Source organism: Neolamprologus brichardi, chromosome 3 (assembly GCF_056152115.1).
Source record: "Neolamprologus brichardi isolate AB-2024 chromosome 3, ASM5615211v1, whole genome shotgun sequence".
Lineage (NCBI taxonomy): Eukaryota > Metazoa > Chordata > Actinopteri > Cichliformes > Cichlidae > Neolamprologus > Neolamprologus brichardi.
This window is the reverse complement of record NC_142106.1, coordinates 40,748,014-40,892,192: the sequence shown is the minus strand read 5'-3', so window position 1 is coordinate 40,892,192 and position 144,179 is coordinate 40,748,014. Positions and strand designations below refer to the sequence as shown.

Genomic DNA, 144,179 nt, shown 5'->3' with positions numbered 1-144,179 from the left:
AAATCATGACCACGAATTCTGACAAAATAATCAGGATTACCATAAGACCCATGATAATCCTTATTTAAACTCCACTTAATTAACCGAGCATTAAAAAAAAATGGTCATCCAGTGATGATCCACCAAGCATTATATACAATATTAAAAAAAACAGCTACAAACACAGTCAAGTCTGTTGAAATATATACTGGAAATTGCTCACGTGTTTATTCCTGCAAGTGATGAAAGCACAAGAAAAATTAAGCAACTTCTCTCGCCTTAGCTGATTAAACTCAATTACTATGCAGCGCTGGCTTTCAGGAGCATTATGATAATGCATTTTGAAAACAGGTGGATGCAAAGCACTTATGATAAGTTGGACTGACACCTTGTAGCACGGCAAGCTAGGCAGCTGAAAACAAATTACTTCACACCTATAGCCTGCAGTTATTTTGGAGAGGTGCTTTGTACACAGCTAGCGCCTGTGTTGTCATAATACTGATGCATTACCAAAACACTGAGTCCTCGAAACTAGATGAATGAAAAATGAGCAAAATTACTTTGTTGAGCTTGACACAAGGTTTAAAAGTGAGCCACAGAAACCGGCCTCCGAGATTAACTGACAGGGCCCTCTAACGTCTAATCAATACATTTCAACCCGATTAATATCCACAGAGCCGAGCATGAAGATCTGGCATCTCCTCTGCATGACAGAGGAAGATGTAGCTTCAGATCCATGCAACAAGACCGGTCACCCAGTGATATTGTTGTCTCTTTAAAACTTATGCTTGTCACATATATTTTTCATTAGCCTTCAAGTTGGTGGAGACTGTAGGGGTATGATCTCTTGAAATATTCATTACAAAAAGCACCCAAGACATGCAGTGACTCTTAACACTCAACCCCTTATTTTTTTGGAGCAAAATGTAGCTGCAAAAAAATGGCTGCAGATATCTTTGTGAAACGTTTTCTTCTGTTTCAAGTGTCAAGTCCTAAGTCCGAGATAGCAACACGGGAGAGCTGTATTCCTTACTGAGTTGAGCAACCAGGTGCACAACCTCGTCTTTTAACACAGAGTCAACAATCCCAGACTGACTCATTCCAACTTTCTTGCATAAATCTTGACGTTTAATGCTCAGAGATGATCCAATCATTTCAATCGACTGAACTCAACCAGCTAAACTTGAATAAAAATCACTCAACAGTCCCCTTGTGTGTGTGTACACTGTGATCCCTGCACATCCCTGTTGGGCTGGAGCTGCAGAGGATTTTGGGGGGTTGTAACTAGTGCCAGCAAGCAGGAGTAAACACATTCTGTCATCTCACTTGTGTGGAAAAGCTTTTGTCTTCCAACAAGAGAAAGGAGGAGGGGGGTATTTTTCACTTTGAAGTGCCCACATGCGAACACAGAAATAGGCTTGAATGCTGCAACTTAAGTACACATGAGACGTCAAGTGACACGAAACTGGGCAGGCTGCATTGCTCCTATTTCGAGGGAAGGCTGCCTCGATTATGATCTTTATTGCATTCTTATGGTAGACTGCAAAGGTGGAATGTCAGACGTGTAAACACAGAGTGCAGGAAGAACCACCGTGTGTGACACGAACAAAGCACACGATGAACACCCCCAAATGTGAGATTACAAAATAGACGACATCAAGCAGTATTATGCAATGGAGAGAGGGGGAGAGAGAGAGAAGAGGAGCCTTGGTATAACTGTTTGACGATGCATGCAAAATGAGGGAAAATCGCCCTTGGGGTTGAATGCAACGGTTGTGCAACATCTGCATGCATACTGTAAACCTGTGCACTGTATATGAATCGAAACGCTCATGCATCTGTCACACCGCTGGTAGTGTGCTATTCACTAATAATAGGGGGGAAAAAACAGCAAAAAAACCGAGTATTTACAGACGAGCGGCTGTACCACGTCTAACGCCTCGCGCACAGACAGTGACACATTTCATGCTAAATTCTTGCTCTGGTCTACAAACTGGAGTTACCCTCACTTCCTAGTTTACTGCTGCTGTCATAGCTCGGCTAACACCCTTCTTCCTCCCTAGCCAGCAAACAATTTTTTTTCGACTACATTTGCCGCCCGCTGTTGCTGCGACCGTGAATTCTTCAAGTCTGCTTGTGCTGGTCAGACCCAGAGCTGTGGTAGCGTCTCGTTTCAATATGACACGAAAAGCAACACTTACATTTCACCACCCTGTCCGTCGTAGATAACTTCGGTTCATCATTCGGCTTGTTTTCGGACATTTCCAGTGTGATATAAAATTAAGATAGGGCAGAAATGAGACTTAAAACGGTCCCTGCGTTGCTCTTGCCGAACAACTCTTGAGTCTATCCGAGGAAAGAGACCGCAGTGATCTCACTCGGTCCTATCAGCGGCCAAATATACTTGCAACAGGGTTACAATTTCACTGCTGGTGCTGTAGGAGCAGCTCTGTCTGATTTACTGTTACTCTGTATCAAGTTGTCTCAACGCAGTGTGCACTCAAACGTGCTGACTCGAAAGACCCGCCTCCTGGTGACAGCGGCTTCGCCCATTGGTCGAGATTGACAGTTTGCCTATGCCCGTACATCCACTTTCATCAAAGGGCTGTTTCTGTGTCAGTCTGGTATTAATAACTGGTATGGATAAATATGAATGTATGCACTGGTTAAAGTGCACAAATAAACAGTCCCTAACGATTTAAATTTTAAAAAAGATAAAAACTGAAACATTGATTGGTGAAACAGCTGGAAATTAGCTCTCAAAAGATTTACACCTGTTTAGCTAGCTTTAAAAATATATTATCAAGTCATTTACACACAAAACAAAACAAAGCAGATTTGAATAAAAGTTTAAAAAAAAAAGTCTCATTGCATATTGTGATGTAAGTAAAAATTCAGAAGTAAAATCTTATGAGATTATAGCAAAATATTCTCACAGTAACTGAGAAGTAAAGGATTCCTTACATCAGATTCTCCATGTGCATCCTCTTGCAGCAACCCTGGGACAATAAATCAATATTTGCAAAGATAGCATGTGACAAAGTGAAGAAAAAGAATTCACCTTTGACCCTTAAAGTGAAAGGTTCTCATGACTTTGTTATGCTCCAGGGTAATGTGGTTGCCAGGTTTGGGTATACATGTTCCCCAGAGGGAACGATCAAAGGAAATCAATATAAAACTGCTCCTATTGATCACTTTAATGTCAGTAACCCCTCATCTACAGATTATGAGGGGCAGTCTTCACAGCGACTGGATCTCAGCCCAGCTGAACACATACGGGAAAGACCTTTTTATACTGATTTTTCTTTATATTTTTCACCTGTCTGTACCGTGCCCTATCTAACAGACACATTTTCTGAAAATAAAGAAATTAATTAATTAAAAGAAAATGATAGGAACATTCATTGTTCCATGAAGGTAAACCTTTTTTTTTTATTTCAACTACTCTATGTCTTTCCCACTGGCACCACCCTCAGGACAGGATCTGCAGCTTCATGTGTTTGTACACAGTGAGTCATTGAACTGAGGTCAAGTTTAAGGCCATTTTTATTTGACTGCATGATTTTGGGTACTTGTCACTTCATTGTCTACTATGTTCAGCTGGGCTTCCTCCAAATGCAGAATAGTTCATACAGAATACAATAGTTTTCTGTTTTAGTGGTTTCATCAGCGTTGTTTTTTCAACAAAAAAATAACAATAATAAAAACAAATGAATAAATCTGAGTGAACCAGTCTGGATCTGCGTGTACAGGAACAGGAAGATCTGTGGCCGGTGAGTCACCAGATAGACGTTGCCAGTGATTTGCATGAAGGAGACCTCAACTTTCACCTGCTCATTTTCTCGACTTGTACGTTTCAGTTGCCCCTTTAACACTCAAAGGGCATAAACGGCTGCAAACTGCTATTAATGAGACACCTGTGTGGTATGAGTCAGTTGTTTGGCAGGTGGAGGCAGTTAATGAAGCCCTAACTTTTACATTTCTCTCAATGAGAAGCTTTGCGCGTGGTAGGTCAGACAATCCTTTTCTTTTTTTTTAACTTCTGGCTGTACGGGAGGCATTCACATCAGATCATTAATTTTAACACGCCTCGGGTTTTAACACTTTGTTTTGTACCCAGGCTTAATTAAACTCCGGTCAAGTCTGTGACTCAAGCTCTGCTTGACGATGACCTTTTGTTGGTTTCTGTTTTCCTCTTTTGCTTACCTGAATGCCTACTTTGTCTTTATAAGGGATACCATAAAATCTAAGCATGGCTTTTATGTGACTTTTTTCGTTATTTTGGCGTATTTGGCACGTCTACGATATAACGTGATAAGGTGATACTCAAAAACGCTCCACACAAATTAGATTTTTCAGCATGAAAGATGTAATCAAACACTGACATCAATCTTTTTCATCTTAATGTGCCGCCCTCTTTAGATAATGTTTACTCCATTACCTCAGCATCATGTTTTATTTATTATTTTATGACTATAGATTTATAACTCCCTTTTACGCACAACACGCCAGCTTTTATGGTGTCAGCATCACTTTAAGAGCAAAACTAAACCTCTGATGTCCTTATCCCTTATGGTCTGTTGGGAAATTTCAAATCACGTTAAAGGACAAAAAGTAAAAAGTTGTGTAACTTCTCAATTGGACTAACTTCATAGCGTATATCAAGCAACTATTTATATTTTAAGCAAAACATCAAAGCCTAACTTTTTCCTGGTCATCATAGCTGAGTCTTTGTCTGCTTTGGCACGGAAACAGCCTCTTATCTGCACGCCTCCTGACAATAGCCATCCAGTTACTGTGAAGTCAGCCTTGCACACAAGCAGCACCACAGACATGAGCCACACAGGTAGGCTACTTTTTCATAGTATTTATTAATTAGCCCATTATTGCATCTATTTTATCTTGGATAGTGAAAAATGATTGTGTAGTATGTGGTTTTTGTAGTTAATGCTTTTTGATTGATTTTGTTGTCATCACCAGATCAATAATTTCTGTATTTCACTTGTTTTTATATATTTAAATAAAGAGAAGCTCCAGAAAAGTCTAGATAATTTTGCTATGTTGTTTCATAAAATACTGAAACCATAAAGTTTTTTCTTCATATAGCTGGGGATTTGCTGATCGTCTACGACACTGAGGCAAAGCAATGGGCTACCTACCTACAATCAGTTTTCACTGGTCCCATCTCAGAGGCTGGGATCTGCTGCTATGACATTGCTGCAGCGACCAGTCTGAAGGGTGATTTCCTGAGGCTCGTCCAGTATACCTGCAAGCTCCTAATCCTTTCCAAGGGCTTGCTGGAGGGTCTTTGCCCGACGAAACGCTTCTTCCTGGGGCGCGTGTTGAGTCCTGCGGCTCATGTGGTGGTTCTGCTATGTGGGGTGGAGAGCCTGAACCCCCTGCTAGAGCTGGTGCCTCTGAACCGTGATGAGTGCACGCAGATCTCTAGTGAACAAGACGCCTCTGAGTACCTGTCCACTGTGATGGACACTGTGAGAAAAGGTATGGAATCTTTTTAAAATCACTGACCATATATTGTGTTAGTACCATTGACTTTAGCCTGGTAGAAGATTATAGGACTTTAGGAATGCTAATATTGGCTAAAGTGCAAAAGAATGGGTAAAAATAAATCAACCACCTCCTGCAGAGTGGATAATGAGTAAAACTGAACTATTGGTATCTTTTATCATTGCCCCCCCCCACCCCCACCCCCACCCCATGCTGTCTCTGATTTTATTTCATGAACCAGTCAGGTGTGAAATACTACCTGAGTTCAACTCTGTCACATCTCATATTTTGAGCTCAACATCATTCCAACTGTTATTCCAGTCCTAACGCTACCTAGCTAGGTAGCGTTGTTGTGTTTCTCTAAAAAATTATGTTTGAATTTTGAGGTTTGAATTTGAATTCAAATAGCATGCAAAATATCTCAATGCATGACGGTTAAAAACAGACAGTTAAAAACATGTTTTTTGGCTCAGTGCTGATCTCAGCCTTGAAAACCCGGAACAGCTTTTTCAACCTGCCCTTCCTTTAGGACAAATGTCCTTGCTGTTCCCTCGTAATAAATGCGAGGAGAGACGAGCGCTCGTTATTTGCTAGAATGCCTGAGCAGCAGCTTGGAAACCTGTTTACTCAGTTTTTTTTTCATGAGAATTGTGCATTTTGAAGATCCAATATTTGTTAGGAGCAGCTGCAGAGACATCTTTGGCGAAACTGCGTGTATCACTACCATGTCCTCATCTGCCCTGCCAATTATCCTCTGCCTCCTTTCCCATTTTTTTCCCTAATTACACTATTTGTATAAAACCATAAAGTGGAGGAGCGGGCTCCTGTTTAAACAGGTGTGGGAGCAGGAGGAACATTTGATGCAAATTCAGACACAACTGATTACTCATTGTGAGCCATGCAAATTCAATAGCACTTACAGCATTGCTTCATTGCAGCGGTACAGAGAAGTGGTTCAGAGCGGGAGCCTATAAACAGTTACACTTTAACCCAGAAGCACCTTCACTATTAATGCAGGATGAAGCTGTTTGTTTGTTGACACATGCAACAGACATGTGGGTGTTTGATGACATTAAGTGCGTACCCCACGTAAAGTAAGTGTACTTCTTTACTGGTTTCTGTACCTACATGCATCAGCGTCAGGCTGTTTCCAATAAAAAAGAAGTTTTTATTTAATTTTCTATTTCAAACACATGTGAAATCATCAAATTAAAAACTCTATTTACCATATTAGGTTAGGTAAGTAAACGACAAGAGAACATCATGTAACCATGGCAGCAGGTCTATCAAAAGGCTAGCATTAGCATGCTAACATGCTCATACAGTATTTTTATCCCAGTGTTATACCTGAAAAAGTATACATGCAGCTGACCTGATAATTGAAGAACAGTCAACTTCTTTGCCATGAGAAAACCTTTGCAGCATGCCTTAGGTCATAAGCCATTCGGCTGAATCTGAGCAGAGAGCATAACCCTGTACACTTCACAAATCCTGCTACTTTTGTCAGCAGTCACATCATCAGTAAACATTATTGCCTTCATTCCCCTGGCAGCCATACAGCCAATGTACAGCCTCTGCCAGTTTTTCCAGGTTTTACATGTTAGGACATGACAGCAAATCAACATCAAGTTCTCACCAGGTCTTAAAATTACACCCCACGATTCAACAGCTTTTAGCACCACCTTTAGCAGCTATATTAACTGTTTGCTGTATGTATTTTTCAGTCTCTCACGTCATTATAGAGGAATTTTGGCGCCCTCTTCTTTATAACGTTGCTTCAATTCATTGTGGTTTGTGGGCATTTGTTATGCACTTCTCTCTTAAGGACTCAATTTCAATCAGGTTGAAGTCTGAAGTGTGACTTGGCCCAGCAGATAGATCCTTTTCTTTATCAACTATTCTGCTGCTCTGCTGGGGATCATTATCCTGTTGTATAGCTCAGTTTCAGCTAGTTTAGCTGCATGACAGCCTCATATTTAAGTAATATTTTGGTATACAGAGGAGTTCATGGTCAACTCAATGACTTCATGTTGCCCAGATCCCATGGCTACAAAATAAGCCCAAACCATTACCCCTCCACTACTGTGCTTGACAGTTAGCATGAGGTGTTGGTACACTTGGTTTTCTCCAAACATGACGCATTACATGCACATTATGACCAAACACCTCCACGTCAGTCTCATCTGTTCAAAGGACCTTATTCAAGAAATCTTTTGTTTTTTTCAGATGCAACTTTATAAACCTAAGCATTGCTGCCATGTTCCTTTAGAGACACGAGCCTTTCTCCTAACCACCCCACCAAACAAATCACACTCATTCAGATTTTTTTTTTATAATTGCACCTTTAACATTTAGCATGCTAACCGAGGCACATAGAATTTGAAATATAGCTCTTGGGTTTATTTACAGTTTCTCTCAGCATTCTCAGCAATTTGCCGCGATGTCCACTAGTCCTCTAGGAAGACTAGAAACTGCCTAAGATGTTTACTGACAAGGAATGAATTGTGAAAAATGACTGGGTTGGACATGGGGAGGTTCTGCTGCACAGCAGTGTCACACATTGGGGGCTCTGCCAGAGAGGAGATTGTCAGAATGAAGTTACAAAGATGGTCTGTGGGAAGCTGGTGGCAAACCCAATGTTAGCGAGAGCAATAGGCAGATTGTGGGTTGGCTGATGAGCAGGTTAGTTAGTGGGTTTGTGAGAACCGATGAGTAGGCAAGCTTGGCAGGAGGTTTCTAAAGGCAGCAGATGAGTGTGTTTCCAAGGTGGCAAGGTTTTTAAGAGTCGGGAGCATAATGGTGACAATGTGAACAGCTGCAACCTTCTGCCTTGCTGTCTCCAGCACCTGATTATCAAATGTGAAGCAGATGTAGGAACGATGGTTGAAGAAACAAAGAAACAAAGAAAAACAGTATGACCAGCAGACCTCATATTGAGAGTTCACATATTGAGAGATCCACTGTGGTGCTGTACAGAGTCAGTATAGGTACGTGCTTAGACATTTCCACAAAATCGACTGCGAGAAACTTATCCTGATGCTACAGGAACTCATTCTCTGCTGACCACCAGTGGATCTATAACGCTGTCGACAACCTTGACAATGTCTTTGACTGTCAGGCAAGCTATTACAGCTCGGGCCAAAGTGGCAGAACAACCATCTGGGATCTTCCAGTAACTAAACCACATGTTTCAGATAGCTACTGCTATTTGAAAAATGTGTTTTGTAGAAATTCTCAGTGCATAGTTCAGCATGTTATTGAGTGTCTATCTTTTTCAGCCTCAGCAGCAAATATGAACCCCATGACACACAAACCATCAGCATCAGAGCTGAAGGGGGTGCAGATGCAGTTGTCTGGAGCTGACAGCGCCAGATCCAGCATTATGGTGGTTCCTTCCAGAGTTCCCTGTGGGGTGAGAAACTTATCTAGTCATTAGTAAGCTTTTTTCTTTCTCACAAAGCACATGTAACATGTGTACTGTCTGTTTGGTAGAGCTCTATGGAAGTGTTCATTCTCCTGAAAAATGAGGTGGCTGGCTCTGACACTGAAGTTGAGTTTATGGGTAAGAGTCGGACGCTAAGAGTGAAGCCTCTCTGCTGGAATGAACGGATCCTATGTGTCAGCGCCCCAGGTGAACAAAACAATAAAATACTGTGATGACTGTATGATTAATGAAGCTTTATTCTGTCTTGTGTGAAGTCCTACGAAGCGATCTTCTTTGAATGAGTCATTTATCTTTGTATACAAGAGACTAAATAGTTGAACCAAGATAATAGGCTGTTTGCTAATGTAACTTCTTGGCACGCGATAACAACTTGGTCACACACAAAAAAATCTCAGTATCTTCTCTGACCATGCCTGTGTGTTATCTGTGTGTTTTTACCGAAGATTTTCCAGCAGGAAATGTAGGAGTGACTGTCTACAGCGGTGGAGTGCCGCTGAATGATGCACAGCTGCAGTACTACAACAACATCGAAGAAATTGCGTGTCTGCTATCGAGGGTAACAGACCCTGTAGATTTCATGTGTCAGGTAAAGCCATAAATGATATGTGGGTAAAGAATAAATGCCTTATCTGAGTTTTAAAATGGGAAATTCCACTACTTCCCCCAGAAAGGATCAGTGCTGAACTGGGAAACTTTCCTCATTATACATACATCAATGATCTCTGATGTTTCTATTTCCGCATCCTTTCTTTAGAGTCTGTTTCCAACTATTTTTACAGAGGTGGACAATTAAATTGAGGAGCCATTATAACAAGAAAACATTTGGTTTTTGTACTAAATAATTGTACTAAAGACTGGCTCTTAGCTCACAGTATATGTGTGCACAGAAACAGCAGTGGGACTTCAAACATATAACACTTGCAAATATATTTAAATACCTGCAGTCAATCATTAACTTACTCATGTTTAGAGCACCTTTAACTGCTGTTCCAGACTCCCCCTTAACAATAGAAGTAACTCTTCTGAGGTACTGCGCAATGCTACTTAGTGACTCACGATTATGCAACTCACTCATCAAAAATTAGTCAATCACTACCTCAGAACACAGCCTAAAAGCACAAAGATGCGGGCAAAAATCCATTAGATTGAATCAGCATATTTCTTCTGGTGTTTTATGAACAACCATTCACCATCTCCTTTCTGAAATTAAAGGACAGCAGGTTTCAGCTGTCTTGGAGCCATGAACACTTGATTTGATTAGATCCCTTTTTGCTGAAGAGGCACACTCGAGGCATGCCAGCAGAAGAATTTGCCAAGACAATCTCAAACTAAAGGCCCGGACACGCCTCTGATGTGTGTGTGGTTAAAAATCAACCTGGCGTTTTTATGGTCTCCCTACTGTAAATTCAGTATAACATCAGCAACAGTTCCATTGTACTTTTTTTTAATCTATATGTTTAATTTGTTCATCAAATAAAAACAAAAAAGGCCTCCAGCCTGGCCATTAAGAGAAAAGGCTGCAAGCTTTTCTTTACAGCCATTACTCACTAGACTGTGTTTGCATTTCAGGCTTTTCAGGTGTCCTCTGTGAACACGCTGGATCAGAAACTGGCCTCCATGCTGTTGGAGAACATGCCCACGGGAGGCTTTCAAGGACTGCAGTGTGAAAACGCACCTGAAAGAGGTACAGCTCTCCATGGTGGATTGCTTAGTCTGAACTTTACATTAAAAAGCATCTGCTGAGTAATCACAATGACAGAAAAACCCAACCTGGTATATAAAATATATAAAAACAAAACTCTTCTTTGATTGTCAGAAGATCCACAGTCCAAACCACAGTAGTTACACGATCCCTAATTGTGTGGAAAACATTTTCCCTTCAGACAGAAGCTACAAATCAACACGTCTAACGTGTAACTGATACAAGCTGCGGCAGGTTAAGACAACAGAAAGTGTCAGATCGCGCCATTTATATTAGGTGCCGCATTGCTGCACTATAATGCGTGCCTAATTCTCTCTTTCCTGACCAGGTCTTGAAGCAATGACGTGAATTCAACATAATGCACACAGCTGAAATAGGTCCCACTTGCATCGAGCGCAGTATCCACTTTGAAAGGGGGAAAAAAAGCCTTCCATTATTACTTGGCTCATTATGTGGCAGATTGATGGCTTCATCAGCCACTGAGATTGATTCTTAACTCTGTTGAAAAGGGCACAGGGAAATGTTGCCATGACAAACAGGTCAATAAGTACCTCCAAGCTGTCTTTCTTTGACGCTCCTGGATGTGTTAGATTACCCACATTGCACTAGATCGCCATCAAGTTATCACAAGGCAGAGGTATCTGCTGCTATTACGTGATACAGCAACTCATTTTTAATTTCAGCCTTAATGTAATGGATGGAAATTACTTTCCAAGACCTAAACTCTCAAACATCCCCCGCAGAGCTCCACCGTGCAGAGGTGCCCTCGCTCCTCCACTTTGCCGCTCGGTACGGCTTCAGAAATGTCACCAGCCTCCTCCTGCAGTGTCCAGGTGCTGTGAGAACACTCCGCACGGCCAATCGTCACGGACAGACTCCCGTTCAGATTGCCGTGAGTCACGGCCACACAGAGGTTCACGTCATACTGAAAGAGATGCTGGTAACTACGTCCTTATAAGACTTCTTTCACTCTCGCTGTGTGTGTTTCATCTTCTGGGCTCATATTGACTCTTATTCCATGTGGAATTGATCCTTGCAACAAGTTAGATCATGTTTCTGGCTTATTAAACTTCCATAGATGCATTCATAAGACATTATTAGAAAAATCACAATATCTGATTGCAGCTTTCCGGCTCAGTGATTTCTAAGTTTAATAAAAAGCTGTGAATCCATTAATCATTGTTACAGAGCTGCTTGGATGTCATTTTAGGTAAGCTGAATTCCAGTTACTTGCTGACAGTTGAGGAAAATAGCAAGATAGACGTTTGTTCTTGAGATCTAAAAGCCGGGGTAAGCAGTGCAGCACTTAGGAATGCTCTTACTGAAATGAGTACGGCAGCAGGACAATAAGTGACTGGTCCCTTATCAATAATGAAAGGAATGGAGAGAATAGGAAGGATTTAAAGTGAGGAGGGGCGAGCACACTCCCTCCTAACTTGCGTCTTTATATCCAGATCATGACTCAGTTAGCACATGGATGGTGGGCTCCCTCCTCCCATCTTCAATATATCTTGCCTGTGAGGTTCCTAATGGAACACCCCCACAGAGATTAGAAAGACGGTGTTTGTTCGTGCGTGCACAATGGCTCCAAGCACAGGTCGTCTGTATACATTCAGACAATTAATGCGGCCGCTGATGTTAAAAATGTCCTTGCGTAACAGCTGCCATTTTGTCATGTTAATGCGGAGATCATCTTCCCGCTCAACCTTCCACTTCGCCGTGCAGACGCACTCGCGCCTGAGCCGCAGGTTAGCCGCTCACGCGCTAATTAGAGGTAATCCAGATTTAATAGATTCCTTGCGTGCGCCTACCTCACTTTATTTGATAAACCTGTAGGATCACAATGTTCTTTCCGATACTAATTTCATTAGGCCGTGAGGACATTATTTATATATATATTTAAAAACAAAACAAGACCAAAAAACAAAGCAAAAACACACATCACGCACCCAGTGTTACAGAAAGGTCAGCGGGTCCTTTTTTTCCAGTGTGTAATGCAAATATTACACAACATTGCACATCTGCTGTCAGGTTTGATTGCTCATCATACCCACAAGCTTCTTAAGTGAGGTTACCAAATCTTCCTACCTAAAGCTCTAAAGCTGAAAGATTAACATTTGGCTTTTTTCATCTTTTTTTCCCCCACAAAATATGAAATGAAAAACCCGCACATGTTCACTCTAGCTAGCTGTTAACCTCACTGAAGAAAAGCAAATAATCACAACAAAAGGTTTTGCTACAATGCAAACAAAAGTTATCATACATAAAAGTGTTATTTTGTATCAGTAAGGATAAGTATGTTTTCCACAAATGTCCACAGACTCATTCTTATGTAAACAAATAGTGTTTCAGAGAGAGACGCCTCAAAACCTGAATAGAAACATCCACATTTATGGATATATAGCGCCAAATCACAACAAGCCCTTTGTATAGTAAAGGTAAAGACCCCACAATAATACAGAGAAAATCCCAGCAATCAAAAAACAACAACCTTTGACAACTTGGTAACAGCGGAAAGGAAAAACTCAATTTTAACAGGAAGTTGAACAGAACCAGGATTAGTTAAGGGCAGCACTGCGGGTGAGGGGAAGGAGACAGGACGTTCAACAGCATGTATTTTATCCTGTCTTCCTTCTCTCATCCCAAGCGGTCACAGCAGATGGCCCCGCCCCTCCCTGAGCCTGGCTCTGCCGGAGGTTTCTTCCTGTTAAAAGGGAGTTTTTCCTTTCTGCTGTCGCCAAAGTGCTTGCTCATGGGGGGTCATATGATTGTTGGGTTTTTCTCCATATGTATTATTATATATAGGTCTACCTTACAATATAAAGTGCCTTGAGCAGTGTTGGGGAGTAACGGAATACATGTACCGCCGTTACGTATTTAAAATACAAAATATGAGTGAATAAATGGATTACACGGCGGTACTTCCCTGTTTCATATTGTCGCGGGTCAGGCCTGTTTGGGTTTTGTTTGACAGCTACGTTCTGTGGTTCCAGGTGGCAGCGTTACGGTAGCCATGGTTACAGGGTGCCGCTCTCTCTCTGCGTGTTTCCTGGGTGAGAGAGCGCCTGTTGTTGTTGTTGTGCTAAGCTAATAGGCAGAATGCTATAAGTATAGCTCTAAAGAATGTAGCATCATAGGCAGTGTAGTCCGTGCTGCAGGGAGAATGGACTGCCATACCCGTTATGTGTCTGTGGGCGAGGGAGGGAGAAAAAGGAAAAGTACGAGCTGTCATCGAGCAAAAACAGGAGCTGGAAGCATGTAAATATAATAATAACCACTGCAGCCAAGAAGAGTGCCTGACGAGCCCAGCTGTAAGTAAGCTATTAAGACTCGACTGTACACCGTGTTCTTGTTTTCCTCCAAAAACAATAAGTTCTTTTGGAGCAGCCTTTCAACGCCTCTCTCTGTCTCTCCCTGGCAAAGTTGACCCAGACAACAAAGTAAAGCTAGTTTTCGGCTACGAGCCCGACACGAACCCGACGTATTAGCCCTTTACTACGGTTCGGAGTCGCGGACCTTCAGTAACAGTAATAAATCACAGCAATAGTTCATTCATGTAGTTGTAAACAGCATGATAATATATTAAGTAATCTAAAGTATTCAGAATACGTTACTCTCATTGAGTAACGTAATGGAATACGTTACAGAATACATTTTGGGGCATGTATTCTGTATTCTGTAATGGAATACATTTTAAAAGTAACCTTCCCAACACTGGCCTTGAGGCAACTGTTGTTGTGACTTGGCGCTGTATAAATAAAACTGAATTGAAAAACACAAAAATCCCCACAAAAGGAATAAAAATAAAATCAGCTTAAGAGAAGATGATGAGCAGAGGTTTGGGCTTATTCAGGTAGCTTCAGGGCTAATGAATAAGCCCAAAGGTGATGTCTGCAATCTCTTAAGAGATTGCAGACATCACCTGCTCCACAACAGGTTATGTTCCAGAGATCCTTATCCGTTTATGACTGGTCAGATGTCAACCCCTTTTTATGTGAACACACTCATAGCTAGATCGATAAATTCTGGGTTAGATTATCAAGCAGATAACCAGCTTCATGTGACAGCACAAACTAAATACACTCTGTGGGGAAGAGGAATGAAGCACAGATGTACCAAACAAAAGAACAACAACATGGAAAATATACTTCAAAATAAAAGAGGAGGCAAGAGACACAGACAGGGAGGCACAGAAGACAAAGAAAATAAGAAACAGAGGAAAAAATAAAAGCTACGGCAGCCAATCAGACAAATTACAATCAGGTTGTTTCAGACATACTGCAACTTAATGCTCAGTCAGAAAATGTCAATTTCCCCTCATCTTTCCTTATGATGCCGAAAACATTTTTGCTTTATTAATGCCTCGGGCTAACCTATAGAAAGCCCTGGCACTCCAACAGTTGTTGCAAATGTATTTATCCCCCTGGCAACGCTGCTAATTGAGAGTGAGTGCAGAGTGAGCGAGGTTCGATCAGAGCGGTCTAGCGGGTGCTCGCTGTGAGCGTACAATAAGTCGTTGGAGCGGAACTGACAGAGGAGCGGTCGAGTCATACGGAGGTCTATCAAAAAGCTAACAGACATCAGATACAGCACACAGACGAAAGTGTTATTTCTTGGCAGTTTTTATTGGAGGGTATTCATCTCGACAGCTAAAAACAACACATACTGTGCTTGCATGTGGCCTGGAGGAGAAATTATGAGAGCCATGATTGTGTTGTGGGTTTTGTTCCTTTTTTTTTTTGTCCTCGGTTCATTAAATCATCTGCAGCATTTCCCCCCACCACCTCCAATTAATCAACCCATGATGCATCAGTGATTTGGGCGTCAGCGTAGCAGCACACTGTCAATAAATCCTAGATGGATTGGCCCCCTGCTTCATAGACGGGCCGAATCACTCACAGGGCCTGCGTCAGATCCACTAGTCTGCCCCGGCACCACACTTCTTTGTTAATTAGCTGTGAACTGCTCCAGAGGGGGAAGCTGAATTATTCAGGGAGAGCATAACTAGAATACAAATATAGAAAATGCTCCGCTGGTATCAACAATGTTTATGTCCACAGACTGCAATGTGCTCACTCAATTACTTACACAAGCCAGCATATTCCTTATTTAATATTTCAGAACTGGGTCACAAATCTGGCTGAGTGTCACTTGGCATTTCGATGGACTCTGTGCTCATGCTGCAAGATTTCACTGTGTGCGCTTTGAGTGCAGAGCACAACTCGATAAATACAAATCAGCTAGCAACTTCCCCACCCGAAGGCTACAAAAAACGTTTTATGTGTTGTTCGTGTATCCACCTATTCAAATTCACAAAATCCAAATTAGGTGACGTCCTAGACTCTGGTCGTGAGATTTGTTATATCAACTGACCATATTTTGCATAAGGTGTTTGGTTTATTAGTAACTGCACAGTAACATGCGTCAGCTCCAGAGATTTGCTTAACATTTGTATATTCCTCAAGTAAAACGCTGTTTTAGGACTCATTACCAGACTATATGTTGCATATCCATTGCATTTCACCAAGCACTTATTGATCCAGACTAGCATAGCTGGTTTAGAAACACTTGAAATATATCCGCTACTGGATGGAGCTACATCAAAAGCTTTTGCAGATATTAACAGGTTGAAGAAGCTAGCCTGAATTTAGCAATCCCCTGAATTCGTACATCGTTCAATAGTGAAATAGATTAGGTTGTTGTTGTTTTATCTCACAGTCCTACATGATGAATCTCTCGACTTTGTTTCTAATTAGCAAATGTTGGCATGACGATGCTATTCAGCATAGTATGGTAAATATTAATAGAGACATATATGTGAAGATGTGGCAGTGGCTATCCATTGAAGCACCTCTACACTAATGCACACAGGAAACACTGTGAAATCACAACTAAATTCAAACTTACTCAAACTGTATTTACGATATGGAGTATATTTGGTTAAAGTAATGTGGTTTGGTGGTTATCACTCTTGCCTCACAGCAAGAACGCCCTGAGTTTGAATCCACCATGTGGCCTAGGTCTTTCTGTGTGGAGTTTGCACGTTCTCCGTGGGTTCTCTCCGGGTACTCTGGCTTCCTCCCGCAAAAACATGAAGTTAGTGGGGTTAGGTTAATTGGGCTTCCACCTGTTGCCTTCATAGCTGTGAATGTGAGCTTGAATCACCACAACCCTGAATTGGGTAAGTGGAAGAAAATAGATGAATGGATGGGTTTTTGTACAATAATGCTTATGTTACAGTCAACTTATGTTGATAGTAACATAAAAGTTCTAAAGTGTTAATGTTGTATAATGTTTTCAGTGAATATTACAACTCTAGTCAAGCTTTTACTTTGCATAGTCTCTTCTTCTCACTGCTCCTTAGTCCACATGTCTTCTAACTAACAGAAAACAAGTTCATCTGAACACCCACGTGCAGCTTTACATTTTTTTAGCGGCGTACTGAGATGCTAACTGTATGCCGTGCGAGTGCCATGGAAATCAATGAACAAATAATTAATAGTCTCATTTAGGACAAAGTAGCACATACGATGAGCCATTAGAAAATGTCACTATCAGTATCTGTCTGATATACACTTTCGTTAACATAAGCTAGTGCTAGCTTAAGTTAGTTTTGGGGCAGTCACTTAGCATCAAGTCACCTTTAAAGAAGGATAAATTATTGATATATCAAAGTAGGCATTTTCTTTACAGTAAAATGCTGGTTTAAAACATTATTCCCAGTTGTTTGTTATTTAATATAAGAATAGGTCAACTATGGTAAACGTGTAACCGACATCTTAGCATTGCCACTGACAGCAGATTGATGTAAGCACAACTGATTTATGCTTGCTGTGTTAGCCTTCAATAATACATGGTTGGCTTTGTGTGAAAAGAAAAGTGCGAAGGTAACACATTCCTGAGCAAAATTAGCTTTACAGAAGTGTGAAGTATTTATTCGCCAGCTCAACTAGCTGTTCTAGGCCAAAAAAAACAACAAGTTGGACAGATTTTTAACTGCACAGCACTTGTGTGATGTTCAGTTTTACACTTTGCAATCTGCCACACATCAAACACTCCCATGCTGACACCAGTATGCAAAAAGATAGCGAGCACGCTAAAGCCGAGAGCCGAGCGAAGAGCAAGCTTGTGAATTGGCCATTTCAGCCGTTAAAGGCAGATTTACGGCCCTTATCCCATGTTAGATGTATACTGTCTGGACTGCGGCGGTTGAATTTGTCTGGAATGAGTGGGGCTTCTGCAGTTTCAAGCGTCTTTAAAATGATTTAGCATTTGTGGTTAGTAAACAAATACCCCTCCTCGGTCCAGAACTACCCCTGAAAATACCACACTGTGCTTCGGCACAGCATCTGACTATTAAAATTCAATGATCGAGTGGTGGTAATTAACCCGTCCCTTCCACCTGTTGGGCTTGTTATGAACCTCTACTGTTAAGTAATGCATTCATGGCAGCCAATGTGTAATTTGCAGTACTCGGAACAGTGCAATATTCTAATTGAGTCATGATTTGCTGTGTTGCTTGGGAACGGCACACGCAGCAGGGCGGGTTATATGGTGGATGTTTTGATCCAAATGAGCTGTATCTCATGCATTCTGCAGATTTACATTGCTGCATTCAAAATGTACCCTCGTAAAGCGGCAGCGGGGTCAGCTGTAATCAATAGATATTCACTCTTTCGATGCAAAAGCTACAATACAGTAAAAGCTTTTTTTTATTTAAAAATGTAGTGGTACTGTCTGTTTTTTTTTCTGTTAGTCATATCAGAATGTGCATCTCTATCAGAAGTTGAAATGTGGCAGCAAATCATTATCTGTTTCTCATCCTAATTATAGATTCGGTCTGATACGGAGCAAAGGGGTCTTGAATTGCTCACTAAATGATATGTTTAGACTGAAAAGGGAAGATAGTCTGATTTCATAATTACCCTGATCATACCCCTGTCTGTCCCTCAGCGTGCTATTAGCGAAGAGGCCTAGTCTGCTGCAGCTTTTGTTGTCAGAGAGAAAACGGATTTCTGTTAGCCAGCAGGCGGGGTAACAAGCACACCTCTGTAATTCACATTATAGCCCCCTGAAATTGCTTTTCCACAAGTCCTAACGGATGCGGTGAGAAAGCTCGATTAATAATCTGGACATTTGTCACAGCTGACATGAAATGCTGAATATCAAATCAGTGCACGGAAGACGATATCAGCCTGTGGTGGTGTGTGGAGAGTCATCTGTGCTCTTAGCTTTCAATTTCTAAGCCTAAGAGCGCAGGTGAGAAAAAGAGCCGACGGGCAAAGTAGGGAGAGCGAGCTAAGGAGTAATCCACATTTTGCTGCACTGTATCACAATGCAAGGCAAATATCCTTTAAAGTGGCCTCCTGGACGAGCGCAAGAAATGCATTTTGGTGTTCTGTTGTTGTTGCAGAATATGTCTGGCTCAGGCGGGGACAATGACGATACCAGCGTGTACGAAATGATGTGCAGTGCAGGTGAGTGAGCAACTGATGGGAAGTGGAGGGAGGGCAGAAGGAAAGCCAGTAATGGAATTGTTTTATGCCCCCCGGCATATGATTACGCTGTGTTTCCTTTCATTTCGTTTCCCCTCAATGATGGGGACATCGTGTAGCATTGCTTCTGATCAGCTGTGAAATGACAAGTGGCCAAAAAAACAAAACAAAAAACAAAAAAACGGCATGTGCAGCATCCATTATGATTCTGAGGCTTTAGTGCAGTAAACACTCTGTGTGTCAGGGAATCTTTCCATCACAGACACACAGAAACCGCAACAGGTGGAGGAAAAAGAGGGGGTGGATGAAGATCTCTACGCACCGCTGGGGGTGAATGGTGAATACGACACCATCCTGAATTCAGCTAAAGCAAAAGCAGTGGCCATTGCCAACCGCCCACCAGCACCCACGCCCCGGCCTGAAGGCACCCAGTTGATGGACAGCAAAACTCCTTACATCACTCAAGGTAACTTGAGACTCTTTTCTTGCATCACTCATTCAGACAGCCACAATAGTGATGATTCTGGTTCTGAGTTATGCAGGATGGGGGGAGGAAGGGCCTGGAATGTGCATCGCCACCATCAGCAGAGCGCTGCAGAGAGAAAAGAGGGCTTGCTTTGTGATGCACATTGTTTTGATTTCAGAAACCGCAAGAACATAGTCGCTCCCCGTCACAAAACAAACACGAGCGAGTCTGGAGAAAGACCCATTTGCCTGCGTTGAGAGCCCGCAGTCCCTAACTGTTCAATTACAGCTGTGTGAATATTTCATGAAGATGAAACATCCAAAAGTGACTGGTATTATCAAGGCTTATAAATCATTAAAACAGCTGTGGCTTCTCTTTTTTCCGTCTCGCAAATGCAAAAATGAACACGCGGGGCCGCAATTAATTATTACCGCAGACAATATTACGCCCGCCTCTCGCATTCACGTGCATTCAAATGGACGAAACTAATTAGAGCGGCTCAGTAAATAGGCCCCCTTTTTTTCTTTAGTGAGCTTGCTTGTATCTACTGAGCCGACCCCGTTCCCGGTGGGATTTACGAAGCAAAACAAGGAATTGAGTGCACCACTGAGTTCTCTGCACCCCAACCATCCTCTCAGTAATAGAGAGGGAACTACCGGGCTGCCATCTGCAACCAATCTTGGCCAGATCAAGGCCAAGTCAGCCAGAATAAGTCATTACACATGTTTTCCATCGTCCTTGTCCCCAGAGCGCACAAGAGAAAGGAGAGGGATTTTGAGGTTTCCATCTATTGAGACAGAGGAGCTTCAAACCACACAAGGATCACATTTTGCCCCTAACTCCCACCACCGCAGTCAAAGATGTGAGGGCAGAGATGAGGCTCGGTGGAGGATTAGGCGACGAGCCAGTTATTGGAGAACACGGCACAAGTGGAAACACTGAGGAGTCTTCTTTTTGTTAGCAGCGACGTCTCGGGCTCAGTGAGACTGAAAACGTGAATGAAATTCAATCCCACGGGCAGGCAGTTCTGCACATGCAACATACATGGACACGCCGAGGCCGAATGAAGCCACAAAGCCGGGCTTGTATTATGAGCGAGGCAGGAAAGAGAGGTCGTGTTTGAGCGTGAAGTGGAAAAGAGGAGATGCTGTCACAGAGGACGGAGTCAGAGGCTGGGATTATCTTCCAGGGTGTGGATGCTGAATTTGAAATCCAGCGTCGGTCACACGGCCGCAGCTCCCCCGCCTCTGACAGCTAAAACAGTGTAGTCTTTCATTCAGAGCGCTGACAGGAAACCAAAAGCATCATTCAGAGTGTCTAACCCAATTCAGAGCTCAACTGCGTCTCTTTGCAAAGAGCCAAGATCCTGCATTTTTTACTTTGAGATTTTTAAACATATATTCAGATGTCACTACGTTTGTCATTTCTGAAACAGTGCTGGGTGGGTTTATTTTAACTAAGCTACGAACAAGCCACAAGCAGGGTGCTTTGAAATAAGATCATGGCTCCATCGTGTGGCAGGACAGTTAAAATGCAGGCACAAATTAGAAAAAATTTAAGATTCAGATCTGGTTTTCATCATTCTAGTAGTATTATCTAATAAGATAATTAGTGGAAAATTACAGAGACATTTACCACATTATTAGCACAATGTTACATAAAACTGTTGTGCATCAACAGTGTTCCAGAGGAAGAAAACACCAGGCGATGGAGATCTGTACTCACTTCCCTCTAAACAAGGTAGGTGTTGAGTAATATATAGTAATAAGAGCAATAAGTAACATGTGATCAATGTGTACAACAGTCATTTAGTACAATATTTAAGGTACGTGGACTTTACTTGAATATTTGTAACTTATGTAACATCACTAGGAAACCAGTGCTAACCTGTCGTATGTGATCATTTACAAAAAGCAGCGCTAATCCTGTTTCATCATATACAATTTGCCCTTCAGTTGGTATCATTTAAATGCATACGCACTTTATTAGGTATGCCCTGTCAGTACTGGGCTGGACTCTTAAATTGGTTGCACTAATGAACAGTTGAACAAGCAGACCAACAAAGTGGCTTCTGGGATATGTGTGTATAAACTGGACCAGAGGTCGGCAACCTTCAACATCAAAAGAGCCACTTTAGCCGCTACACAGCCAGGTGGATAACAGATGTAATCTTTTTTCCTATTGTTTTGTATAGTTTGAAATATTTTTTTGTTCAAAGCTCACACGAGCCACAGCTGAAGGGCGCGCGAGCCAGGTTGCGGACCCCTGAACTAGAGCTAGAACTCCATGAACTTCTGCTGCATGAAGACATTCTTCCGATAGCGTTCCCTTATTTCTGCCTGTGTGCTGCTTTAAATCCAAGCTATCCAAACATCTGCATCTTTCCAACTTCATGCCCTCAGTGATGCAGACTTTCTGTTAAAAATCTGCAGTCTCCAGACCCATGCTGAGATAATCCTGAACATATATCAGGGTTTTATTCTCAGGCTTGACTAAGCAGTCGCCTGCATACTAATGCAAGTAGCTTTGATATGTTTTTCCGCTTTACTCTTTGCTTTGTTTGGGACAGACAGTCGCAGTTCATTAACTTTGAAACAAACAAGCCCTGCAGCTAGAATAAGCAGTTAATGCTTTTTTTCATGCTTGCGATGTCTTTAAACTGTTGCTTGTATTTCCCTCTTTGGCTACGACTGGTATCGTCACTTCAGATTAGACTGTGCCAATCATTTTTTTAATAAATACTTTCCTCTAATTTCTTGTTGTCTATTAAAATTACCTGCTGGATGATATAAGTTAATGGAGACGCTATGAAATAATTTGTAGTGTTCTGTTAAGCTGATTAATATTCCAGTAATCAGCACGGGGAAGGCAGTAATTAAAGCAGCAGTGTAATGGGTACACACGCAGTAAAAAAGGCAATAAAATGATTTAAGCAAAGCCACATGCCAAGAAGTTTAAAAAAAAGGATGAACTGTAATGGTGAGCACCTACAGAGAGATGAAGCCATTTGTCTGCCTCGCTGTTCCATTAGTGACACTGAATGACACGTCCACAGATCATCACACTCGCCACGAAAATTACTTACAATCTCGGTGACTCACAGACATCACAGATGTGCTGAGCGAACTCACATTACCCGACTATGGATACCAGCTGCTTTGGTATTACACTCGGGCTTTTCTTCCTTCTATCTTCTCCCAACTAGAAATCAGCTATTTAATTTATGGGTGGATATTTTAGGATTACATTATGATTATTTTATAATCTACAGCAGTAAACATGTTGAAACTTTCCTGCTTATTGTTTTTATGGGTTTGTCGTTTACAGCAGCACGCGGGCGAGAAGGCAGCGTCTCTACCACCTACGACACCTTTGTGCCGAACCAGATAGACGGGCTTCAGCAGCTCATTGAGTTCCAGCAGCAGGTGAAGGCAGGCTCGCTTACTGTGGACGAGGCTCTCGAGCTCTTCAGCGACTGGCAGCACGTTCAGAAAGACTTGGATGCCAAGCAGCAGGTAGGATCGCTGCACGCTCTGACCGAACTCTCATGAAGGGATCTGAATGAAGCAAGCAGGTCCACACACAATACAATACAAATACTGAATAATCAGGCAAGTGTGGTATGCATCTGGGGAACTATGTGACGTAATAAAGAAAACAGTCCCTCGGGTTTTAAAGATCTCTGTAGGCCAGAAAAAAGAAAGAAGTGATGAATCGCTGATTAAAAATAGGGTTTCTGTTATGAATTGTACAGGAAGCCAGAGGGGCCAAAAATATGACAAACTCACATTTGAAGGGAAGGATTTCTTATTTTCAGCAGCATGTACATTTTGACATGGTACTGTTTTCTAGTATTGTTACGCACCACAAAGTAGCAGAAATGATGTTTACAATATCTGGCTGTCGTTTTTTTCCTGTAGCTACTCTATTTTGTCAACACCTGCAACTCGAGGAGCCTCTACGCACACATTCTTCAAACACCAAACTGCACATATCACATGACCTGGGTGGTTTTAGCTGTTGTGCCTTAAAAAATAAGTCTGTCAAATCTAGAGCTTTCGGCAAGCTACCCTGCATTGGCGCCTTATGTTGTTAAACAAGAAGGCAGCGGTAGAGAGAGGGAGAGCAGTTTTTTTTTTCTTCCCCTCTTTATTTATAAAGTTTTGCACATGTAATTTGACATATCAGGCCCAATACAGCAAGTACCAACCGATATAAAGACATATATCAAAACAGATTAGGCCATTAAAATTTGGATGATAACAATAAAACAGAAAAAAAAGGAAAAAAGGAAGAAAAACAAAAAACAACAACCCACGCACGGAAAACAACAACAAAAAAACAAACAAACAAAAAAATAATTAAAAAATCAACTCCCTCCCAAAACCATAACAAAAGGGAACCCCGTGGTACAAAAGTTTAGTCTGTTGTGTTTTCAATGAGTTAAAGTAAATGATAAAAGGCTGCCACATCTGTGAGAACTTATTAACATTTCCTCTCAGTCTAAATTTTATTTTCTCCATTTTTAAAAAGCACATAACATCTTCCAGCCAACGTGATCGGGCTGGAGGGTGAGGAGCTTTCCAACACTGCAAAATTCGACGCCGTGCCAGCAGTGAAGTGAAAGCGATAATATCCAGTTGCTTACGACTAAGGTTCAGGGTGGCGTCCTAAGAAACACCAAAAATGGCAGCTAGTGGACATGGTTTGAGAGTAACGCTCAAAACATGAGAGAGCACTTCAGAGTAAAAAGTCCAGTATAATTGAAGTGACGGGCAGGCAAAAAACATGAGTTAAATCACAGGGGGAGGTGTTGCATCTGCACAGGTCAGGTATGCTGGGGTATATTTTAGACAGTCTAGATCTTGAGAAGTGTAATCTGTATACCGACTTAAACTGAATAAGGGAGAGTCTTGCACATGAGGCTGAAGAATGAATTCTGTCAATTACTTTGTCCCAGTAACCTTCAACAAACTGAAGACCCAGTTCCTGTTCCCAACTCGAGGCAATTTTCTTGGTTGAGTAATTATGCCATAATTAAAGTATATATTTGTGATATTAGAGCCTTACTGTGAGGCTTCAACTGGAATAAGTCTTCCCACCAAGGCTTGAGAGGCTGACTTGGAAACTCTGGCAAGATAGAAGATGCACAGTGTCTTGAAAGTAGCGGAACAAATGATACGAGGGCAAATCATACAAAGAACAAAGGTCACTAAAGCTGAGAAAAATGTTATCTTTGAAGAAGTCATAAAAACATTTGATATCTTTTCTTGCCCATATACAGAAGGAGGAGTCCACCAGGGACGGGGGGAAAAGGTGGTTGTTGCAGATTGGGGTCAGAGCAGAAGCAGAGACTGAATTGAAGTGATGCCCAATTTGATACCATATTTTTAGAGAGCCAATTAGAACAGGGTTGTCTGTGAATCGTAACTGGGAAACAGGAAGGGGTGAAAATAATAGTGCTGGGAGTGAACAAATTGAGAGAAACATGATTGGATCAGCCTGAGGATCAGTCAGCCAATAGGTATACTTCTGAATGTTGGCTGCCCAATAATAGGAGAGCAGTTTTTAATAGTTCCACAGTCCATTTTTGAGGGGTATTTTTACCTCGAATTTTTTGGCATTCTTTATAAATTCATAAATAATAATGGGAAATTTGTGCACTCAAAATACTGTAACGGCTGTAGTGAAGGATTTGAAGCACAACACAAGTTACTTGCTGTTAAGTTCCAGATAGGGGAATGATGGGACGGTGTACCCATTCATTATCAGGTAACTGTGCAACACTAGGACACCAGGGTAGGAAAGGAATGTAGTTTTCCACCACCAAGGTGTTTCCCAAAGAGGTATTAGCCATAAACTTGGCATGCCTTGGCTTGATGTGCCATCCGTCCATAAAAAACTTCAAAAAACTGGAGAAGTGGGGGAAAAAGAAGAAGTGACAGGCCTACAAAAAAAAGAAAGTGAGCAGTACAGAAAGTTAAGTCCTTAAGAAATAGAAAAAAATAATCCACCAAAGACCTAACACAGGACATAAGATGCATCTGGACCATCCATCTAATGGTTTCAGTAGAAGGGTAGCTGTCAAGAAGTTTTATTTAAGGAAGGGAAACAGGAAGAGACGGTATGCCAATTTGGACTTAAAATCAGTGGCAAGACGTCTTATAGAGTAACGAATCCAAACTGTGAGAGTCTACAGCCATCTGTAAAACAGGGTGGAGGCTCTGTCATGGCTTTGGTCTGCATTTCAGCCAGTGGTGTTGTAGATCTTGTCAAAATTGGTGGAATTATGAACAAAGAAAAGTACCATCAGATTTTGATCCACCATACAATTCAACCTGAAAAGTGTCTGATAGAAAAGGGCTTAATTTGTTTTTAGCATGACAGTGATCCCAAACGCCCTGATAATAAAGTAAAAGCATAACTGGATAAAGGAAAACACAAATAATGGAACATAATCAGTCATGTATTGGCCTCCCCAGAATCCAGACCTCAACATCACTGAAGCAGTGTGGGATCATCTTGACAGAGAACAGAACAAAAGGCAGAAAACATCCAAAGAAGAGCTTTGAATGTCCTTCAAGAAACCTGGAGAACTATTCCTGATGACTACTTAACCCTTATATGTTCCTTAAAGAAATTACAAGTGTTTGCGTTTTGACTTTTTGCTGCCATGATGCCAGGTCTCTCTTGGAAATTAGATTTGAATCTCAATGAGATTTTTACCTGGATAAATAAAGGATTATTGGCAAGACAGCTTGCCTCAGAGAGTTGTGTGTGTGTAGGAAAATAAAGGTGGTCTTGCCAAATACTCACTTTCGAGCTCGTTAGAACTGCACAAACTCCTTATACACTTTCCAGTTCTGTTCTCAGATTTTTGAATAAATTGCTGCAAAATATAAAGACATGAAGGGTGGTTTGAGACTTTCGCACAGTACTGTAAATTTCATCAGGCTGCAGTTAATATAAATGTTAATTTACAATGAAGCGCTCGGGCTCCATCTGCCTTAACAAACCTTCTTCGCCTAATACTTTCTGGCACGTCAGAGTAGGAAATAATAAAACAGATGATGCACTAATTCCACGTACCTGCTTTTATTTCAGGGTCCTGGTTTTGTTGGCTCACCGTCTCATTTTTGAGACACATTTTTAATGTTATTAGTAACACCTGTGCTTTTCCTGTTGAGGCAAGTTATAAGGTCTGGTCTACGGTGCGCTGCTGTGCGTTACACAGACAGGTTATGAGGTTGTAAAACAGCGGTAGACGCCTTTGTAGAAGCTAAAGGAATTTGTTTCTCGCCTAACACTGAAGTCAAGTCACAATACTTGCAAAAATGTAAGACTCGGGGAGAATAATCAGTGCAGCAACAGGATTCATACTGTATCAAAGTCCGACTAAAGAGTCACCAGTTCTGCTACACAAATTTGAATATGAGGAGCTTTCATCTGGGAATTTCAGATCTAACTCTTACTAGTTTTCACACAATGATCAAGGTAGCACCTTAACATCAACATCATCAACAGTTAAAAGTATATTGCTCTCTGAAATGCAGCGCAGTACAGAGAGCAGATTTATTGGTCTCCGGACTAATATCGTCAGTAAAACTACCTCCACCCTTTTGTTCTGCTCTGTTGTTGCATACTTGGACTATATTTGCAGTATGTTTTCCACTGGACCTCCACGAAAGCACCGAAAGATTTATGATGAGTCTGCGAAACGCGCTCTTTTCTTTGTCTTAGCCAGTGTAAACATAACACGGATCCATCATGGAAATCTCAGAATGTATAAAGACCTGGATGCCTTCTGTACAGTCAGTCTAATACTGAAGCACTGATCTTTGTCTCTGCAGCAGAAGCTGAGCCATCTGAGAGCCACTATCATAAACAACAGAGAAGTAGATGACAGCGTCTATGGTAAATATTCTCCTATGTGGGCTAAACTGTGCTGTCATCGGAGAGACTTTTTGGTTTTCTTTAAAATATTAAGTATATGGAATAAATAACCCCGGTACAAATGAGTGCATTAAACTGTATACTGTAAATGGCTTAAAAAGTCTTCTCTCCCTACAGATAAAATCAACATCGTTCATCACACGGCAAGTAAGTCTTTAAAAACTTATCTCGGCACGCACAGAGGAAACCAGTGTTTGCATGCCTTTGTAGTTTCTCGAGCTCCAGTCGCAGTGCTGGGGAATTAATCCTCCGGGAAGTGTTATTTAATCAAATCCCCAGTGCCTTGTGTTTTGATCTAGTGAGTTTCACCAGCGCTAAATGAGAGTCCTTTATTTTCTTTTACCGAATGATTCTCTGTTCAGCAGTGCATATTGGATAATTTCTCCCCCAGGTGTTGCAGTGAATGGAAGTCAAAGAGGAAACCAACCAGCAGAGTCTGATTTTTACAGCAAGCCGCTTAAAGCACAGCAGGTACGTTTACCTCACTTGCAGTAGGACAGTTTGGCTCAGCTGCATTAATATATCATTAATATATATCTTGATATTAATATATCCTGTACACTGACGTCCCAGTGAGCAAATATAATAATGCAGCAATTCACCTAATTCTTTTGCAGACGGCTTTTTTCCGAAAATCCGAAAAACGGTGAATATCCTATATCGATTGTGAGTATGAAATCCACTTCTTTGATTATTTAAGCCAGACTCATATTTTCTGTTTGGCTCCAAAGACACTATTAATATTCTGTTCAATTATGACTTATAGCTGCTGTGATCTGTTGTAATACATAAACACCTTTGTTTCTTTGTTTTCTCTTTCAGAGAAATAAGAAGTGAAAAGGATGTTACACAGTCCACATCCAGCTTAACCCTCCTCTTATAGGATAACTTGTATCAGTGCATTAGTTTGAATAATTAAATGTAATATACAATACAATGACAGATTTTCAGCATCATATAGTTTTGCTTTGTGAAAACTTAGATGTTAGTATTCCTGTAATTTTGTAGATTAAAAAGCTTCTAACAGTTTTTTGTTACTGAATTTGCAGCAATTCGCTCACAATTGTAAATGTTTAAACTCAACCACAATTTTAATAATTAGTGAGCATATTGTGTGTTTCTCATTTTTATGAGCTTCTTCTCTAGAGAAAGGCAACGCTCACGCCAGCAAGTCTCGGCCTGTAAAACCTCCAAATGTTTCCCTCTAGAGGGCGTCATATATCTAGATATGGCCATCGCACCCACAGTCTGAAGACATCTGTAAGTACAGATGCACCTGTGACCTCCTATTGACTGGGTGGCAAGCTTTGGAAAAATGTATCCATACATGTTGATGTATGTAATCAGAAGATGAGCACATCAATTAATTACGTCTTGCTGTGGCTGCAAACACGAAGCATGTGTTCGATCTTCGCGTCAGCCAAGAAATGTCAATATGAATCTGAAGGAAAGAACATGAAAGCTGTAAGCCGGCTTACTGCGAAGAGCAGAAATATTAGGCATGTTAGGGTAAAAGAAGGCTTGATGTTGCCGGGAAAATCATTTTGTTTAGCTGCCACAATGCAGCCATCTCTGTGTTTTACAAATTTAATAAATACCCTCTTAGAACGGCGCTTTTAAATCACATCAATCACGTTTGTGAACAGCAAATATTTACGGTACGTACTTGTCAAAAATCTAAATTTGCTGTGATTTACACACCCATTCAGGAACTGGCACATATGAGCACACTCTTTCTCACACTCACAGACACCAGTTTGTTGGTATAGTCCTGCCTGTGCTTGAATGAATGAATAAGAGCTGCATGGGGAATTCAGTGAATGCATGGCTAAATCCAAGCTCAGTCTTGAAACCCAGGCAGAGGCTGAGCTGTGTGCCAACAAAGCAGCTGGGTACACGCCGGGCACATTTTTCTGTTCAATCATGCTCTTTGTGAATAATATGTATTAATGCCGTCTCTACTTAGACCTGCCAGTTAGCCTTTGGAGATGATCCGGCTTCGGGACCCCATGGCATTCGAGGCATATGTTTGCCTGTCACCTGCTGCGTTTATTTCAGTCCGTGCATCGGGCACGGCCACCGAGATAGGCCTCAAATCATTGTGTATGCAAATTTCTGAGCGCCACCACATGGAATAATTCCCTAGTCAGAGAGACAAGGAGATAGGGAACTTCAGTGTCATGCGTTGCCCACACAAAGCATGCTTCTATATGTGGGCAGCGATACATCAAACACACAATCAAAGACTGACAAACCCTGTACTCTACATCCACTTTGAAAAAATAAATTCTTGTGATGTTTCTGAAACATAAATCTACACACACACTTCCTACATTGATCGTATATGTTATTTAACTGACCAAAACGACACTTTCTGTATTTCTCTATTCTGTAACTTTGTTTCTTTTTGGTCACAAAAAGTGGTCACACTTCATACAATTGTGAGTTGTAGTTTTTTTGTTTTTGTTTTTTTACCAAATGTGTATTTTACTATAAACATTTGAAATCTCTAAAACATTTAATTGCATAAATGTATATGTATGAACATGACTTCCAAAGAGCTATACTACTGTGCTGTGCAAATGTTAGTAAAAGTATAGACATTTAAACAATAAATCCACAAAACATGTAAAAAGACCTCCAAATTTTTTGCTAGTACTTTGTCTACTTTTTGCAGAAGTTTATGGGAATTTCCATAAATGGTAAAATTCAATGCATTGTTAAAAAAAAAATCCATAAATATGCAATAGAAAACTAATTACATTTCAAATAGTACTAAATGGTAATGCACTTTATTTTGTTTTTTGTTTTTTTTAGGATATATTTTCAACCACTCTATGTATAAATCTAGGCTAATCTAGGCTAATCTAGGCTAAATAAAAGATACTATAGCATCTCACATTGCTTTGTAAAGTCTGATTTAAAAACTCAAATTTAACATAATGGCAAACTTGCCAGAAGTTACCATGTTTAGAAAAGATGGTGTAAAGTTTTCCGCTAATGCTAGCAAGTTTGGCTAGCAAGGCTAAGTAGCTCAGTAATATACTAGAGCTTCACTTACCAAAAATAGAGTATGGACTTTTTGAATGGGCTGTGCCACATGGCAAACCATACTATTTGTTAGCTAACTCTATTAAAAATGGTCCAGAAGGCACCAGCACCACAAAAACTGTAAAGAGGTCCAGTTCAGTAACTAGCAGAGTAATTAGCAAACAGTTAGCAGCTTCCACTTGCTATATAATGCCTAACAGTAAGCCTAAATTTAATTATTAACTATAAAAAGAAATCACCTAGCTGTCATTAAGAGGAAAATTAAAAACAGAGATTAAAACTCTTTTTTTCACCTGTGAATATCTTTACTGCCGTAAACTCAGGAGGCTATGGGTGAGAGGAACATTTTGGCTCGTTCTAAGGAAAATATCCCGCTTTGTAGTTGTTCCATGCTCCATGACTGAGTTGCTAATTGTCTGCCTCGCAGTTGCTGCTGGGCCTTTTGCATATCTGAGCGTTGTTTCAAAAGAGCTAAAACAGTAAACTGAGCACAACACCACAGAGTTTAGTGACATTCAAATGCCCCATGCAAATTGTCTGCTCAAATAGGTGGGCAGGAAGTTGTAGAACCTGGTTCTTCCGGACGTTTCTTCATGTTGAAAGGAAATTTTTCTTTCCCAATGTCACCACATGCCTGCTCAGAGGGGGTTGTCTGTGTTTTCTCTGTATTACCGTAGGATCTTTACCTTACAATATAAAGTGTCTTGAGGTGACTGTTGTTGTGACTCAGTGCTAAGTCAAACTGAATTTAATTTAATATGAAACTTTGTAGACAGAATACCGTTTTATGGATTCACTATTATGCAACATGAACTTTAATTAGATTTCCTCTCTATCCTTATTCCAGGACTAGACTTGGTTAGATAGTGGAGAGACAGGATTATACAGTCAATGCATCAATAATATTATTATGACATATCTTTTTACTGGCCTTTACCAACTGAAACAGAAAAAGCCAAGCTGTCGCCACAGTCATCTACTGAATCCTGCATCCCTGTAGCACCACCGATTTTGGAACAACACTGGGATAACTTATCAGGGATAACTAGCCTTCTGAAGGATCATGCATAAACACAACCATTCAGAACCTTTCCAACATTGGCATGCACGCAACACTCTCTCTCTCACACACACACACACATGCAGGGAGACAAAAACACACACAAACACCTCCCCTCCTTGCCCAGTCCCCTCTCCAGCCCCGAGATTAGGGCAGAGGATTGTGCACAGCTGCTCACCAACATCCCCGATAAAAATCAGGCAATTTCACAGTCAGTGGCATTCTTTCATCCCCTAATCCACAAACCGCATATAGTTATAGATGCAGTCTCACTGTGATGAGAACAAGCTGCTCAGAGCTGACCTCAACAGTAAATGTGGACAGCATTGATTATAAAGAAAAAGCTGAGCAGCTAGAGTGTATGGCACAGGAGAAAACAAAAACAAAGCGTCCAATCCAGGAGTTCATGCTGACTTTCTTTTTTTAGCTTCCAGTTAGATGAGTTTGTGTCGCGGACCAGCTGCCATCACTCTTGTGAGCACGTGTTACTGCTAATAAAGAAGAACATTAATAATAAAACAATGTTTTTAAAGCGTAAAAGGTTTCTGAGCTCCTTCTTCTTCATAGGTTGGATTGGTTGAACTTTGGATATTCATCACCATTACTTCTTTCAACTGAATTCCCATTAACGCTTATATAAACAGCCCACTTCCACTAATCGCATTAACAGAGGAAGCCATCACTTGCAGACCTTATTTAATCTTATTCATTGTCAATGCATGCCACCATTCCTCATATTTTTCCCTTTCCGACGCTCCTTAAGTCATTCAGTTCGCCCATTTTGTCTGACCTCCAACCTCCACTTGCAGATGAATTCTTCACCCAAGTTCAAACAGGGGACAAAAAGGTACTTCACAGGGGGAAAGGAGGAGGAAAAAAGAAGTATGAATCAAAAGGCACGGAAATGGAATTCACTGTACAAACGTCGGGGGAATTTCAATGTCCGCCGAGGCACAGTAGAGCTCTGTTCAGTCCTCGCAGGCTGTGGGGGGAAAAGAGCAGCAGCCACAGCAGGGTACATCTATTCTGACAAGTCCTTACAAACGCTGAAAAGCCTGAGCAAGGTCTGTTTGTTTAAGAGGCATTAGGCCCAGCTGAAGGATAGTGAAGCATTAAGGCAATAACAGGATAATTTTAGGGTTTCGCTTTTCGTAGATTTACTTAACAGAAATCAAATTAAATGTTTCCTCTTTATTGTTTGTGCATTTAGAGCTCAGGAAACTTGATTACAGACTGTTTATTTAAGGAAAAATCATCATTTGGTTTCTACCTCAGCCCCTCCACAAATATGCTGAATTCAAAACTACACCTCTACGGATCAAACAGTCAAACAGACAGCAGGAAATAATCTGAATTTATTAGTTTTATCTTACTGATTATGAATCTCTGCGCTCTAAAATGTGATGAAAGTTACATTTTTATCATTTAAATGTACCAGAATAAATCACTGGACTGTAATAAAATGATGATTTGGAGGTAGATTCTGCGTGAATTGTGTCCACGGTAGACAGAGTTGCTGTGCAGAGAAATGGTGTTTTGTTTGCTTTTTTTCCTCCATGATGCCATCTGTGCCGATTCCACATGTATAATTATTTTAAAAGAATGCAGATGCTGGAAAAGTGAAGCCTAAAGAGGAGAGCCTTGAACCTGCATTCTTTCTGATCGCCAACCGGTGGCAAAAAGAAGTCGCTTTTGTCTAGGCCATAAAAAAACAGCCCTTGTTTCCCTTGATCTTTGACCTCAGTAAATTCCTCATAAATTTATGCAGTAAAATATCAGTTCCAAGTTTCATTTAATCCAACTAGATGCTTATTTTGCAAATTACAGTCTTCAACAGCTCCTCGGTCAGACGTGCCTCTGGCTTGACGACGGCGATAGTGAAAACAGTTCGAGGCTTCACAACTAACCTTATTTAATGGCTTTGGATTTATTTTTGGTCTCATTCATTTATGTTGTATATTGAGATGAGCAATATTAATTTATGGTTTTGCATAATTGAGTTTATTGAGTAATGAATTAATTTTTAATTACAGCACTTTATATTTGTATGTTTCCCTTATAAAAGATTATTTCAGTGCCTAACTTAACGTTTGTGACAGACTGTTACACCCTCTGAGTAACACTGGTTTTGGTGCACGCTGTTGACAATACACACACACTTAAATGCATGTATGTATATTTAAGACATGACAGTGAATGACTAGAAGCTCTACTTTTTTTTAACACCGGGTGTGCCTGTAAAGGATTTACAGGAAGTAACTGAAGGTTGCTGGCACTGGGTTATTTAGGGCTTACCTTAAGTCAGGTTAGCTTAAGTAGATTTCTCAGCACCAGCAGCCGGCCTAAATAGTACTTAATACAGAGATTCTTGTTAAGATTTGCTGCTTGCGGCCAGTCCCAAAAAGGTAAACTAAGCTAAAGGCAGGTGTTGGCTCAGTTAAAGTAAAAAAAAGGGGAAAAAGATCCCCTCCCTTCATGCCTTCTTGCACCTGGGCCTCTGATTTAATTTAAAAGCCCCACCCACTAGAAGCCAGCAAATTTTACAACCTTTCTTCTTTCCTTTCACATCTTTCCGAAGGAATATATCATCCATTGCAACAGTATGTGTAATGTGTTTCAGCAGATGTTTGTAGGCAACTACTAAAAAGATTTAACGATCATTTCTTGCTATTTTTACATGCCGCAAAAGGCTCAAAATACGAAACAGGCCTATTTTGCTTCAATATTTACTCAGAGTGCAGGCAAATAATTACTCACACTCACAATCTGCATGTTGTACTGTCAGCTGTTATCGCTTCATGTATCAGAAGATTAAACTCCTAATATAATATTTCTCTCCGTAATGCAGTGGCGGCATCACAGGTGTCACTCGCTCTCTTCAGTCGCACTCCGGGCCCTTAAATATCAGACGGAGAAGCTGCAGCGCTTTCAGATGACCCTCTTTCTATCTCCTCTTTAATGATGGAGGAAGAACAGCTACATCCTGATTGATGTTTGTGAAGGCCAGCAGCACCAGGAATGATCCTTTCCCCTCTCCCCGGAGCCGGCCTCAGCCTGGCATCTGCTAAAGGGCACAGGTACACCATCCTGTGCCCTTGTCCCACCCCCACCTATTTGATCCAGGGCCAAGACTGACCCCACAGAGCCTGCCAAGGACCCCTGTTCTGCGGGCCCCGGGCACCAGACTTAGGGGCCCACACTGACTCTTTTGCTTTTTTGAGGCTTTGGGAAGATTAATAGGCCTCCTCCATAGAGCGCCTTTGTGAGGCAGCGCCCAGGCGTGTTCAAGCTGTTGGGTTTGCAGGAGACGAAAAGAGCAGCGGCTAATTCCTCTGCAGGTCAGTTTGTCTGTAGCTACTCTGCATTTTCAATGACTCGGAAAGGTCACTTCCACACCGGCTAAGCTGGCGCGGGAGTCTCATAAACAACCCCAACTTGAGAAGTATAGAAAACGCTGCTGAGGATTTCTGTGCAGAGAAAACGGCAGAGTTTTTTTTTTTGTTGATCTGTTTCTATCTGTGCTGTGATCTTGACCCAAAGCCCCATTTTGCATGTATCACTGGATGATCCTGGAGCCACAGCTGAACAACCAAACACCTCCCCCCGCAACGCTGTTTACCGCCAGTTTAGTTTGGATTATGGATTAATGGTGAAATGAATGACAACAAACATGCAAATGTACATATCATATTTGCACAGCCGTTTTCAGACGGGGGGTGCCAATCATAAACAAATACGTGGGTCACCGCTGAGTGTTGCGGGCAGCGCTGCAGCTTTGTCTTTATAATACAAACTCGAACGCAGACAGTTTTAGTCAGGAAGGTTTTTCTCCTCACGTATTCCCTCACACCTGCTGCAAATACCAAAAGCTAAGCCAAGAATTTCCTTGAAAGCACTTTGAACTTTGAATTTAAAACCAAGAGAAAATGTTTTTTTCTCCTCTCCCAAACTAAAAGTTTTCGGATTTTATGCAAAGGCTTTTGGCCTGAAACCATTTTAATGATTTTTCTTCTCACTCGGTTGCAGGTGACGGCCTTTGATTCTCGTCATGTCACGCCTCCAATAGTGCAGCCACCAATGACAGCCTCTTTCACCCTCTCCCTCTCCCACTCACACATACAGACACACACATACATATACTTCAGGCTTGCTCCAGGTGCCAGAGTGTGAAGGGATCAGCCAATCCCAGGACTCGTCTGAAGCTGGATGGTGGCCATCGTGTTATTAAAAGCTACGGGTGAGCTTTGCTGCTCGGCTTTCCTCTGCACTCCAAACAAATTTATAAAAAAATTAAATACTTTTTTTTAAAAAAAAGCTAACTTATGAAACAAAACAGTGCTGGTAGTGGGAGAGCATTCCACAGGGGGAGGGAGAAAAAATTGAGTTTTCTATTTAATAAACCAAAGCACTGAATCCCTCTTTCCATCCATTTACACGAGCTGATAAGGAATCAATTTATGGGTCATCATTGCATGATTGATGTCTCCATCTCGCTGCTCTTTGTGTCCAGTGATAACTTTCAGTCATATTATTTCCATAAACATCATTATCACATAGAGCCGTACTATCTGCTCACTCAGGACTACTGGGAAAGCTGAAGTGCCTTTGATGAGATGAGATCACATTTTAGAGGGAGCTGTCTTCTCTTTGCCTGTAGCCAAAAGCAGCCTAATTGTGTTTTGTCCCATATGTGAATTATTATTAACGCCGATTCATTTACTACACTTCCTTTGCCAATTTCCTAAATTAAAAAAATACCATGTTGAGATTTACAGCACACCCCCCCTATTTTCAGCACCGGCTTCCAGCATCACCATGGCAACTTCCAATCAGCGAGGATGGTGGAGCCTGCCGGCCGTGTGTTTGGCGCGAGGCTCTGAGAGGCGCAGGTGGAGCACATATGGAACAATGGCCTAGCTAAAAAAAAAAAAGAAAGAAACACCCTGCCCGCCTGTATGTGCCAGCAGTGCCCATTTTAATCCCACCGTTACCTTCTAGTGCTCTCTGATGGAGACGTTCGGCTGCAATCACAGCCTCAGACTGCTGCTGGGCCCATGCCAGACTTCACTTGACAAAGCCAGACCTGGTGTGCTTTTGTAAAACAATGTCTCCAAAAGTCGTGAATTCAACATCTCTCCATCATTTCCTGTCCTCGCTGTTATTTACTGGAACATCAGTGACCTTGGCTGATCTTCAAGCCAAAATTTCCCATCCATTTGCTGCATTTTTATTAGCTTACCTCCACCTGAAAGCAGGTTTTACTGTATGTTGTATACATTGACGGCCATATTGAGCATTAATGACTTTTGTGCCTCATATGGCTTGTAATGTTATGGAAATCACTAGCATGTGCAGTAAATAAATCAATCATCCAAGGGGCCTTATCTATCATTGCACATTTAAGCAGTCAGCTCCTATGTAGGTTAATTAAAGCACAATGGCCGAGGAGAGGACCTGGCACCCGTCCTGCTTATGTTTAAGCCTTCTCTAGGCCCGCTGGGCTGGAGCTTTCTACAGCCAGATGAAATTTGCCCATTTTATCCTCCCCCATCCCCAGCTGAATACATAAATCATCTGTAAGGGCCTCAGCTTCGACCCTAAATTCCATGAACAATGGTGTTTGTCCGCAAATACCACATATAATTGCTGGATACTCTTCAAAGCAGAAATCTTGGTTTTTTTTGCACTTATCTGAGGGCATATAGTGCAGATTTTTGTGAGTCACTTCATCTGGTTTTGGAACAAATCAATTAAGATGTTGTGCTACATCCAGCAAGGATATTGGGTGAAGGGTTCTACTACTGATTCGCTTTTATGTTTGGTCTGAGCACTGAGATAAGAATGAGTGGCATCTGTGATTAGAGCGAGGCTGGGTGAGTAAAACATATGTCAAAGTTCAAACTAAGGTATATTTTAGATCAAAACGTCTTAATTCTAAATCAGACCTCTGTCAGCCGAATAGTATGCCAGTTTACAAAGTAATGCTTGAATACTTTCCATTATATTAATATGCACAGGCCTACTCAGTGGGAAGCATTAGTTTAGCCCAGGGCTCTAGTATTTATTGTGCCTATATAAAAAAGTCCCTGTGAAATCATTTAGCAGACAGCTAGTAGTTAACACTGCATGTGCCGAAAACCTACCTGCCAGCTGCCATGCTCCTAATATGCATAACTTAAAGTCTTAATTCAGTTTAAAGGAGTCTTTCAACATTTTTGTCCTTGCACCATGTAAAACAGTCAGGCAATGCTTTCCCAGAGATGAGCATTTTATTTAGAGTGTTCTTCACGATGTGCAAAAGTCAAACCAAAAACTCCCCAAATCTATGGTGGCCCTGAAGGGTCAAAAGCACCACTGCTTAAGGAAATACCCAGAAAAAGAAAAACACAAAACACAACAGAAGTTGAATAAAACACAACAGAGATAGAAAATAACAAAATGTCATAAAACACAAAAGTAGAAAAAGATGCAGGTAATATGTGATTTAATCTCATGAGTCATATGATTTTATATATACATGTTAGCCAGTAGCCGTTAGCTGTTAGCTTGTCACTGTTAGCTTGTCACAGCTGTTTCATTGTGTTAATGTCTCCACAAAAATACTTCTGTGTAGGGTTTTTTTTTGTGTGTTTCTTCTGTTTCTTATGTGTTTTACTGAACTTCAATTGTAACTCAATAACTTGCTAATTTACACAGCTAAATAGCTCCCAATAAGACAAATACTCTTGACAAGTGATTCCGTGATCCAGACAAGAAAAAACTCACGCAAAAGAAAACATTCCTACTGAAAGAAAAACCCTCGTCTTGATGTAGCCCAGTCATATTGACCATGAAATCACCAGCACTATAAAAGTCAGGAGATGCAGAGGAGCCTCCTTCCCAAACATTTTACCTCCACTACGGCTCAGAACAAAGAAACAATAGTAAAGTATGAACAAAGGAATAAATGACAGGAAACATCTACAACACAATAAAAGATAGACTGTATTTGCCTTCATCTGTGCAATTGCTTTGATGTTAACTGCAACATAATGCTAACACAAATAAACCCAGAATAGTAAGTGAAGCAGTGTTACCTTGGCAATGGCAAAACATAGCAAATAAGCACATGTAGAAAATAATATACTGTGGTGTATAAAATTCATATTTATGAGACAAGATGTGAGGATGAAAGTGTTCCACTGCTCATTCACTTTGTCACATACCACAATACCCCTTTTTACACCAGGCTTTCATACCATTTTTTCTTTTTCTGCTGCTAAGTTGGGAAATTTAACATTAGTCACTAAGATGAGAGGGATTTCAATGCAGACTTCCACAGAGGTTATATGTTGACCAACAGAACTACACCTCTAAGCAACTTTTTACTAGCCTTGTGTATCTTTAGCTAAATTTAGACTTAGCAAAAGTTATTCAAGAGTCTAACACTAGCTGTGGTCAATTAAAATGCAAATTATGCAACTTACTAATGAGCAAAATAGTGCAAAAATGACCAGTCGGACCAGCTTATTAACTATATGGTAAATTTCATGTCACATCTCTCCAGTTAAAGATGTGCAGTTCCCATTAAGAAGTAATTAGAAAGGCTTTCAAGTGAACATTAGCATCATTCCAATCTTGCCTCCCACTCTGGGAGGATCAGAGTCGAGGCACCGGGCCGATACAACTCCTCGTGGCCCTCGGCTGTCACTGATAACAACTGTATCTCATTATCCTCCTTGCGGGGGCCATGGAGGTAGTGGCGACCGTAAACACCATATCCACCCACAATAGACCGTTCACCGACAAAAGGCACTCTCGGAGCCTTGAAACCAAGCCAAAAGCTCTATTCATGTTGCCATGTACAGCAGATGTCTCAGTGAGCCTATGGAAGGTTACAGATCTGTTTCTCATGCAGACAACAGCAACACAACTTAGCGTCATAAAGAGAAAGTTTGCTAACCATTTGGGATTACCGGGATTTCCAAACTGGCTCTTTACAACCAAACTGAAGACAAACACAATCTGACTTGGGTATTAACACACGAGCAGATATAGGGTCATTGTCTTGTTGCATCACCAACCCTCTCCATTTATATTCTCACCTAAAATTTCCCGAATATAATTTTGATTCCCTTAGCAGCAAAGCCTCCAGCCCCAGAAGCCATCCGCCAATCGCCACAGGTTTGATGATGTTGTGTAGTTTGTTTGTTTTTTAGCTACATGTAGTGTTCAGCATTTTGTCTCTCATTTGTTCCAGATGTGTTGTGGAAAATCTGTTTAGTCTTTAAAAACTTCAATTCTTTTATTTTGAAGTTGGTTTGGAGATCACACCAAGAATCATGTCAAGATTTCCCCTGCTTGTAAACAAAGTGTCCGAATGTGGATCGGTGAACACTCGCGTCCTCTTGAATTGTTTTCCAGCTTCCACTCTTGTGATCAGGACACAAACTGAATCACTTTTATGAAGTCCAGACTTTTGTGTCAGTAAGAAGACTTTTAATGCATTTATTTATAGGAATAACACGAGAACAACCCCCACTTCTAGTCTCTTCTCTTTAATTGGACCACCTGACTCCCTGTATTTTTAGAGACGTCGTTAGCGCAGAGGTCGAGGTTCGGTTGAATTTTCCAGCCTGTACTGTGAAAGATTACTGACTGTGTTCAATAAAAGTGAGTCCGATTGTGTTAGTTGAATTGTACTTGTGAATTAGACCATACTTTAATCACTGCAACTTGAAGAGTATAATTTATTTGTTTTGCTCTTCAGTAAAAAAAATAAAGTGCTGTATGTTTAACACATTATTAAATATACTATTGTTTAGCATCCCATTGATTTCTTTTGGTAAATCAAAGACAAATAAATGTTGATGTTTGAGCTCAGCTTAAGATTCTCTTCAGCTTTTCTGTGTTTAATGCTGTTTTTAATTTAACCAAAGAGGTTATTCAGACAGATACCGCTTTGGGATCCGGGAAATTTCCATGTGTAGCTTTAGTTTGTTGTAGATGGTAAAACTGAAGTTAAGCAGTCTCCCAGGGGATTATGATAATGCAGTTCTGGTTTTCTGCGGTGTAATCTTACTGCAGTTCTTTTCCTCGCTGCTCTGCACATATGGCACCTATAGTATATGCAGCCTGTTCTTTTTTCCTCTACCTGTTTTGTTCCCTGTTCTCCTGTTACAGTTGTTCTTTCTGTGAGTTTCGAATACAGATTGCAAAACAGATCAAATGTGACTTTGACCTCATACTTGCTTTGTTTCTTTATTATGTGACCGACTCATCTTGATTACTTACTAAAACCTAGTCGTTTTTATTCTGCACTTGTACGACCTGCAGAGAAATACTAGACAGACTCTCCAAATCTGTTTTAATATCGATCAAACACACAGTGTGTGTGAACTTTCGGTTCACTGAAAACCTTAAGCCTTTTGATGGCCCTCGGAAAATTGACATGTCACAAGCTGAACTACAAAAAAACACAAAACAGCACTTCATGCATGAGTGACAGCGTTTTCATTCCCCCTGCGACGTGCACAATGACGACTTCAGAAAAAACACAATAAGGAAATTCAGATTAAGAAGCAGCACTTTATGAAATTAAGAAAACAATGGCACCATAATCAGCACACAGTGAAACATCTTCTCCAACAACTCGAGCCATTATTAAAAAAGCGAAACAAATCAATCATTACCGAGTGCGGTACCCCTGCTTTCATTAGAAAATCATATAGATTAAATGTTAATCATAGCTAACTCTATACCAGTGGGCTTCTGCCAAGATGACAGATGGACCATTAATGAGAATAATGAGGGGATCTTAGTCTATACACAGATATGGAGATGCGACAACAAGCATAACACCACACTTGGCTTCCAAAAAACTGTTATTTCGACAGAAATAGAGGCAGATAATCAGTATGCACATACAGGGCTGCTTCTTTCCCAAAGTCAAAGAGTATGTGTCGAAAAATGTGAGATCACTGCAACGTGAATGCAGACATGTTTTAAGATGTTTGCGTAGTGGTGGCTGCCACGAGAGACTGAGGGAAATCGGTGGTAACACCTGTCACACACATTCAGCATCAGATATTAGCATCCGTCTCTTTTACTGGTCTGCGAACGATGAATAATTACTCGTTTAAAAATCTGCCTATTAGCGCTAACCAGGTTATATTGGACATCTGTCTCCGAAAGCTGACTGATATATAATTGGCCGCCATCATATTGTGCTTCAGTCTACGGCGAAGCACGCTGACACGACAGGCACCGCGAAGCGCCGCCGCCCCTCGCTCCGGCCTTGTGACGTAGCTCCCACATGTCGGCTCCGCCAGCGAGTCGAATGGAATTGTATGAGATGAAAGTTGCAGCTGAAACAGAACACATATGTCCATACGTGGCGCTCGGTGGCACATTATTGGCACGGTGTTTTCATCGAGTCTGATAACATATGTTTCGAACTCGGGAGGTTTTGGGCAGGAGGGAATAGCGCTGCGTTTGAAGTCAACTGCCGCATTAAGCAGAGAAGCGGCACAGTTGTGTGGAGATGCTCTCTTGTTCAAAGGGATGGAAGGAACCGCTCCGGGGAGCGTCCAACATCAAGAGCTGACCCCGGCACTGTTTCCCGCTACCTTCTGCCATGCATCCCGCCGCCGTATGCTGTGATTCCCAAAGACCGGCAGGCCTGTGCCATCTGGCCTCACTTCGGATTCCCTGGACACATATTGGGAATCCAAACTATGCCACCTCCCCGTCTCTCCCTTCCCTCTGTGCTCTTTCCCTCTGGGTTGCCTCTACGCCTCCACTTCATCCCTGCTTGAGTGTTGGCTCAAGTGGAAGGGGTCTGCTCTCCAAGTGATCCCAGTTGCCCTTTTCCTTTTTAATCCCCTTGTGATGGGATCCAGTAGGAGCCCTTTAAATTCAGAGGGAAACCGTCAATAGTTTTTAAGATGAAGCAAAATCCCCTGAGGGTTATCCACCTAGTTTACTCCGTCTCTGTTATAGGAGGTTTGTTTCATTACGTGACCTTCAGAGGACGTGCTGCTCTTCAAACTGAGTGACTTCCTCTCCACCTATGTGAAAAGTGAAGAGCCCTAGATCATGCCTGACAATGAATTGCTGCTGCAAATCTTTACATTTTGGAGCAGTGGCTGTGGTGCAAATGTGTTTACAGACTAACACAAAGAGAGAAGAGGCTCCAGGAAGAGAGCAGTGGTGGGCTGTGCAGCATGTTCTGTAGCACTGCCACAGATTTCACACTCCTTTTGTGTGTCTCTTTCTCTTCCTCTCCTCTGGGCGTCGCCTCAGTGGGGAATTCAATTCCCTAATAACTGGGGAATCAAAGTTGGACAGCACCACTGCTGAGAATCATAAAGGAAGCAGTGGAGTGGCTGGCCATTCATTCATCCAGGCCCATTACATCGTATACCAGATGGACACTGCACGTCACCGGGTGACATCTCAAGACAGCCGCGGCCGCCTGCCTGCCCGGCATGGAAAAGATGAAAGTTACGAGGGAGACGGGAGGCAGGTTGTGTCAAACAGAGACAGATCTGATCAACAACTGCACAGAGATGAAATCAAAGTGGCTGAAGCATGTGGCGTGAGGCATCTGGTATTCTAGAAAACAGAAGCTAGCGTAGCTGCCAATGCTTTCAGGGGAGAGAAGCCTCCCCCCGCTCAGCGGCCTCAAGCCAGTGGAAGTGCTGCTGGCGAAGGCTGTGTTTTAAATCCACAAGAGGTGTGTTTGTTGGCCGCGTCGTCCAAAGGCTGCTTTGAGGGGAGTGGGCATGGTAGTTTTTGCAGGTGGAACAGACACAACACAGACAAGTGACAAAGGTCCTGGCCTGGATTCAGACCAGGAAGTCATGTTTACAAGGCACACACTTTATACTGCAGAGCTGCCAGGACACCCCTGTGCAATGTTCTTAACACAACAAGTATAAACACTAGCTTATTTACTCCGCGTAAATCAATAGGTAAGGTGACGGCAGGAATTTGCGTCTATTGGAAACGTGCCAGAATATTTTCCCAAATGTCTTATCTGCAGGACGAGCCAAGATCGGATAGCAGATTTCTGAAATGCTCATTTTCGGATTTACATCACCAGATAATAAATTTCTCTTTCCAAAAAGCTAATTACAGTGTACAGCAAGCTAAAACATGCGGGTTCATGCGCTGTGTAACAACATTATGTATGGCGTATCTGTGTACATCTGCACATCAAGTGTAAAGGACCTGTCAAGCCCTCCTGGCATTGATTTTTACATTTCATCCTACTTCCTGCATAGAGCGCTGTGAGCATCTGATCCCCTAATCTCAGAATGCCAGCTTTCACTCAATGTCATCTGCCAATGAGCTGCAACCAGGCGCCCATCCTGCCTCTGGCACCAGAACTGCACCCATCCAGCCTGTGTGCGTTAATACCCACCGTTGCTAGGCTACAACGAGAGGAATCAAATTTAGGTGGCTTCCACAGCTGCGTTGTACTGTTGTGCACCGAGGGATATACATGGCAGCGTTCCCAGTATGCACCTGGATGGAATGAAACAGGAAGAACTGGAGAAGTCTAATCTACTAGGCACAGTGGCTGTCTGCCCCGAGTTTGCCCCGAAACAAGAAGTATGTCCGGAAACAAGAAATCACATTTCACATTATGGATTTTCAGCTTTCCTTTAAGGAGCCTCGCACTGTTGACGAGGTAAATGTGTATTCTTCTGACAGGAGGAAGGTCAGCAGGGGAACTGCAAGTGCTGAGAAAAGTGGAATCTTATCTGGAAACTGTTAGCTTCTGGCCTTTTTTTCCAAACCCCTTTTAAAATAGTTCCATGAGGCGTTTAACACTGGCATGTAATAAAAATATGTGTTTCGGCAAAACTTCTCAGAATAACACAAATCTAAAACACTCGGGGTTTCTCTATAAAGTCCTAATATTCTTATTTTCACTTCACAAATGCACATTCAAGTGCTGTGATGTCCTCTTTTAATCAGTTTGCTGTATCACTGCATGCTCTTTTGCTCAGATCTGTAAAACAACAGAGACTCGAACAATTGGCTGCAAATAGTGGCTCCAACATGCCAAAAACCATAGAGGGCTTCTCCACAGCTGGCTTCCTGCATCTTAGTTTCAATGTAATCAGTGAGCCGCGCTGCTCAGATATTGTTAATTTCGCAGCATTTGCACATCTGTAACAACATCTTAACAATCAGTTTCAAAAGAGCTGTGAGCCAAAGGCTGAATTATTAGATCTTGGAAAACATGTTGGCAACATAACACTTGTCAGGCAGTCATTAAAAAGAGAGAAGTTTTAAATCTCTTTACAGATGAGTTTTGGGGCTACATTACAGTGATGGCCATGTCGTGTACCATAAAAACATTTCTACAGATTTTTGCATTTGGCAAAGGGTTTGGGTGGGTGGAGGGTGGGGGCTGTTGATGGATCACCAAGGGGGGAAAAAGTAGTTATTGAAGCTAAGTTAAATGAATATTATTGATTATATATAATGATGTTAATTTCAATTAAATTCCACCTTAATAGTTGAGAAAAGATTTGAGAACCAAAAACATGTGAAATAAGTTTATTAGTCTTAAGAAGCCAAGATAGCTTTTTTAGACTAAGCTAAGCCTGTCAGGATTTTAATGTTTAAGCTTCTTTAATGGACCCACGTGTAGGATGTGAAGGAAGGCTGGCAATCAGGAACTAGAATAAGTGTCTTTACATTATGAAGAAATAAGACAAAAGTTGCTGCAAGAGGAAAAGAAGCAGGTTAGGTGGGAGCTGCAATGATCCAACAAAAACTGAGAAAAGACTAAATTTGCAGCAGGGAGACGAGTAAAGAGGCAAAGTTAAGGCCAAGTCTATAGTGACTTGGTGGATAAATAATCTACAGGCAGACCAATCCTGTGTGAGTTGATCAAGCCCATCCAAAGTTACTTCCTGTCATTGTCAAAATGTTGTCCAGCCAACCCGTTGCTGGTCTTCCTCTGCGCCCTGTTGCTTCTGTTCTTCCAATCATGACGTCCCTTTGTAATTTTGTTTTTTAATGATGTGTCTAAAATTCAGCAGGTTGTAGTTACCTTATTTGTCCTTCCAGTGACATTATTGGCTTGATTTCTTCCACAGCTGAATGGCTGTCCCGCTGGTTGTCCACAGTGCTAATAAAACCTGTCTCCAACACCGCATTTCAAAAGCACTGACTTCTCATTGAGTCCTGGTTTCTTATTGTCCAACTGTCACAACTATTTATAACCACGAAAAAATCTGACCGATTTCCAACGTAGACGTGGCCTCATTATTAAAGATCTTGAATATTTCTATTTTCTTGTTGTCTGTGTTGAAGGTGAAGTTTTTAGCTGCTAGGATTTGGGGGTTTAGACATATTGAGCAGCGGTCCCCAACCCCCGGGCCAGAGTCATTTGGTGCCAGGCCCTGAGAGTTGAGAATCGGGTGTGAAATTTATGGTTTTTGGGGTTTTTATCATTAACTCGCTTTCCCTAGGTCTTTTTCTGTGTTGTAGTTGCATGTCTTACTTTGAAAGAAATATTTACACGTGACCATAGCGACCAGAGAGCATTTAGGGGCAGAGAGGAGGATGTTACTCTCAATGTTGTTGGCGCATTTCAGGAGGACGCTGCTAATAGAGTTACACAATTACACAATGAATTTGCGTTTATTGCTATATTTAGAAAATACCACAGTTTGTGTCTTGGTCGTATCATTTTATTTTGTTGTATTTATCCGTGACACCTTAAAGGCCGGTCCGTGGGGGGAAAATGGTTGGAGACCACTGATATTGAGTAGTAGTGCCATGTTATAGCTTTCTCAGTAGGTTATTCATGCATTGGGTGTTGGTTGCTATTAAAAGGGTGTCATCTGCATATCTGAGGTTGTTCGTATTTTGGCCCCCGACAACACAAAATCCTTATTCACAATCAGCAAGCCCAGCATTCCAAAAGATCTCTTTGGCATATAGGTTGAACAAGAGCAGGGATAGGATGCTGACTCCATACTCAGTCCCAGCTCCATTGTGTTCATTCAGAGGCACAGGCGACCTCAGTGGGACACTAATGAGGATGGAACGAGAACAAAGGCAAGATGGGAAAAATTCTTCAAAATTAAATCGGAAGCAAGAGAAAGTAACAGAAACAGGCAAACACAAGGGTGAAGCCAGTATAACCTTTGACAACACAAGAAAAATCCAAATAGCTGCTGAGTTTGTCTGAATTTAGCTCGATGTCCCAACTCTGTGTTTCAATCCTAAAGCTCATTTTCATCGACTGTGCTGTCAAAGCCAACATAACTCAAGTCACTCCTTTGACTCTGAGAAATAATTAAAAAGAATCCAGAGTATATTCCTTTTTTTTTTAAAACCCCTGCCTTGGCATGCATAGATTGGTAATCCTTCCACATGTGACTTCAAAGCTGGACTTAACCAGTGGGTGGAGAGAAGTCTTTTAACACAGGATGTCAGCGCTGACTGATAAATGCACAAATACACTTTGATTTGAAAAAGAGCCAAGTTTCTGGACTTTGGGATCCACCCCCTCTTGGATAGATTTAAGCACCCTCAGCTTCATTCAGCACATCTGCACACTTCTCTTACTAAGCAACAAACCTCCACTGCAGCACCAAACAAAGGAACACTTTGCCGTCATCCCCGCGAGACATGAAGAGCCATTAGACACTTCATATTTGACCAGGATTTTTTAAGTTTTCTCCCAAAAGTAAAAAATAAATCCATTCCCTACTCCAGCTTCTCAATGCCACTGTGAGTCAGAAACAGATGCTGGTACCACTATGCTGCCAAGATGACAGGAGCTGCCAAATTCAGTCTCCTTCACCAGCGGAGGCTCAAGTGATGTTCAAGTGTGCACTCTAAAGGAAACTGTGTTTGTCTCATATGTTAAATGACTTCAGTATCAATGTGGACGTGATGCATATGAAATAATACTTAAACATTTTTTGAAGTCAAATGAAGTCCTTGATATGAAAAGAAAGCACAGATGTGATTCATTTCCTGCTCTGTGTTTCTTCCATCCTCACCTCCCTCCTTTCCTTGCAGCTCCGTTCCAACTCACTTCCAGGTAGAAGATGAGTGCTGTGACCAAGAGGAAGAAAGTAGGAGATTATTTCAGACCTATGTGTGACCTTGCACTCATCAGTGGGAGTGGGTTCTCTCTTTTTTTTTTTGAGTGTTTTTGATATGATGGGTGAAAAGGGCAAAGAAGAAGGTGAAGAAGAGCTGGCAGATGGAAGCAGTGGGATGGTGTTTGTTGTAGTGAAATGTGGCAAAAATGGGATAGGCCTTAGGTACTGTAGGTGTAATAGATAACAGATAGCATGGTTGAAATTACGCACATTATTTAAATACCAATAAGTATGGAAAACAATCACGTGTACACTATATTTTATAAAAGATTAAAATATTCTATTATTTTTCCATCAGTTTTTGTTTTATTTATGGTCATTTTCTTAAATGGTGAATCACAATATGCATTGAAAAACATCCATGGAAAATTCATACGGAAAATTCCTTTCCTTTATGATTCCCCAATTGAAACAGCAATTGTACTGTATATTTACATAATATATTTCAGTGACAATCAGACAAAAAAAAAAAGAATATTTAATGAAATTGTAGTTTTGTGTAACTTCATGAATACTACTTTACACTTTTATTTAACTACAAAAATAAAAAAAATTCCTACAAATACTCCACAGCAGCTTTCTCGGACATAAATTTTTATACACAAGACAGTAGATAAAAATATATAACATTTTGACTGTTTTTAATGCAGCATTTCTGCATATGTGATAACTGTTTTTCCTGCACTTTATTAAAGTCTGACTTGTTCTAAATTCACGGGGATCACACACGGGACGAGGAGACTTAAAAGACATCAAGAAAACAGGTGACATTCTTCAACCTACTTTAAAAATGTACTATTGGGGTTTTAAATGAAGTTAAAATAAGATTTGTACACGTGTCTTTTGTTTCTGAATGAAGATTGTCTGAACATCAAATTTAACTCCAGTGAGAACAGTCTGACATCAGAGCTTGTTCCCTGTTAGTCAATCAATATTCGCTCAAATGCTAGAAAGAATGAAAATACAACATGGCAACAATTCAGCTTCTATTTAAGCGTCTCTAAATTTAACATATAGTATAATTGTATCTGCTTTTTATAACTTTAAAAAGGCTCTCATATTGGCATTTTATAAATGTGACAAATAGTTTCTAAAATATAGTATATTCTAGAAAAAACATTTAAAACTGATAAGTGCCAGATGGTGCTGGAGTACATACTTAAATATATATAATTATTATATATAATTATATGACAAAGAGAGGGAGATTAATGTAGGCTCAATATGATTGTTATAGGCTGGAGGAGTCTTTAACACTAAAGACACTAATGGCCTATCAAAAGCCACATATTGCCTGTGGGAACTGGCATATCCTTGGACCTACAAGCGTCACTTTCTCCCTCAGTCACACATACCCGCTCTGTCTCACGCCCCGTGTGAACACTCATCTTTAACGAGGGGAGAGCTGAAACCGTGCGTGATTGTTTTAGAGAGGCTGCCCTAAAGGCACGATATCGCTCAGTGTGGGACTGCTTCTCCAGTCATACGTCCTCTCTTGTTGATTGTGCGCTGCAGATCAGCGGCAACAAAGGCGTCATTAGTGGGGCTTTAGTCTCCACCAGGCCCGGGCTAATTATGAATGGGGGGCCCGGTAATAATTCAAGGGCCCATCGGTGCAGCTTGAAACTGAAGAGAGAACTTCACAGATTCAGTGGTGGCGTGCTCGGCCCATCTGCCTCCGTTTCCCAGCCACCTGCCTGAAGATCTGACCCACGTCAGCCACAAGATTGGAGCACCGTTACACACAAGAGCGAGGCAGAGGAAACATATGGGATTTATACCTCGCTGTAATGAATGATTTGCAGTGGTCATTAAAAGCTTTGGACAGTTACCTGGTTGGAGCCCGATGGCCTGCCCTCCAAAGTCTTATGTGAATTGTAAAAACGATCTCTGTGTAATCAGATAAAACTATGGAGAAACAACACTAACAGTTACATTTCACTATCAGTGAGTACTACAAATGCTCAAATAAGTAGTTTAACATCCCCATTTTTGCGCTGGTGATTCGTTCTGCGCTGCACTGATCATTGCTGTAATTATAAGATGCAACTTTAATGCCAGCTTACACTGATATTCAATAAAATTACTGTTCTCTCTAGAAGTGATCACTGCTGCTGCCAGAAGAGGGCAGTATCCATTTTCCTAATCACATCTCAAGTGATTTCCCCCTTGGCCAGTGCAAGCACAAACATTGCTCTAATTCCAAACCCACAAAAGAGGGAATTTAAAAGTAAACAAATGAGCCCGATGGGATGATCAGCATTCTCAGATTCGCAGCATAAACTCTTTTCCCATGGAGCTGGCTCATAATTTAAGCACAGGACTTGGATTTATCTCAGCTCTCGTCTCGTTTGGTGACGAAGCTCTGATTTATAACAGCTCTCAACTCTGACGTCTTTTTTTAGAGGTTTCAAAGAGGGGATGAGTTTAAAATGCAATTTATGGAGTGGCTGCAGGGCTCAAGTACCATTATCGAGTCCATACTGTTTTGTTTCGCTGTCAGGCGACTTAAAATACGGCCTTAAAGTTTTGATGAAAACGGCTCTAATGCCAGTCAAGGATCTCCTTCACAGTCTCGAGCACGCTCATGTGAGAGAAGGTGAAAGTTAAAATATTAGCTCTAAGAACATCCTTGAGTCGATTCCCAGGATGTTTGGCGATTGTGAGTGTTATCTCTAATCTCCAAATGAAAAGTGAATATGTTAAGCATTACCAGTCTTTCCAGGTCAGTCATTAATATGTGAGTTCTAATTTGGGCCTCCACGTATAAGTCCTTTCTGAATGGAGGAGCTAATTTGAAAATAATCTAAAGTGGCACACAGCTTTTTGTCGGCAATGACATCATCCCGTCGATTATTCACGCCGCTTCCAAAGACGGTTTCCCAGTGATGGCTTTGCTACCAGTTATAAGTGCCGCCTCGGGGCAACAAGCTCTTTCTCTTTGGTTTTCTCTGTGTCCTTTCCCCGTCCAAAATACTTACATCGAACCGCAGGGTGCAGAATTCCCCCTCGCTTTCCCACCGTGTCTGAAATTTACTGCCAAAAACAACATATTTAGAAAAACTTTTTACAATTACATGTTTTGCATGACAAGTCGACCCAAGAGAGGTGGTCATATTTGTGGCCTTGCAATACCGAGCCGGGGAAGTAGCAGCGAAGAAGTGATAGAAAAGAAAAGAGGAGCTGAAAACAGAGTCCCCCCCCCCACCCCCAAAAAAAGAAAAATTCAGGGCTGGTTTTGATCTGGATTCAATGGCCTGGAATAACTGGCCCCTGAAGAGCTCTTGTATCAAATGGTATCTGTGACAGGGAACAGGGAAGGGGGATAAACATGCTGCATTTAACATGTGGACATAACACCTCCCCCTAACACCATCTGGGAAGGAAAACAATCTCATCCGCAGCTACCAAAGAAAGATCCTGTTTTTGGTTGCATTTCATCAACCTCAATTTGCTTTTAATTCTGAAGCAACAACTCAACTGGCGCTCGAGTTGTGTCTGAATAAATCGATTTTGTGAAGGGGGAAAAAAAACAGCAACAGTGTGAGAGTCAAAATGTTTTATTTTAACAAAAGACGGGCTAGCGTGATAGCAGGGAAGGCGCATCGACAAGTTGGCTGACTCCTCTCTCCCTTTGAATCGTCCTCTGCTTTGTAATGTGAGGGTGTTTGGAGGCAGGTCAAAAGGCCCTTTCAACCCAAGGCCTCACCTACTTCCTAATGAATTCCCAGGGTCCATCAACCTGCAGGCGCTCCCATACAAGCTAACCAATGATTACACCTAGAGGGGGAGAGGGGGCGGGTGGAAGACGAGTGGAGGCTGGTGAGATAGAGCATCCCCAGTATACACACACACACTCATACAAAACCTCACACTCAACCACCACCACTACCATCGCCCCCCAGATTGGAGGCAGGTGCAGCAGCAAATCAAGCCTCATTAGCTGCACCTTCTGCTAGCGTATACCGTGGACAGATGGAAGCTCGCCCTCACATGTTACCTCACATCAGATGGCAGTTGGAGGAGGGTGGCTAGGGGGTAACGGGGAGGAACACTCGCCCCCTTCTGCCGACACTACTCCTTCCGAGCTACAAGACGCCCCTAAGCGGAGATCTAGCACCAGAATGCTCCTTAACCTTAATCCTGCTGGCAACAGCTAGTTTCCAGAGAATATCTAACATCACATCAGCTGTAACTTTTTCTCTCCCCCCTCCCACCTCCTGTTAGGCCTGGTTAGAGAAGTACATTCCTGACCTAAGGAAGAGTCGAGGACCTGCAGAGGCCTCCCCCACCACCCACCGCCTCACCCGCCGTGGTCACATTTCTGCCGGATCCATGTAAAAAGAGATGAGAGCATGTATGTGTTAGCATGTTGCGGGCACACGATATGTTAAGGCACACTATAAAGCAACCAGGTAAGTGACAGAGCTTCAGCTGCAGGGTATCACATCACCGCTCTTGTCCTCATGGCTCTGACACAAGATCCTGAGCGGCTAATTGAGGCAGCAGCGCAATTCACTGGTGCTGGGCCCAGTGTCAACACCTTCAAGGTAACAGCAGATTTATGCCCATCCCTCTCAGGACGTAGGCAAAAAGGGTCAAGGGGGGGTGAGGGTGAGGGGGCATGTGCAAACCGACACCGTCTATGGGAGAAAAAAATTGTGCCTTTCTGCGCAGAAAATGCTGTCATAACCGAATGAGTTTAGGAAACTGGAATTTCCTGTCGGGCCTCTGAAGCTGTTATAGGTCTAAGTGAGTGAAACATCTGTGAATAAAGATGCCCACATGATGACGGCAGCAAGCAACCCACCTAATTTCCTCAAATGTCAAGTGAGAGCTTCTGCTTTCCAACAAAAAGGGCCCAAAATTAAAAGTTTACAGCAGCTTCAGCAACTGAAAGTCAAAATAGAAAAACTCAGAGGACAAAATGCAATAACAGCACAAGTAACTTTTAAGTGCTTTGTGCAGATAATAAGGTCAAATGCAATTTTACGACTTAGATAAGTGGTGTTTGGCAGGTAAAATAAATCCATATATACGCTGATTTTCAGTTACGGCTGGATGTGACTAATTTAACATTTAGGTTAGAAGGGGTTGGGATAGGAAAATCCTTATGAGGGTGTTGGTTTTGCAGGGAGAATGAGGGCATTGGTACAATGGGTACTTTGTTTCAGGCTAACAGAGGGAGGGGTCACTGCGGTGGGAATAGAGCTGTGGGATTAATGGATTGAACCTAAGTAGCTGAATCCTAAAGTTTTGGGGGCTTCCACCTTATAAACCACAGCAGGAAATGTATTCCTCAAAATCTTCGGAAGAATTGTACTTTAAAAAGCTACAAGTATTAACATGTAATGTCTCTGAAAGCTGCTTAGTTTCATATTCTTAGGTAAACAATGGCTCAAATGACATTGAGCCATTGTGTAATGTGTAACGTAAAAACATGTAACGGGGGTGAAGAAGAGAAGATCATCCCTAAGGTATACCTAGCATTTTTTTCATTTTTCCCTCTTTCTGCTTATTGTTTTGGTTTTAAAAGATGCCGCCGCAGATGTCATCAATTAGCTTGGTAAAATAGAGCTCGACGGTGAAGTTCGGGTTGTAAAATTCCTCTCATAAAAAGTTGTAACCATCCAAGGCAGACTTGCTTCGAGCTATAGCATTTTATTTATTTTATTTGTGGAGTTGTAGAAAATAATTACTCTATCTTACTGTCCTGAGTTGAAACAGCGATTTCTCTGATTGGTGGAGGTCATAAATGTTTAAACTTGCAAATGTCAGGTTTGCTCAAAACTTCAGAAACCACCTAAGTGGCGATTTCAGTCAGCAACAAAACATCCAACCATAACAACAACTAGGCTGTAGTTAACAATACACACACAGCACAAACTACAAAATATATTCATAAATATATATAAATATATATTTAAAAATATATATGTACACATTCTTTTCTCGTTTTCTTTTCTTCTTGTTATTTGACCGAAATGACCGAAAATGAGTGACTGAGCCCATAAGCTAGAAAACTGTTCACAGAGGTCAAGATAAAAAGCTGCATTTACACCAAACTTCAATAGGACCTAAAGTCTTTTTGTAACCCTTGCTATCACCACCCTATTTTAGCTAGGCATGACTATATGAAGAGGTAAGAGTTGCCTGGGGAACTGTCATCTAACACTAGCGATAGCTAGCTAGTTAGCTGCTAATTAGCGGAATGCTAATTTTGGCTAACACGAAAGATGCTTGCTACAAAAACTGAACAGCAGACTCATTTAGAGTGTCTTTAAGTGCAGCTGAGCGATTAACATGACAAAATATTGTCTACCTGTCACTCAAAGCTCCCTCATCCTTAATAAAATATATCTTTGTAATACATATTAGAGTATAAAATTACCTCTCCTTACAGAGTGTAGGGGGGAATATTAGCATCCCCAGAAGCAGCTGCTTGGTTTAGACTTAGCATTTTCTTGCCATTATCGAGCTACAGCAGGAAGCTGTTTCCACTGAGATAAAACAACCATACACTGTACCTGCTTCAAATAAGAGATACTCAAATAATACAGTGAAGCCTGTAGTTGTCGAGGAGCGAAAAATGTCCCCCAGGTGTCGATGTACCAGAAATTATTCTTACTGCTTTTACTGTGTGAAATTCACTTGAAGCAGGTTTAAGGTGACATGCTTCATATAAATATGTAAATAAACATGGTTCAATTCATAGTACATTCTCAGAATTTAATATAGGGTGTAAAGAGCATCTTCACTTCTTAGTTTCTTGTCAGGTTAGTTCGACATGGAGATTTCTTCCACCCCGTAGGGCTCGTTCTTAAGAGCAGAGGGGTGACAGGTCCTACCTTCTCTTTTACCACAAGCAGTGAGAGAATGGCAACTTAAACATGCCATTTATTCCACATATTCAAATCTGTTCGCTGTGCAATGTCAAACTCTCTGTGATGTCAGGTCCCCGAGTGAATGAGCTGCGTCCGTATTGACATTTTTAACAACATTAATTTCAATCAAGCTGCTGAGGAAGTACTTCTGTTTCGCTGGGAGCTAATGAAGAGAAAAAGACACACATATGGGACTCTTTTTCTTTTTTTTGTGTGTGTCTCATCCTTCGATCTGCGCCCAGATCCATATGCCATATGGGAAAGCACGGATGACAAGATCCAAGAGTTCAATGCATTTCCAGTCTTTCTCCAAATGCAGCTGAAGAATCAAAAAAGGACTCCCTCTCTTGTCTCATATAGTCCCCTGGGCACATGAAAGTGAAGGTTGCTCTTGCAGCCCTTTTAATGACGGGCCTTTTTTGAGAGAAAGAGAGGTTTTTGTTTCATTTAGAGCAAATCTTCATTGTTAATCCATTGCCTGTTGCCAGGTTTGGACGCGCGGCGCCATATGTTGCACGCTGCCTCACTACCTTTCTTCTAAACCAAGGATTTCAAATTTGTCATTTTGATATGTTTCATAACGAGACAGCACGTTTCACGTGGGCTGACGGTCCTTATTAATGTAAAGCTGCAAACAGCTTCAGAGCTAATACAATTTATGACAAGAATACACAGCTGAAGGCTGTCAGGGCCATTTTACACGCGACACTCGGGGAAAGTTTTAAAGCCTTAAAAAGTTCAGGCCCATTTTGTGGATCTACCTGACCCTGGTGGTGTTCAGATCGTATGAAAACCAAGAACATCTATATTCACTCTCGACTAAAGTATACAAACATTTCTAAGTCAGTCACAGTTTTGAGAGATCTGGCTGAGTCACAACAATGTGCTTCATCCAAGACCAAGTCTGGAAACCATTAACATAGAATATAACCCGGCTTGAGCAGAAAGCACAGTAAATGTTAAGCAGGTGAGAGACTCTGAAGCTATAGTAACACAAAACTATTTTGTTACGCCTGAAACATTTTTACATTTGAATCCACAGATTTCGTGTTCGTGAGGCAGAAGTTTGTGAACACCATTTTTAAGGTATTAGCAGTTTGTTTTTTTTTTTTAAAGTAGCCAGCCCACAACATAAACAGTTTTTCCAGCTAGCACGTTCACAGGTGGGAGTACAATATTACCGTGCCACAGTCTATACATTGCACCATTCGTCACATAATTAGATTTTCATGAAGTAGATTGCCTCCTTATTGGCTGTCACGTCGACTCTGTGCCATCAATGCGAGAAGCCCCTTCTGCAGTCTGCTCCATCAGGCCCGTTTTTGCTTTGCATACCTGCCAACAAAGCCATAAAGAAATTACCCTAATCATCACGGTAATTAACATCAATAATTATTGACAGTGGCGTGGACGAGGAGGGATGGATGGACGAAACGGACGCTTCTCTTTCCTGAGCACTTTGAAGCCAGTTTCCTTGAAGAAGTTTTTAAAAAAGAGTCCAGTAAGCGTGCGATGTACACGAGGTATAGGAGCCAAGTTGACGTCATATATTTGCTAATGTTGTGCGCCAACCAACAACAGCAGGTGACCCAGCTTCCCCCCCACCCCCTCCAGCACACACTCACACAAACACTCCAGCAGTGCCACCCACCCCCCTACCACCATCCACAACCCCATCATCTCCTCCCTGGTTGCCAGGAGTGCACCTGCAGCTTATTATCCAAGCCTTTAGGTTTATAATGTAGCGCAGGTGCCAAAGTGCCAAAGCACCATTGTAACACACACACACACACAAGTCAACAAACTAACAGGCACAGAAATGGGCATACACGCTTACAGATGTGCGATGATTAATTAATACTATGGTAGGTAAATCCTTAACATTGTTCCCTGTGAGTGTTGGGTAACACATATGGGAAGAAGAAAATAATTTGCCTTGAGTTGTTCATTTGGTTTTTGCATAAATAGTTATTAGTGACTTTGTTCTCAGGAATGAAAACACCTGACAACATACGATGTGTTCATTCCTCGGAAAAAGCATTGTGCTGTCATATTGGTGGGATATGACATAAGATAACAGTTGTTTAGAGTGCTTTGGTCTGATTGGCCTGGTTCCTGAGATATCTGTAGACATGTTCGCCTTCTATTAAAGATAAAAATAAAAAATAAATGGGCCTTACTCTAAAAGAAAAATTCTGAAAAAACTCATCAGCAATGACTTTTTACAGAAATCAGTACCTGGTTACTCAAAAAAAAAAAATTTCCACCAAAATACACCCACCATAACTGACTCACCAAAACAGACATGATATAAAAGGTGAAGCGGTATCCAGATCCGAAAAGTATGGAAGCCTGTTTCTGCCACTATAAAAAAAAAAAAAAAAAAAAAAAAAAAAAAACTCGAAATTTTGAGTTATCTTTCTCAAAATTATTATTATTTTTATTAAGTCATATTTTGACAAAAATAACTCAAAATTTTAAAAAAAAGTAACTCAAAATTTCGAGTTAGCACTGCCAATAAGTAATCTACGTGAATGACGTCATTTCCTTGTTACCCGTAAGCTGAGGCCCTCAGCTACAAATGCTACAGCTACAGTATTACAGCCAGTCATGAATGCGTAAATTGCTGAGTATTTTCAGCGTGGCTTCACAGATGATTAAATCCTTGTGTTATTAGCTGAATCAAATGGCGTTACTATCAGTAAACGTACTTGCGAAAGAGCCAATTTGTTGCTATACATTGGTAGCTCATGATCCGGTTTTGAGATCCATATCCTTCCGGGTAACAAGAAAATAACGTCATTCACGTAGTTTACTGACTAGCAATGGTAACTCAAAATTTTGAGTTATTTTTGTCAAATTAGTTAAAATTTTGAGAAAGATAACTCAAAATTTGATGGATACTTTTTTCTTTTTTTTTTTTGTGGCAGAAACGGGCTTCCATAGAAAAGTGAAACCTGTATAAAAATGACTGCATTTTTTTTTGTCCAGCAGGAGGCCACTCCTCTGGTTGTATCCTTTGTATCCCGTTTCTCCTTTTGGAGCCACAGCACATATTTCACATTAGACAAATCACACGGCACACCACCAAACCAAAATGTCACAAAAAGCATGTTGATCATTTTTCCCAGCGCACCAGGCACAGGGAATTGGTTCGGTTTGTCCCCAGTATACTTTTGTTTTCTTTCTTCTGAACACTACTCATCTGGGTCGAAATTGACTACTTTTTTCTTTTCAAATATTTATGTATTGCTATTACGCGCTCTGTCGTCTAACAGCGTGACTATTATGTAATTTCTTCTTCATCTTTTTGTTCTACTGGCAGTTGGCAAACCATTTAATTAGAGCAGGTAGTTGTACGGCCCTCTAGTGGAAGAGAATTTAATTGTTCTGCCCGTTACTCACGCTGGTAGCTTAGAGTACTAATCGGGTGGAACCAGATAATCCTCCACGGCACACTTGATCATTTCTCACGGCACACCTATGTGCTGCAACACAGTGGTTGGAAAAAACTGGTATAGATGCTTACAGGGAACAGATTTGTCTCCTTTGACGCATGCCCTCAGTACACACGTTCATAAGGAGTTAATAGCGTCAGTCGCCAGTTTCAAATCATACCGAATACAGCATGATGTTGATTTTGCTCATTACAATTTCCATTAAAGTAAAAAAGAAGAAAAAAAGCACGGTATGTTCTGCCGTTTGATTAATGGCTCTGCTTGTTAGGTCCACTTTCAAAACACGGAGATGACATTGGAAGAAGAAAACAAAAAACAAAAGAAAAAGGAACAATACTTTAATAACCATGCAGCGGCTGCATCTATCTTTTATTTACAGTCTGTGTTGACAGGTTGTAAACACCAGCTGAGCTGTAATGTTAACTAGCTGTGCAACTCTTTTGGTTGACAGATGCAGACAGCAGAAAGATAATAGCTCCCACTTTAAATTCCCCACAGCACAGCTGCTGGACTTTTTTAAGTAACCTACTCGTGGTTTGTAGAAAGAGACTGCCGAGTTTTTCAAATGCATTTTTTTAGCACAAAGTAAGAGCCCTTCACTCCAAAACACTCCAAAACTGGACAACTCCCACAATCGAGACAATCGAGATGGATGACAACCTATGCGTTTTAAAACAACTGCATCATTTTAGTGTGATCTGTCCCTTTAAAATGGCAAATTTAGGCCTATTGCTAGGCCTAAGGTAGTAAAATGTACTGTAATATTATGCTTAATAGTGCAGTGTTAGAGAAAGACACTTAAGGAAAAAAGGAAAAAACAATTCTGGGGGAGAAATATCAACATTTCTGCCAAAAGTCTTCTTGTAGCTGGAATGATTGGCTAGACATCATAAATAAAATCAATCAACTGATCAACTGAAGGGGGCAGGAAAAGTCAGACACTTCAACATTAGCAAGAAAAGAAACAGGAGGTACAGTGCTCAGCATAAATGAGTACACCCCACGACATTTGTCAGAAAACCTTTAGTCAACATTTTCTATGATCAAATCTTGTTTGCAAGATTGCAAACAAGATTTTTGAATTTGCACACATGAAAAAGTGATTTCCCTAACAAATTCATTCAAGCCCATGTCGCAAAAATGAGTACACCCCAATTATAGTCTTAGGAGAAAAGCCACACTTAAGACTACAAAATTCAAATTAACAGGCATTCAACCACAGGTGAGTCTAATGATTCATTTAAGAGGTGTCCAGCAGACAGGTGACTATAAAAGGGCATTACTTAACAAAGAAAAGCCCTTCCCATTTCATGTTGTCAGCAATGGCTCCACACGGAAGAGAAATATGGGCAGAAATCTGTGCCATCAGAAACTGAATTTGAATAAGTTAAATTCGAATTTGAATTGCTCAGATTGAATCTGAATTGTAACTTGAATAAATGCTTTTAAAAACTGAATATGAATTAGCCTAATTTGAAATTCAATTTATTGGTTTGAAAATGATCATCACTAAATTGAATTTTATATTTTGAAAATGAATTCATTTGCTTTGAAACCGTATTTTATCCTTTAAAAGTTTAGCTCTCGAATAATTTCAGATTCACTTCTCACCATTCAGTTTCAGTTCTACAATTCAGTTTTTTTGGGACTTGCATCCGGTTCCGGTTCAAGAGTAATCAAGCGCAGATTAATAGAACTACGTTTTACTAGCGGACCGAAAGTGTTACTGACGGGAATCTACAGCGTCTTGAGCTGAATTAAGACTTCAGAAGTCATTCGTCATGTCAAATCACCAGCGGATAAACTCTCAGGTTGGTAATAAATGTATTACATGTATAAGAACAAGCATCATGTTAACAAATGATAGCCGTACAGTAACTGTTATGCTTATTGTAGCTGTTAGCTAAAAACGCTAATTTAGCGTAGTTTGCCCTGAATTCAGCTTCGACAAACAAATATGATCGACTGTTTCTAGTAGAATTACAAAGTTGTCATCTTGTACCCTGTCAGAGCCCTGTATGCTTGCAGAGACCCCTACAGTAGGGAAACATGCAAAACTGTGTCCAAACCTTTGTGTTTTAGCTTTATTTATGTCTTACACAGCATCCCAACTCTTTAGCTAACTTAATAACTTTAGCTAAAGTGAATAGTTAGTCTAATTCATTAGTGCAGCATTACTGGATCACCTCTGTTTGAAGTAATATAATATGATATACAACTATCACTGAAACAGCAAACTTTGTAAATAAATAAACAACACTTCACATTCTCTAGACATTTGGCCACAGCTGTCGATTACACTATCAGTGCTTGTTCACTCTTGACAATAATTACATCACAAATTCTCTTTGTGCATTTACAGGTAAACAATATCTAATATTTTATCTAAATGACTGCTTTGTCTTTGAAAAGGTGAAGCGCCTGAGGCTGGTGACAGTCCAGTTCTACTCTAAGTACATCCTTACGGTGGCTCACAGGACAAGGCCTCATTCCTGTCATGCCAGAAGAGAAGAGAAACTTCAGTCCTCATGCAGTTCAACCACACCTGTCATATTTCGTATGACAGGGGTCTCAAACTCCAGTCCTCGAGAGCTGGTGTCATGCAACTTTTCCATGTGTCGCTGGTGCAACACACCTGAATACAATTAGTAGGTCATTAGCAAGAGTATAGAACTTGACTGCATGCTGAAGTGGCAACCCCTAACCCTACTCAAGTAAATTTAATGTATGTATTTGGAAACATATACTTCTAAAAATACTTTTATTGCACCATGTTCATTCACTCATGAGCTGCTGTAACATGAATCAAATGGCTGAACTGCCAACTCGGCATGCAGTCAAGTTCTGTAGTCTTGCTAATGACCTACTAGGTGTGTTGCAACAGGGACACATGGAAAAGTTGCAAGACAGCGGCCCTCGAGGACTGGAGTTTGTCATCACATGTCACAGACATCTGGATGATCATTTGGAATAAACAAAAAACTAAACATGTTACTTCATCTTTTATCTTTATTATTATTGTTCTTATTTTACATTTTTCATTGTTAGGCATTAGGTTTATTTATAGTAGTCCTTTCCAACTTTTGTTCCCTCTTCCATGTTACTGTGTCAGCTTGTCAGCATCTATTTGGGGTTGGGAGTGGAACAGAAAGTAAGGAAATCCAAAGTGCCATTAAAACCAGGAGAGGTTCTTATATTTCAGAAGAAGGGATTAATTCAAAAGAAATGACCTCAATGCCATATTTTTTTTAGGAACCCTAGAGAGCACTTTGAAAAATAACACATTCTTATAATTTCACCCTCAGATGAGCCAAGCTACGACTGTCAGGGAAGGTGATGTAGGTACAGAGTATGTGAGTGGTTAAGTTAATGTCTCTTGTCTAGATGAAGGCACAAGAGGGATCAATGACAAGGCGTAGAGATTCAGTATCTTCAGTCTTCAGTGGACACTCCATTTCTGGCACAAAACACCTGTAAAAGATGGTCGACTTAGGAGGCCTGTCAAACATAGCAATGGAGCAGTATGTTTAAAAAAAAAAGTTAAGCATGCACTCAGTACCCTAAGAATTATTATGGTAGTTAAACACAGTGATAGTCACATATATCACTTCAAACAGATGTGATCCAGTAATGCTGCACTAATGAATTAGACTAACTATTCACTTTAGCTAAAGTTATTAAGTTAGCTAAAGAGTTGGGATGCTGTGTAAGACATAAATAAAGCTAAAACACAAAGGTTTGGACACCGTTTTGCACGTTTCCCTACTGTAGGGGTCTCTGCAAGCATACAGGGCTCTGAGAGGGTACAAGATGACAACTTTGTAATTCTACTGGAAACAGTCGATCATATTTGTTTGTCAAAGCTGAATTCAGGGCAAACTACACTAAATTAGCGTTTGCAGCTAACAGCTACAATAAGCATAAAAGTTACTGTACAGCTATCATTTGTTGACATGATGCTTGTTCTTATACATGTAATACATTTATTACCAACCTGAGAGTTTATCCGCTGGTGATTCGACATGACGAATGACTTCTGAAGTCTTAATTCAGCTCAAGACGCTGTAGATTCCCGTCAGTAACACTTTCGGTCCGCTAGTAAAACGTAGTTCTATTAATCTGCGCTCGATTACTCTTGAACCGGAAACGGATGTAAGTCCCCAAAAAACTGAAATTTGGAACTGAAACTGAATGGTGAGAAGTGAATCTGAAATTATTTGAGAGCTAAACTTTTAAAGGATAAAATACGGTTTCAAAGCAAATTAATTCATTTTCAAAATATAAAATTCAATTTCAATTTAGTGATGATCATTTTCAAACCAATAAATTGAATTTCAAATTAGGCTAATTCATATTCAGTTTTTAAAAGCATTTATTCAAGTTACAATTCAGATTCAATCCGAGCAATTCAAATTCAAATTTAACTTATTCAAATTCAGTTTCTGATGGCACAGATTTCTGCCCATAGAGAAATGTCACAAAATCTGAGAAAGGAAATCATTTCTTTACACAAAAAAGGTAAGGGCTACAAGAAGATCAACAAAGCTTTACATATCAGTCAAAATACTGTAACAAAAGTGATCCAAAAATTTAAGAAAGATGGAAGTGCAACCATCTCACAGAGACGTCCAGGCCGTCCACGGAAGTTAACATCTCGACAGGAGCGTCTTCTGATGAGAAGGGTTGAAGAAAATCGCCATGCGAGTTCACTGCAGTTAGCTAAAGCATTATAAAGCCAAACTGGAGTGACCGTTTCCTGTGACACCATACGGCGCACACTGCAGAGGAATGGCATGCATGGGTATTGTACACGAAGGAAGCCTCTCCTAAAGCCCATGCACAAAAAAGCATGCCTAGAATTTCCTAGGGCCCATGCTGAAAAAGATGAAGACTACTGGGACTCAAAAAAAAGATCCACAATTCTGAAGCGATAAGTTGAGTATCACTCTCCATCCAGCATCCTGGCTCTAAAAGAGGTTATTCTTGAAGGATGGGAAAAGATAGATGTTGCAATATGTCGCCAACTTGTTCATTCCATGCCTAGAAGACTTGGTGCTGTCCTTGAAAATCACGATGGTCATACAAAATACTAGATGTAGTAGTTTTTGTTGTGGGGTGTATTCATTTTTGCTTCAACCAATTTGAGTAAAACTGAAGATTTTGTGATCTAAGTTATATTATTAACCTTAATTTCATGTTATGGAGTTAAACAAGTGTTCAATAAAACTCAGCCTTGTGAAAATTTTGGAAATTGTTCTTTCGTTCATTGAGCTGCTGATTAAATTTGTACTTTTTAAAGGGGGTGTACTCATTTATGGTGAGCACTGTAAGTCACAGGACGAGACTTCTAGGCAAAGCAAAGCGAGCTAATCTAATTATCCAAGCTTTCATAAAGTCAGAAGAGGGCTATTGTTATTCTCTCTTGGTTTATTTATCTGTTTATTAACTGAGTGTGTGAAGCGATATGCTCTCCTTCAAAGAGAGGTCAAAGGTCAGCCCCGTGTACCGAATAGCAGCTTGTGGCAGAAGCTGATATGGATGCAGCGTGCTGTTCAAGGACGCTTCAGCGAGCGTGAGCGTGCGTGACAACGCAAGGGCAACGTGGACGGTAACTATACTCTCTCCCTGCTAACGGCAAACAGCAAAACTCGTGTTTTTCTTGCTGAACTGGGTCTACAGCGGCACCGCCGGCACGTGCGCATCACGCTTCTAAAGCAACACAAATCGGTTCCTGGTTCAGCAGAAATTCGCTTAACTTGCAAGCTTTTCATAACAGGCCAGATTATTGTGCAGCGGGCGAACATCTGTCTTTCCCCCTCATATCGTTTGTTTGAACAGTTGTTTAATTCCTAACATCCTGTATATTGATATTGTATTATGCTCGGAGAAATAGAAACATACAGTGAGGTTTTTTGTTGTTGTTGTTTTTTTCTAAAAAGCCCTTTGTTGGTCTGTCTTTTTTCACCAACTTTGTTTGGCGATGATTTTGCGAGCTGAATTGATGGCAAACCGCAGGGAGCTCCGGGCGGGCTGAGACACTGACCACAGGCACCCCGATCCAGACTCAGTGACAGAACTTGCGGTGACATCTGCTTTTACTCAGGGAGAGCACTTCAGCACTTAATAAAGCATGTAATCGCAGTGTTGTAACTTGGGAGCAGACGAAGCAAAACAGGCACGGCAGTGAACTCATCGTATACGGACTCGTCCCCGTTCACAAATGTCTGCTTTTGCTTATCTCGTTCGAGTTTATCGGCAATTTTACATTAAGACCCAAATGAAGACAAAGTGCCCCTTAAAGCCTTTTTGATTGATTACAGCTCTTTGCTGCGAAAGCACAAAAAAGCCATTTAACAAAAAAGAAGAAAAAGAATACGACTTAAAAGGTGTTGCTCTGTGTTCTTATATACATCTGCATGCAATTTTCTGCATGTAAGTAGACAGGGGAAGGTTGTAGTTTTTAATGCCAGTGTAATTTGGGAGGCTGAAAGCTGCACGCTGCAACCAACAACAAAAGGGGGTTTTGTAAGCCTTATGACATCTGGGGTACAGGTCACTTTTATTGTTTCCCAACGCAACATGCTGAAGAGGCAGAAGGGCCACATTGCCGAAATATTTAGGAAAGAATGGGGGGAAAAATCCCTCAGGTTGCTAAAATGTGAAGGCTTGCAGCAGCGTTGCAGTATGCAGGCAGGCTGGAATGAAATTCACTTTGAGTGTGTTCTTTGCATCTCGTCTCATATTTCAGCTAAACTGCCTGCTCGCCAGGGCCAAGGAATGCATCAAGCGCCATAAATCAGGGGCTTGATAGGAACTTGGCGGCCAGACACCGGTGCAGAGTGCTGTGTTATGTAGCTACAGTACAGTAAAGATGTTTTAAGGTGAACATTACCATCTTGGAGGAAGAGGGAAAAACGAGGGGGAGGATACTTTGATTCAGGGGGAATTTTGTCCAAATGACAGAGCAACGAAAGCTCTTCTCACCTCCTTGAGCCGCTCACATTCCTGCACTTGTGAATCACTATGATCACCCGGAGGAATACAGGCCTCAAACTGCAGTCTGGCGCTGCTTTTAATTTTATTTATGCAGCGAGGTTTGGACTCAGGAAACACATCTTTATCCCGAGGAGCGCGCATGCAGGTGGGCTCGCTCGAGCTATCTTGTGTGTTTTGTTCTTGTCAAGGCGAGAAAGAGGCAAAAGAGTTCACGTACGAGAGGCAGCCGGCACTGTGTGTGCCAGGTTTGTTTGTCACATCTCCGCCTGTCTGCGCCTTATGCAAATGGGCAGGGGGGCTGGGAGGGACGGCTCCATGGGAAACTGCTGGTGCTAATCCAGCATGTTGAACAGGGGAGGAGAGGAGTACTTTTCAATAAAGCACCCCCCACCCCTCTGTCAAGTCAAACACACACAAACACAAATGCACGCACGCACGCACACATGAATGATGGGTTCTCATCCCATGTGCGTGCGCGCTTTCGAACAAACATCAGAAGGAAAACACAAAGACACACAGGCGCTCTCCCGCTTTCTCCCTCTCACACACACATAAACACTGAACACCTGTTTCTTTTCCGCGCATCCAAACAGACATGCTTTAATATGTGAACAAATCCCACGATCTTAAGAACCCACTCTCAATCCGCAGGGTGTAATACCGGGGTGCTTTCAGTGAGATAACAACAAGGCTCAGTGTGATCGGTCTGTACTACCACCTATAGATAGACTAATAACACGCTCCAGCCACAGTCCATGACTTAGACTATGAAATTTATGCAAATTTGTGTGGGAATACACAGAGCCGAGAGCACTATTTAGGACTAGTGCATTTTTAGACGGCCCTCTTTTATTCCCAGAGCTCTCTTCAACTACATTTTTGCAAACAAACGCGGGCTGTTGCCTGAGATCTTGAGGGTCCCTTCACGAAGGCTGAAGTTGTTCACTGAAAGAGGTTGTCTTTAGTGAAATTCCTAAAACGCTAGAAGTCTCTAATATTTTTAGCGAACCAAGTCCTGCTGTCGTTAATTAGTTAAAATAACTGTTTTGGGGAAAATATTAGATAGATAGTCACGTCTCTGAGTGAATTCTCACAGACAACAGATAGTTAAAATACCCAGCTTTATAGAACAAATGCAGCTGTCTACAGCCTGGTGCAAAAAAAAAAAGAATTGTTTATAGCGTATTTTCCCTTTAATAGCAGCTGCAAACTCAGTGGTCTTTGTATAACTTATAAATTTACACTGTATTCGTTTTTTAAGATAAAGCAAGTCTTTTTTTTTTTAGCTTATTTAATAAAAAATGCATTGATTAGCATGTATAATTTACAAATTGATGCGTTATCAAAATGTTGTCATTAATCTATCAAAAATAGATAGGCATGGGCCCAATTATTGTTAGCAGATTAAAAATGCAACCCTCCCATCTCCAGAAAGCTGACAATGAGCCGACTAAACATCAACTGATGGTTCTAAGCTAGCATTATGCTAGCTAATGTTAGGCTCGAGTGTCCTAAAAAATCCCACTTTCCCTCTGATTAAACAGTTTCATTACATTCTCACTTCATATGAGAGTTTATTTGTGTCTAAGTCTAACCATTTTAGATCCACTTAAAAGACAGTTTCAGTAACACCAACACATCGGCTAATACCGGCTAACAGCGGCAAAAACATCGAAAAGTTCATTGGTCAGAAGTGAGTCATTAGCTGATATCTAAGTCCTTCAACAAAGTTTTACAGCCTTCTCCAGAGTAAATAAACGTGGACACATATTGACAGCTGAGGTAAGCAACACAGACGAACGGCGGCAAGACTTTTTTGTCCTACAGCGACCACCTGATGCGTTTGAATTAGGAGGGGCAAGAATGCAGGACTCAGTTGATGGCAGTTTGCAATCTCCTGACATTTACTGGTGAGATTTTACACACTGCAAGTTTAAGTTAGATGCCAATACATGCTAGGTGTCACCTCAGCTAATTTTAATCACAGAACTGGACCTCTCAACCATGCTTGTGGCATTGGTGCCTGTTCAAGTACTGTGTGATGAAATTCAAGTATAATTTTATCAGCGCTAATAGCAAATATGTGTATTTTTGTAACACGCTCATTCAGCGCTAATAGCAAATATGTGTATTTTTGTAACACGCTCATTCAGCGCTAATAGCAAATATCTGTATTTTTGTAACACGCTCATTCAGTCTGTGCCTGAGCCTTGCTAACGAAGCTAGGTAGCATTAGCTGCTAACTTAGCACTCCAAAAACTCAACCTGTTACATGTAGTGAGCTACTCTGATTAGGCTTTGAGAACCCGTAGAGCTACAGCCACCTCTTGAATCCCTTCAGCTGTAGTCCAGTGTTTATTCATGGTCTTCAGAGGTATAGCCAGAAGGTAATCTCTTCTGGCTGCAGCTTTACATTCAGCAGACAAATATGAAAGAGTATCAGTCCAATATTTCCACAAAACAATTCATTTAAGCAAAACATTGACTCCTGAAATCTCTCCCCTTGTCGGTTTTATTTGCAGAGAGCAGCGCTGACAGTTTGCAATCTATTTTATAGTTTCCTTTTTGTATTGAAATCATAAGCAGTGTCAACAGTGTCTGCGCCAAACTCTAGTAATATCAATCACTGCAAAGTTTGCCTTAATTACTTCCTGCTAGATAAAGTACATTACACTCGTACTTTGATGCCAAACGACGACAGGATCAGATTCATTCATTACCTGATTCCAACAGCACACAAGATTATATTCCTCCCATAAAACTTGGGGATGTGACAGAGTTCTTTGTGCTGGCCTTGGCTTGAATCCAGCGGTTCAGTCCAGCCCCTGCACTCACAGGTTTGTGTGAGAGTACTCTCTGTGCTTTCCCCCTCTCCATCCTCTTTTCGGTACACAGTCAGACACACGTTGGAGAGCCACAAGACGCCGTTACCTCTCCTGGATCTATATGGGAAAAAAGAGAAAAGGGGGGAAAAAAGGACAAACACAAAAGCAATCAACAAATCCCGTTTGCTTGAGTCCTGCGAAACATAATAGGGCCAAATCATCATCTATTTAGCTTCGTCAAATCACTGACAGCAGGCTTTGATAAAAGAGAGTGGAAAATATGTAGGGTACAAGACTGTGCCAAGACCCTCACCGACAAGAGCCCCCTATTGAAGCCAGATGTTGACTCAACTGGCCAATTTTGATAAATGGCATAATGATTACCATTATAGATCGGGTAATTTTATATCAGCGTGCCACATTGTTGGTCCTCTTTAATGATAGCCAAATGAACTCTGGTTTGTGCCTGAGGCCAGGTGGGCTTTTCTGCTGTTGGTATGCAACATGCAGCGCTTTAACCACCATTAGGAGGGCGCCTGTGCTGAAGTCAGGGCACCTGGTCTTGTGGGCACCAACTGACAGTTCCTGTTGTTGCCATCAAGTGTCCAGCTGAGCCCTGAGCACATCACACAGGTCCGTAATGAGACTTAATTGGCGCTTTAGCCTGACTTTTGCCTCTTTCAATGTCCTCAATCCCATTAGAAAAGCTTATTCGATCAGAGCTTCATGTGCTTGACACAGTGACCCAGATGGATCTTACCTTGTGTGACCTGTAAGGTCCCAGCAGACCAATTGTGCTCTGGTCCGAGCACTGAAGTCTGTCTCCCATCCCTTGGGGATTGGCGCATTACAGCAGATTAGCTGGAGTAATACCTTTATGGAGATCTTTCCAGGACATGAAAACTAATGTTTGCTTTCGGAGCAAACTGTCACAGACACACTTCTAAGAATCAAGGAAATCCAATTAGTTTAATACTTAAAGTCAAATAGTCGTCTTTCCTCTGATCTGACACTGTCCTTATTCCACCCCTGCAACAGCTTCTATCCCTGTTTTCCTCTTCCAGTCTGAGTTCAGTTAGAAATGTTCCTGACGTAACCTGAACTTGAGCATTACAGTCGTCTTGGATTGCAATACATCTTTGAGGATTTCTGGTATCTGGGACTTGCTTTCAGGAATGCGATGCAATGAATTTTTATTGAATGCATACTGTGGACCCTTCGACATGAAAGGCATAGAAGACACACGTCTATAAGATCCAAGTGACCCCCCATCATACCTACTGATAGTGTATTGTCTTCTTTTATGGTAGTTGTAGATTAGATTAGACTGCCACTCTGGATTGTAGGAGAGAGAAGCTTTAGGTGATGATGTGTGTGTTTACCAAAGGGGTACAGCCACAGCAAAAACTCACATGTACACTAGCATTAGCATGGGTTCAGTGAAGCTCTTTTATTATTTCCAAGATTTTTTCCTCAGTGAGTTCACTTTAAAGGAGCAATCATTTTTTTAAATGTCTGTTCCAGGTAAACCCATATCTATATTATATTTGAATAGCAGTTTTATGGATGCTTGTGATTGAACACTAAATGACAAACATTATCCATAATTATATGGTCAGTGCCCTCACTAAGCTGATGGCATTTTGCAAATACTTCTATTGATGTATTGTTCCAAAAACACCTCACCGATGCACATGTGTGTGGGTATTCTGAAATCTTTTTACACACTCACATTGTGTAGCCCTGTCTTAATTAGGTAAAGAACTCATAATGTTAATTGTCTTCTTTTACCTTTCTTCACTCATACACTCACTTCATTAGCTGTGCCTACATGAAGTGTAGGTGTACAGAATCACACCGTTGCTGCAGATTTATCGGCGCGATATCCATGATGAGAATCTCCCATTTGACCACATCTTAAAGGTGCCTAACCTAATAGTTGCAACCTAAGTTGTAACAATCGACTTACTGCTGTCTTCCTATGAGCTTGCAGTAGTCTGACCAGTCTCCTCAAGCATCAATAAGGCATTTTTTTACCCTACCACTGGGTATTTTCTGTTTTTGGACCATTATTTCCAAACCATAGAGTGGGAAAAATGTGGGAAAATCCCAGTTTCTGAAATACTAAGAGCAGCTCATCTAAATGATCTTTTCTTCCCCATTCTGATGCTTGGTTTGACCTTCAGCAGCTCTTCTTGACCATGTTCTTAAATGCATTGAGTTGCTGCCATTTGATTGATGAGATATTTGTCTTAATGAGGAGTTGAACAGGTATTCCTAATAAAAAGGCCAGTGAGAGTAGATGCTCTTATTAAACATGGCCAAAGTTTCAGATAACAAGGTGAGCATATATACAAAGAATAGCTGTAAGGCAAAAACTCAGTTTCCTCTCGAGCACGCAGGACTAAATGTGAATAAAGAAACCATTGGCTTGAACTGTGCGACATGCAAAGCCACCTTTAAATTTAAGGTGGCTTTGCGGCCAGCTGTCTTGAATACAGACATCAGCTGTGTCACTTTACTTGTTCATCAGTTAATGTCACCAGATATCGAACTGGGACTTTTATGTGCCAAATTGCAATCATTCACAATCAGCAAGGACCAAATGCAATAAATAAACACAAGAAAGAGCCACAGTAATGAAGTCATTTTTGTAGCATAGCTCATTTTATTGTTTAAACAGTTTTGCATAGGAAATATATCCACTTCCAGTAATTGACTGCAGTAAAAACAGCTGCTAGCAGTATAGGCTGGATATAACAGTAACAATCACAAAAAGTTGAGCCTTATTTACACTGATTTTAATCTTGTGGCAATTTTAGCCCCTGCACCAAATGTAACTAGCTTGAAGGCATCGCCTATTGGGTGGCGTTGATAAAAATCAATAAAAGAAGGGATATCAAGGCCTTTGCTATACAGTTCACAATGGACACCTGTGGCTCCTAAACTGTAAATGAAAAGATGAAAAGAACAAAAAAAAAAAAAAAAGGTTTTCCAAAAGTCCTCTAAAACGTACATTCAGATACATACATAGACCTTTGCACACACTTGCAGTGTAACTACGATCACTACTGGAGACTGTTTACATATTGTTTTGTTGGTGTTGTTGTTGTTGTTCCTTTTATATATTTATATATATATAGATTCCACCGTGATTCCTAAAATAGAAATGTGTGCGCAGAGGGAAGTAAAAGTGCCACAAGACCCAAAAAGAAATCAGCCCTGCAGAGAAAAATGGTGACTAAAGAAATTCCGTCATTGCGCTTAATGTAGCACTGACCCTCCCGCCCAACTCCCCCCTCCCTCCCTGAAAAAAAAAGAAAAAAAAAGAAAGAAGAAGAATTTCCTATTATTATTTTTTTTAACAAATCCGACGTGGGCATCGTGTGCTGACGTAATTCGAAAATGAATAAATCACAAAAAAACACCAAAAGAAGTGATAAAAAGCATATTTTCAGATGCGTTTGCCACATTCTGCTCGGTGTGACGCCGTTTTCTTCTCGCCACGTAGGAAAGTTAAGTCTATCACATTCTACATATTGTATACAACAGACACTTGGACAGCTTGAACAGGCACTGCATTGCTATCTTTTAGTCTCCTTTTGGTGAATGTTACATCCTGTAAAAATGCTGGTTTTTCATGTTTCATAACAACCTGATGCCAAGTGACTAGCAGCTAGCCAAAGTATGGAAGATGTATATTGCTCATGTAGGATGAAAATGAAGTTTTCTCTTAAGTCTGCATGTGTACAAGCCTCTCAAGTCCCTACAGAATGTGTGACATTCAGTTAAAAAGGAACAATCTCACATATTGCATGAGTGCCACAGGTCCTCCTTGCATAAAGTCGTCCTGTTTCTCTGCGATCGCAGCGATCAGTGTAATAATACTTTCCAGTCTCAGTATTTGCTCTGAATGGGGGCTCTTGAAGCTGCTGATGGGTTGAACACTGATTTTTTAACCCGAAAACACTAGCTCAGCTGGAAGGTACAGTACCCTAATCTGAAGCACCTGAAAAGCATGTAGTATTTGTTTGTAGTGTGAATGGAGGGTTTCCTATAGTACATCAGGATTTGACAACGTGTGAAATGACAAAAGTGCAAAATGAGTGGATGCTTTCTTTTAGGAAATTCTTAAAACAGCATCGCCTGCATGCGAACGATGCGCACGGCTCCAAACTTGCCAGATATACGGTGAGATGCAGCACCAATCACGTTGCGACAATTGTGAATTTTTTTTTTAAGAACAAGAAGAAAAAGGAAAAAATAAAATAAAATCCGACAGATTCATCAAGGACGTTTGTCACTGCAGATTTGACCCTGCTTCTCACTTAAGGTCAGGTGCAAACTGGGGCCTTTGCCTTACAGGTTTACTTCCCAGCTGCTACAAGAAACACACTCACACCACAATCTTGTTGGACAAGAATTCACACCCATTTCCAAAGAAAAGAAAAAAAACCAACCCCCGAGATAAATCACATCACACGCTCTATGGCCACACTACTGAAAGAACAACAATTCAAATATTCATGAAGTCTTTCCCAAGTGGAAATATCTAAGCACTAACCAAGTTCAGAAATAATATTAATAAGAATAAAAAAAGCCTTCAATGTTGTTGTTTCTTAATATTTATGGATCAGTACAGAATACACACTCCCTCCCCGACCCCCCCTCTTTTATCTTTACATACAGGAACACCTGATGAAAACACTAATCAGAGAAACCTGGAGAGTTCTAACTCAAATCCAGTCTCTGAAACAAACAAATCCAAATTTAAAAAAACATTTTTTTTGTTTGTTTTTTCTTTTTTTTTTCTTCCTAAAATGGAATTGACTCATTTTCCCCAGAAATGAACATTTACAAATGTGGGCTTCAAAGAAGAACTCCCCCGAAAGTTTACAGTGTACAAACTCCTGTCCTACGGCAGGCTTTTTCTTTTCCTCGACAGAAAGACCCTCATCTTCTATCGCTGTGTAGTGTCGGAGGCACTCGATCATACATCCAGCTCGGAAATTTAACCGCGTACGCACTTGCACGCACTTGCACGCACGCTCAAGCTGCCAAAGCAGAGTTCAGCCTCGCAGACCGCAGCTATCGACGCAGTCAGGATATTTACCATTATGTACAGTCTCCTCTTCAAACAGACACCAGCACAACAGCACAGTGACCCTGACACACTTTTAAGTTGCGCACACACAAACACACACACACACACACACACACACACTTGGGGACAATGCACTTCAGTGGGGTCTCCAATGGCCAAAGGCTGCAAAGCACTTATAGTTTTTTTCCTTTTAAAATAAAAAAAAAGCAACCAAGAAAAAAAAAAGAGCAGTGCACTTACAACGGGGTGACTTTTTTCGTTTTGTTTTTTTCAAACATTTTCTTTCTGCGTGAGAAATCTGGGTGAAGACGGAGAGATTGAGCTTGACTTGAGGATTACTTTTTAACAACGATTTCTGCTCCTTAGCCCTCTGCTGGCGCCGGAGAGCTCTCGGGGGAACTCTCCGAAGGAAAACGTTTCTTTCACGATTGCAGGGAAAGAGTGCAAAAGGTGTCATAGCAGCACTGGCTGCGCTGCAGCTTTCTGCGAGAGATTTTTTTTTACAATAAAAATGGCAAGGTATCGATTGATATAAATAATGCCCTGTAATACGCCTGAGAGGTTTAGTTTGACTTCTGAACACTGTAGGACAAGGATGGGGGGTGGGGGAGATGATTGCCTATGTGCTATTTAAGTGCTAGATTTTGTTCTCCTAGTGGATTCTATTTAAGCTTCTACTGGGGGCATTTGGACAGGAAGTTAGAAGACACCACACTCCTGCAGTCCAATATTTCCTTTAACATACTCTACGGGGCTTCTGCTAGGGAAGCGTCTCAGGAATTGACATATGTGCATATCGTATATACATTTATACAAATCTACTACTTATAAAATACTTTCTAAAGGCTTGCTTGAGCCTGTCTAGAACTGATTTCAACAGGTCTCACTAGCATTAGTCGGTGTGTGATTGTTGCGCAGTCACAGGCCACTTCACTGATGTGTTTAAGGCATCTACTTGGGAATTGCATCCGGCGACATCTAGAATAGCACGGCGTAAAGATTCGGAAAAAACGCGCGCGACGCCATCGGCTGCGGCTCTCGGGAAGCCGAGACAGAACGGGATTCTACGCAAAAATGATTTCTTCAAATGATTGTCGCGCTCAAGTCAAGCTGTCTCTCCAGTGGAAGAAGAAGAAGAAAAAAAGAGCTCCTTCAAGGTCACACGCTAGCACCCCAGGTGGAAAGTTGAAAGTAAGAGTCACAGTAGACCAATCAGTGACTTTGCAGCCGCAGCAAGCCCAAGGGTGCATCATTTTAAGATAAGTACTTCTAGAAAAATACCACCCCTCCTCCCAAATCTCCCAAATTCATAATACACGGGAACATGTCTCACCGTCGTTCGGTAGGCCTATAAGCTAAAGAAAGAAAAAAAGGAGAAAAAAAAGACCTTGTCTCACACTGCATAGGAAGCAGTCCCCACTTTGGTCGATAAAAAAGGAAAAGAAAAAAACACCCACAACAACAACAACAACAACAACATCATCAACAACAACAACGACAAACAACGATATCAACAAAATAAATGCATTACAATATTATCTATCTCCAAACTAGCCTCTAATAATTGACGCATCTATAAGCACTACCTACATAGGCAAAACTTGGTATTGCATAATTTTCATAATTCTGAATTCCACCCTCCGCAATAGTAACTGGAAGATGAACGAAATGAGCATTGAAAAAAAAACAAAAATAAGGAAAACAAAAGATGACAGGTTATTAGAAAAACCACCGAAATACTGAAAACAAACAAACAAACAAACAAACAAAAAAAAATGCTGGTTGATTACAAACTTTAAAACGGCAACTATACACAGCCTTGATATGCAATGTAACTGTGACATAGAGTAGTACATGAAGTTAAAAATCAACAATTTCATTCAGAGTACAAAACAATTCTTATCATAAAAATGTTAATTTTTTTTTCTATAATGATAAATGCAGCAAAAAACAAGTGTAGTGATGTCTCTATATTCAAAGGCAAGGCACGTAATGTGGACTATATGTCATCGTGCAAATTAAGAGTACTGGAGAGATTTTTTTTTCCTTGTATATAAATATGTCTGGACTGGAGAGGCAATGGCCGTGAACACGCCACGCGCAATTCTTGATTTCGGGGATTTGCCACCACCTGGATTCGGAATTTCAGCTTTCAACCTCTTCCACTTTAGAGTTAACCTTGCACAAACTGTAGCTTTACCCATAAGCCCACGCTACATTTGCATGAATAATACAAATTTTCCCATGAATTAACACTTCTTATTTTCTTTTTTTTTTCGTAAACATAAGCTTTAGAAGCTGTTGGCCAAATGCGTATGCTCTTGATCTCATCGTGAACATTTATGCGCACTATGTGCATCTCGTTTTCTTTACTTAAGGATTTTTCTTTTTTTTCTGAAATAAATTAAAAAAAAATCTCCCCATAATGATGGGAAGGGCTCAAAATAAGTGCTGGTTTTGCTCAGCGCTGCACAGGTAGCTTTAATGCTCGCCTTCAACTGCCTTTCCTACTTAATGTTTTTACTTTTTTTTTATTTTTTTAAAACTTTTTTCCACGCGAGGAGACGGATATCGTGACTGAAATCAAATTCAGATGTTTTCTCAAACATTTTACCCATAAAACATTTCATATTTATCCCCCTTCCTTTAGAGTCTTAGGGCTGACAGACTGATAGCTTCCCTTCAAAAATTCAATTGCACTTGCCTCTGTCGCATTTTTTTTTTTTTTATATTCCTTTTTTTAAAGGAGATGCTAATTCTTTCGTGAGGGGTCCAATCTCAAGCCTAGCATTTAGTGTTGTTTTGAAAACTGCATTTAGAGTTCTCAACCTTTACCCATAAAGCCCCTTTCAGACATGCACTCCTCTCCATTAATCTGACAGCATCTTAACATTTACGGGCAGCTTTCGACACGGCGCAGGTCGGACAGGCACGCACAAGTTTACCGTGCAGAAGAGGGCGTTTTCACTGTTTTCACAGCAGATATTTTAACATATCAAAGCAGGAAAGGGTGCAACATGCAGATGTTCTGTGAGGACCCACTGGTGTCACCACTTAACGCTCTAGGTAACCTCTTAACCATCACTTTTCAATTGGAAAGCTGTGAACTGGTGCGGTTTTTAGCCAAAACATGTCCCACAGGACAGGAACTGCTATCTGTCTGGATGCTGGATGACGCTCCAGATGATGGCAGTTTACCCCACCAACACCCATCCTAACTTGTGCAGACTTTGTTGCCCTTTCAGCCAGGAGGGTTTGCTTTTGGCGTCCAGCGTTGCCACTGAAGAACATCCTGTGCCCATCTCAGAGATGCTGCTGGCTCAGACCAAGTAAAAAGGTCGGGGAAGTCCTGCTGTTGCGTTTGCTTGCTCGCTGCCCAGCTTGCCATGACCTACTGGGACACTTAATGAAAACTGAGCCATCATCCTGTCATGTGGAAATGTCTCCTGTGAACAGGGTCTGTGGCAGCGAAGAGAATTAAATATCGCCGGGCACATCTTGCGGCCACAAATGCAGCAAGCCTTTTGCACATACCGAGGCTATCTGCGGCGCTGCCGTGAGGAGCGTTCACATAAGAGTTACCGGTGTCTTAATCGCTTTGACAAACCCGTGAAGCCATGTCTGAAAGGGGCCTAAGTGTTTACATTAATTCATGAAGTAAGTAGCAGTAAAGAATAAACAAAGTCAACACATTTTTCTGAACAAAGAGTCGTATCACAGTAAACTGAAATCAAATGGAAGAAGAAACACTCTGAATTCACAAGTTTTTGTTCCTATGGTGCACACAGTGAATCGTTTGATGCGGGAAAGCCTCTTCTCAAGAGGTCTCAGTTGGAGAGCTTAGAGTCTCTGAGCCATCCACCAGGCAGAGGTTGTCAAATATGCAGACCCCCTCACTTATGCGTGTGTGTGTGTGGGTGTGTTTGTAAATCTAGATTTTACATCTTCCTCCAACATGGAAAAATAATAGGAATCGCCGCTAAGAGACTAGAGTGTCATGCAATAAAACATTAAGGCATCTATACATCACAGTATCTGAATGGATTGCAAAGTTCTGCAACACACAACAACTGACTGGTGGGTGGTAGGTGTGTGTGTTTGTGTGTGTGTGGGCCGGGGTGAGGAGACAGCAGACCTGAAGCTTCTTGGGTTTTTTTTTTTCTTCTTTCCTCTGAACGAACCCTCATCTTCACTTCAGGGCCAGTGTCCATCATCGGGAGGGACGGGAGTGGGGAGGGAACAAGGAGGGGCTGGGATGAGGGTTGGGGGGGGATAGTAGAGAGGGTTATGCAGCGCTTGCTGCTTTGCTGGTTTCATCCATGGCTGTGGACACCTGTAGTGCTAGCTCCGCACTACCAACGCCCCCACCCATCTATCCACCCTGGGGGTCATCCGGCCTCTGTGTGATCAGTTCCCTGTCTCGGCGGGGACCAGGGGCTCACCAATGATGTTTATGCTGTAGTTCTGGTGGACATTTGTTGGCAGAATCGGAGTCCCGTTCGACACTTGGAATGGAACTAAGCTCGCCCAGGTACCAGGACTGTGGAGACAGAGAGACACAGAGAGAGACAACGAGATTACTCCTGTGCCGTTTGCAGTCAAAATCAGATTCTTTCACCCAGTTATCCTGAACGCTGCTTCGCTAATGACCAGCTCTGCTGTCATTGAGGTTCGTGGTCTCGCTGTTGGTTTGTTCAAACGCAGATAAACAAAATAAAAGCTCGTTAAACTAAGCTGAGGGGATCCCACTTGATTCCCAGTGAAGGACATCGTGTGAGAGAGCCGTGACGCAGCCGCTCTTCTGTGCATTAACGGCGGTGGAGAAAAGCGCGATGGGGAGGCGGAGGAGCGCGATTGGTAGCGGCGGTGAAGGAGGAGTGGTTGTGGGTAAAAAGTGTGGGGGTCCCTACACAAAGCTGTTCCATCCCTATTCATCTCACGCTAATGGCAAAACAACACAGTGATTGTTCCTGGGGAGCAACGGTGCTAACTGAAAACGCGAGCGGGAACAAACAGCATGTTGTTCCCGAGGGGTGCTGCGCAACGTAGATGTCAGATAATTAGCCCCCCCCTTCCTCTTTTCTTCCCCGCAGGGCCCCAGTGTGCACTCATCTAACCCCCTCCCACCTCTCGTATCACTCCCGCTAAGTATGAAAATACCTGTGTTACACTTTTCACCAATAACCGATGCACGCATACGAAGCATCAGCACGCTGTTGCAGCAGCTGAAACGTGATGGATGGAAAAAAGAGCAGGAAACAGATAAAAGTGAGGAACGCAGGAGTGAAGGGAAAATGCAGAAAAAAGGAAAGAAAAGGAAAGCAGGCTTAGATGGAAAAAGGGGACAAGGAGGTTTTGTTTTCTGGGGGTTTTCTTCACATGAAACAAAACACAAGACAAGCCTCGAGTCTGATGATGCTCCTGTGCAGAGACTCGACTCTTTGTGAAACTTCAGTATTAGAACAACACTGTCTGGGCTCATAAAAGCAACTCATCAACCAGTCTGCATTTTTTACAAATCACTAGTCACCGCTCTTTTACTTAAAACAATGGAAGTGCAAATTCAATTCACCTCACGGCCCGAGAGGCCCGACTCGCTAATAAAGAGTGAAAGACAGAAAACACAAGAGCCGAGGAGACGCATTCAAAACAAAAGCAAACATCACTCAAGTTTTAGGTTGCGTTTCAGTGCGCAAAGTGTTAAAAAAAGACTTCAAGGCTAATCCTCTCTAGCAGTTTTTTTTTTTGCCGTCCAGCCCGTCCTCGTTCTATCCTCTTCCCTCCCTCCTTCTCTCTTTCACTCTGCCAAAAATCATCGGACAGGAAACGGGGGATTAAGTTTTTCCTACCTTTCTGAACAAAGAGCGCACAGAGCGGCCAAGGACTGCAGCGCTCTCCTTTTCTTTCTTCCTTCCTTCCCTTCTTTTATCTCGCAATGTTTCGCTTTTCTTATGAAACGCCTCTCAGGTAATGGCTTACATTGTTTAGTAGGTGTGTGGGGGGTCAAACAGCTACAAAAATGCACTTTTTTTTCCCACAGATCAGTTTTAAACTGGCTGCCTGTCCGCACCTGCATCCTATAAGCAAGTTTTTTGTTTTACAGTACAGAATAACTCTCTGAATCAGTGTCTGTGCATGCATTAGGGTGTGTGTGTGTGGGGAGGGGATCAGTTGCCTCATTAGTATGACTGAACTTGCAATTCAAACTGTGCAGGAACTAAGGGCCCCATTCACAGGAAGTCAGGTATTTTGTCCCCTGTAGCTTTTAAATAATTAAAAAGACATAACACAAAGACAAACATTTTATTTGAAGCTATTTGTTGTTGCAATCTTAACCTGCATCAGTGCAGCTCTAGATTTTGTCTCCTCACGAGCAGCTCTGAGCACGGCTAAAAGACCTGACCTCCATCGCCGCGTTTCCTTAGGTAACCTTCAAGATGGCCTCCCCCTGCCCTGTCCGGCTCCCAAACCTCACTAATTCTACTCCCCGCGAGCACAGCCTGGCCATACAGCGTGCTTCGTTTAAGGATTAGCTCCCTAAATTAGATTATCTAATGGCATCTTAATGGATTGCTGACCCATTTCCTGCACAATAGCAACATGCGAGTCTGGCAGCTTTTTAATTTGAGGGCTAGTACTGAAGAGGCCTAGCGAAGCGCCCCATTTAAAGGGGCGAGCAAGATAAAGGAGAAATCAAACTGATCTCATCTGTATGTTGAACGATTGGGCGTAAATAATCCATCAAAGAGGGGAAAAAAAAAAGTGTAATAGAATTACCGTCCCCATCCTCGAAATAATGTAAACTGAATCCAGTCGGGATCTATTCTATCTTTTCTTATTACTGTACGAGTCACATGGCGAAAGGAGGAGGAGTGAGCTGGAGTGCGAGTGGAAAAAGAGACCTCAGGCTTGCAGCGGGGGACATTTTTCTCTGCTATCTCTACTGGCCCATTAGGAGGCCTTTCGAAGGGGGTTCTGCTGTGTGCGTTTGTGTTTGTAAAAACATTTGTAACTTCAGCGAGCGCAAAATGACCTGTACACCCACACACACACTCACACACACACCCACACACACTGTACATATCCAGGGAAAAGGGGAAAGGGGAGACGTAACAGGAAAAGGCTTAGCTCAGCTTGCTCGCTCTAGCATGGTGAAATGGTTCAGGTTTTCCCCCAGAGAGGGAGAGATACAGTATGGAAGCGGGGGAGGAGGGGTGTGTATGTGTGTGTGTGTGTGTGTGTGGAAGGTGGGGGGTCTGTAACTTTAAGTTACAGAGAGTAAAGCATTACTTGAGCACAAAGTTAAACAAAGCTAAGCTTGTTCAAATACATCGAGCAACTTAACCGCACATGGCTAACAATCTGACCTGAAATGACTTCCTTTTTTAAATTTTCCACATGCTTTGTCAAATTAGTTACATCAAAGCATTATTTTGTTGTTGTTATTAAGAATGAATCCAAGAGGAAGAAAGGCTTTATTTCAAAAGCTGAATCACACTGCAAGAGTTGTTGTTATGCAGCTAAATATAATATTGGTATTTATATTTATCGCTTTCCAACAAATATGAAAAGAAAATATGACCTTCTCCTCTCGTGGTTTGTGTTCGTGTGCATTTACAAAAGTCGGTTCTGGAAAAAACAGGATGAAGGGACTCCGCTGCTAATCGAATTCTCAAGTGCAAAACAAGAAGAAGTTACTGGGAAATGTATAAAACTATTAAGGCATGGAAAAGGAGATGAAGCAACAGAAAGGGGGCGGGGGAAAGAAAACATGAGGGAGACACAAGGAAACGTGTGTTTTATCAAAGGCATGACCTCATCTCGCAAAAGGTTAACATCTGCAGCAATAACAGCCACGGCTACTGGCCCCGTAATTGCGTTTATATGTGAACGTAAAGAGGAGACAATCAAGGAAATCATACATTATACTGAGTTACTCATTTCAATGCTTATATGTTGTGTGTTTGTGCGTGTGCTGAAAGAGAGACAGAGAGAGACGGCATGAAAGAATGAAAAGGTTACCTTTGCCAAGTAATCCCCAAAGTGTCGTCAGTGGCACTGGGGCCATAATGCCTGCCGTTTTGAGTCACGCTCCAGTCACACTTCCTCAGCTGTCAATTGAAACCTAGCAGTCAGATCACTGGGCCAAGACAACTTCCACTTCAGATTACACTACAACTGAACACTGTATACACACATGCATGCAAAAGAGCCTAGGACAGGAGCACGGGAAATAAAAAATAGATTTCTTTAAAAAAAAAAAAAAGGCTCCAAAATGAATCCTAAGAATGAAAACTGAGTCAGTGTGTTTTTAATACTTATTGAGATAAAATAACAGCTACAGGTGAAACAGACAGAAAATAAAAAGCATGCATTACAGTTAGTGGAAACAGCTAACCTGGAAGCAAAACAAAAAACAAAACGAAGTTAGTTAGTTAGAAAATGTGAGTGGCATCATACAGGAAGTTCATCTGTGAGCAGTCTCTACTGTTTTTGCTTGTTTATTTATTTATTTCATTTTACCTGGTAAACCAATGAAGCCATGCAATCCACTGGATGCATGCACCCTGTCCATAGTGATTGCTTCACTCTAAGTGCACTTTCAGATTCAGGACGCATGCCCTCAAGCATGCAGACTTTTTTCATTAGCTAACTGTTTTTATTGATTAAGGGTCGCAATTACAATGAAGTTACAGCACTCGCCCACACACACACACACAAATACACGCACGCGTCAACGCGCACACTAACCCCTTCTCCCCTGTTTTAAGACATGCCAACCTGACATACAGATTACAAATTACTGCAACAAAAAAAGCCACGCACAAACTGTGTCTCCTTTGCATGCATTATGCGAGCGCACGTGTCGGCAATCCAGCTGAGAGCTATCTCTGCCAATACCAACCTAACCTTGCCCCGTGGTCAACACATTCATTTAGTAATGCATCGGGATAAAACTGCACTGTTAGCACTCCTCGTGCAGTGGCAGACGTTTTGCAGAGGCTCTTAAGAGGGATTTAATCAGATATACGCAGACGCTGAATATTCAGAGCCATTTGCAACGGTCAAGAAATGTGTTCTTTTTTCTCCGAGCACCTGGATGAACACATCGGGAGGGGTGGGGTGGGGGGCTGATGGTTTCCTACTTAAGCCATACTTAAATTGAGGGATGTTTGCGTTGTGTTCCTTCATCTTTCCTGGAACAAATGTGAAGTAATGGCAAGAAACAACCAGCAAAGGGAATTCATTTTAAGCAACGGTGACGCAATAACAGTCATTTGGTTTCAATTTAATGTATCGCTTTCACTTGATGAATTGCTTTGAGCGGCTGATTAATAAAACTGAATAGGAAACAACGCAAACTTGTTTCATTCAGTGTGTTTTCTCAGTATTTATCAAATGCTGGGAGACCAAACCCCCACGCTGTTCCCGCACTCTCCAGCCTGACAAAAGCTTGGAGAGAATGCGCGGGTTGGGCCAGACGCTCGGTGCCACCGCTCCTCGAGGGGCTCGCCATCTGTCCGCTGGCACCGACACATCAGAGTCGCACGGGCAGCGGGGAAAAAAGGGGAAGGAGCCGGGGAACGTTAGCAAACAGATGCGGGCAGATTGTGGATTAGAATCCTTCCTTAGATAATACCAAATGACATCTGATCACGGATCTTTCCCTGCGGAATGCTAGATGCTGGCATTCCCTCGAGGGGTTAACCAAGGCGAGAGATGAATGGAGGGTTTTCACACATTCATTGCCTGGGAATCGTAGAGCAGGTGTGAGAGCGTGTGGTGGTGGTTTGTTTTGTGTTTTCATTTTGAAGCCTAGTATTAGTGTGTCTGTGTCCGAGGATCTCTATTTCGGTGGTGCGATATTTTAAAATAGGCATCCGGTGAGAAGTAGATTTTTTTTAAATTCATTAGCAAGTTATCACAGGAGACATGCTTTTTTATAGCAATGAGATATAAATTTAACAATAATTCGTAATTCGATGATGATCAGGAAACTCATGTGTGTGCTACGGGGCTAAAATAATGACTTGGGTATTCCAAAAACTGTAGTTCCATCAGAGCCCTCTGCTTTTGGTTTATTTTATTTAATATCCCTGGCAGCGGCAAGGAAATGCGAAACAGATTCAACGGAAGTCACGGCCTCTATCAATCACACATACAGACAGAGACTGAACCTCCACGGTCCAGACACAAGGCTGACCGCATTTAAAAACCTTGACTGTCTCTTTCCCGTTCCTTCTCGTCCTCGTTCCTACCGAGCCTAGCCAGAAACGGCTTCAACCAAACAACTGACATCGACAGTAAAGTCTTATGGACCCCCCACACAATACGCATCATTGCCAGATGAGGACAATGACTGAGCATTCGGTGAAAGTGTTTAGTCCTGAGGGACTTGGCTCGGTGTCTCTCTCCGCTCCACGGGGCCAGATCCTAGGCCGCTAAATCATACCACAGAAAACAAAAACAACTGCGACAAGCAGAAGCATGATGAATCAATGCGAGGACTGTTTAGACTTCCTTAAGCCGACACAAACATTTATTCTTGGGGATATAGCATGTAACCTTTCAGAAAGGTATCATTGTTATGCTTACAAGGCTCTCATTCTTCTACATTTCTAAACTACTGTCTTTTTGATAAAATGCTTCCCAAACCAAATCTACGGGAATATGTAAGGCCCAAAATAATTCATCTTTTGACTTGTCAGTGCAATAAAAATCACAGAATTATGCCACCAAAACATAACTGTCATTAACTAATAAAACTAGTAATTAAATCTTTGACTATATTTCTTTATTTTAAGAGCCAGCAGTCCTTACTGAGGGGATCTTTATATATCTGGCTGATTTCAAAATCTGAAACAGAAAGGCTTTGTAGCCTCGGGGAGCCACGGTTTGGACAAAATTCAGCAGTTCATGCAGCTACTCTCAGACTGCCGCTGTCTTGTGTAGTCACTTTGTGCCCCACTGAAAGAAGTAGCAGGGCTACTAGAAATGTGGAAGACAAACTGTGCGACATCAGCCAAGTGAATCCTCCCTCTCCTCCTCCCTCTCCTCCCGAGTGGGATAAAAGCATCCCACGACTGCTGACAAATATTCCCCCCTGTGTTTTTTTTTGGGGTTTTTTGCCCTGATTTTAGGAAATTCAAGTGAAAAAGGCAGAGAGAAAAGGAAAGACAGAAAGAGAAGTGAGGAAACAGAGGCCAGCTTTGTCTTTTTTTTTTTTCAAACTAAACATAAAAAAGTGAGCTGAGGAGAAACCCAGCGATCATTATGTAGCTGTGTGCAGATGCATTCAATTAGTTGTGGTTGGAAAAGCCTTGGCTCAGAACAGCGCTTTCAATAAGACTGGGTAGGGGAGAGCACTCTCCCTCTCTCGTCCGACAACACCGCAACAGTTCTAACCTCGCAGATACGCACACCCCCACACACAGAGAGACACACACATCTATCCCAGGACATCCTGTAGCCAGTCCTGAGGCAACCACCCGACGCCAACGCTACATATTTAGCACGTGTACGGTAAATGAGGTAAATGAGTGTGCTGATTACGTGTGGTATGCGTGTGAGAGCTTCTAAAGTACGTGTAGAGGAAACAAAAATGAACACGTTTCACTCTCAAAAGCATCCATGTGTACCATCCAGCTTCTAATGGCAATGACCCTTCACCTTTCTTAAGGTCTCTTTTTCCTCAAGTGTGGAATTTTAATTCAAGCACACTCGCTCAAAATGATAGTTTAAAATGGGCATAATTTAAGCTGTTAATTTAAGCTTCTCAATTCCAAAGTGAAAATATTATGCCTGCATATCAAAGGTTCAATTGTGGTTTGAACAAACAAACAAATAAACAAATAAAAGAAAGCATTGCTAATTTTTTATGCCAGCATCCACGGCTACGGTTGACCTCAACTTATCTGTCGTTTAATCTGAACGTCTGAAGTGCTCTAATCTAAAGGGATCATTTACTGCTCCCTAGAAGTCAGTAGCAGTGTGTTTCTGGATTTTGTAGAGAGCAGGGATTTCATAAAATGGGTGGAGACGTGGGAAGGGGTGAAAGGATAAGATGAACAGGTGAGCTGAGTGCTGAAGGGGGTGAAACCTCACCTGTTGCTGGTGCAGGAAGGTGGGATCTCTAGGATTTAGGCTCACAAAACGATTAGCTGTTGGCGTGCCAGGCGATGAGTAGCCTGGGTAGCATAGCATCACAAAAAAAACAAAACAAAAACAGAAATAAGTGTGGATTAAAATTTGGATGTCGGGAATTTACATGGAATTGACTGCTGTAACCATAGTAACATGTTAAATTCCACTGATACTCTAAACTATAAACATATAGTGAAAACTGCCTGCAGGGGTTCCGCAAGATTCAATGCTGGGACCACTCTGATTCCTTTTATCGTTTGCTTCTAATGTCAGACACAGCCTAAAATCTTTTTGTCCCCCACTAGTGGTTTATGGTCTCACCTGGCTGCACTGACAAGCATACTCCCAGGCAAATCCATCCAGTTGGCATGGTTACCAGAATACTGATACTGAGTGATTGAAACAGACAAACTACTAACTAGCTTTGTGTCACTCTCATGTTCACTTACTCTTCAAGGGTTATTTTTTTCTAATAGAAATAATTAGATCAGTGCTGCCCTTAGCAATGACTTTCCACCTTAAGTGCGATGCAAATTGAAAAGATGCAAATTTAGAGCACAGACTATACACTACATTAAAAAACACAATCCAGTGTGTTTCTAGCGTGAGCTACTACACGGTGAGGAAGTGCTGTATTTGCTGTGCTGTAGGTACTGTGTGTCAGTAGCGGGCAGCAGGTACTGGAGCTCACCTTCTGTTGATGTGGTGATGGGCTTGGTGTCTGGCATGGAAAGCGAGACAGGTCGCACAGCGCCGTGGTGTGGGGAGGGAGCCAAAACTGGGGTGAAGTGGCCTGGGACCTTTCCAACAACCTGACCACTGCTGTTAGGCTGCAGGTGGGGTACAGATGATAAAAAAAAAACACAACAACAACACAATTATGCACTTTATTTTTTGAAAGACCTGAAATAAGGGTCACAGCAAACACGAGCTGCATGTTCTTGTAAAAACACCACCTAAAATCTTTCACTTCTCTTTTATTTCAAACATAATGTGGTAGGAGTAATAGAAACCAGGATCATACTGAAATAATGCATCTGAATTAACACAAAAAACAAAGAAAATCTGTTTCCCCCCCTAAACATCCACATGTAAGAACCGCATTTGCTTTGCCCGCCACCAAAAACGTGTCACCTTATAAAACGACAGACTGTGTCCAGTGACTTGAGTTTACAAGCGCTTGCTCCCTTGTAAATGTGCAGAGGGGTAGATCTCAATAAACCAAGACAAGCATGCAACAAACTGAACACTAAAGAGGCTGAACATCCTATCACGGCGTCATTTCCCTCCTTTTCGGGGAGGGGGGGGGGACGTAACCGCCTCTGTTTGCCCTGAGAAACTTACACTTAACAACAAAAGATTGCTGGACCACTGACTCTCACACTTAATGCTCCGCCTGAAGAAAGGATTTTAGTACTTTCAGCCGCTGTCCTGTCACAGTTATTACCAAAACTCTGGGGGGCATGAGCAACAATAGATCTTCAGTCAATGACAATGTAATTCCTACATGATTCTAAACAATGATTTTAATGGCGCTCATAAATGGAATTTAGGGGGACCCGGGCATGAAAAGACGGAGAGAGAGCTGTGGAGTGACCTGTTACAATGGCGTGAATGTGCCAGTATAGAAAGAAAAGCAGTGGGACTATATATATGGAGAAGGAAATAAAGGAAGCTAGTGGGAGCTACTCTTTCAGACGGCTGGAGACTGTCTGGGGCGTTCATTTCGGGGCCGCCCCAAGTTCAAAACTCAAACAGGCCTTTTTGGAAAAGAATTGTGTCCGCAGGGTTCCCTTCCATGTGAATAGAATGTTTAATTAGAGTGTAATATAATCTGCGTTAAAGCAAGCATAAAAACATTCTGGCACTCGTCCATGGGATTATAAGCGCTGTGTTATTTGCTGTGCCCCCCCCCCCCCAACCTTCGCTACCCCCCTCACCTCAGTCTTCTTGCGCTCACTCTTCCCTACCGGAGCCCACCTCGCTAGCCAAGTCACCCCCCCAACTTTCCAGCACCCCAGCAGAGGGCCAGTTAATTCTGCACAAGAGCCGGGCCCCGGCAACGGCAAATATTTACAACCTTTATCATTCCCCGTGGTTTTTCTCTGGAGTAACCCTCTCTCCTCCCCACCTCCCCACACTTCCAGCCCGCTCCCTGCTCTGGAGATGGAGCCGTCTACGAGGCCTTTGTTTACAGTTAGAACAGCGGGGATATAAAACTCACATAAATATCACACGGCTCTCTCATCTATAGAGACGCCTGCTAGCTCCCTCCAACACACTGGCCGCAGTGTGTACCCTGAATGTAGAAAAGCCCAGAGCTATTTGATTTACTGCCACGTCTCCGTGCAGTATTGTTTGTCATGTGTGACTGCAATTGCAATAGTTTGTTCAGTATTTTTTTTTTTTTTTAATAGAGTCATGCGGTTGATTTAAAAAAAAAACAAAAAAACAAATATAAGGCTGGGAATGTGCTATAACCTTTGGCGTGAGCTCTATATCAAGCAGAATATATATATGCTTTTTCTGTCACATGAAGTGGTAACAAAAATAAACCAGTACTTTCTCCACTGATATCATGTGATTTACACTAAATTCATTAATTTTAAGTGTAGTTTTGTCGTTTTTCTAATATTCTATCCCCTCAAAAAGTGGGAGGGAGGCAGGAGTCCATCAAATTTAGTCATCCTAAGTGTATAAAAAGTGCAGTTTGAGGTTTGTAAGATAAAGATATTTAGAGCAGGTTCGTGTGGAAAAAATTTGAAAAAATAATCTTTCCTGATGCAAAAAGCACTATGAGGCAGTAATGCTGAAATACAGACAAACAAATGCTGTAATTCATACATTCGTTCTCATCTTTAATCTGTCGGATGGAAACGGAGCCTAATAATATAACAAAGAATGACTAGAGGCCGTGAAAGTTGTGCCAAACAACCCTACGACTTCTGGCTGAAGATCTGGCTTACAGCCTTTTGAAAACACGGGGGAAGACGAAAAGACAAAAAAAGTCTGACCTGGCTGCTCTGCGGGCTGGACGGGTCATATGACGGCACGTAGCTCTTGAGGGAATCAGCAGGGTTGAGATGAGGCGGGTAGCGGATGGTGGGGTGCGAGAAGTAGGACGACGCCGTCGGGGGCAAGATAGCCGAGGCCGAGAACTGCAGCGGCGAGTGTGGAGGGGGGCTCCTCGCCGATATAACTGCAAGACACGCAGACAAAGGAGCGGAGAGAGTATGAGCCTTTGACTGTGTTTAGACAGGAAATGAAGTCAAACGTTAAAGAAGCGAGTCAGCATTTGGAACTCACCACTGTGTCCTACGCTTGTTAGGCCTGGGTGATGAGGCTGAGGGAAAGTGCTGAGTCGTGGTGAGGAGTCCTGCGGAGAGGTCGGGCTGAACAGCGGCTTCTCTGGCTTCTTCATCGTAGGAGAGGACATGTCTGCTGGTAGGGAAGGGCACACGAACACGTGAATGAATCTGCACTCAGAAAACGTTAGCGAGCCTTTTTGATTATTGCTCAAAAGTTCAAAAGTTGAGCTTCTTTCAGGTTACAGTCATGGGACTCAAGTAAAAAAAAGTTTCTCCCAACTTCCCTGACACAAAATGACTTCCCTAATGGAAAAAATGAACTTTTAAATATTTTCTTTTGCAGATTTTTAAATTTTTGTTGAAAATTAATCAAAGATTTCCCCGTAGCTTGTACTAATTCTTCCATTTCTCATGAATGAAAGGAGCTGAATGCCAAAAATGAATTACAGTTGAAATTAAGCACAATTTGATCTGCTTGGGATTAGTGCGATCAGGGGACCGTTTCTTTTCCCCCCCTCCCTTTCGCCAGCAAATGTAACTCGCAGATGAAAAATGGACTCTGCAAATTGCAGACATCCCCAAGGGTCAAAATCACATATAATCTCTGGAATCATTATAAACCACCGGACATCCGCTAGAAATAAAAAATGTGTCTTCTGTCATGTCTGAGAAGACAATTAAATCCAGTGAAGTGACACGCAGTCGGAAAGCAGCTGGTCGCTCAAATAGGATTTAAGGAATCTCAAGACCCTCACGTAATCTTAAATAGAATATTACAGTGTTACATCTGCTTCGTTTGGCCTCACACACTGTTTGACAAGCCACCGTAATTCCCCATGAATAATCCTGGAGGCTCAGCACAAGACACGGAATTTGTTTAGGCAATTCGTGTAGTTCTATGAAGTCAAAGTAGGTGCACAAACTCAACTTACGAGTCGCTCATTATTGCTGCTCTACACTTTCGTGAGCAATGTTCTGCTGTCACGGCTGCGCAGTTTTCAATTTTCCATGGTAAGACGCAGTGTCTGAAGGGAACGTGATAACAAATAGATCCGAAAGGCAGTGGCTTATGTCTGCTTGTGCTTCTTCTATGAACATTCATCAAGTGCTTTTCTGGTCTGTCACAGATTCTTGCGGTGTATAACTTTCACATCATTCATCGCTTTCCCCCCCCATCCTCCAAAAAAAAAAGAAAGAAAGAAAGAAAGAAAGAAGCTGTGTAAACGCCATTTGTTCAGACGTTTCTGTAGCGTTAACCGTCCTTCCCTCCCTTTTCCTAACAACAGGGAAGGATCCACCCAAGTGACGGGAAAAATCGCTCATCACCAGAGGAGAGAGCGACAAAGGTGGCTGGAATTCAGGGGGATTTCCCAGTCTGAGGTTGCAAGAGGATACAGGCTTAAGTGCTTTCATTTTGTGTCAGAGGAAGAAATACCTTGGAGAAGATTTATATCGCTGCCTAATGTTTCCAGTAAAAAAAAGGGAAAAAAAAGGGAAATATTTTCTCCAGAAGAAGTATTCAGCTTCTCCTCTCTTCTGCTAATTAACTGCTTCAGAGACTGTCCCAAGAAATTAAACTGGACAATTAATTAACAGACGTTAAACACTTTAAACAGTTTAAATAAAAAGGTCCAAAGTGTCCTTGCAGTTAGAGCAGATTGGCCGTCCTTTGGAAACAATATATTTTGTATTAAAGGGGGTAAATATGACACCGTAATGCAAAAAAAGGAGACAAATGTGAAAATGTACAGTACTTTAACCAGAGCACAACACAAGAAAGAAACTATTTCTTCCACTACATGGTGAGGTTTTGTCAAACGGCAACCATGTGGACAAAATAATTGCTTGGCACTTGGTATGACTCATATGGGTTTAATATCACCCCACTTCTCATTTATTCTCTCTTGACAGAGTAATGGCTGTCTTTGGAGAGTTTCCTACCCACTGCTTTCCCTTTCTCCTCACCCCAAGTGTCTTAAGTTTACACAGAGCCATACTCTCAGGCCTTGTGCACAGGGACACGCTGAAATTTCATGCAGCCACATTGGGCTGTGGCTAAATCCCACCAGTGCTGCGCCTCCTGTGTATCATGTGGTGTTTTTCCCCTTCCTACTTATTATATTAAAATAGTTGAGCAAACCAAAAGAGAAGTGTTCAAAGTTCAGACCGAAGCTAGAAACCGCAACAGGCCTTGGCGTGGCGGGAAGAGATGTGCTTTACTTTCAACGATACCGTTCATCACGTTCAAACAAAATGTTTACTACTGCCTCACTTGGTTAAATCCAGATGAAGTGTGGGCATCGGAGTGTTGAAGGAAGTCAGCAGAGAACGAGAATGATCTGGAAACGTGGGAAAGCGAGGCCTTAATTAAAAGGGCGACGGACTCTGCTCTGCACTGGGAGACGGCGAAATAAGACATGCAAGCGGCCCTGTGAAGATCTCACTCTTTCTCGGACGGAAACACACATCTTTATCTACTTCCTTATAATGTGAGCCCCATGCATTCGCTTATTACGAGTTCTTTCCCTTCTGTGCAATAAACTCGATCATCAAAAGTCCACTGATTGGCTTTTTGTTCATAACTCACTGCAGATCTAAACCGGATGAGGTTTATGACAAAAGAAAGCGCTGCGTAAACACAAACTTAGAAGGAAATGCCAGGGAGCTGTTGCATACAGATAATAATTCATTTCGAAGCTGTTGAGCCAACACTCTACGCTACTTCCTTTATACAAGCGACAGGTGTGAGAGAACAAAGATTTCTATTCAACCAGCAACTCCAAACGAATGTACGTATTTACAATGACTGTTGATGCCCAAGGCTATATCTGCCATGGTATTTTCAGAGGGGTGAGCAGCATTGATGTACAGTAGGTTATGACAAGGCTGAGAGTTTAAGAGAGTTCAGCTGCTGTTGCAAAACAATGCTAGGTGTTCACTTTGATCAGATCTATTTGCATGCAAGGACACAAGATCTTCTCATCCCTCTGCAAATTATCTCCACATGCTCTTGTGCAACCGTGAGCCGAGCGCTCTGTATGTTTGTGCAACCATGTAAATTAGAAGGAGAACGATACTGGGAAAGACTCACCTCCGTCTCTGTCGCGCCAGTTTGCCTGACTGTTTGGCGGGCTGGGTGACGAGTAGAAGTCGGGTCCCGTCGGGCTGGTGTCCATGTTCTCCTCCATGTTGACGGTTTTGGGCCTTTTGCTGCACACATGGAGAAGTTTACGGTTTGATGCAGACAGTAGTTTAGGGGACCGCAACTTTCGAGAACGCAAGATGGTGTCAATACTGATTTAGGGGCAGTTGGAGAAGATGTTTGACAAAGATTAACTGGCATTATGTACAAGCTTAGTTAAAAGAAAGAGTCCAATATTTTGGGAAACACCCTTGTTTGCTCTGTTGCCAATAGTTAGATGGGAAGACTGATGTCACTCTCCTGATAGTGTGCTAACTCTAAAGCTAAGGGCTGGAGATGTTTAGCTTAGCTTAGCATAAAGATGGAAAGCAGAGGGATGCAGCTTTATACTGACTAAACAAATGTAGTATAATGCGGTAGGCACATTTGTCATCATCTTTGTTTCATTTGTGGTTCATTTTGGCAAAAATATATACAAAACAGTATCTCGGAAGAAGTCAGTGCACTTCCCTTAAATTTAATAAGATATTTTTGTGTTTAAAATGATCAGATAAAAAAGCAAAGTCACTCTGACGCTGCAGCAGAACTGCAGCAGCGCTTTTATCTCCAAATAGCTCTTATCCTGAAACTCTATCTGTTGCCGTAACTTCCACTGACCTGCCAGGAGGGGAGGACAGGGGGCGATGCAGCCCCACGCTGGAGTTCAGGTCATGATAGTAGGGTTGGCTGGGCATGTCCGCCATGGAGAAGTTTACCGTTGCACCGTGGGTAATGGGCACTGCAAAGGACACAGAGAAAAGGAAATCAATGTCAGTACCGTCAGACTGAGCACCATCTTTCGCCCAATTAGATGCACAATGGCTTCATCGGCATGTGTGTTTAGAACAGGCGAGTTATTTTTATTTGGCTAGATTTCTTTTTGGCTTTACAACAAATTAAAGAGTGAAATGTTTTTCTTTTTGCATTAAATGCCTCTTGTGAAAGTTAAAACGATGCCTTCGGATTGCTTCTAAAGAAACTCGTGGCAAACGTTCACAATCGCCAGCATTTCCTTCACTTCTTTGTCATCGGGCGCAAAACTTGGCAGTTTCCTCACATAATGATTTACAGTGGAAAAGGTGTTGTTTTTCTCACTGCGGTCAAGGTGAGGGATATTGTTTCAGTGGGGGCCAGGCCTGTGTTTACAGAACAAAAGAGGTTCACCACCCAGCTTCTCTCTCTCTCACTCTCTCCCGCTCTCTTTTTCCTCTGCCTCTCACTTTATCTCTCTTCAGCGTGTGGCCCGCAAGGCAGCCTGCAGCTCGAGCGGTCGGTTGGTTTGGAGTGGATGAGAGGATGGAGTGTGTGGCGCCGTCTGTTGTGGTCTGAGGTTCACCACTGGCCTATCCCTCCGCCAGCCTCCACCCTGGCAGCCCGCTGTAGCCCTGGCAAAGGCCCCTACCCGCTGCTACCCATACCGAGCTGTCTGTGGAGGAATGCACCCGGCCCGCGGACGCTTAAGATGAGACCATTGTTTTTATTTTGTCTGTTTTTTTAAAATTTTCTCATTCATAGCTTTGAACATTCCCGGCGATTTCTCTGTGTGCTGGTTTCTCTTTATGGCTCTCTCCTCTTGGCTCAGCACAATATTTGTTGACGATGCCACTTGGCCACCCTGCCAGTCATCTCATTTGATAATCTGGGCTTGGACATTTAGGCGAAAAAAAACCACCCCAAAACAAAAACATTAAATAGACAATGATTCCGAATCAGCTGCAGGAGAGGATTTACTTTGAGTAAATTCGCTCAACAGTTGCCCGTGCATGCCCACATTTTCTGTTGACAAAATATTGTTACACTTGCAGTCGAGGCTCCTGTTGCAAATAATGAGCGTCCTCGGCGAAATACAGGACTGCAAATCAGCCTTGAACTCCGCAGCCCCCCTTTCATGGACTTCAAAGAATGTCTCAACGGCCTGGAGAGTTGGGAGAGAAGCGCGATGACGGACGAGCGGCTGCTTAGATATCTTCCCAGGGAGCGACTGGCTGAGTGAGTGACAATTCCTGTGCGTCCGTCGACCTTTTTAAAATTCCAGCGCGACTTCAGTCGGCTTTAGTGAAACCAGGCTCGGTCACATGAGAGCAAACATGGCAGCTCAGAGGCCATCTGGTCAGGGGGCACATTAAACACTAAACAAAAACACAGAGTCTTTCAAAAGGATATTCAGTGTGCGAGCATGGAAACAAGTAGGTCCTGTCTTTCACAGCACAATGAACGAGACAGCTGAGACAAAGTGGCTCACGCTTCCATCAGAGACGTGCTATGCACTACATAAACTACAAAAAAATTCAGATTTAATCAGCATTTGTTGTTAGCATTGCAGTGAGATTTCTTCCAAATATAAAGACATACTTAAACTATATACAATTATTTTCTCCTACTCTCCTCCTAAGTCCATGCTGACATATTAATATTGTTTGTTTTGTCTACTCCAAAAACCCAAATAATTTCATTGAGAAGCTGGAAGTGACATATTTAATTCATAAGTGATCTCCATGAGTCAACAATAAATATTTCCTAATTTATGTGAGTATCCCTGCTTATTCCACACCACGCTAACCATCGGATTAAAACTAGCTGGAAGACGGCGCAAGATACAGACAACACATGGAGGTATGTTTCTTTAAAACGCTCGTTGTTGAGGGTGACTGGGGTCTTTGTGCACCGCAGGCGCATTCGCTACAGTTACAGCTCAGAGGCAACACAGGTAAAAGGTGCCTTGACGTGCCCTCAGTTATCATTGGAGTCCTGGAGGGACGACCGTTAACGGCTCTGCGCGGGGCGGACATGTCTATACAGATGATTGCAGGCTCATACAGACAGCTGTGCACTCAAGTGCTCTTTTTCTCGCAAAAGCAGACCAGCCAAACTGGATTATCCACACTACAGCTGTGTGGTGGGTTTCAGTAAATACAGAGATTATGAGGAAAACAGAATTTTAAGTGGCTGTTGAGGGTTAAGACACTTTTATTTGTTTTGTTTTGTCTTTCTTAAATCTGTTTTTTCTCTTCATATGAAAACACATTAACACACAGAGCCTGTGCACACCCACACGAGTCTTTTCAATCGTCGTACCTTCAGTTCTATTCGCTAATTAGACCCCAGTTGCCTGTGAATAGACCTACAGAGTGTCAGCTTTTTGACCTTGATGTTAACTTTGTTAAACCTGTTACACTGTCAACATATCTCTAAAGCTCCAGCTTGGCTCCACCCGTGTTTAACATAACCACACGTCTGATCAGTGATAAGAGAAAGACACACACATTAAAAGCAATATAAGAGCTCTATACTCACTTCTGGACACTCGCACTAGTTCTGCAACACTGAAGACTCCTGATTTGATGAAACTGTCTTCCAAATACACTGAAACATAATAAGCAATGATTAATGAAGCTGTGACTTTCTCGTGTAATTATTTGCTTGTAAAATGAACAATAACACGAGATTTATTACGGCTATTAAATTATTTCATTAGACATGGATGGAGCTAAAGAACCTATTTTATTTCTTCTTTTTTATTATGATTTTTTCCCCCTTTCAAGTTGTGTTTGCATGCAAATTGATTAGTATCTTCTTTCAGTCAGGGAACTGTTCAAACAAAACAAACTGTCATTTAAAAACATTTTAAATTTGGAAGATATCATAAGATTATAAAGAATGTATTATACATTAAATTATGGATATAATTTATGGATTATGGATTTAGGAACGGGCAGTTTTTAAAAAATCTAAAAATGGAAAAGGAAAGTGCATTGGTCACTGTCTATTTCCTGAAAGCGCCAATTATTATTATTAGTATTATTGTTGTTATTTTTTCCATCTAGTATTTTAAGCACAAGTGCGGAGTGACTCGCTTTGTTTCTGGCCTGACATGTTTAAACAAATGCCGAGGACAAAACCATTCCTGTGCAGCGCAGCAAAGAGTGACAGGACAGGTGTGTGTGTGTGTGTGTGTGTGTGTGAGAGGCGGAGGACACGCAGGCTGCCGCTGCTGTGAGAACTGAAGACGAGTCCGTGCTGAACAGCAGGTCCTGCCCGTTTGATCAATACAATATTGACACTGTTACGATATAACAGGATGAAATAGCTGCAGAAAAGCGTAATCATAAAAATAATGATTTGCAGAACCTTAGACTGCTCGAGTTTTCTTTTTAAACGAAGCTGCTCTGAATGAGGTAGAACAGGGTTATTTAAGCACAGCCAGATTTTTTTCTTCTTCTGTTTTTTAGAAAACCATTTTCAGACTAAATAAAGTACCCCTAATGTGTGTGTGTGTGTGTTTTTTCTTCCCCGGTTTAAACTATAGTGTGTATGCCCTGCCCAGAACTCATCAGCGCTAATCAGATGCTGTCAGTCATGTAAAATACTCAGACAAGTTACTGACACCCAAATGAAGCTGGCTCTGCTTTGATTTAAAGCCAAAGGCACTCGGGCTGTGCCAGAAAGATAGATGGGCATCTCGATTGGCACCTAGTAAGCTTAATGCCTCAAGTGAGCCAATGGCTTTTGCGAGGAACTGTGCCACTGCCGAAGGCCTCCCAGGCCTGAGTCATTGGCTCGCTAGCATGTTTTTCTTGGCACCGGTATCAGCAGAACCTGCTCTTGAGGTAGAAAACTAATTATACTTCTCAAACTATTTTCATTCCAGCACTGTGACGACACAGTGCAGGTCAGTCCAGGGGAACAACGGCACTGTCAAAGAATATTCTCTACAGCTCAGCTCTGCTGGCTCACCTTGACGCACTCAACTACCAGCCAAAGGCGCAATATGCTGTAACGTTTTCACTCCAGATCTTTTTGGATTTTTTTGAAAACACAGAAGCTCCGACTGGGGTGATGAACTCAAATGTTACTCTTTCCTTAGCCTACATAAAGTTTACAACTTAGGCTTTAGCCAGGGAATTTTCAAAAGTGATACTAACTTGAATTTAACTTCTTTTTTTTTTTAACATTTACCAACTGTCTGTTTAGCTAAATCTGGTTTGTGCTGACGATTTCTTTGGAGTATTCACACAGAGGACCATCTGGTATATACCTCGGGTCTGCTTAAACATAGCTTGTATACTTAGGTAGTTTCCCTTCCAGTCACAGAGGTTAGCACACTCTTTAAACTCAGTAGGTTACAGTGTAGATAAGCTGCTGTACAGTTGGAAAGCTGCACAGAAAACAATGGACTGATGACAGGAGGGAGGATGACTGGCACTGTACATACCTGGAAGAGGGTTCTTGCCTGGCTCATTGTTACTTGGACTTCCTGACTGCTGAGAGTCTGCAAACACACAGAAAGAAGGGCCGGGGATTAGCTCAAAAAGAAGGCAGCAACGTCTCGCTGAAAGTGAAATATTTTCTTGTCAGCGCTGATTATTTCCAGCAAAGAGGTCAAATCGTGCAACTTGAAAAATTACATAACTATGCAAACCGACTTTATTTTTGTTTTTTCTTACTGTAACATGTAACACCTTTGTGGGAGCAAGAAGTCATTTGCTGCTCGAGCGCGTGAAGGTTTTTTTTTCCTTATCTGTTTCTCCAGGAAAGTGCACCCACTGCACAATGAACAAGTCATTTTTGTTTGAACAGGATTATCATTAATGGGAGAGTAAACTGAAGCAAAAGCTCTGCGTCTGACACGGACTAACCTATAAACCTAAATGTTTTTACCCGCAGACCTCTGGGTAATTTTTCAAAGAGGCTGGGGGTGTGTTGGGAGGAAGGGGTGAGGGGCATACAAAATGTGTTTGGTCCTGCTGCGCAAGGTACAAGCACAGAACAAAAAACGTAGAGAGAGAACAGGAGGGGTGGGGAAACACAAGGAAACATGAGTGGAATTCTTTCCACCGGTTATGGTGCGCAGGGCTGTGGTATGAGGCCACGCGGACTGATGTGTTTTACCTGCCAGCCTAACTGGGAGGGTAACATATCATTCCTCATGAGTTTGTCATCGCCCAGTGATTGATCAAAGGCACCTTTTTTTGTTTCCTTATAAGTCGTGCAGCATAACAGTCAACATCGGTATAAACTGGATTATAACCTTTGCAGATAGTTATGGTGTTTCTGTCGCACGCTAAAGTATATTAAGACCAAGCCATGCCTGGCAGGGGGCTCCTAATGGGACCCCAATAATAGTTCAAACCAGTCCAAGCCCATACATGCCCCGGGACAGACGGGGTGCACTAAGAAGCAGCAGAGAGATTACCATCTACACATTTAACATGAGACCCGAGAAGCCAGAGACGGTGAACTCAGATACCCTCGCCTTGGAACAACACCCCTTTTCCTGCCGCAGCTCTCATGAGCTGCGTTACAGAGGCAACGGAGAGAAGGAAAAGAGAGGCTGGTGGAAGAGAAGGGGAAAAAAAATACGTTGAAAGATTTATTCTTTTCTTGTTCTCTCCCTACGCTCTCTCTCTCTTTCTCTCTCTCACGTTCCCCCACTCCTAAATTTGACTATTAAACAGGACTGCAAAAACAGAATGTTCTTGGCCGAAACTCAACAATGACAAAGCAGGGAGGGAACAGGACCATACATTAAGCAAAGGGGGTAAAAAAATCCCCTTTTATCAGAATGTTAACTTTTAAAAAATGTGTGCGTAACATACAAGTTAAAGGCCAACGGTACAGATCTGCTACACTTCCAAAACATGTGAAAACTTGAGCGCGACTTGTGCTTTCATCATCGAACTGTTCAGCTGTTTGAGCTTTCTCCTAAAAAGCTACTTTCGGTTGCTCCCTTATTCACAAAGGGTCGCCACAGCGGGCAGCTCCACATTATTTTATTTGGCAGATTTTTTCTTTCTTTAAAAAGGGATATTGTCTCCTCTCAGGATCGAACTATAGATCTTTTTGTTTGTTGGGCTGATCAGCAGTAAAAAAGACTTCATTTAAAGTCGAAATAAAACAGAAAAAAACGAAACTTGACAAGCTGGGAAGCCAGAAAACAAATGATACCGCTCCTTACTAAATTATTTAAATGAGTAGTCAGCTATTTAAATTACTAGAGTAGATTTGGTCAATACTAAAATCTGCATGACATCGCAACTTGCACATTGAACGTGTTCAAATCAATTTCAGACATCAGCCAAATAGCTTTCTTTGCCTTCCACCAACACACAGAGAGTTCCTCCTACGAACACACACTCGCACAAACTTTTACACGAAGTTAGCACATGTCCATAAAGTTATCGCACGACACTCAGTGGCCTTGTCTCCCCGATCCAACCACCACCCCCCCCCCCCCCCCCCCCCACTCCATCCCAATTGCCACTTTCCGAGTCATCCATCAGTCTAGTTACGACTGCCAACTCTACGCTGGCTCCCCGAGAACTGCTGAGAGGGAGAGAAACAGGCAGGGGGCGAGGAAAGAGCACAAGAGAGTAGGGAGGAGGTAAATGCTGAAAAGGCAGCGCGGGGAGGGGGAAAGGGAGCGGGGAGGTGGGAGAGCTGCTACAGTTCGGTTAGATCGGATCAGAGTTGTGCGGTTTTTTGTTTGTTTTCCTTTTTCCTTTATTTTTTTTCCACTTCTTCGAGGGCTGAACAGGCAACCATGACAAAAAGAGCAGATGGTCGTGGCAATTAGAGATCCCAGGCAGCATCTTCCAGCATGAGGCCCCACTGTAGCACCAGGAGAGACCACCTGGATGACTCAAGGTGGGATACAAGCATATGGCACATCTGCCAGGTCTGCACCAGAGCTGGAAACACCTCCCCTATTGCATTACATTTTATCTTTGACCCAAGAAGGGCAGCTTCACGCTCCCTCTCTTTTTCCAGTTTGATTAAAATATTTAATAAGACGCTTGCACATTTGGGAGTCTGCGGATGTGCTCGTTTTATCTCTCGTTCTCGTTCTGGGCCTTTCATGCCCCGTGGTGTTTTCTGCATGCATTTTTTATTTGTTTAGTGCGACCTCACTAAATCAACTTTCTATCAAATCTATTTAGATGACTAAATAGGTAGGATTGAACAGTCTTAGCTTGTGATTCAACAGGCGTTTGAACATAGCGCTCGTTTGAAATTATGCAAACAAGATAACCGTGCTGAACTCCAAAATATCAAATGAAATTTCATATAAAAGAGCGTTCTTTTTAAGGCTATTCTGAAAAAAGGAAAAAAAAGATTGCACAAAGTAAACATGTGGTGAAGCACGAGCCTGAGGCCTGGTATCTGTATCTACAAGGTGTCCTTTGCAGAAGCCCAGCCAATCCGATAGTCTTCAAATAAACAGTAGTGTAACCTGTAAATAAACAGTTGCGGTCGAGGAGGCTCGGCTTTGCCCTGGGAGTTTGGCAGGGCTCGATCGCGAGGCCAGACACCGCACACACGCGGCCTCTCTCTCTCGCACACATAAACACACACGCGCGCGCGCACATATACACACGCGGCCCTTTTCCAAAAACAACATTTCTTGGCACCCTCCGTCCCTGCCACTTGTTTAAATAAACAAACCGGTTCATGAAGGAAGCAGAAACACAGTACCACGTATGAATCAGATTATCTGTTGTTACTCAGCAAAAAAAAAGAAAGAGGGGGAAGAAAAAAGCAGGAGAAAAGGCTTGTGGGTATTTTGGATGTGTCCACGAGTTCTTACACCTTCTCGTCCGGTGGGATACTTATCATACCACTGTAACGATTAGGGCAATTAGGGGTAATGGCAACAGAAATCTGGCTCGGCAAGAAAGTTTCGCAGTGCTTGTGAGGTTTCTCCACGCCCAAGTGTGTTGCTCGCCTGGATTTCAGAATCACTAAAACACACACATACACTCTCCCTAACCCACCCTCTTCGTTTTTGGCATGTTACCCATTCTGTTCCCACTAAATTGCAGAACACACATGCACATACGCACACAGTGTGGGTTAAATTAGCCACATAGTTTGGGAAAGTTGCTTTTTTCCCCCCCTTTTCTTTCTTTTTCTCTTTCTTTTTTTTTTTTGGGATTACTGCGGTGCACGTTTCTAGTCCGCAAACACTTGCAGACGCGTACAGATATCCTCCACAAAAAAACAGTGCGCACGCGCAACACGCACGCCCTGCAGATGCATACCGCTGTCGACATTTCAGGAGGAGAAGCCTGTCTGGCAGCCATTTTATGCCGAGCGGGGTTCTGTGCACATGTATAGCACTCTGGCTGCCAGAGGCATGGGTCCCGAGCCAAGACGCATTTCAGCAGCCTGGGGAGGCGAGGGGAGGGGAGTGTGCGGAGGAGAGGTGCAGAGGGGTGGACTCCCAGAGAAGTAGGGAAACAGAAAGAGGGAGAGGGGCAGAAAATATCGACCTAATTACGGAGCGGCTCCGATGCGTAATGTTTCGACAATACAGCTGCTCCTGAGTAAATATTTGATGTGGCCGAGCAGACTTTCTGCTCAGTGTCCTCCTGCTTTTCTTTCCTCTTCCGGTGCGGGAGCCTCCACTTTGTCCTTCCTTGGAAATGCACAGTCCAAATATGTATCAAGTGCTTGTGTGTCTGCGTATGTGCAGCACAGGGGTCACGCAAGTCTTGACGGCGTGCATAAATGACTGTACATGTGCTGGTATGTAATATGTGTGTGTGTGTACTTTGTCCCGTGTCCTCCTCTGCTCCTGGTTTCTATCATTCACAGCTTTTGTCGATGACCTCACACTACTCGGGCTGGCTTCCAGCAGAACCTGCTCCCTTCTCCAAATCTTTTTCTTCTCCTCGCTATCTGTCTATCGCTGTCCCTGTGCCTGCAACAGTATCCCTCCTCTATTGTATCTTTTCATACCCGCCTCTGTGTGCATATCTACTGTTCAGCGTGTATCTGCAACGATAATGTCTTATCCAGTACGAAGTGCGCGCTCTCTTTTTATTTTCCCCTTCTCGCGTCGCCTTCTTTTAACACTTTTCTCCCTTTTTCTTTTAATGTTTCCATCTGTGCCGGTGCCCCCCCACGCTCCCGTTGCCGCCTTTTCTAATACCCCCCATCACCCCCCACTCCAACCCACCCAACCCTTCTCTCTCATTCTCTCTCTTTGTCTCTCTATCTTTCCCTTCTCTCCCTCCCTCACGCTTTGTTGTCTAAACAAAGTGGCCTTTATCAGGATGAGCCGCAACCCAAACAAGCCAAACAAAAGATATGGGCGAGAAAATCTGCCCGCAGAAGAGGGAGGATCTTATCGTGCCAGCCTTTGTGTGCCAGCCTGCCAACTGGCGATGCCTCCCACCGACGACCCCTCCCTTTACACACACACACGCACCAAATTCTGGCATCTCACCCCCCCCTTCCTCATTAGGACTCACGCATGGCATTCTGCATAGGGCTGGCACCTGACCTGGCCGAAAGGAGAGTGATATTGATGCCGAGGGTGAAGGGAAGACAAACGCTGTGCCAAATGGAACGCCATCTTGGGGCGGCGTTGTCTCATAAGGAGGGTGAGCTTTGACGAGGAGGGGGGAAAGCTTCCTTTACATATATCTGGTAGGACTGAACTTCAACACTTTGCACGTAGCAGGATGTGGTAAAGTCTAAAGAAAATGGCTCTTACGGCCTCTTCTATACCACATGGTTGGTTTTATTATCAGTGATACCTCTGCACAGACTGATATAGATACCATTGTATTCCTCTGACTGACTGTGTTGCAGCAGTGGCGGCTATACACTGTGTGACACTGTAATGATTATCTCATAATTGGAACAAGCCAAGTATTTCTTATTGGCTTAAAGGAGCACCTGGTAATCCGGATAGCTACCCTATCAAATGACTGCCACTGACGGGGAATGCAGGTACAGTAGGATGAGTTACACACAGACACGCACACACACAGACGCACACACACAGATATACTCAGTCGAATGAGTGAAAAAAAAGCTCAGAGAAAGTGAGAGGGGCAAAGTTGAAACGTCTGTGAGAACAATGACATGTTGCCTTCTTTTCTCTAAGACAGACACCCCCGACTTGTTCAATAGACCAGGAGACACACACGCACACACACACACACACACACATATGCACACAGTAGGTCTGTCAGGGTTTTGAGACTTATGGAATCAAGTGGGATCCCAGCCCAGACAAGAACAATGAGAAGCCATACAGTGTGTGTGTGCGCACGGCTGATTTTGTGTGTGACCCAGCTCATTTGTATCTCTCTGTGCCCGTCTCTCAATGGAGTGCACGCTCGCGGCCGCTGCCGCCTCAGTGTGTATGCCCATGCGTGCGCGGATCATCAGTTTGTGTGTTTGTTTCTAATCGTTGCATACTAATGCCGGTGAAGAGCAGGCCCTCTTTCTCTTGGCCGAGTCTCTGTGCCTTCTCCTCGGTAAACTCTCACGGCAGTGAAAAGAGGAGAGCATTTTAACTGAGCCGGGAGGACAACAGGCTCCTCATTGAGGTCACCAAACAGTGTGGACGGGGAGGGAGTGTATTCAGTGGCGAGTGGGCCTTGAACAAGGGACTGAATGGCCTGACGGATCATTAGCCACACCGGCCCAGGAGAGGAGAAGGAAGAACCTGGCAAGCTCAAAAGGATACACAGCTACACAACTAAGGATGCAGATGAGGGTTAATCCATCTAAAATTCAACTTCCCCACCTTTTGAGCTGCGAAATAAAGTTTACCCACCTCTGTGCGGACGCACAAATCGCATGCATTTACAGTCATCCACACGCTATGACATACACGTGTGTACAAATAGGGGCACGCATGCCACATCCTGCGGGAAGCCGGTGTGTGCTGTGCGAACGATGCAATCGGCAAACCGGGCTGCAGACGAACTACGCTACACAGCGACGCGGCACAGTGGCTCATCTGTCCAATGAAAAATGAGCAGGCTGGTCTCCAGTCAGCACACTGTGCCCCACTTAATGTTTCCAGCTCCTTTCGCTCTCTTCCAGTTCACCCTTTCCTCACAAATCGGACTTTCCTTTCACTTTTTACACGACATTCCTTTTTCTTTTCTTTTCACGAAAATCTGCTTTTTCCTCTGTTCCCGATGCTTTAAAAAAGATCGTTTGCAGCCAAAACTTTTCACCTCCTCCGTCAACCCTGACACTGTCTTATAGAAGTATGCGCAAATGTATTTATGAAAGCCGTTTGTGCTGAAACCACTTAAATCAATCAACCTTTTTTTTAAAAATCATTTCTCAAGCAACATTTTTTTTCTTTTTTTTTGTATCAGCTTCTAAAATGTGAAGATATGCAACTTTTCTCGCCCCTCAAAGCTTTGTAAATTGAACATTTTGAACGGGTGACTGTTGATAAGTCAAAACAAACAATGTGAAGGCTTAAGTTTGAGCTCCCGCAGATTCTAATCAGTGTTTCGGACTAATATCTGATTATGTAAACTAAATAATCTGCTAGTCGGAAAATAATTAACAGATTCACTGATAATGAAAGCAATCATCAGATCTTGGACCAAAAATTGTTTAAACGTGGATTAACTGATTTTCCAAAAGTGTGGTCTCGTCATCATCCGCAACTTAAACGACCATCAGGTCCAGACTGTGAGAAAAAGAGAGCGCTGCATCTGTGTGTGAGACAAAGGGCCAATCAATGGCCAACGCTGCATCTTTTTTGCTATGCACCAAACAAACAATTAGCTTTGTTGCGGTGTAATTGACTGGCAGGACCGGGTGGCATTTACATTCGCCCGCTGTTGCCACCCTGCCATTCGGCGAGCCGGGGGTAAAAAAAAGAAAGAAGAAGAATGGGCCCATACAAGGGTGCAAGGTTGGCCACATCTCTCTGGTTCGAAGACACTGCTATTTTTCCACGGTGGCAAACTTCCAAGCAGGAGCTTTTTTTTTTCCTTAAATGCACGTCTGTGGAGGAAGGAGGGGAGGGAGGGTGGAGTGAGGACGAGACTATAGATTTAATTATGCATGCGTGTTTTCTCATTCATTGTAGTGGTGGGAAGGGGAGAGGAAGAGGGTAAGAGGGGTGTGTGGTGGGACGTTTGGGGGGGGGGGGGCCAGACCAATGACATTCCGTCGTTGTAGTCCTCCTCCTACACACATACACACACAAGGAGCAGTCTGGGAGCGAGCCGCTATAGGCTAATGAGGTGACACTCACCGTCTGGAGACTAGCCAAAACAGTCCATTAACTCCTAGCCAGTAGTTAAGAGGAGAAGAAGGAGAAAGTGGTTGCAGGGAGGGTGCAGAGGAGAAAAAGGGGAGGCGGATGAGGGAGAGGAGGAGGAGTAAGGGGGGGGGCAAATGGGTGAGGTAGGCGGCTAGCTGATGGTTGGTGGGTGGAGCTTGTGAGGGGGTGAGGAAAAAAAAAAGAGAGGAGAAAGTCTGAAGTCTTTCAGGATGTGAGGGTGGGGGGTATTTCTGCAGTTTTGTAGTTGTGAATGAATCAGCGGGGTGGCTAGTAGGAGGGGGGGCTGTGCACGAGCGTTCACTGTTGGTGAATATGCTCTGTGGAGGCAGCTCTTGAGGAAAAGTAAGACTCTGTGTGTGTGTGTGATGGAGTAGAGGTGGCGGTGGGGCGGGCGTTGGATGCCACGAAAGAGAGAGAGGACAAGGGAGATAGATCCAAAACCCCCCAGCCAGGCAGACAGACCTTTGACAGAGGAGCTCTGTGATTCGTCTCTTTCATCTTTAGAACCCCCCTATCCAGTCGGATAATTATGAGACAAATGCACCGGACCCCTGCTGCTTGAGTGGCAATGGGCATTGGAGGCCAGAAACACATAGAGGGTTCAAACCTGCACGTCTCGACTGGTCCGGAGGGAGGAGGGACAGAGGGAATGAGAGATGGCGGGGGTGTTTAGGGGTCTGGGAATTTCCCCACTCTCCCAAGAGAGACAAGTTGGCCAACAGATCATAGTTCAGGGACAGCTTGGTTGTGCTACTAACGAGGTTTAACTCCGTTTTACTTCCTTTCAACTTCCCCCCCCACACACACACACACACACACACACACACACACACACACAGTTAAGAAGTATTACACTTTTACGGTTTATTTTCAAAAACATATAAAAGAAAACTTTGGGAAAACGCTGCCAGATTTCTAACTTGTAGCTGGCTCAGTTAGACTGATCCATGCACAACATGTTGTTTTATTAATGTAATTGATGTTGCTCTGGTCTGCACTGATAAGGCAGTACAGTTAGGAAAAGCAATGCTACCTACATCTTTATCTTGCACCAACCACCAAACCCTGAAGGCCTTATCCCTGAAGCAAACACACATGCAAAATACTGCTTTATTCGAGTGGCAATTCAAATGAAAATCAATGTGCCAATCTGTACGAGCACTTTGAATTCAAAAGTGATTCATGTGAAAGAATTTTTCCTTTGGGTTACAAATTTTCACTCAGGCCTGGGCAACTCTCTGTGCCCGTTTCTGCCTCTGCCAGTGACGTGTCGGTGATTGTCAGCGCTTACGACGACATCAGGCCTCAGCCAAGAGGACTTCCCACTGGCGAGGGCCGCGTCAGGGTGACTGGGTGCTCCCTAACAGGGCAAAATGGCTCGCCTCCAGCTGGCCACCCATTGCCACTGTTTGCACTCCCTGAGGTCTGCCAAGCAAGCGGCAGTAAAACACACACAAACACACATGCCCACACACACCTTAAAGTGGGGACGTGGAAGGAATTATCCGATCATAGAATGCCACCACATCTAAGACCAGATCTTGGCCCAAAACAGACAAGGAAAACAAAGCGTGCACTCATTCAGACGATTTTGCTGGCACTGCTCCCTTGGAACGGGACACAGGGTGGAGAAGGAGGTGGGGGGTGGGGGGAGACAACCACAGAGTTTAATGTGTCATTACAAGCATAAAAACAGACTACTGACATTGCCAACAGATGTCGAGCCAGTTTATATTTGCCATTACAACTCCAGTAGGGAATGAAGCGGCAGGTGCAAATGGGGCTTTCTTCTTTACAATCCCAGCTACTGTGCTGCTGCATCATCATGTCTCCTGATCTATTACTCAGACATGGATCATGGGTAGAGGGCTCGGTGCCTTTGGCACCAATCAAACTCTGAATCATGGTTTACATTTGTCCTCTTCATCCAACTTTTAGATACTTAGATTTCACTTAAACACCACATGGGCTAAGTTCTCTATGAGAACCCGAGGCTTAATAATGTTTACACCTTTCTTGAATGTCTCACTCTAAACAGTGCAATAATGACAGAAAGATGTTTTAACTCTCAACACTCCAAAGAGTGCTCAGTTGCAGCAGGGGAACTGAGGAGTTTGTTGGTGGTTTAAAAACCGGCTGCATGCGGCATGGCCAGTAAAACCCCTCCTTTCCTTTTAATGAGGCTGGAGGACGGTGCTTTCAGAGCCCCCACCCCTCAGCCCCATCAGAGCTGGTCCGAATCAAAGCAGCCGTGGGGATCAAGGCTCGGGGGCAAGAGGGTGAGTTGGGGGAATGGGGTTTCGGTGTCTCCACTGGCACAAGACCATTGAATGAAGCTATTAGGGGGAGTGAGGGAAATTATAGGAGTGATTTCACAAAACCACTACTCTTGCAAAGAAAAGCGATTCTTGTGGAAACGCTGCACCGCTTAAATTCTTACTCGGTGAGCCACGGTCAGATGCAGAGCAGTGGTTTAAATTAAACAGCGTCATAAAACAGATTCTCACGTAACTCAAAAGGGAGTGACAGCTCCTTGCCCGCCACAAGGTCAACGCTTTGGCAGTGATCCAGAGTTAGTGGAGCTCCTCACCTCCTCGTGGACCCTCCGACTGTCTGGAGATATCCGGCTAACAGCAGTCAAGGTGCAAAACATCTTTTGTGGTTGCGGGTCCCCGATGCAGGGTTTAAACACAAACATTCAGCGGCTCGGTGCTTTCAACAGCCCATCCGCTACCACAAACAACAAAGCGCCACATAATCGTGATTAAACATCTTGGTCTTACAGGAGATCAAAATGCAAATCTGATCTTTCGGGTTTAACCGATTACTCCCTTTGCTGCACCACAAGTGCGCGATTTATAAATCGCTCTTAAGTGCACGCTAAGCAAGATATTCACAGCCAGACAGACTCAAATGAGTAAGCAAGATAGAATTCTCTTACACATTTAATCGTGTAAAAAAAACAAAACAGCAAATCTGTTCTCTGTGAGTGAGGCCTGCTGAGGCAGCCCCCTCTGCCACTGCTGCAATAACAACATGTGGTTTGGCTGTGCAGCGCCAGCTTACAGTGGGAAGAGGAGAGGCGCTAAATTAATTTCAGATTCTGTTTTTGAAAGTCATAAACAATGCTACAGCGAGGCATGACATCCACAGAGGTGGCCACAGTGTTTGGTCACATGATTAGAGAATGTTACATCAGCAGCATTGTAGGGTTTCGGGAATAGATTATCATCACAGTGAGCACTCAAACATTACAGATCATATTTACATAGTAAACTGTGGTTATGCTGAGCGTACTGTCTGAAACAATTGTGCGTAGCCGGCACGCAAGCCTGCCGTGTCCCCGGGCATTGTGAGGCTTCTCCCCGTCTTGCTATGTAGAAGAGAAATGTAAAGGGCCTTTGTTTTAAAATGGGCTGCTGCCAAATTGTTAGGATCATACACAGAACAATGTCATCGGGCCTCACCTGGCAGGTTTGTTTGCAGGTATCGTATATATTGTGGTTTTGTGATTATATTCTTGCTGTGATAGAGTTAAGAAGGAAAGGCTTTCAGTTAAGTCTGGCCTTCCTCTTTGCTTCAGCCTTTCCCACGAGGCTCCCGAACCATAATCTCTTGAAATATTTGCACAGATGACGGCAGCACTCGGCTGTTTTGACATGGAGCGGCATGAGCAAGATCTAGCAGTCACATTTTCCATCACTTTTCAGTTCAGGAACAGGAATTCCCCTTTTGCCGCTTTTCTTTGTAACCCACCCGCCTCCCACCACCCTGTACAAGCCTCCCAGCACTCCTTCCTCCACTTCCTCAGCCTGCTAGCATTTGTCCCCTCAGGGCCACTCCACAGGGGCCTTTACACTCGCCTTGCAGCCAGCTCCTGCAACCCTTGCTTTCCACTCGTGCAAGCATGTTTTTTTTTTTTCCCACTTTATCTGAGATGCCAAAAGTTCACTAACTGAGATCAGGGGTGGGTGAGAGGGCAGTCAGGGTTGGGGTAAATTCTGCAAGCTGGTGCGGAGAAGAGGTATCGTCTTTAGTGCCCTATAGCTCAGCTTAGGAAGGCAAGCGTGGCTGTTTTCTTTATGTTTTATGTTTCTGGGAGAGTCATTTTTTAAGAGCAGCAAGTTTTGGAAACGTGATCGTGTTTGCATTTGACTTAACTCTATCATTCATCACAACTGCACTCACACACACAAAACAGGCTCAAGTGTGCACACACTCACAAGCATTTCCCATTTTACCTCATAATTGCTGATGAGGTGCTTTTTATATTCACAGAAAGTTTTCCTCAAGGTGTTTTCACTATCTGGGGTCCTACAAACTCCTCAGTGTCCTCATTTTGCCTTTCATCCGTCCTTTTTTTTAAACAATTAGTCAGACAGAATGCATATGGTGAATCATCAACTTGCAAATTCATCATTTTATTCTAATTAAAAAGGTAAAAATTACAAACAGAAACTAATGCCATATTATGCCTACAGTTATTTAAGAATTTTAGTTATTCCAAACTGGAATTGCACCTAATTTGCTGTGGAATCTCTTTAAAGGTCATAAAAAAATTATCTCCTGACACTAGCCACAGTTGCATCATGGGAACTGGAAGGAATATCAAAGGGCCACCATTGGAGCAGACTCTGTAATCCTCCTCCTGGCAAGCATCTACATATATACACTCGACCTTGCCAAAGTTTTTTTTTCCTCCTGAGGGCCTGCTTGAATGTGCATGTGCATGTAGAAAACACTATCTCTTTGCTGACACTGACGGCACAACAGACTTGTTGCAGTCGCAGCTCGAGCAAGGTTGGCAGCCCTGCAGAAACACTTCCCATTTGTGGTGTGGGGCTTGGTCCAAGCCACTTGAACTTGGCAAGGCTTACCTGGAACAGCCTACCCGTAGGACTGCCACAGACTCTCCCCCTTCAGCCAACACAGCCAGCCTCACTGTAAACTATAACAGCTGATTTCAGCCACACCTCCAGAAAACTGGCTGCAACTGATTTGCAGGTGTTTACCAAGGAAGAAGGAAGCATAGCTTTTTTTTCTGTTTTGCTTTTGTTATCAAATCAAACTGAGCAGGTCCCAAGTAACTCCCTGCTGAGCAGGTTAAGCTGCTGCTTTCCAGCAGGTACTTTGTTATTGAATAATACATCACTGTTAGCAGTTCCTCTTGTTTGTCACCATTAATTGTTGTATAATATATATTAATTGTTAAAAAACATGTTTTGACTGGTTGAGAAAAGTTGACTGAATGTTTTAGGGCAGTATAGAAGCTACAGAACTTTCCACAAGGGACACAATTGTGAGTGCAAGGTGACTTTTTTATCATTTCAGGGAGAATTACACAGATCATATGACACCATATGGAATTCTTTTTACACATAATGTATTTCCTTTGCAGCCGCCGTGAAAGGCAAGGCCTACAGGGAGTCCTCTTTAGGAGGAGGAGAGGAGAAAAAAAAGCTGTATGTATGGTGAGGAGGGAGGGGTGGGTGGGGGTGGGGGCGGTCGAGGGGTTTAGTGGGGCGGTCCAAGCACGCTCAGCGAAAATATGCCTCATGCACTCGTTGAACTTGGGGCCTGCGCAGGCTTCTCTCAAGGTTACAGGAGAGGCCTGTACGGAGCCGAGCAGGAGAAAGAAATCATGCAGTAGCAGTCCACATGCAACAAGCTTTTCACTGGACTCTGCTCTCTTGTTGCTATTGCTGCTTTCATTTTGGAGAAATGCCGTATTTTAAGTTTCCAATTAACGCAAAAAACTTGTTGTATCTAAAAACGCGTTGCCAAACGTATCATACATCCATTCAACAGTATCTCAGCCGAGCATTCAATCTGCGGCAGAGTCAAACTGCTAGTGTCTGTTGCTCGGATAACAGAAGCGGCATGCGATCGCCTTTGACACCAGGTTTCCTTCCCTCCTCGGAGCCTGCCGGGATTCGGGCCATGTATCCGCTGCCGCACCCCTGAGCCCTCGACCACACAAAGGTAGGAAGCGGCCGTTGGAGCGGGGCGCATTGTGACGAGGTCACTAAATCACCGCTCGTTTTATCCACCGCTATTTACGAACATTTCACCAGAGGAAATCATAAAGACAACAAGCCTGAGTAAATACATCTGAGGATGATTGCTGGAAAGAAGGGAGACTACAAAAGCTGCCTTACATGGACAGTTCGGCCACGAAACATTTTCAAGGAATACATTCACAAGGCTTGCACACTTTAATCCAAGTCTGATAGAAGTGGAACAAATACAACTTTCTTGGTAAATATTAACTTTTACTGTGTGAAAGGCACTGACTCATTAACACTCATCCTCAACTAAGGTTATAGTCTGACGTGATATCACATAATAATGTTACATAATATATTGGAAGAGAAAAAGATCACAAAGGTCCTACAAGTCAAACATTAATATAGACGTGACAACTCTTTCCTTTGCAGAGATTTAGAGGAGTAATGGCATGCTTAGGAGAGAATGTAGTCACTTTCTTTGTGTTGTCATCTGAGCCTCTCCATTCAGTGTTTTGGTAGCAGGTTTGGCCACGCACTCATGTCAGTGCCTCATTTTTTTTTCTTTTTTAAAGTTGCCAATCCCAATGTTTATAAAAAGACAAGAGTGAAAGTGAAAGAAAAATGACCCAAAAAACTGATCCCCCAGAAAGCAAAAGAAAAACAAACGTTATATTTATCAAACAATTCATTTATTGGCATTTAATATTTCATTTACCTAGCCTATGTCTCTGCTGTTCTCCTCTGCTCTCTGCTGTTCTGCTCGGCTCCAAAACAAACACAGTGCAACAGAGAGCACAGGAGACCAGCAGACTGTTTTGATTCTGAGATCAGCATTAGTTAGCTTATGTAGCATATCGTTGCCATTGCTTGTGTATTTTACAGCCTTATTCTGGGCTTATGATTTAGCTTTTTGGATCTTGTGCCCACAACCTTTCCGGTTATAAAGGGAGAAGATCTGTTTATTTTCTTTAAGAAGCTTGTGATGTCACTCAAAATCCAATCTTTTATCTGCATGGCATGGCTCCAATTTAACAGGCTTGTCCAGCCTAAAAAAAGAAACTTTTCTGACACTTTCACAGAAAAGGTCAGTCATTCAGATTATTTGAGATGTTATAATAACGTGCCAGTTTTCCTTTTGATACAGATATGTGATGACAAACATTTGGAGATTTGACTCAACATGTCAAAAAAACAAACATGGTGCTTAAGCTGGAACAACAACAACTTGTATTTGAGTTCACCATGACTGACAGAGGTCAAAGGGCAACAGATAGTAAACACTGGGATTAATGAATCGGTCACTTTGCCTTTCCTCAAGAATTAGCAGTCCATTAGCACCTTGTAAAAGGGCCACTTCTATGCTTTACAACAGCTTAGGCCTGCTTTCACACAAATAGCGAAGCAAAAATATTCAATGCAGTGACAGAGTTAGAGAAACAGGGTTCCTGGTATATAACGGCAGAAAGACACAGAGGAATTAAGTCTACATAGCCCGCTTCAATGCACATTTATTACTTTGATATAAGCTTAATAAACAGACCAAAAACATTTCTTCAGAGTCAATCTGAGCTAATTTTCCCCACAAAAACCAAAAAAAACCCAAATTAGCATAAGATGAAGTGGGTCATTCTAATGTCTTGATTAAAGTAGGCCTCAGCTTTGCCCAAGTGGCCAAGCAGCAGACTGCAAGTTCAGCTTTGTGCACTGAAGGCCTTATCAGGGCCTCTTTCGTAAACAAGAGGAGGAGGGGAAAAAATAGCCCCATCCAACATAATAAAAGGGAGCATCAAAGCAGCTATAGAAGAGAATCAGTCAGAGTATTAGACGCCACTAGGGGTTGTCAACGTGATGGCTTAGATGTCACTGGAGAACATCTCCATGGATGTAAAGCGGGCAAACAAATTAAGAGGGATGAGCTCGCACTTGGTGGATTAGTATTAGATTTATGAGGACAACTTAGAGTCAGTGCAAAGGAAAGAGTACACAAGTCTGTCAAAGCTGTGAAGAGAAAATTCACCTTTACACATTTAAGTTCAAGCGACGACCGTTTAAGACTCACTGTAGAGTTATTTGACTATGGAGGTGTTCACGTAAAGAAGATCTGACAGAGCACTATCATTAAAGAAGATTGCAACATCATTTCTCTTAGTTAGCACAGGCAACTGTGGCATAGCATCTTCTCTAAAGTCTACCCTTAGTGTCTGACTGTGAGAGGGTGGTGAGGCGAGCCCTACACGCAGGAGTCCAACTGTAAAGGATATGAGGCACGTTTATGTCAACTATGAATGAATGTTTAAATGGAATCTTTAAATGCAAAGCTTCTTGAATTCAAGAAGATGGAAAGATCCTTTAATGAGCTGATGATTCCAGCAGCGGTTTCATAGCTGACTATACAGACTAATATGGCGCCGGATCCTGAGAGTCCCGAGCCCGAGACACTCAGAATTCCATATGCGAGACGATGCGAGGGTATTTTTAGGCCAGCACAATTTCCCTGTGACACATTTACTGCGAAGGACCTCAAGAGTGATAACGTGTACAAACTGCAGTCTGCTGAGGAGAGCGACAGCAATACTTGGAGCCACAGGAGAGACAGGCCAATTAATGGCAAGACGTCCTCTGAGTGCAGCCCTCTGTATAATCCCACAACCTACTTTATAGCGAACACTCCCCTCTTGCGCTGATGTGTGCATCATTAATCACATTTCATATCAAATGCATATCCCTAGCCACAAATATTCACTCCCAAATCTCTAAACGATGCATGTCAAACACTGTTCTTTACCAGAACGAGCGGCTCAAACTTTCCACGTCTGATTATAAAGCAAAAGGAGCTGGCTAAACGTTTAAAATGTTTAAAGCAATACCTTCTAAGTTGAAACACCTCCATACTTGTATTTCTGAGCGATACCACGTGAAAAGACTGAAAATGCACTTATGAAAGCAGCTTTCCAGGGAGAAGAAGAAAAAGAAGGAGAAAAAAAAGTATGATGGTTTTAACTTCAATTTAACCAATGCCACTTAAAGCCAAGCTCTCAAAAGTCTAGCTCAGCACGCAGAACTGGCACTTGAGACATGAAAGGGCAGCTGCGACTTTTGGTTTACATTATATCTTAGTGGTTTCCACATTGTGGCCAGGGGATAAGCATCAGGAGAGGTTTATCTCTGTCACAGTGCTCTATGGAATATGTAAACACTACATGTAATCAGTGCTGCAGTGAAATGGAGTGCAGGGGCTGTGTGGGAAAGTGAAGCACTTTAGGAATAAGTCGACGTCTTTACTCGCTGAGCTCAAGCAAAGATAAGGCGCTGGAAGCAAAGCTGCAGAACTTCTAATGCTACTGTTGCAAAACACTCATTGCTGAAAACTGCTGCAAATGCTGAACACGTGCATTTTTCGATGAACAAAATCAGCAAGCCTTATGCAAGTAGCACTGTTAACTTAGTGTTAACTTTCACTTTGCTTAAGACCTTTGCGCTCATCTATCTTCATCTCATCCATCTCTTGGCTTTACTCTGTCAGCGTGTCTTTGTCCTCATCATCCACCCAGCGAGGCGGCGGCGCTCCTCCTTTTTTTTTTTTTTCCCTTGTGGAGCACGGGTACTTGTCCTAGACGAAGAGCCTCTCTCCCTTCTAGAGCCCAAGTTTTAATATGGTGTCCAATCAAAAGTGATTAAGCATCGCAGAGCACAAACAATGCTGGCCCTTAAATCTCTGTGAACCCTCATTCACTCGAGCGAATGAAAGAACACTCTGTCTGCGGCGGCAGATGACAGACGCGCGCTTGAAGATAAGTCTTCTGCGTGAGCCCTTATCCTGCGAACACCCGCCGTTTGAGCAAATAAAGAAATAAATAAATGCATTACAAAACGCCACACACAACAGAACTGGGTGCCACCTCTAAAAAGGCATCAGTGGGGGAGGAGAAGGCTGTTATTTTGTCCGTCAATGTTACGTCCCCAACATGGTGCCTCGAGATGATACCTAAAACCAAGCGGCACCGGACGAGGCCCAGTTGGGTAAGTGAACCATAACTCAGCTGATGGGAATTAAGTCGAGAATGGAGGACAAACATGCATGCAGATGCACAGACAGCGCAGTGAATAAAAAGCCTGTTAATGTTCAAGCACAAACCCAACTGCGGGCAATAAATCACTAATAAAATCAACCAGCTGCCTCAAGCGCAGCGTCTTTCACATGAGAAATTTCAAAAAAGCAAATTTCCCACAAATCATCCTGTCTTGTACATAAATTACCAACAATTACAATGCATAATGTATGCGGTAGTAAAACAATACCCTGAACTAATGCATTAGATACGTGCGGTACACAGCAGCATGAACATTTAAGAAAAAGGGGGGACCGCTAACTAATGCTGAAAAGATATTGTTCTTTCTTCTTTTTTTTTAAATGCCAAGCGCAAGAGCAGAATTACTTGGCAGCTGTTGTGCGATTTTTCATCATTAATATAAGAGCTGCTTGCAGAGTTGCTTAAATACTCTTTTTCAGCGCGTGTAATGCAATCTTGTACTCGGTAAGCTTCCATTTCTAGCTGGAATGACTGCGGGAAAATACTGGAACCAGTCCTGCTAAACATGGCAACCCCACTTGCGCGTATATTCTGTTATATTTATTTTTTTCCCTATAAAAGTCTGCTATTGAACTGTTACAGCATCCAAAAGGCACTGTTAGCAGATCTCTATTAGCCCATTTCAGGGATTCAATAACCATACACACATGTAGACGCATTAGCAAATTTGAAACAGAGAGAAGCAGACAAGCGTCATCACTGAGAAGTCATGAGAGGGAGGAGCTGGCACTATGACAACAAGACATTAGCCGTCTGCAGCCTGCTGCCGTCAACAAGTCAGCATGAGCACTACCATCTGACTGGGCTTTCCCAACACTGCCCCCATACACTCAGCCAAAACTAGCTCTTGCTGCTGCTGCTGCTGTTACTGGCTCCTGCTTTCAATTTCAAGAGTGGGCCAAGTAATGGCTTCAGCGTTTTGTGGTCTGCCGACACATATGGTCCGTGTAGCAGAACCAGTTCTGCCCCCCCACCTCCACCCCTGTAGATCGTTTTGGGACGCGCACGGAGATGTGGGCAGAAGGAGACTGACACAGCCCCGGGGGCTGGCCGCAGTTATGGGGGGAGACGTGTATGGGTCTTGTTATGACTGCCAAGAGAATTGGTCTCAGCGGGGCCACCGCTGCAATCAGTCCATTGCCACAACGTGCAGAACTAACCAAACAGTACTTGTTTAAGGTTTGGCCCTTTCTGAAAATAATGTGTAGGAGGTTCTTAAAAATGCCACCAGCTGCATCGTTCCCAAAGACACTTTATGCATGACCATATGAGGAATCGACCCCAACTTTGACCAAATGGAGAACTCATTAATAATTAGGTCGGCTTCCCATTTAGCCTAATGGTGCACGAAAAATTGTATTTACATTAAAAACAAAACTTTTACGAGCCATCATAGGAAGGGCCACATTAACCTTTTCTTTATTGCTCCCATCAGCACTAACATCACCGCTGGCAGTTAGGCTATCGCTGCCGTGGACGCTATCTGGCTGCATGACCTAAATTAAAGGTTATTTGCCCAAGTCACAGAGGCTGCTCCTTTGGCTCGCCCTTGTTGGGTTTCCTTATCGGAGTTTGTCTGGACAAATCTTGGACACAAAGCACCCATTTTGTGCTCCTCTCTGGAGATCCTGTTACAGCGTTCCAGACACGACGCGGTCCGCCACCAGTGCCTCTGGGAGCACGGCGTTTGGTTGGGGCGGTGCGATTAGCTGCTTCCTCAACTTCAAGCATATGATACATGTGAACTCCTCTTACGTCCCTGAGCATGCTTTTGTGCAGCGACAGGGTAAAATGATCGGGGGGGGGGGGGGGTCAGATGATGTCATGCTGTGAGAATTTGGATGAAGTGACCCTTCCATCCTCATTACAAGACGATCCAAAGGTCCTCCAAGTAAATTCGGCCTTTAGCTACTTAAATACTTTTCTTTTGTAACTACTAAAATTCACATTTGTTGCATAATAACGCCCTTTTAGATATTGGGTAAAAAAAAGTGTCCTGTCATTAGATGTACTATGGAAATAATTGAGCATCTCCACCCAGCAGTATGCATTTACAGTCTGTGTGTGGATAGAGCTGCCTTGAGGATGATCCAGTGGCCTTATTCCTCCTGTGCTCTACAAGGACAAAGAACAACTAAGAGAGCAGGGTCGAGCGAGGCAGGGAGAAGGAGGAAAACGAGAGAGAAAAAGAGTAGTGTTCGCTGACCTCATTCTGACAAGCCCGGGAAGAGTCTTTCCTTGGAACCGTTTCGCAATAGCACTGTTGTTTATACAGGTGGTGGGTGAGTCGAGCGAGATATGCAGAGAGCATGCATTTTGCAACACCTCATTATGAATACTAAACACAAGCAGCATGTCAAATCACACAGCGCACACACAAACAAGCACTTCACCCACACTCCAAAGAGTGGTTCAAGTTTCATTTAAGTTGTGACATTTGCAGGGAATGCGTCACTTTGTGGGCAGTGGCCAAATCATCCCTCTCTGTTTAAATTTCAAAGTCAAGTTCCTTCACACAACCCAAGAGCTGTCAAATGCTACTGTCCCCTCGTATTGGCCGCCGACTCCAAGCCTCTTGGAACGGATGCCTCCGGTTGCCTTGTGTGTTTGGCTTTTGGGCCGTCTTCGGCAACAACATCCACTTGGCCAGAGTTCAGCTCTGTGGAAGGCTACAACAGCCCAAAGGTGGCTGCCGGGACCATTGTTTATGCAACAGTATACTACTGCTAGGTTAAAGGGAAAAAGAGCAAAACAGTGGAGGGAAATGAAGGGCTCCTACCTGCAGAAATAAGCTTCTCTCTTTGTACACATGGTGAGACATTTTAAGAATATTATTACAACTCTTTCTTTTCTTTTCTGGAGCCAATATCTTAAGCAAGTTAATTCACAAATTGTACATATGTGAGAATAAATACTATGCTTTAGATAACAAAAGAGGAACACTCTCGAAATGACACAAAATGGAAAACCAGGACCTTAACTAAAAGCCATTTAAATTTAATGAAATCTTACCCAAACTAAATAGATTTTTGTGCTTTTATTTCTGTAACAGTTGAAGCCTGAAAACAAACCCAATGCCTAAGTTAATGTAGCGCCTATCTTATTTTCCCCACTAATCAATGAGGTGAACCAAATCCATTATATCTTAGAAAGATGTGGAGAAAAAAAAAGGAGAAAGGATCCACACAACAGCTGTTTGGTAAACATACCAAAGTAATTGTTCCAAATGCCTTATTTTAACACAGATTAAATACAATTAGAGGCTGTTTATCTAATCACAACAAGTCACTCTGCCAAAAGAAAAACCGCTGTCATTGTTCCTAGCAGTTCTGCTCCGAGGAATTAAGCTGGAAATAGGATAACTTTTTTTTTTTTTTTAAACGTAGCTTCCTTATGTACAGGAAGGAACGTTTACACACTTGCTGCGGGGAAAGAATATGGCTGGATCGTTGGCTGGCTAAGGCATGGGTCTTCTGAGGTGAATACGAGGAATTCAGGTCAGTGCAGCCGAGACGTTTAACCAGATCAAGCCGCTGCAGCCTGGGTGGAAATAGCACGGGAGGCCACGGAGGGGGAAACCAGTGCGTCACAGCTCCCGGCCTGAATCCAGGCTCACCCCCCACTCCACCTCCCCAATGCAAACAAGAGCCATAACTTCCCTAATGATCTGAGATCATGTACGCCTCACACACACTTCGCCAATAGGAAGCGCTTCCTCTCCACCTTTGACCTCAGAGTGGGTGTGTCTACCTTCGACTTGACATGTGGATCAGGAATGGTGCTAGAGTGATTTGATGAATAGTTAGTGGCAAGTTCATCTATGAGGTTTGGGTTTGAAAAAAGAAAAGCTTTAATCCGAGAAAATCTTTCTGCAACACCGGGAAAATCTTGAAAAATCGGATTTTAAGCCCTAGCAAAGCTCTTAATATCTTAAATGTTTGCCACATTTTGATAATCTGACACTGACTTGTTTTCATTTACAGTCTCTCCTCCTCCCCCCCCCATCCGTCACACACAATTGCTCTGTGATTCAGAAGTCCAACACCGCACTCACTCACACACACACACATTGTAAACAGTCTTTATTGAGACGTGAGTGCTTGTATAAACATAGACAAGCTCTATTGAGGGTCCGGGGCTGGGTTGAACAATAAGAGGGGGAAAGTTGCTGGACGTTCCTCACAGACGGTGTGTACAAAATCCAATTATCAGAGCCGTGGCATTAACATTCCAGCAGTCTGGCAGGTGACGGCTCCGTCTTTTCAGCTCCCCCCACCACCATCACACACACACACACCGCCAGCATGGGATAGTCTCCCTAGGCAGCACCTCGACAATACACTTACACACATGCAGCCTTCTTCAGCTCCCCCTTTCTAAGAACCCCCAAGTATTGAGACATATATAGCAGGAAGAAGGCAAAGAGAGGGGAGGCAGTTGGGAGGAGTGTGGGGTCCACCAGCGACACTGATCTTTTCTTCAGGAGATCAGCGCAACCAGCCTAGCAGGCAGTATCAGTCAATGGGGCATTCTTCTCCTCTCTGTGTTTGGGTGAGAATATGTTGATCGTCGATAACGGCGCTTTGATTGCCATAATGGGGAAACCGCGTTTTGTTTTGAGCATTTGCCTAAAAACAGTGCATGCTTTGTCAGCCTTCGGGCGATGTTTGCGGCGTACAAGACGCCGAACTCGACAAGGGTTGAAGGTAAAACAAAACTGTTGCTGTTCTTGGCTACAGGGCGGCGTCTGAAGGATTAAAATAAAAGCCGGCACTTTAGGGCTTCTCAGCGAGGGAAGCAAAACACACACAAAAAATACAACTAAACAACTAAAACTGAGACTTTAAAGTGCTTCTTCTTTGATTACACACACTAACTCCTGTAATTAGCCTCTGCACCTTCTTCCAGCATTAATCCGTCCGGCCTGACAAAGCTCTATCCACCGTGCATCGTTAGCAGGTTTTCTTTTTTTTTTTGCTAAACATACTGTACATACAGACCTTATCACTATAGGATATGGTGTACGTGATAGTGTGCATGTGATAAGTAAAGCCTCTGCCTGGTGTCATGCTCTGTATCCTTGTCAGGTCCTATATATAAACGTACATCTGGCCCCCATTCTGCTCTTTCCATCATGTCATCCTGCCTACATGGGAGCAGACTGTGGGAGATACATACAGTTCAGTACAGGACAGGACAGTAGGGCTGGAAGAAATTATTGTTTTCATTTGGTTTGACTGATTCTTTTCTATTAAATGTCAAAACGCCTGGTCTTAGGCTTCTCAGAGCCAAAAGGAAATCTTTCTTTTACGGTTTTTGCCTGACTAGTAGGTTAAGATTCAAACAAATTCAACTTAAAGATGCATATACTAAGAAAAAAATACTCAGGCTGAAAGCTGGGAATAAGAAACGTTTGACATTTTTCGCTTCGTAAATGATGATTAATGAATCTAAATTAAGCTGAACTAACTTTTTCTTGATCAACTGATACAGTACATGTACTGAAGCCAAACACCCAGCTGCTAAAAAGTTAAAAGTCTGTTCACTGAAATCATTTTATGCATTTATTCTGCATCAATAGCTAACTAGGATTTTATGGGCATTTTGACTTGATGTTGTATTCCTTCCTTTAAAACAGTTACCGTTTTTTTAAAAAAACGCCACCTTTAGCTTCTCTTTTCACAGCTTAAAGTAACTGAGAAGTCTACTTTGTCCCCCTATAAACCTCCTTTTGTTGCTCCCATTCTCCCCCCCTCTTTGTGTGTCGCTGTCCTCCTTTGCGGTGAGATGTTAGTCAAGTGTCTTGTGGCTTTCTCCACCCTCACCAGAAGGCCTGCCCGCGGTTAATTATTCTTGGATGGCGGATGAAAAAAAAAAGTGAGTTCTCTCTTTTTTTTTTTGTTCTTTTTTTCATTAGCTCAGCAGCAGTTTCCCATTCATAATAGTTGGCACTGGTTTCGCTCTGCCTGCCAGAGATCACACCCCAACCATTTTCATTTTCCTTCATCCATTTGTTTCATTCATGTCATAGATTTGGCAGGGGCCTGCATCGTTTTCCTGATGGCCGCCGACCCTTCAACACCCTCCTTTTGAGTCTCAAACTCCCGTTTGTGGCTTTGTTTTGGATAAGAGCGGAGAAAATGTGGAAAAAAAATTTCATGCTGGTCCGTATCCAAGGGTTGTTGTCTTACTGTATTTCAGGACTGGAATTATTAATTGTAATGTAAAACTGAAAAAGGGATACTTTAGCAAAGCCATATGAAGCTTTGCTGACATGCCCTTGGATGAAAAGAAAGTCATAATAAAACTTTTCCTGGGAAACTGAATGAATATGGTTTATGTATGTGATTGTTGGTATAATTCCAAAGTTAAAAAGAACCATTAAGGACTGTGGGCTACCATTCCCTTGCCTTCACACAGTTTATCCCATAAATTTGCACAAGCAGTGAGCGCACCGAGTAATACGCTCTCCACCAGAACTTTAAGTCTATTACACAGTGCGTTCAACAATCTGAGGCCTGGAGAAACAGCATTTCATCATGCAACTACTGGAAACATGCCCACTGACAGGGAATCTGGATTGCACATACACACACACATTTAAAAAAACAACAACAAAAAAACTCTTCCCACCCACCTGTTCTTGAGACATTTTGCTAAATCTATCAACTTCATCTGCTTGCATGTATTTTATTCCATACCACACAGGCCCACAAGCAGAAAGCACACGGGTTTGCATGTGCATGAGTCCAAACATTCAAATGTAACGTACACGTCTTCTCTCTGGGGCTGCAACCCGATCCCAAAGCACTCCAATGTGACATTAAAAACCCAGACTCTTTACCGTTAGGAACCTGGATTCCCAACATGGAAACAAACAAGATGGCTGCCGTGTCTCCAACTGAAGGCGTTGTTCCTCGGCTCCCATCTGAATGGAGTTAAGAGGCTGGCTAGCAGGAGCGGAGAGGAGAAGAGTCTCCTGGGGCAGTTGGCTCAGCAAGCGGGACCAGAGGATGGCTGCACCGTGGATTAGGGCCCCACAGTGGTCCATTGTTAATTGGGCGCCATGTGTGAAAGCTACAGAGAGATTAGTTTGTACAGCTGCTGCCATTTGTCATAACTGCCCTTAACAAGACACACATGGCAACGCAAGTTACAGCCAGAAGTTTTGCAGAAAAAAAAGGGAGTAAAAAATGTCAGGCGAGCGTCTAACAGTTTGCAGAACAGGGCCCGCATAAGCAGATGAAGATGTTCCTGGGAAACACCGAGCAGACTCGGCGGGGATCCCATAAGAGATGATGAGCTTGAGCATTACTCATTTAGCCATCTGTAGGTCAACTAGAGTCATTATCATAACTGCTCATAAGGACTATGCTAAACCAGCACAGATCCCAGACTACAGGTTGCAAACAATTCGGTGAAAATTATGAGGGAAGATCTGCGATTACATCACGGCCCTGTTGGGCAGAGCTCAAATTAGTCAGCGTCTGGGTTTTGTTCAACGAGCAAGAGTGGGATACAACACAGATAACAAGAGCCTGATGACCTCCTGTTAGCCAAATTTCCCTACTAATGTAGAATACAGCATTAGGTTTAGGAGACGGATGGTGGAGGAGAGGCTTTTTTTTTTTTAGGGGGTGAGCAGGAATGTGCAGTGTAATTGTGGGTTGTAGGTATGTGCACATGTTGGAGGCCTAATTACAATCTTGACTTGGTAAATCTGGAACAAGCTTTTAAAAAGGAATCCCACTTTCAGCTTTTTCTTTTTTATGCCTGACAGCTGCCGGAGCGGCGAGGAGTTGCTGCTCACCAAAACTAAACGCAGTCTTTTGAGGAGAAGCGCAGGTGAGTAACCACAAGTCGGATTTGTTGCAGTTTCTACATGCATATGGGCGTACAAGTGAGAACGCAGGTCTCCATGTGTACATTTTTGGATTTGCATGTCAAATTTAGGGACGCTTCTCTGAAAGTCCCTGTGAGCTAAACAACCAGCTGGAGCTTTGTGCCAGCATAGAGAGCGGGACAATTCGAGAAGAACTCAAGCTGTTGGGATCCGGATCGTCACACAGACTTTTAGTGGACACCATGGTAACGAAGCCTCTTCTTCTTCAGGAAAAATAATGGACTTCATTAACTATCCTGTTCGTGCTCCTGCTGGCTTTAATCACGGGAGCACACACGGCACTGGACATGCCCACTCCTAACACAAGTATTAGCACTTTGGGCTAACAATTTCATCACTACTACAACATCAAAATTCCCCTCATTTCATTTTGAAAAAGTTAGAATTAATAGCTACATTTTGTGATTACAATTTGTAGTATGGTTTAAAATAGGAAGAGCTTATTTTCATTTCTGATTTAAGTTGCTGGGTTGTTGTGAATGCTGCGTTTATGGCGGTGCAATTCTCCCATATTCATGCACATACATCTACAGAAAACATGAAGGAAATGTGCACTTTTCTGTTCTCCTTTTTAATCACTGAGTTTTTTTTTACTAATGCCTTGATGTAAAGAGAGAACTGCCTGTGACAGAGGAGAAAGTACCTCTGTGGAAAATGTGTAACATCTGCAGTTTGGTGATCCTGAGATATGGGATTTTCATGTCGTTACAAACAACGAGACGTCCACATTTCTTCTCCTCCTGTCTACCTCGTGTACAGCTCACTTTAATCAAACACAGCCCTGCTGCTTCTTCGTAAAAAGAAGTTGCTGTACATGCTAAAAATGTAAATGACTCTTTTGCTATATAACTTTTCTTACTGTAAGAGCCAGTAAAAATAATATATATGCACTCAGTGTTTATTGTTTATTGCTCTGCTGCTTAACAGTTGGTTTCTAAATTTGGGAGGGTTTTTTTTTTTTTTTTGGGGAAAAGTCAACCCAACATATGTGAGGGAGGAGTGCAGCTCCTTTTGCTTGCTTTGACAACTCAATGGGGTGCTGATGAATCCGTCCCAAGCAGGCCATTCCCAAGCCCCAGACACCATATCCCCTCTCTGACCCACTGCACTGACTTTAGAAAGAAATTCTCTGGGGATTCGCCCCCCACCCCAAACAACAACATGCCCACCCAAAAGTACATTTCGCACGGCGCTGTGATGGCGGGCCTCTCTTTTTCTGTTCCACTCAGGTCTTGTCGAGCCGTCACAGTGATGGGCCGTACTGTAACGCCAGACAAAGGAAGAGACAACCATCACTCTAGGCCACTGATCGGCCTTGTCTGGCCTGAAAAGACTTTGATGGGGCAAAGCAGAGTGGGGGGTGCTGCTCAGAGAAGTCAGTGTCTCCTGGGCAACCACTCCGATTGTCTGTCCCTGCCCAAAGTTCCCAATAACACCCCACCTACTACCCCTTCCTTTTTTTTCTTCCCTTCATTGGTTGTTCACAAGCCTCCATCCTGGGTGAAGGGGACTGGCTTTTGCATAAAAGTCTCATTCTGATACTCGAGGGTGCTTTTCTCCTGACTGACTGGAAAAAATGCAAGGTCAAAGAACATCTTCACACAAATTCTCTAACTAAGACTTTTTGTCTTCCCTCTAAACCTTCTTATCCTTCTTTTCACTCCAGACTCTGCTGTCTTACATGACCAGTCTAGCAGGCAGATGGGACAACAGTAGGTTTTTCTAGCAGTTACGCTAGTACAACGGCGGAGAAGAGGGCGCAGCCACTGGATGGAGAAGCTCAGGCAGCAGGGAGGGCCCGCTTTGTAAGGCAGGACAGTGATAAGGTCTGGGATAAGGGTGAATGTACCCATTTGTCTTCATTTGGTAGGACTGGCAGACAGGATGGGGGGTGGGGAATCTATCCGGGTGAAGTGGGAGGTGCCGGTCCTCCAGTCAAGTGGCCTCGGGGGGATTTGAAATGCATTTGGGGTCCTCCCCAAAAAAGCCTGGGAAAGTGTGGGGAAGCTGAGATCTTAACCATAGACTAATGACACAAACTGCAGACCTTAACCAAGTGTAGCCACGAACGCAAAACTGAGTCTCCTGCTGAAATACACAAGAAAAGCCTTTTCAACACAATGCCTGAGCCTCACAATGCAGAAGAAAGGCCTCGTCCCGTTTTTTTGACAGATGCAACAGCGCAAACTGTGACACAAGCAAATTAAACACACTGTAGCGGAGCAAAGGAGGGAGTTGTAAATTTTGTTGAGAAAGAAAGCATCCACATTTCTCTGTGGCCTCTGCTCCGAGTTGCCTTGTTTCCATGGCGATTTATGTACACATGGCACACAAAAGAGGGCTAAGGAGGTAACACGGCCTGTTTAAGCCTTGAGGTATTTGCTCGAGCAAAGCCCCGCTGCTAATAACACAAGCTTCATACTGTGCCAGGCAACCTGGCTGCAATGCACCCAGGTTACTGTTTGAGAAAGAGCAGGAGAGGAAAGAAGGCAGAAGGAAGTCAGATGGAGATCACAAAACAACCAAAGATCCTGGAAAGGGGGTGAAGACATTAATACAGAAAGAAAATAAGCGAGAGAGCAAGAAAGCAAGTGAAAAAAAAAAGAAAAGGAAAGAAAGGCTGCACTGCAAAACATAAATAGCTGCCGGGTTAAGAGAAAAAGGATCGGGAAGACATTTAGTGGGAAGCGGAAATCAATAAGGCAAGCGGTGAAGCTGGGAGGGAGTTCTAAGTGGATTAGATTGAGAGAATGTGTTCGATAGGTTATGGCTCTGAGAGAGAGGTAGCCAGACACCGCAGGCTCTATTGCATACTAATAAGGAAGCCAGCATGGAAGCTAAGCACAGGGTTGTGCAGTTCACTGTGAAGATTTTTTTCTATATATCTCTGGCATCACTGGTTACGGTTTTTCCCAGGGTTTGGGGTTTAGCTTGTTCCTTAAAATTCATGTTCAAGATAAAACTCCATCTCGACTGCAATGAGAGCCATTCTCCAGACTTGTTCTAACATTAAGGCACAAAATTTACAAGGAGTTGAGTAACTGTAGTTAAACTTGACAGCAGTGTCTTTAATGCGCTCCTCCTTACAACAAGTTTTGTTTCACGTTTCTGGCATAAACCCAGCCGCCATTTCTCTGGCCAAGCGCCTGGGCCTGGGACAGCTGTCATGGTCGGAGTCTCAGGCTTGAGGGAAAGCCAGGGACTGAGAAAAGAAAAGAGAACGGGAGAGAAAAGGAGTGAGAGTCACTTGGCCGGGCAGTGTGCCGCAGGGGTGATTCCTGATGGCAGAGGAGGATAAGGGGATACGAGGGGGGAGAGAGGCAGGGAGGGTTAGATGTTTTGCTTAGTCACAGACCTCCACTGTGACCCAGAAGGTCAGACCTCCGCACTGGCCGCCTGACCAAAGCCTCTGAGGCAGCCAGGCGGAAAACAAGATGCAAACAGCGATCCCCAGCAGTGTGGCGAGCAGGCAGTGGAGAGTCTTGAAGATACCGACCAGCCAGACTACCCAGCTTGAAGGATTGGTTCATTGGGTGGAGGGGTGTGTGCGGGAGACAATCACAAGGGCTTACTCCCCCTCACTTAGGCCAGTGAACCAAGGGACCACCGGCTATACCACAAGAAGTGGCAGAAGAGCGGAGACAAACAGTTGCCAAGAGACCACCGGTGATCCCATGACTGCTGTGGTTTGACCCCGATTGAAGAGTTCAACGACAGGGGCTTAAGAGAATCCGCCCTTCCCCAACAGCTCTGCTGACCACCACCACCCCCACCACCACGGCAAAAAGTCTTCCTCCTCCACGTGCCCCGCGCCGGCACAGGCATGTTTTCACTGATCTGTTTTGCTCAATTAAACTTCAGAGGACACCCTGTCACATCTCTTTGTAAAGGTCGTGACCTTAGGGGCAGAGGTTAAGCCTGGCAATTGTAAAACAAGGTTTTGATTAACATGGCGGCTTGTATCCGGAGGTAATCCATCCATTTCTACAAACTATCATGGAAAAAAAACATCACAGGGGGTATGGGGGTGGGAGTAAAGGTAATGATGTTTTATGGCCACGTTAACTTTCAGCACACGACTAATGGGAAGGCTGCTTGACCTTGACTTCTTTCATCCCGATTTGGACTACCTCAGCAATCCTTCGACTCTCACGGTTTCTAAGGAAATCCACTGCCAACTTTCTAAATGCTCGGAAATCTTTTTAGGAATTAGTCACTGAAGATCATGTAAGAAAAAAAGAAATGACTCACATTACGCATGCATCTTAATAAAAAAAAAGCCTTTTTACAATGTTATTCTCTAATTTCTCCTTTTTTCCATACATGGCCAGAAAGAACAAGTGAACACAATAAGTATATCTCTGCAGTTGCTTGAACAAACAGGGATGAGCAGCCTAACAAAAACCACATACAAACGAGGCCTGGAGACTCCCAGCGTGTCCCGACACGATGATTATCTACATGCCCCGTTGCAACTATTCCATCACGCTGTCAAACTGGATATGCAAAATATGAATCTAGGAGGTGAGAGTTGATGATTTAAAAAAAACAAAAACAAATAAAAACTTCTCTTCTTGTTTTATTGGAAAATGATGAAATGGTGCAGTGGATTACCACGGCAGTACGTGTGTGTGAGTGTGAGAAGCCCGGGCCCTGCATTGAACGCGGCCTGCCAGTTGGCACAATGGATGCCACAACCCCCACTCCCAGCCCCCAGCCTACTTCCCAGCGGGCATTCATCTGGGCATGCACATGGGTGCTACAGCTCTGCCTGGCTAAACGCGTCTGTGCCCCAGAACAAGGGAGCTGAGTGCCCTCTCAAAATTCACCCGGTACACTCGCTGCCAACCCGCCGACCTTTCTCAGGCAGCAGCCCACCAGAATCAAAAACAAACACTCTATGAACCCCATTTTTTTTCTCACGAAAAGTAACAAAACAAAAAAAAGATTTTCCAGAATAAATAACAGCAGCGAAATAACGGATTAGAAAACACGGCAGAAGCAGAACTACATTAAAAATCACAGTCCGAACTCGCTCTTTTTTTCCCCCCCACAAAGTTCGCACAATAACCAGATTCTGTTGCAGCCCGAGCCGTTTGCTACTTTCTTTGTGTTTGATTGTATGTTTGTTTGTTTCGTGCAGTTGCAGCAGAACAAAGGCAGCGGCTTCCATTCTGCCACTGTCAAAAAACTTTCCCAACGTGCCCACTGCATTGCGGATGCCAACCAACGAATCAAAGGCACGCTGCAAGCAGACAAAGAGAGTTTGATGCCAACCTCCAAACCTCTAACAACCATTACTGGTGATTTTGCCTGCCTCCCTGGCACCGTGTAAAACAAAATGGCGCCGTGCCGCACGCTACCACAACATGGCTGCATTGTCTGGGTTTGTGGACCGCTCGGGAACTTAAAGAAAAGAAGGCGACGCTTTAGTTTGCAAAAACTGAAGAAGGAAAAGAAAAAGATGGCCATCTGAGTGATCCCCGCTATTCGGTGTTTGCCAAGCATTTCACTCAATGGGAATTTTGAGGATGGCGGCAAATGATCGTTCCCAAATAGAAAAACATGACATTATTTTAACCTTTTATTATAAACACTGAAACGAATCTTCAATATGATCGTCCTCTCTACTCAGATACAGTTTACTAAAACAGCGGCTGTTTTATAAAGTCAGTTTTGTGATAAAACAGCACTAAATTCCGTTTCTCGAGTTGGTACTGAGCAGTTCAAAATGCAGCAGATGTAAACCAGGGAAGCGGTGGCATCCTACAAAAGACACAAAAGAGGGTCTGATGCCAACCCCGGTGCCAATGGCAACCATTATTGTCTCTGTGCTGTGCCTTCTGCTTTCCCTGGCACTTATCAAACACAAAATGGCGCTCAGGGTTTGATGATAATGAGCTAGCTATACCACTACCCTTCAATGGGAGCACAGTGTAGTGGCGGCTATTCGGTGTGGTTGCAGTAGATTTAAGGGCAGCATATGGGAGGTTTAAAAGTGTGGGATGTATATGACTGAAATGTGTTTACTCGCAGTCAGAGGAGACCTGAATTTCATTTTCAAAGGCTTTTTAAAGGTGTTATCTGATTCGAGATCCGAGTAAGAAAAAACAACATCATTCACAGTATCCTGTGAAAAGTGTTTTCTGTAGAACTCATTGAACCTGGAAGAGATCACATCTGAATGCGGCGTTGCTCTGATCATGCTTTGAGTGAAAATCTCCCAGTTTACAGTCTGCATGACTGACTATGTAAACCAGTTTCTGGTGATGTACACTAGAAACAACGTTTCTATTCTGGACTTTCATCAATGCCTTTATTTTATTTTTGCGGCCGTGTTTACTATTTTTTATTAAAGAAAAAAAAGAAAGAAATCCTAGCAAATTAATTCTGGAAAGAAAAAGAAATAAATAAAAACATCAATTTAAAATATATGCATGACAAAAACTATTCTAACTAATTTAACTAACTATTACCCTCTTATAAAGTACACTTCCTAAACAGTGCAAAATGTGTCCTCTAAACCTTTCATGTAAAAGAATCCAGTTTTTTTAGGGATCGGGAAAATAACATGCAATAACATGACACACGAGGAAGAAAACAGAAAAAACAGAGACTTTAAATTTTATAACAACTGAAAGTGTTTTTATGTCTGTAATGTGTCTTACTATTAGAAATCTCTTTATTGATCACACGTATTACCATTTTAATTGGTGGAAAATCAACAGTGTTTGCAGACAACCCAGTTTGAAATTTTTATCGTGGAATGAAAACTAAAAAGGGACAAATGCCATGATTATTTTTAAAATATTGAGATTAAAAAGTGAATTTTTTTTTTTAAATCTTAGGTTACATTAAATGATATTTATTTATTTATAAATGAATTAATAAAATATAACACTGCTCCATATATTCAGCATTTGGACATTTAAGACTGAAACTTTCCACAAATGCCACCACTTGATTTCCAAACAAATGGAACAGTTATGCAGTGTGTGTGCAGTTGTGCAATCCTGTGTGTGTGTGTGTGGTTGTGTGTGTACAAGGTAACTGAATAATTACAGGAGAATTACAGGGATATAAGCTGCTGCTGGATTTCAGCAAAGCAAACACAGTTAACACATGGTCTTATCTAATTTTGATGACATTGTTTTTGTAATGAGGCTTGCTTAGAAAAATAAAAATGTTTGTGGTATAAATGTATGCACAGTACTGACGGTCACAGTCGTACATTTGCTCCTCTGGCAGATTTAGAATTGCCAGAAAATAACTCATGCGACTCTTGACCTTGCTAAATCATCACTCACTCTCTCTCTCACACACACACGCACACGCACAACATTAACTGTCTCTCTCTCACACACACAGAGAATCAGTATGAACTTGAAACCTACCTTGGTCCTGGACATAGTATGCTAGAAACAAGTCCAGCTCCTTGACTGATACTGTTATGTGGTGTGGCTGGACACAAAGTGCTGGGTTGGTGCAATGTGGAGACTTGACGAGGCGCTCGCCATCTGTACTTTCCAGAGGGATGCCTTTGAAGAGGATGACCATCACCAGGTCCAGACGCCATACTTTGTCGGCCTGCCGCAAACAGTCGATTCGTCGTATCTTGCCCTTTTGGTCCGGGTTGGATAGCACGCAGCAAGGGGGCTTCTTGCCCGTCACGCTGAGGACAAAGTCCTCCCGGTACTCCTGCCGAATGTCCTTACGCAGCTTGGCTAGCAGCCTGGATGCCCATTTCTGCTTAACCTCGGGCTTCTCGCTCAGAAGCTCATCCTTCACCGCGCGCTCCTCGTCCTTGGACATCCGCTTCTCGTGCTTCTTGAAGTACTTGCGTTTTCTGGCCTGGAGGTTGAACCACGTGTAGGCGATGGCGCGGACGTGAGGAAGAAGTGCCTCGATGAAGGGATGAAACTCATCCTGGAGCATCCGAGGGGCACAGTGTGGAGAAAGAGACAGAGAGAGAAGGAGAGAATCAGAAACTCATGTCATCAAACATGAAGAAATATGTGTTTACCCAGCTACTAATTTAAAGCAGAAGGGAAGTCAGACCACAATTTTAAAATCCCTCATAATCAGTCACATAATGTCACTGGCAGTTTCTTCCAGCTGAGAATGATCTCTTTATATTAGGAACACTAGCTTTACCATCCTAGATATGCTGCAGGTGTGACAGGTAAATTCCACCGTTTATATCAACTCGAAGCCCGGTGACTGAATGCACTTGCAGCTCTGCTCGCATTTCACGACCATGCTCTGAGTGGGACTCCTGTAACACTGCTGCTGCTGCAGGGAGCATGCGCCCCGCACAGTTGCATTTCTCTTATCAAACTATCCACATACCATAATCTGGAAGTGGGATGCAACCATTAACAAAAACAATTAATAAAAAAAGGAAGTCAGAGAGATACTCATTCTTCAGACACGATGCACACGGCCTCGTGTATACATGCCAGCTTAAAGTACAAAACGGAATAAAACACAGGCAGGCGAGAGAGGCGGCACATCAAATGAAGCAATAGTGTGAAAGGTATTTGCAAAGGTTGATCGAGTACTCAAAGGATTTCATGCCAAATCGTTTCAAGCATTGAGGTTAACACATGGAATGGCACCTGCCCAGCTTCATTCCTAAAAGTTGAGGTTAGGCAGCCCGGCCTACTTTTAAAATGTTTCATCTCACTTTTATTTAGCTATTCATTTTTGTTTAACTCATTTCATATTACAGTCATATTACACTACTTTGTGTTGCATTACAAAATCGTTACCTTTGAATAAAACACGTCATTATGGATTTTTTGCCACTCAATTTTTCCCCCCTTCAAAAATACAAAAAAAAAGACACTAAATGCAGTTATTCCTACAACAACTCAGCAACTAAATGGCTAATATTAATACTGCTTCACTGATTCGACAATAAATTATATTTGTTTCATTTCTTAATTCTTGTTCTCTGGGAATCTCTAGGAATCAGCAGAAAAGACTGCAGCTGAGGGGTGGAAACATTAAATTATCTTTGTTTGAGGTCATTAAAATGCCAGTTTTAATAACTATACACAGGCGTTTTTAGGGTGGAAAGACTTTTGAAGAGTTATTGTTCTTTTTGTAGGCAGTCAGGCAACAAGCCGGCTATAGCGAACCACAGAAATCCCCTCTCTATCTGTGGCTGCTGCTGGTGCTCCTCTAAAAAGCCACATTTCTAGTCTCAGGCTCCATCGGCCGATAAAACTCTGCTCCAGTACACTAATGTCAAATTATGATCATTTATTACACTGAAAGAGGTAACTCTGTGTATGTTGCAGATTCCATTAACAGCTTGTAAATGTATTATATTCACTGTGAATAGTATAGCTCCTCATTGTCTTTTAGAGAGGTTAAAAATCCATTCAAAACTTCTTTTAATGTCATCTCCTCACTATAAAGCTGCCAATTAAAATGACAAAAGCAAGTGTAAATGCTAGTAAATGTGTTCGCTCGCAACTGTTCCTCAAATCCTTTTTTCACTCCCGCTCAAAATCACTTTAAATATTCTGTTAATTTTTTTTTTCTAGCCAGGTTAAAGCCAAATGCTGTAAAGATAAATGACTTGGCCAGGGCCTATGCAGTGCACTTCAGCTGGGGCCATAAAAGCACAATCCTCTTAAGTACAAGCTAAACCACATCTCAGTCAATCACTTACTTATGCCAAGTAAAATATAAACAGTAAAACTGAGTCAGCCAAAACAGTCAGCTACTCTGTCCAACCGCTGAATCAACCTTATCACGCGTTTGATCTTTCTACAGTGCAAGTGGCTTTATCTTCTTCCAACTTCCAACTTCACTTCCCTAAAGTATGGGGGCTTTATTCTAAATAAAAATATACGCCTGGAAAATATATATACATAAATATATAAATATATATGTATAGCCACAGCTCAAGCAGGGCCGGGAGGTGCGCGCCTGTGTGTGTGTGTGTGAGAGAGAGAGAGACAGAGAGAGGTTATTGGAGGACGCAAATAAGCTAATTAAACCAGAGAAAAATACCTGCACCAGTTACACGGGATTAGCAAGAATAGAGTCCTTTGGTTCTATCTTAAAACTCATCTTTACGCAAAAGTTTGTAAAGAGCGACGAACGTGTGAAGATTTGCACTTCAAGCGCCAACAGGACACAGCCGATCTTTCGTTAGGACTTTCGTAGAAAATAAATTTTAAAATATATATATATATGTCACGACTTTATCACAAAAACATATAATCTCAGTCGAGAAGTTTTTGCCTCGCTTTAATGCCATATCTTTTATTTATTTATTTTTACTTACAAGGGAAAGTCTGTATTATTTATAAGAATTATGAAAGTAATTCAGAGCGCAGACACTCAACTTTCTATTCCCGGGCTAAAACAAAAAACAAAAAAAACAAACCGTGTGACAATTTTTATACAAATTAAAAATCACAGCGATAAGATGCATAACTTAAAAAAAAAGACACAATTACCTGAGTTAGACAAATCGGGGAATACATGACGAGACGGCTACACAGAAAGTGACTGTACTTGGAGCGATTCCTCAGATCACTTTATCGCGCCATTCCTGGATCCGCTGTGCGCTATGCGAGACTCTGTGGATCCGCGTAAAAACCAAAAGTAATTATCCAATAACATCCATGAATTTCTGCAAATCCAGAGATTGTCTTCACCGCAGAGAAAGACAGATTTTCTGCAGGCGATTTTTTATTCTCTGTTTTTAAGTTGACATGCACGGACTGTACTCGTAGAGCCGGTGTGCGAAACGAGGCTGCCGCTGCTGTACTCCTGCACTGCACGGGGCTCTGCGCGCGTCTCTGTGCGGCGTTATCTCATGAAAGCATTACGGGGAGCTTCAGAGGGCGCCGAGTGTGGGATGTTCACCCCTGCTTTAACCAAACTTGATATGAAATCGACCGGTGCGCCCTCGGTCCTGCGCGATTCCAGCAAATCAGACCCAACTTTTTTCACCCACGTAATTGCACAGTCACACTCCTCCCCCTCCTCCCCCTTCCAAACACACACCATATCCAACCCCTCCAAGCACCTTCTTCTCCTTCTCGGCTTTATATGAACACACCGCATAAAATTCATTAACCCCCCCCCCCCCACACACACACACACACACACACATACACACATAAACGCACACCTCCCTCTTTCCTTCCTTCTGCAGAATTATTTTATGACCTTCTGGGACTTTGGACCGCAGCCTCGGTCACATACACGAACGTAAACAAACGGGGGGAAAAACGTCCCGCTGCCACCCTTTTTTAACCACCGAGCTCCGTGTCAACAAGACACACGCACTCTACGTTTCCAGTTTAGATAATTCAACGCAGTGTTGGTGGCTCACAGTGATAACAAACCTTTTAGCTTGTCAGTTACACACCAAGCAGCAGTACTTTATTAGCCTGTTAACGTCTGCTGGAGAACTTCTTAAAATATGATTTCTTTAGGGGAGACAGAAATAAAGGGAGGTACATTTTATTAAACTTTTTTTTTTTTTTTTTTTTTAAAAAACCTATTTCCAACACAATTAGCCTGCATTGTTCTAGAAACAATAGGTAAAAGGGACACCTAGCTTAAACTTTAGCACCCGTTAAAATGAGTTTATAGGTATTAAATGTTTTAATTTATTAAATTATGTTGTGCTCTCAGAAACCCCTCCTCAAAATAAAACTCCCTGACTTAAAAGCGTTAATAACGTCGTTAGGAAGTGCTCATTTAGGGCGAAGCTTGGTGGGTAGGTGTACAGTAACATTATAGTAGTAGAGCTAAAAGGAGTCAAAGTTAAACATTGTTACGGTGCCGCTACAGTGCGCGCGCACGTGTGTGCCCTACAGAGCTGTTAACAGTCTACACGGAGCTCATTTGCCAGATTAAGGGGGACTGGGATGTTAACATAGGCTGCGGGACAGTCTGTGCCAAGTTTACAACAATTTTGGCCCGACCGTGCCTGTGTTGTGGTCCCTGCAAAGTCAACCCACCTCTCCACATTTCTCCTCTCCCCCCCACCAGCCGCGAGGACGGGACAGTATATTTAAAAAAAAAAAAAAGGTACACAAGGATTGCTACACAACATTTGAAAGTAGTAATGATCCACGTTCACGTACCATTGCACTGTACTGCATGGATTAATGGGGAATCCTGGAGCCTGGTTGAAACACACAAGCCGGTAGCTTCACATTTCTCACGCTCAACTTTGTGCTTTGGAGGGTTTTCTCTCTTGTAGTGCTCGCAAGAAAAAAGTCAACACCGGAAGACAATTCTTGGCAGATAGCGGTGAGAAGAAGTTAGGAGCACTTCGCGTTTTTTTCTCTGTTTTTCCTTGTCTTCCTTCCTCTTAAAGTCTTACTTTTTTGGATCGTTTTTTAGGGTTGTCCAGTGAACTTGAACGTGATCCAGAAGAGGCTGAGTTTTCGGCACTGGGTTGGTCTCCGCCTTCACTTTCACTGCCTGGCTGGCTGCCGCCCCTCCGGCTCTCAGCACTAACCGTCAAACCGCACATAGGGAAACAGCGCCATTTCCGATACGACATTTCAAAATAAAATACTTTACGCTTAAAACTATTAATTGAACAAAAATTGACATAAAATATTTACCCAAAGTAGCATTGTAATAATATATAAAATACCTTGAGACCTATTCTTAATTTCTTCTATGTTTGCGCATTTTAGGGGGCCGCTATTGCTCTTCACGAAATCAAGACTATATCAAAAATATAAGGTCTTCCTGAAAAAAAGTACTTCAAATATGTGGCAGCATATTTTTTAAAGCATTGTCCTACTGTGAATTATATCACAGATTTTCTTAATATTTTTGATTGAAATATCATATTCAGATCAACTCCGGCTCGTATGCTGGCGTGATACATCTTATTTTGAAATTGAAAAATTACAATTTCCGGTACGAGCAACCCGTTTATCTGCAGCTTGTCAGAGCGCAGTTTTGTAATAGCCTTTACATTCTTGCCTCTCATTGGCCAGCAGCCGTGGCCCCGGGACTCTGTACCCTGGGCCCCTCACTTCCGCTCCTCTGACGTGCATGTTTGGGGTTGACAGAGCGGCTGCTGCTGGACGGCAGGGCTGAATAGCGATAGTTACTGAGTGATGATGAAAGCACTGCATCGCAGCAGTTATTGCCCTAAATGCAGTCTCCTGTGGTAATGAAAATTAGATTCATATTTTCAATATTTGCAGTTAGAGGAGGTGGCAGTAGTGCTATTATCAGTGTAAAATGACAGTAAACTATAGTTGGAAAACGTTTTCACATATTAAGATGTGCCCACGAGGGCTGGCCGAATAGTGGAGGAAGCGCACATGGAGGAAGCAATAGTCATTACAAGGTGTGTGGGTTATTAGTGCTCATCGGACAAAGGGAGACAGATCAGGCTTGTTTCGAGTGACCTTGAAAAACGAACCTCTAGAAAATAAAGCTCTTCCTACAAGATCAAATCGTGTTCATGAGACATGTAGTTAATATTCATTAAGAAAATATATGAACACATTTTAATTATTAATATTATTATCCAATTGTTCCCACAGAGAAACACTAACAGCACATGTTGTTCGGTGTGTTTAAAAGACTGTACATCTTCCCTATATCGAAAAACTAAACTCGTGAATAATCATTCAGTGGATGCCCATTACTGTACACAGAGCATCCAATCCACAACAATAGCAGAAAATGTGATCGTGCATTGAATGGAAAGTCTCACAATAGATTTTTAGTGCCTCTGTCATCACTGCTGTGGTGACATTAACACACTGCTTATAACATCCAAAAATGTCACCGCAGTCACGTGTATCCAGTGCTTGTTTGTGTTGTTAAGACTAAGAGGACTCAGCCGTAGTAAAAGTGACTGATCGATAACCATTTGAAAGATAAATCAGGTCTGATAATGTTAGTGTGTCAGTTCGCATTGTGCTATTTTCTCCTTGAAGGTTGAATAGATTTAGTCCCTCTGACTATTAGCCTTTGGATTTAAAAGCCCTCCGTCAGATCATTACTAAACGGAAATTTTAAATAAAAGTAAATAAATAATTTGTGACACGTTCAGTTCACATTTCTTAGAATGTTTTAGTCTTTGTTCATTTTACTTCTTATTTGCTGTTAATGTTACCATAAAAGGCTGAATCATTATCTCATAATGACTCCATTCTCTCTCTGCCTCCATTAATCCAGCCTTGTATCGTGCGATCCACCGGCGCACATGGCAGGAGCCCTCACAGATTCAGCACTCTCAACATGGAGCTACCGCCCCCATGTGGCCGCAAGCAAAACTGCGAGGTGGGGGAATAAATGCTGTGGTCGTTATAGTGTGGTACATCCAACACCAAGTGGGTTGTCACAAGCATGCACAGGACCCACAAGTATTTTCTTTGACTTACTAAAAGTCTGAATTTCTCATCGAAAATACTAATTTACTGTAGCTCTGCTCTGACTTGTCACAGTAGAAAAAGTGCAGATGTAACCATTAATTATTAACAGCGGTTCTATGAACATGTCAGTCGCTTGCAATCCAGCCATCTTTCATTTTATTATTCATTTATTATTCATAGAGCATTGTTAGACCTGTGAAAAACAAACTCTAAACATACTTTTTTAGTACAACAGTGTTATCACGGACCTACCATTGGGTCTACGCTCCAGCAGTGACCTTTTTAAACATACACATATACATACAAATGGTTTTAAACTCTAGCAGGTTCCACAGTTAAGGAAACAAGAACACAAAACACAATTTTTGAAATGTACGTAATCTGATTTGAGTTATTTTAATTAAGCTGCAGTGTGAATAAAGGGCTATAATCAGGGGAATGTATGGTTGTACTTAATTACTTTACTTTATATGGAATTTTATCCCTTTTCCCTCTTATTCCACATACTGAGACTGCACCACATTTTTACTGGCTTTAGCTTACAAAGCTCAACATGTAAGTCTCTCAAGACTTGCGGCTAAAAAAAGAAATTTAAAAAAAAAAGGAGAAAGATGGCACATTTTAAAGCTAAGATAAGATAAGATGACCTTTATTAGACCCAGAGTTGTGAAATTCACGTCATATTATTCAACACTAAATCACTGACATAAAGCAGCAGAGACATGACAAGAAAAACAATACAGATTTTGTGCTTAAATGGGTTGGATCTGCAACTTCCTACCAATTGCACAATTTCCTACTTTCACAACATCGGTTTTTATTCCAAGAGAGCAGCTCAGTGTATCTTAGCTAAAGCCTTCACTATTCTAGCCTTCAGCATGCACATTTAATGAACTGCTGCTCCTGGCAGTGATGCACTTGACATCGTCTTCTGTCCCCTGTTTGCTTGGAACTGTGCTCATAATGAATCCCGAATTCTTAAAAGCACGTATTCTTTTTTTTTATATCCTCCATAACGGTGTGAGGTAAATGTAATTCTGTGCAGTGTCCAATTAAAATTACTCACAAACCACGAGTGAAAACAGGAGAAAATAAAGTAAAAACCGAGGAAAGAATGGGGGGTTGTATACACTGATACACACAAAGTTAAACCCTGGAGATGGGGCACAATAAAAGCTCGCCTGTGCCCGGACAAGTAAATAAATATTCAGAAAGAAATGTCAGCCTGTGTTGCCTCTTCAGCATGGGAAAGGCGCGGGCTGGACAAGGGCTCTTTGTGCAACACTAAATTAACACTGCTGAGGGTGCACGGAGAGGTGCACTTGAGGAGCGCTCTTATGCTAAAAGGCAGGTTGAATACTTCCTTTAGTTAGCTATCCCAGTGAAAATAAAAAAAACATTGTTCCAGTCCATCCTCACCTTAAAATCCTCTATTGTGTGCAGCTAAACTGAAGCATAACTCAATTTACAACGATCTGAGTTAAAACTGCAGGCCTGAAGGAAACGAACGTCAGTGCCAAGGATGCTCTTAAAAAATGGATCAAAATGAAGGCTGTGAAAGGAACTTGACAAGACAGTTTGCTCTGCAGCCAAAATCTTTTATCAGGAAAGCTTTCCTCGCTATATCGCTCTCTTTCACAAATCCTGACTTGGAAGAAGACACGGAAAGACGCAGACTGGAACATGGACAGGAGAGCACAGGGCAAAGAGCAAAGAGAGCACTTACCATCCACCACGTCCTGGCTGATATATCATAGCAAAGCTGCCACTTAATGGATCTCTCAGTCAGTTTCTCAGCCATCACAGGGCTCTCAGCTCCAATCAAACTCAGCTCGGCGGCGGGTGAGACACCTAATCAAAGGGGCATCAGTAGAGGCATGCTGAGCCACGTGTAGGACAGTCCTTGATGATGTTGCATTATGGGAAGACAGAAAAAAAAATCAGCAACAGCTTGACCAGTGACTTGAACCTGACTGTGGTAATTACAAGAGCCATGACCCAGTAACCCTCACCATCCCCCCCTCCCACACTAACCCCCCCTTACTCCCTCCCCTCTGCCTCTCTTACATTTGTTCCACCAAGTGCTCGAGATGAATTGCAGCAACATGGAAAAGAAATTTGCTGCTCAATTTACTGCCATGTAAAATGATCATCTGCCAAAATAAAAATCTGGACCGAGTCAAACCTTTTCATTTTGGAAGAACATAAAAGGTAAGAAGCAACTTGATCGTGACCCAGCGCTGACATTTTGGCCTCCCCCATCGCTCAGCCTCATTTTCATCCAAGGACAAACCTGCCAGTGCTGGGAATCACCCATCAATACAACCGAGGCGGTCTGATGTCACTGTGTGGGTATCTGAAAATACTGAGGTCCTCTATACTCTGCTGCGAGGATTTTAAGGTAAAGGATTATCAGATGTCACTGTTCCTATTGAAAGTTGCCTCATTTTATAACAAAAGCAGCAAAAAAAGCCATAAATATCAAGTAGTCATCAAGAGACCTGTTGCTTTAAAGCTCCTTTCAGAGTCTCTGGGCATTAATGGAACCCACTGTATTTTGATCCATATATTAAGATGTTAGGCGTGTCCATGTAAATGTTATCTGAATGCCAGCTGAAAAGACCTTTTCTCCTCCTGCCACATTCCAATCCTCCTCACTGAGGCCGCTCCGTGGCAGCTGGATTTCCCAGCAACAGGGCAGTGGGTGGACTTAGCAACAGTAACTTAGCATTAGCTACAACAAATAAATGAGGTGGCCTAAACAACAAGGAGACAGTGAGCAGGGGAAGGCGAATGTCCACTCAGAGCAGAGTTTAAGACAAAGGAACGTAAGGTGTCAGTGAAATCTGTGGTTTACATGTGAAAGGAACAGAAAGAAATCTGACCCATTCAGAAAAAAACAACTGTCCAAATGTGGTGCCGGGACCGTTTTCGTCCTGCTAAGGTTCTGAACTTCTGATATTTGCAAATAGCGATGAACATATAATGATGGTAGACTGACTGGATGTGAAAAAATCTGAGACATCTCAGGCTGATCAAGTTGAAGCTCTTTAAATGAGAAAACAGAAGTTGGAAGATGATTTCTGTTATAGGTTATTGTGCAATGACTTTACTGATGTGCCCCAGCTGAGATGAGGCCTGTGAACTGAAATGTGGTTCGCATCTTTAGCTCAGCGACGCACTTAACATTGTACATCGACACTGCGTGGCTTTTTCTCATTTGCAGAAAAGTACGCACCACCTATGTTTGGAGGCCCCAGCTGTTAAATACTGTGGAGTTTCTGTGTTCAGCGTGCATGTTTTCAATCTGAGATTGTCTTTTTAGGAGACTGAGCTCAGTATATGTTCCTTCATTTGCTCTGTGCAAGTAAAAAAAGACAACAAAAAAAAAATCAAACAAGACACCGGCCACTTTATTGGGTATACCTCTTCAGCTCTTGCTGGTTAATGCAAATATCTCCCCAGTCAGTCACATGGCAGCGATTTAATGTATTTAGGCATGTTTGTATTTCAGAAACTGCTGATCTGCTGGGATTTTTCCCACACAACCATTTCTATGGTTGAGAGAAAAGAGAAAATATCCAGTGAGCACGAGTTCTAGGGTGAAAATAAATGCCTCTTTCATGACAGAGATCAGAGAAGAATAGCCAGACCGCTTCAAGCTGGTAGAAGGGCAATCAAAGTAAATGAGTTAAAGCAGCAGAAGGCCACAATGAGAAGGACGGCTAAAACGGGGAAAAAAAACCAAAACTGGGCAAGTAGTGTCCAATTTTGGCCACACCAAAAAAGTTCCCTGGTCTGCTGGTCAGAATTTGGCATAAACATGAAAGCATGTATCCATCCTGCCTTATATCAATAGCTCAGCCGGTGGTGGTGCTGTAACGATGTGGCTGATATTTTCTTTGTAGCTCATAGTACCAATTAAGGATTGCTGAAACACCACCACAGCCTACCTATTGCTGCTGACCATGTCCATCCCTTTATGACCGCCATGTGCTCATCTTCTGATGGCTGTTTCCAGCACGTCACAAAACCCATATCATCTTAAACTGATTTCTTTAAGGTGGCCTTAAAGTCACCAGATCTCAATCTTACAGAGTACCTTTTGGGAGACTTGCATCATGATGTCCAGCCAACAACTCTACAGCAACTTTGTGATGCTATCACGCCAATATCGACCAAAAATCTCTCAGGAATGTTTCCTGTTGAATCTATGCCACGAAGAATTAAGGCATCTCTTAAGACATCCCAGCATGAGACTAGCAAAGCGTAACTAATAAAGTGGCAGTGGGTGTATATACTATAGAGACATGAGATATTGTTATGGGCGTAATTATGGGTTTTTCTACAGTTGGGTCATAGGAAAAGTAGGATTTACATATATTTGAACAGAGCGCAAACATTGACACAGTTGGATGGATTTAAAGAATTTTCTTTCAGTAACTTGATATCCTGGCAGATAGAAAAAAAAACAACAACATTCCAGAGTTATTACTCAGTTGATGCAAAGCGTGCGCTTCACTCTTTCGGAGAAAGCACTGAGCTCTCACGAGAGCGGCGTGCACCTTATTGATTTTGAGGTCAAAATCGATACATTTCATCGTCTTGAGTGGATTAACTTCAACTTTTAATTGGATTTCTACTTTCTACAATGAAAGCTTATTTGAAAATCAATACGCCAATCAATACCTCCATGTTCAGAAAGTTCAGCTGTGGTGCTGGAAATGGAGGAACGTAGCAGACACCTGCTACTGGAGAGGCGCGCACATGAGTCAGTGAGGTCTAACAAATCTAATTAGCATGTATTTGCTACTGATCTGCACAAATAACTTCTTTCTTCATCAGACAGCAATTAGACAGGAAGTAAGAATTGTCATTTTAGGTCTCAAAAAGATGTTAAGTTTGCTTTGTGTCCACTTTTGTAGATAAAAAGACCCCAACAGGTAAGGAAGCATGTTGGAACCAGCAATCGAAGCAAAGTATATCTAATGATGGGGGTGATTCTGCTCATTATGCCATTTCAGATACGAGGCCCATATGGATAGAATTCTGAAAATGATCATGTGCCTCATAATTAGCGTTCCAGTAATAAATTTCGGTGTTTCTTAGCGTTGACTTAATCCCAGTTTAGCCTGGGCAACATAGCAGCAGAACACGCCAAGCCACTAACTCTAATCCTAGACAGGTAAACAGCCTTATATGATAACTGTTCCAAGCACAGTTTATTTTTATGAAGCATGTGGCTAATTATTTCTTTTGTTCAGCCAGATGTCATAGACCATGAGACTAGCAGGTGGTCCCATATCTAATTAGTCCAGCTGACCAACTAGTAGCAGAGATTAGGAGCACATTTGACCCTGGCTGCTGCAGACTGGTCTGCTTAAATTAACATCCCAAAGCCCAAACTCACCAATTAAATTTAAGGCTTACTGAAACCCATGCGGCATTCTTGCGATAGTGCCGTTTATATGAAATGTAAAATACCTCTTGGTGAAGGAGGAACTGGCTTGACTTTTTAGTTTCTGCTGCAGCTTTCACATCATTAAAACACACAGGATGCTTCTTTTATTTTGAAATCTATTCCAAAATACCATAAAAAGTTTATATCAAGCCCCAAGCACACTTAGGAAGCTGGTCATATCTGAAAATCCTGGTGGGTGCTTTCTTAGAATTGGGATGATTATAATAGGTGAGCAAAATAAAGCGTATTGACAAATTATTGCAAACAAGTATGCATGCTCAATTTCTTTAAAAACCCAAATGTCATTAAGAATTTAAAAAAAAAGGACACATGCACATACACAGTCTCGATCTCATCTTTTAAATCCATCCACAGTGACTAGTTGTTGGAGCTGTAGACAGCTGAAGGTCAAAACCATGATGGCTATGTTTGTGTGTGTGTGTGGTTCAGAGTATGCTAAAAGCATGTAACCATTTTGGACGGCACACACAGATTATGTTCACGGATCGTGCACACATTAGGCACGCTTCACTGAGACTTAAGAACTTTTCAGAACAATGACCGTTTGGCTGGAAACAATCGCTCGTATGGTAATTGTACACAGAGACGCAAACAGCAATTAAAGCAGCCAGGAAGCCTGACTTTAGTGTCGCAGTTGTAGGACACTGGAAAAACTGTGAAAAAATGTCACTGTTCATTCAGATGCCGAGATCCATTAAATTCAAGTAAAACTACACGCTCAGCAACTTAGTGGGATTAGTTTTGTGATGTTTTGTTGCTGGTCTACAAGTTTTAATATTATACAATAGACTGATCTAAAGCAGATTTTTTTTTAATTTTATCCAAAACTTACAATAAACTCAATACATACAATATAATAACGGTTGCATATTCACTGGATTTACCATCTCATCATATTTCAGATGTCTATGAGTTATTCTTAACTCATATTCTTAATATTTTTTGTTTTGTTTTTGGGTCAAAGAGAAAAAAAGGGGAAAAAACAGAAGGAATATCCACTAATCACCTCATGATTCTACAAATATAAACCTGAAAGCTGGCTTCAGGGTTCAAAAATCACCTTAACAAAAACGATCAGAGTTTAACGTTATTCGCATCAGCTCCATCTCGATCAGTGACAACGTCAAAGTGCTGCTAACCCATTAATGCTGTTGACATTAGCCGCTTAGCAGTTATATATAATAATACTCAAAGGACATTTTCATAGTAAAAGTTACAAATAGAATCCTGAGATAATGTATTTTATTTGTAATGGAACATTTTTACAGTAATCAATCTGACTGTTTATTCTAACACTTTTATGTGTAGTTATTGCTCTTTCACTTGCACTGGGAAGTTATTGTAATGAATGCTGAATCACATCCATGATGTGAATGTCCTATTTGACCACATCTCACAGGTGCGCCATTGGATTCAGATATGGTGGCAGGGAATGCCATCTGACTATGGTACTGGTAGTACTAACCAATATCCAGGTTGACTGTGGTGCTCAATCTTCAATTCCCATTTGGTATAAATGGGCCCAAAGTAAGGCAAGCAAATATCCCCTACACCATTATACCAACAAC

General features: G+C 42.4%; 3 protein-coding genes across 10 annotated transcripts in view; 1 reads left to right on the top strand and 2 right to left on the bottom strand.

Annotated features, from left to right (window-relative positions):
• LOC102788851 (protein phosphatase 3 catalytic subunit alpha) overlaps positions 1 to 2,474 on the bottom strand; it is a 71,679-nt gene extending 69,205 nt beyond the window's left edge. For 3 of the 4 annotated variants that reach the window (XM_087837647.1, XM_087837649.1, XM_087837648.1), the window contains exon 1: positions 2,181 to 2,474. In XM_087837647.1, the coding sequence (XP_087693773.1) occupies positions 2,181 to 2,241 (61 nt within the window). In that variant the 5' untranslated portion in view covers positions 2,242 to 2,474. The remainder of the gene's footprint in view (positions 1 to 2,180) is intronic. The other variant, XM_087837650.1, reaches the window with a different exon arrangement.
• Positions 2,475 to 4,773: 2,299 nt separating this feature from the next.
• On the top strand, positions 4,774 to 29,922 carry LOC102777014 (B-cell scaffold protein with ankyrin repeats-like). Its single transcript, XM_087839358.1, has 16 exons — positions 4,774 to 4,825; positions 5,086 to 5,481; positions 8,766 to 8,899; positions 8,980 to 9,118; positions 9,376 to 9,518; positions 10,502 to 10,616; positions 11,378 to 11,574; positions 19,048 to 19,111; positions 19,374 to 19,595; positions 21,276 to 21,335; positions 22,923 to 23,110; positions 27,446 to 27,509; positions 27,666 to 27,695; positions 27,940 to 28,019; positions 28,166 to 28,214; positions 28,371 to 29,922. Exons 1-15 carry the CDS (start codon positions 4,813 to 4,815, stop codon positions 28,196 to 28,198), a joined length of 1,878 nt encoding a protein of 625 aa, XP_087695484.1. The 5' UTR covers positions 4,774 to 4,812; the 3' UTR covers positions 28,199 to 28,214; positions 28,371 to 29,922.
• Positions 29,923 to 70,591: 40,669 nt separating this feature from the next.
• Positions 70,592 to 135,214, bottom strand: LOC102789146 (nuclear factor 1 B-type-like). 5 transcript variants are annotated; one of them, XM_006802467.2, is made up of 12 exons: positions 134,862 to 135,214; positions 130,134 to 130,665; positions 96,896 to 96,952; positions 94,978 to 95,046; positions 92,302 to 92,422; positions 91,594 to 91,712; positions 88,501 to 88,635; positions 88,209 to 88,393; positions 85,886 to 86,024; positions 85,156 to 85,238; positions 81,073 to 81,161; positions 70,592 to 77,590 (listed from the first exon to the last, which is right to left on the bottom strand). In XM_006802467.2, exons 1-12 carry the CDS (start codon positions 134,877 to 134,879, stop codon positions 77,458 to 77,460), a joined length of 1,680 nt encoding a protein of 559 aa, XP_006802530.1. In that variant the 5' UTR covers positions 134,880 to 135,214; the 3' UTR covers positions 70,592 to 77,457. The 5 variants fall into 5 exon arrangements, with proteins under 5 accessions (XP_006802530.1, XP_035768719.1, XP_006802529.1 ...); XM_035912826.2 differs by lacking the exon at positions 134,862 to 135,214 and adding an exon at positions 133,218 to 133,708; XM_006802466.3 differs by lacking the exon at positions 134,862 to 135,214 and adding an exon at positions 133,218 to 133,708 and having other exon boundaries at positions 88,501 to 88,632.
• Between the last annotated feature and the right edge of the window lie 8,965 nt (positions 135,215 to 144,179).

Bases quoted from the DNA above. Each gene is read 5' to 3' on its own strand.
- LOC102777014 (XM_087839358.1), top strand. The intron at 21,336-22,922 runs GTAGGTGTTGAG...TGTCGTTTACAG, and splicing joins CTCACTTCCCTCTAAACAAG to CAGCACGCGGGCGAGAAGGC. The intron at 27,696-27,939 runs GTAAGTCTTTAA...TTTCTCCCCCAG, and splicing joins CATCGTTCATCACACGGCAA to GTGTTGCAGTGAATGGAAGT.
- LOC102789146 (XM_035912826.2), bottom strand. From the start codon at position 133,244: ATGTATTCCCCGATTTGTCTAACTCAG. The intron at 130,666-133,217 runs GTAATTGTGTCT...CGGATGCTCCAG, and splicing joins CCCCGATTTGTCTAACTCAG to GATGAGTTTCATCCCTTCAT. The intron at 86,025-88,208 runs GTCAGACTTTTT...CCCCACCTGCAG, and splicing joins CCAGCCCGCAGAGCAGCCAG to CCTAACAGCAGTGGTCAGGT.